Source organism: Rattus norvegicus, chromosome 9 (genome assembly GCF_021556685.1).
Source record: "Rattus norvegicus strain SHRSP/BbbUtx chromosome 9, alternate assembly SHRSP_T2T, whole genome shotgun sequence".
NCBI lineage: Eukaryota > Metazoa > Chordata > Mammalia > Rodentia > Muridae > Rattus > Rattus norvegicus.
The window spans coordinates 88518015-88622263 of record NC_141542.1 but is presented as its reverse complement, the minus strand read 5'-3'; the positions used below and the strand labels follow the sequence as shown (position 1 = coordinate 88622263).

At 41.7% G+C, this 104249-nt stretch overlaps 1 protein-coding gene, 2 long non-coding RNA genes and 1 pseudogene across 9 annotated transcripts; 1 reads left to right on the top strand and 3 right to left on the bottom strand.

Moving 5' to 3' along the window:
- Nucleotides 1-28639: 28639 nt before the first annotated feature.
- On the bottom strand, nt 28640-49509 carry LOC148003782 (uncharacterized). 6 transcript variants are annotated; one of them, XR_015629162.1, is made up of 5 exons: nt 49160-49492; nt 48944-49036; nt 35706-36605; nt 28895-28972; nt 28640-28767 (listed from the first exon to the last, which is right to left on the bottom strand). XR_015629162.1 is itself a non-coding variant. In XM_087568166.1 (3 exons), the coding sequence occupies exons 1-3, from the start codon at nt 49305-49307 to the stop codon at nt 28790-28792; spliced, it is 453 nt and encodes a 150-aa protein (XP_087424292.1). In that variant the 5' UTR covers nt 49308-49491; the 3' UTR covers nt 28640-28789. The 6 variants fall into 6 exon arrangements, 1 of the variants encoding a protein (XP_087424292.1); XR_015629161.1 differs by lacking the exon at nt 48944-49036 and having other exon boundaries at nt 49160-49509; XR_015629164.1 differs by lacking the exon at nt 48944-49036 and having other exon boundaries at nt 36188-36605; nt 49160-49491.
- LOC148003781 (uncharacterized) lies at nt 43988-50076 on the top strand. Of its 2 annotated transcripts, XR_015629167.1 has the most exons (4): nt 44056-44136; nt 44431-44564; nt 44668-46044; nt 49186-50076. It is a non-coding gene; the product is annotated as an uncharacterized LOC148003781 (long non-coding RNA). The 2 variants fall into 2 exon arrangements; XR_015629166.1 differs by lacking the exon at nt 44668-46044 and having other exon boundaries at nt 43988-44136; nt 49186-50042.
- A 1226-nt stretch (nt 50077-51302) lies between these two features.
- On the bottom strand, nt 51303-100019 carry LOC148003779 (uncharacterized). The gene is made up of 2 exons (XR_015629168.1): nt 99739-100019; nt 51303-52954 (listed from the first exon to the last, which is right to left on the bottom strand). It is a non-coding gene; the product is annotated as an uncharacterized LOC148003779 (long non-coding RNA).
- Nucleotides 98373-98683, bottom strand: LOC148003780 (NEDD8-conjugating enzyme UBE2F-like; annotated as a pseudogene).
- Nucleotides 100020-104249: the final 4230 nt, after the last annotated feature.

The following is a 104249-nucleotide window of genomic DNA, read 5'->3' as shown; positions in this document are numbered from 1 at the left end:
CCACGCCATTTTTATGTAAAGAAGAGTTCAAAGGTAACATAGCCCAGTTGGTAAAAGAGAAGTGAGTCCTATTTCTCATAAGGATCTATTTAAAATTTTAGACAGGCAGTGCTTAATGTCCCATTTTTAAATTAATTTTTCCCTTCTATCAGCGGCACCAGGATAATTGCTGGCACAGCAATGACCCCTTGCCGAGCTGTGCAAAGGGAAGTGTGAGAAGAATTGGATATGTAGAAGAATGGCAGAAACTTCATGCAATGTGTGTCTTAAACTGCAAAAATAATTACCTTCAGGGTGGCAAGACAGCCAGACCGTGTCACTAGATTATAACATTGCCTCGTTGCCCCAAGTCCTAAGTCTTTCTTTCTGGGATTTTATATATTTGTTGAGAAATGAGGTTTCAGTTAAATCTCTGTTGCTTCTTTCCCTGGAGCAAAAATTGTGAGCAAGGCAAAGACTCAGAACAAATCTTATTTCTGGGCACTGCCTTCCTTCCAGGGTGTCTTTTCCAAAGCACCACTTGTCTTTGCAGACCATGGGATCGCATCCTGCGATAGATCATTAACCACCATTTATGGATCACCTCCAATGCAGCCTTTACCATCGGGGCTGTAAAGACAAATGACACCCTCTGTGCCCTCGGGGAGCTCATGTTTAGTGGAGAGGAGAGACGACTGAATGAAGAGTCGCTCCATAAAAGTTTAATAGCCAAAGGCTACCCAAAACTGGGTGAACACATTCCGTATCTTCCAGGCACAGAGAGCGTCTCATGTTTTCTGTTGGAAAGCAAATTCTCCTTGTTAAGAGAAATAAGTTGGCACCATTCAAATGATCATCCCTATACTAATCAGTCTGTAGCTGTCGGAGCCCTGTAGCGAGAATGCCCTTTATCCCTAGCTACTAAAATCTACTGACACAGTGCCAAGCCCAATATAATATAATCCTATGGGGAAAATACCACATTTTCCAGGGTATGTAATTGGGAAAAAAACTCCTCCATATTTAGAGTCTATGACATTTTCTCTGCATAACAATTTGGGGGAAGTCACATCCAGCCACATATTTAGTTGTCCCATGGCAATTTAGAAAGGTGGCTTTGGTCTTACATAACTGGAATTCAGAATGAGTCCTGGTTTATCTGATGCCCGGAAGATCCAGGGGTAGCAGCGGCATCTATCAGCTTCCCTTTGTCACTGCTGTGCTTCTCCATGGGGTCTGCTAGAGCTAGAGATCTGGTGTCGCACACTTGGTGCAATGGATGTGGTAGATGTTACTCAGTTTGATTTTTTTTTTTTTTTTGTGAGCTTTGTGAAATATTTCTCACACATATTTTAGGTGGTATGGCTCAGTGGGAAAACACAGGTGAGATAACTAATAACTTCTATCTTGAACACTTAGTCTGCATTTCTGACTCTTTTCTGTTACTGTAAGGAGACATCATGACCAATGCATATCTTATTGAAGACAGAGTTTATTGGGGCTTATCGTTTCAGAGGGTGAGTCCATCATGCCCGTGTGGCAACATACAGGAAGGAATGGCAGGGTCAGGGGAGTAGCTGAGAACGTAGTCCTTATCAGCATGTAGGAGTGTCTTAGTCAGGGTTTCTATTCCTGCACAAAACCATGACCAAGAAGCAAGTTGGGGCGGAAAGGGTTTATTCAGCTTACACTTCCACATTGCTGCTCATCACCAAAGGAAGTCAGGACTGGAACTCAAGCAGGTCAGGAAGCAGGAACTGATGCAGAGGCCACGGAGGGATGTTACTTACTGGCTTGCTTCCCCTGACTTGCTTAGCTTGCTTTCTTATAGAACCCAAGCCTACTAGCCAGGAATGGTACCACACACAAGGGGCCTTCCCTTCTTGATCAATAGTTGAGAAAATGCCTTACAGTTAGATTTCATGGAAGCATTTCCTCAAGGGAGGCTCCTTCCTCTGTGATAACTCCAGCTTGTGTCGAGTTGACACACAAAACCAGCCAGTACAAGGAGGCAGAGAGAGCTAACCTCCTCCAAGACCATACCTCCTAATCCTTTTCTAATAGTTCCTTAACTAGAGACCAAGCATTCAAATATTTGAGCCTAGGTGGTGGAGGGTGGATTCTCTTTCAAATTGCTAGAGATTCCTTGGATAATATTGCAATTTCTGATTTATTTTCTGACAGGATTCTCTGTTAGAGCTCATTGACTCATGGGACATTTGAGTTATGTGAGGTAAAACTCAGAGGTGACTCTATGTGATCTCTCTCAGATCCTCTCCTTTATCTTTTTCCATCTGCTGATGTGCAGGACCAGATTAATTTGTACACAGAATGGTAGACAGCGGTAGAAAGGAGGTCAAAGCATCTGCCTTTGTTTCAACATACTGTATTGGTAGCTTGACTGGAAACTGACATATTATTTTAATTAGACACTTTTGTAAACATAGGGCGTGATGGAGGTTAGGCACAAATAAGATTTCCAGACATTCGTGACCATGTTGCTCGTAAGAGGATGATCTTGTCTCCCTGCACTGTAGGATACTTCGAAGGATGCTCTGGTACCCATGGACTGGCTGCATCGAGAGCAACCCTGGAAATGTTGGTGCTTTCTTAGTGGCTTCCTTGGAGAGGCAGTTCTAGGTGGTCTTTGTAGTCATCAATCAGCTGTGAGCGTGGTGCTCATGACTGTAACTGGTGGACCAATTTGTGACTCTCGTGAGACCATGGTGGGAGGTTTATGGCAGAACCGTGACCACTTCGACACACTCCTAGTCTGTTTCCGTGACGGAATTTATGTCCCCCTCTCCCAGTTCTGACTGTTGGCTTTATAGATTTTGAGATGTTATGTTGGTTAAAGAACACAAGTCTGCAGGTAATGCTAGTCTGCTGGCTGTCAGTCCATTGCCTCTACAGAGCTCAGTAAGAATACTTTAGGATTTTGAGCTTTTGGGATACCTAACTGTTCTGCTGCATTCTGAAAGCACTATAAAATCAGATGTTTGACCATGTGTCAGGGACTGTTAGCTGACAATAAGCATCAATTTCTTCTTTTTCCCCTTGTATTAAAAACTGGTATTTTATTTATGGCGGCAAGGACTCCAGGCAGAAGACTATGCATTCCAACACCCCTCTCTATTGTCACAGTGATAATGTGTTAGTAAGTAAGATTCTATTTTTTAAAAGTTGAATGGCATGCCTGTGCTAGATGGCTTACCTGGGAGCCTTCTCTGTTATCTCATTATCTTTTCTGATGCTTTGACTGCACAAAGATGTTGGCCATTCTGCCTTGTCACGCTACCTTCAGGACAGATGCTTCAGTCAAGTTAGGGTGGGGTCAAATGGTAGAAAAGGCTTATGTTTATCAACTGTGAAGGCTCTAGACTAGTTCTAGATGGATTTTCTACCTCTAGATCTCTGGAAGAAAAGTCGACCATTTAAACCACTGTTTCTGTGGTGGCTGTGCTGTATGTTGTCACCTAATCCATGCAGACCACGTGCCATGATCATGGTTTAGAAAGCACAGTTTAGAAAATCACTGGGTAATTGTTATTGTCATATTTGTACATATATTCAGTTAGACAGGGAGAAATATTTGAATAATAAGTCTAGACAACCATTTAGAGCACATCACTACCTGGTTGATGGAGATGATTCATTGTTAAGTGGGCTGATAGTAGTAGGTGTAGATCTTAGTAAATAGGATTTAAACTTAATAGGTAAAGAATGGAGACATATAAGCAGTGAGAAAGATGTGATTGTGGAAAAATAAAAAGGACAGATACTTTCTGAAGCCATGGCAAACATGGCTGTGTGAGTGCAGTGGTTTGAACAGGTCTGGCCCCCATAGACTCATGCGTTTGAATGCCCAGCCCACAGGGAATGGCACTGTGAGTAGGTGTGGCCTTGTTAGAGGCAGGATGTCACTGTGGAGGTGGGCTTTGAGGTCTTATATATACTCAAGCTCTGTCTACTGTGGTATATAATCTTCTTTTGCTGCCTGCAGATGAAGGTGTAGAACTCTTAGCCCCTTCTCCAGCACCATGCCTGCCTGGGTGCTGCCATGCTTCCCTCCATGATGATAAGGGACTGTACCTGTGAGACTGTAAGCCAACTCCAATTAAGTGTTTTCCTTTACAAGAGTTGCCTTGGTCATGGTGTGTCTTCATAGCAACAGAACCCTAAGACAGTAGAGAAGCAGTGGAAAAACTCAGCCAGAATTCCCCAGAAATTTCTAATGTACGTTACTGTCTTCTGCTAGTCATTCTAGATAATGTTTTGAGGGACTGTCCAGTTTCTTCACGCTGCACTGAGAAGTTCTGCTTCTGTCATGGCCCGTCCCTTTCTAGAAAGTGTTCTGTGGAGCTCTGTGCCTCCCTCTGCAGGTGTGGGCACTCAGCACAAATAGGGACCTAGTGAGGGAGGCTAGTTAGGGATAAGACTATGTCAGCTCTTCTATTTGGCTGTTAGACAACATGTTGCTGATGTTCAGATATTTGAGCATTGGCACTCAGCTTTCAACATGGAGGAGGTCAGTCACTGAAGATATAGCAGTATTGGAAAAAAAAAAAAAACAAAACAACCCAGTCCTCTTTCTCTGTGAAGATCATGCTCTCTTCATCCCATAAAAGTTCAGGACTGTCTTAGTTATTTTGTTGTTGTTGCTGCTGCTGTGATAAGACATTGTGACCAAGGCAACTTATAGAAGAGTTGTTTTCGCTTCCAGTTCCAGAGGGTCAGAGTTTATGGTGGCAGAGCAAAGGAACAGCTGAAAATTCACATCTTGATCCACAACCATAAGACCAAGAGTGACACTGGGATTGGTACAAGTCTTTTGAAACCTCAAAACCCGCTCCCAGTGCCACACTTCCTCCAATAAGGCCACACCTCCTCCAACAAGGCCACACCTCCTCCAACAAGGCCACACCTCCTCCAACAAGGCCACACCTCCTAATCTTTCCCAAACAATTCCATCAAATGGGGAAGAAATATTGAAATATATGTTCCTGTGGGACCATTCTCATTCAAACTTCCACAAGAACCTTCTGATACTACATTTCTCTTTAGTATCCTGCACAATCCACTACACTTATTTATTGTAGTGGGATGAGTTGTCTAAGGCTCTTGGCATGACGTTTACTTGTGTATGGCACAAAGTTCACAAAGGAATTGCTTTTCTCTTCTTTTAAAGATTCTTTTTATTATTTTAATTATGTGTATGTGTATGGGTATTGCAAGCTGTTGTAATCTACCTGATATAAGTGCTGGGAATGGAACTCAGGTTCTCAGGAAGAACAATATGTACTCTTAACCACTGAGCCATTTCTCCAGCCCCAGGAATTGCCTTCCTTTAAACAGCATTCTAATTAGATTTATTTAGTGAATGTATACCCATGTGTAGGCACATATTGGCCACAGCATAAGTATGTTGGTCAGAAAACAATTTACCTATACTACCTAGGTACCAGGGGCTCAGTTCATCAGGCTTGGTGGCAAGAGCTATTACCTACTGAGGTATCTTACTGGCCCAAGGAATTGCTTTAAATGTTGACAGGAGAAATAGGTCTACTATTGGTATTTGTCACTGTGATGGTTAATACTGATTGTCAATTTGATTGAGTCTGGAATCAACTGAAGAGACATGTCTCTGTGATGCTGACGGTATTTCCAGGAAGGATAAACTGACAGAGAAAGGGTTTCCCAGAATGCTCAGCACGTTCTGGCAGTGACCCGGATGTAAAGAAGTCCAAGGGGAGAGCAGCGCTACTGTGGATCATTTGTTGACAGTACGCAGATGGCAGGCAACATGAGCCAGTGCATGGTTTGTGTTTGCAGCCTGGAGTCTTCCATGGCCCCTTTTCCTGGCTGCTCACTCGTCAGAGGGCACGTCCTTAATGTGAGGTGCTGACAAGGCATTTCAGTCCTACAGCTAATTAAAATCACTCTTCGACTCTGCATGACAGGTCCTTCAGACTCATAAATCAGAAGTTACTAATGACGTGCCTTTTCTTTCTTGTCATTTATTAACAAGTAGATTGCTTTCATCCCCGCCACCCTCAACCAAAAAATGCCCATTAAATAAAACTACTAAGGAATATGTCTGGTGTGTTTTTTTGGCTTTCTGAGCCAGCCATATACAGTCAGAAATACAAAAGGGGAAGAACAAAACAAAACCCCAAACCAACCAATCATCAAACAACAACAAAAAACAAATGAACAAACAAAAAAAGCCCAACCCAACCCAGCTTTACTCTCACTGTTCAATGAACGAACACAAGAAACCAACTTGGGGTGAAAAAGAAAATCAGACAATGATCTATCAGTTTCAGACCTCTGAGTCCTTCCTGGATGGAACTGAGACAGTTACCTGGGGAATGCAAATACAGCCTGGCCAAAGTCCAAACATCACAGCGACAAAACAGAAAGAACCCCAGGAAGGAGGGGCTGGGAAGCCAAGCTCTTAACAACATCAACGCTGGTGAAAAACGGCCTTGGAGATTTCTCATTAAGGATATCTGAAGCCACAGTTCTTATCGTGCTTTGCTCCTCCTTCCTTAGTTGGGGCCACAGACTGTCTCTTCCCTCCCGTTTTATCCCATGCTAGAGGCAAGCTGTGTTCATAAAGGTTAGATCTGGTTGGGCGGATGGATTAGGTTACTGCTCCTAGCTGGTGAAAAGGGGAAACTTCAAAGCTGTCCATTCTCTCCTAAGAGCCACACCCAGCAAAAAAATAACCCTTAAATTCACTCTACTGATAGCGATGGCAGCACTCGGGGAAATGCAATAATTAAAAACAGCGAATTTGAATATATCTAATCATTAGCAGCCATAAAGGACGCACTAGAAGAATCTGAGGAAAGATGGACTTACATAAAGTCATGGAATATTTTTCTCTATTTTGTGCCCACAGTTGCTCCATCCTTAGCAGGCTTTCCTTGCAAGGCCCTGCAATGGCTGGTTCCTTAAACACTAATTTCCCATTACCAGTTCTGTTCCTTGAGAGATTTATTAAAGAGAGGAAACGATCTTTTACTTATTCTGTAGTTGCCAGATAAAATATCCCAAAATCAAAATGAAAAATTCTGCTTGGATATAGCATGTGGGCCAAGATACCTAAATTTTGAAATCTAATTGTTAAGCTATATTTGGGCTAATGTGAATTAAGCTGTCACGGAAATGACTTTTTAAAAAGTAACAACGAGAGTAAAAGAAAGCATGAAGAGAAAATTAAGAAACACTTTTTCAAAAATGCAGAGTGTAGTTTAAGTGTCTTTACTAAAAGGAAACATGCTATCCTATCACATATTTTATGTCAGGAATGTACTCAAAATCCCGAGTCTATACCCTGGATTACTGAGAAAATGAGGTGTGTTAACTCTTAATGGGGACCAGTTAAACATGGGTACTTAAAATGCTTTGTTCAGATGTCTAGATACACGGATAATGAAAATGGGGTACAATAGTGCAGTGGAGTCTCATTCAGTTAGGAAGAAAAAGGAAATAACACAAAAAAATGTCTTGAGCAAGTTGACCCAGACTCAGATGAACATCACATCCATTCCTTCATTGCAGATCCTACCTTCCACTGTCTGTGTGTAATGAGCACAGGCTAGCTCGTGGGGAGGAGACCACAAGAGGGGAGAGAGAGAGAGATGCTGAGGAAGAGAACACAACAAGAGGACCATGTGGCATGAAAGCAGAAAGGAGGCTATGGGGATGGAGGGGTGAATAAAAGAAGGGATGTTGGGAGGCATCGAGGGGGAGACTCAAAGGGAACATGTTGGAAAGATGCTATAATGAACCCCAATTGTCTGTACGTTAAATAAACAGGTTTATTTTTTAAACGCTGTTACAAGGATTTATACTGTAACATTAAGGTGAGCTGGACAATGTTGTATACAAGTAGCTTCCAGACTCCACTGACTGAAAATCCAAAGATTAACTTTTCATGCTACATGTTCACTGTCCTCGAAACACCATCAATAATATTGACTTGAAAACTAGACTGCATCCTGAATTCACATAGTTTCCTTTAGTATCTGGTGGCAACTCTCAGGCTCCCATGTTTTCTTATTGGTTACACAGGTTCTCATCAGACTTTATGGTTTAGAACCACTGCGCAAGACGTGGTCCTTATATCAGGATTGGGTTTTCTCTGTGAATCCCTATTTACACTTCATAACTCAGAACCGCAACTTGTGACAAAATGATGTTGGTCCAGGGTTTTAAGATGATAGCCGATGCCTGAAAAACAGATAAAACTGAACTTAACAACCAGGCAGATAGCCTGAGAGTCACTTCTGCACTCTTCCTTCTTACTCAAATGTGGTCCAATATTGTTGACATTCTTCCCAACTCTCTCCAAGAACAACCCAAAGCTAACTATATTCAGTAATGTTTTCAGAGTAATGTCCCAGTTAGTGGGGTGGAGGGGAACTTGTCCAGGCCAAGATGGAGTTACGTATGTCAGGCTCAAGGCCGCAGAGGTCTAAGGGGTCATGAGGGAGAGGATGTCATGTTTGCATATCTGAGATAGGAACTAACCAAAGGACTGTCTGAAAGTCTTTATGCACATAAACTCATGATGAGAACTGTTAGAGGAACTCTCTGACAGCAGACAATATTCCAGATAAAGTTACATGTATACATGTATGAAGAACTCCCAGTCACTATCTACATTATCCAGTGAGGAACTACCAGCCCCTGAAGTGACCTTCTGTGACTAGTTTTATCTCCTCTCTTTTTTTTTAAGTCCCCCACCCCCGTCTCAACCTCCCCTCATGCCCGTGTTCTGCCACAACAGATTATAGACACAGACACCGTCTGTGTCACCTTCCATGTCGAACTTACAAACCCAGAACTCTGCCCAGCTTTTAGGCCGTGTTCTCTGAGTTTCTGGCATACCATTTGGGCTGCATTTCACAGATCAGTCACAGGCCACCATAACAGAACCACACTCTGGTGTGACTGGGCAGGAGAAAGAACTTGAGAAAATATTAAATAAGGAAATGATTGGAATTATTTTGTTGCCTAAATTAAACACAAAATAAAGACCACATTCTCATCCTCTTTTTTTCTTCTTCCTCATCTTCCTCTTCTCCTCTTCCTTCTTCTCCACCCCTCTCCTGTTCAGAAGATACGAGGCCAAGAAGACTGCATGAAGGAATATCTAGAATGTACTAATTTCTCGTCACACTCAAACACAAGGATTGGGGCTGCTGATGACTTGGTAGGTGTGGTGGCTTGAATAGGAATGGCTCCCATAGACTCATAAAATTGAAATCTCGGTCACCATAGAGTGGTGCTATTGGGAAGTATGGCCTTGTTGGAGAAAATGTGTCACCAAGGGTGGGCTTTGAGGTTTTAGATGGTCAAGTCAGGCCTAGTGTCTGTTGGTCTCTTCCTGCTGCCTGACAATCAAATGTAGAACTCTCAGCCCCTCCTCCAGCACCGTGCCTGCCATAGTAACATCATGTTTCCACCATGCTGACAACGGACTACACCTCTAAGCTGTAAATCAGCCCCAATTTAATGCCTTCTGTGGTCATGGTGCTTCCACAGCAGTTGAAACCCTAATGAAGACAGTAGACAAAGTGTTTGCTGCAAAAGCCTTAAGATCTGTGCTTGACACACAGAACCTATGGGGAAAAAATCCAGATATGGTGGCTTCTATCTTTAATCCAAGCTCTTTTATCAAGAGATGGGGGGCAGAGATAAAAGAGTTGGTTGGAAATTTGTGGGCCATATGATCTGGAATATATGGGCAGCAGAAACAACAGAGATCCTGTTTCAACCAACTCCTGAAAGTTGTCCTCTAGTCTCCATGTGTAAGGTGGGACATGTGACACAGACTTCACGGATGATGATGGTGATGGTGGTGATGATGATGGTGGTGATGGTGATGGTGGTGATGATAAAAAAATATGAGGGTAAAAAGTGAAGCAGGCTTTCTATCAGGCCAAATCAGCTGTGTATTTACAGCATGGTATAAAATAAGCCGCAACATAACATTTATACCCACGAGCTTCTTAAAATATTTTTACCGTAAACTGATTATACATAATTAGGAAAATTGGAGTATAGAGAAGAAAATATAAAATATTCATGCTCCCAGACCCTGGAAATGTGTGTGTGTGTGTGTGTGTGTGTGTGTGTGTGTGTGTGTGTAAAAAATAGATAATCTTGTAGTATTCTTATTCTGTTAGGGTTTTCAGAGATTAGAAAACAGAAAAAAATGTCATTAATATGTCTTCAAATTAGATGAGAAATTTCATGGAAGCATTTTAATCTATTTAGGGTTTGGAGAAAAGGCTCAGTGGAAAAAGCACACGTTGGGCAAGCATGATCAAAGTTTAGATCCCCACAACCCAAGTGAATGCTGGGTGGGGATGGTGGCAAGAGGAAGATAGAGGACAAGGAACCCCTGGAGCAAGCTGGCCATTTAGATCAGTCAGAGCAACAAGCTTTGGGTCAGCTGAGAAATCTTGTCTCAGTAAATGAACTAAAAAGTGACCAAGGAGGGACACAGACAGACAGACAGACAGACAGACACACACACACACACACACACACATACCACATGCACACATACATACCACACACACACCATATACACACAGGGGCACACACACACAAGCATATACACACACAAGCATGCACACACACAGACACACAAACACAAATACACACAAGCACACACACACACCATACACATACACACAGGGACACACACACACACAGCACACACACACACCATACACATACACACAGGGGCACACACACACACACACACACACACACACAGCACACATAAATACATTAAATTTTTTACACTAAGACATGCAGAGCTGAAAATTCCGCAGTTCATTTTTCTAAAGATACATAACTTAGTTGAATGTAGTGTTAAACTGAAGTTACAATTTTCTCTTGTTCTGAATTATCAAGCAGTCAGATGTTTTCTCCCCCATTACAGTTGATTTAAACATACAGCTCATATAGGTTATATGGGATTTAGTTCCACGGTTTCTTGAACCAGGAGAAACTCAAGATGGATAAGCTGTGTTAACTCCACGCATCCATATGTGTTTTTATGAAGCTGAAAGGCAAGTCTAAGGTTTTATGTGCCCTCTAAAAGATAAAATCTTTAGAGAGAAGCATGTTCCTACCTCCATAAATATTGCACCAATAGCTTGTGCATTATCTAATAACAATAATAAATACACCCCAGTCAAAAGCAACTGTGAGTTTGTAATTGATTTTGACCATTAATCCACATTGAATAACTGCGGGATACAACCGAGTGAGAGTGATGGTCTGGCTGATGCCCAGAGACAATTTTCCATCCATTTGAGGAACCCATTTTTAACCCTCTAAATGACTACAAGGAATGTGAGGTACTGTATGACTGGGGTGCAGAAAGTGAGAGCTGTAGTGGAGGAGGGAAGAAGGGTTAGAATTAAGTTAACTTAGAAATCTTGCAGGAGATCTTAAATATGGTACTAGAAGGATTAAAACATCCATTTTCAAAGATTAACAATTATACCATAACCAAATGTAACTAAATAAGTGTGTGTGTGTGTGTGTGTGTGTGTGTGTGTGTGTGTGTGTGTGTGTGTTCATGTGTATGTGATGTCTGGTTTCCTCCTCTTTTAACCGTCATTTTGTTTTCTGAGATAGGGTCTCTCACTAACCTGGATCTTACCAGTTCAGCCAGGCTAGCTGGCAGGGTATATCCAAGGCATCCCCCTGTCTCTGTGTCCCCAGCCCTGGAATTATAGGTGCATACCATCGTGTCCAGCTTTTTATGAGTGCTCAGCATTCAAACTCTGGTCTTCACTTGACCCTCTGAGCCATGGTCTCAGCCGTGAGATTCATTATATAACAGCAGAGTTAGCCTCGCTCCCTTAGAAGTGTGGGTCAATTTCTTGGGACAACTCCAAGTGTTGATATGCTAGAATGATGGGCCTAATTACACAAGGAGCCCTCTGATTTCATCGGAAGTCTGGCTGGTGGGGATAGTCTGAGAACAAGGAAATTCCATCATCATCGGCCAAGGAGCTCTTCAGTCACCACAGGACGGGGTTTGGCTTGGGATGACTAACAATAATGGAGTTCCTGAGTTTGCTAGGACTCCTTTGAAAGCCGTTGATGGCAGCACAGTCTGGCTGGTGCCTTTGATGTTAGATCCTTAGGAGAGGGTGTTCTGTGCTACTGAACAATTAAGCAGAAATGTGACGCTCAGATAAAGCCAAGCCCAGCCTCATCGCTGGTTTGATATTGCTCTGAGTTCTGAAACTCAGACAAGAACACATATGGGTCCACTCTGTCTGTCAGGGAAAGACACTGGAAAATGTTGACCTTAACAATACAACCAACGAGGTTATTTACGTTTAGATAAAATGTGCTTCAGACTCCTCAGTTTTATATGTATTAAACAGCTTAGAAGCTTTCGAAAAGTTTCGGTGATAGCTGGTTGTAAGTCTTAAGTCTGTAGCAGATTTAAGCAGAACTGTAAAGCCAGACTCAGAGTTTTTACACTAACAAATGGTAAAATGTATGTTGCCTTGGTTTTAGGATGAGATAAAGTAAATTTTCTTTGTTTACATTAGGGTACAATTTGGAAGAACGTAGCTTGGTGTATTTTGACATGTGCATGTCCTTACCAAACCAATGCTCAGATTAAAAAATAACAATTTTCTGTTTCCCTGAAGGTTCCCTTGTAGCTTTTCCTAGTCAATTTCTCTGAAGGTTACACTGTTCTGACATCCATTAGCCTTGACTGGCTGTACTTGCCTTTGAACAGAGTATTAAAGTGTTAATATCACTGTTACTGGTTATACTTCTCTCAGAGACATCACAGGTCAATGTAGTTCCCCTCACCCATTTGTTCATTTGCTCCAAACACTGTATAGCACCAGTACTGCCCAGAAGATAGTGGGAACAAATTCTGAAAAACAAAGAATTTGTGCTCGCTTCGGAATTTATGTCTGCCCTTGGGAAAATTATAGAACATGGAGAATACCTACCTTATACATACAACCAAGCATGAAGTCACTGCATAGCTTAGTGAATATCCCCAAATGAGGGTGTGCCCGATGTCAAGACTGGCACGTCCCATGGCCATGGGGATCAGTGGCAGCTCCTGAAACAAATTGCAGCTAGACAGAGACAGGGAGGATATGAGTCAGGGCTAACCAGACAGAAATGAGGAAATTTAGAGGCAGAGAAACGAATAATGGGATGAATGCTCAGAATGGAGGGAGCCTTGAGCAACTAAGGAGCTGAACCCCCACAACACACACACACACACACACACACACACAAGCACACACATGCACACTCAAGCACACACACACTCAAACACACACACTCAAGCACACACATACTCAAGCACACACATACTCATGCACACACACACACTCAAGCACACACACACACTCAAACACACACATACTCATGCACACACACACTCAAGCACACACATGCACACTCAAGCACACACACACTCAAACACACACACTCAAGCACACACATACTCAAGCACACACACACTCAAGCACACACACACTCATGCACACACTCAAACACACACATACTCATGCACACACACACTCAAGCGCACGCACACACTCAAACACTCAAACACACTCAAGCACACACATACTCATGCACACACACACTCATGCACACACACACACTCAAACACACATACACACACACACACACACACACACACACACACACACATACACACACACACACCATTTCTTTTAGGTAGACAGTGGGCTGGGGTTGCATCCTGAAGGACTTTGCAGGTTACAGTCCAGAGTTCCTGCTTAACTTTAAGGACAGTGAGGGCCAACAGCAAAAGACTATCCTCACCATATTGGCATCTATCTTAAAGTAGTAACACTTTTAAGCAGATTAAACATATGGGGGAAAAGGGAGTGGCAAACAATTTTAGTATTTTCATTTAGGACCAAAAACCTGAGTCAGGATCTTTCCCACCAGAACTGTTTATGACACTTTAATATGTGAATCCCAGTGTCAAGCATTATAGCTTAGATGTGAAATGTCACACACAGGCTCATCAATTTAAACACCAGGACCCCTAGATGGTGGTGCTGACTGGAGACCGTGGAAGCTTAAATAGGAGGGATCTAGCAGCAGAAAGTGGGTCACTGGGATGGGGCAGGGTGCCTTACAGATTATATAATTTGTCCTTGCTTCCAGCTCAAGGCCTCTGGTTCTTGATCCACCATGAAATCAGGAGTTTCTACCTCCAATGACCCAGCTGCTTCCTGCAGCCTTCCCTGTGGTGATGAGCTGTCTCCTTAGAGACGATGAACAACCCCCCCCCAAAAAAACCTTCTTCTTTCCTCAAGTTGTCTCCCATCAGGTGTTTAACTACTACATTGGCTCCATGACAGGACACAGGTCAGTGATGTCTGACGCTATGTTAACTCAATTTCATCTTAGGGGAAAGCTATCAGGGATAGAGACAAGCTATGGAATAGCCCAACTCCCCAAGCAGCAAAGGCAGGATTCACATCTGCCTCTAACATCCCTACAGTGAGATTACACTCCATGCCTGAGATTTACCATCTCCCATGTTAAACATTGCTTTTTTTTTTTTTTTTGATGCCTATATTTGTGCTATAACCATTATTAGGCTGATAAGTTGAGGAGGCAAAAAAAAAAAAAAAAAAAAAAAAAAAAAAAAAAAAAAGCTTTGGGAACTCAGCCTCTCTGAGTGCTTCCGTGTGGTACTTTCTGAGTCACTCTTCAGGGTGCTGTGAGAGGAGCTCAGAATACCGGACATGGAATTCGAGAACTAGAAATTACGAGGAACCTGCGTAGTTAAGAATTTACTTCTCAGAAGTCCCACACCCTCGGATCCCGGCCCGCAGCAGCTCTCTGCTCCCAGACCCTGTGAGAGAGACCCAACCGCCTGGTCAGGTGGGCACTCCTAAGGCTGCAGAGCAGAAGAGACCACCAACACTGCTCACCCCTGCCCACATCCCTGGCCCAAGAGGAAACTGTATAAGGCCTCTGGGCTCCCGTGGGGGAGGGCCCAGGAGCGGCAGGACCCCTGCCAGAGACACCGCCGGACCCTGAAGGAAACAGACCGGATAAACAGTTCTCTGCACCCAAATCCCGTGGGAGGGAGAGCTAAACCTTCAGAGAGGCAGACAAGCCTGGGAAACCAGAAGAGACTGATCTCTGTACATACATCTCGGACGCCAGAGGAAAACACCAAAGGCCATCTGGAACCCTGGTGCACTGAAGCTCCCGGAAGAGGCGGCACAGGTATTCCTGGTTGCTGCCCCGCAGAGAGCCCGTGGGCAGCACCCCACGAGCGAACTTGAGCCCTGGGACCACAGGTAAGACCAACTTTTCTGCTGCAAGAAAGCTGCCTGGTGAACTCAAGACACAGGCCCACAGGAACAGCTGAAGACCTGTAGAGAGGAAAAACTACACGCCCGAAAGCAGAACACTCTGTTCCCATAACTGGCTGAAAGAAAACAGGAAAACAGGTCTACAGCACTCCTGACACACAGGCTTATAGGACACTCTAGCCACTGTCAGAAATAGCAGAACAAAGTAACACTAGAGATAATCTGATGGCGAGAGGCAAGCGCAGGAACCCAAGCAACAGAAACCAAGACTACATGGCATCATCGGAGCCCAATTCTCCCACCAAAACAAACATGGAATATCCAAACACACCAGAAAAGCAAGATCTAGTTTCAAAATCATATTTGATCATGATGCTGGAGGACTTCAAGAAAGATGTGAAGAACTCCCTTAGGGAAACACAGGAAAACATTAATAAACAAGTAGAAGCCTACAGAGAGGAATCGCAAAAATCCCTGAAAGAATTCCAGGAAAACACAATCAAACAGTTGAAGGAATTAAAAATGGAAATAGAAGCAATCAAGAAAGAACACATGGAAACAACCCTGAATATAGAAAACCAAAAGAAGAGACAAGGAGCTGTAGATACAAGCTTCACCAACAGAATACAAGAGATGGAAGAGAGAATATCAGGAGCAGAAGATTCCATAGAAATCATTGACTCAACTGTCAAAGATAATGTAAAGCAGAAGAAGCTACTGGTCCAAAACATACAGGAAATCCAGGACTCAATGAGAAGATCAAACCTAAGGATAATAGGTATAGAAGAGAGTGAAGACTCCCAGCTCAAAGGACCAGTAAATATCTTCAACAAAATCATAGAAGAAAACTTCCCTAATCTAAAAAAAGAGATACCCATAGGCATACAAGAAGCCTACAGAACTCCAAATAGATTGGACCAGAAAAGAAACACCTCCCGTCACATAATAGTCAAAACACCAAACGCACAAAATAAAGAAAGAATATTAAAAGCAGTAAGGGAAAAAGGTCAAGTAACATATAAAGGCAGACCTATCAGAATCACACCAGACTTCTCGCCAGAAACTATGAAGGCCAGAAGATCCTGGACTGATGTCATACAGACCCTAAGAGAACACAAATGCCAGCCCAGGTTACTGTATCCTGCAAAACTCTCAATTAACATAGATGGAGAAACCAAGATATTCCATGACAAAACCAAATTTACACAATATCTTTCTACAAATCCAGCACTACAAAGGATAATAAATTGTAAAGCCCAACATAAGGAGGCAAGCTATAACCTAGAAGAAGCAAGAAACTAATCGTCTTGGCAACAAAACAAAGAGAATGAAAGCACACAAACATAACCTCACATCCAAATATGAATATAACGGGAAGCAATAATCACTATTCCTTAATATCTCTCAATATCAATGGCCTCAACTCCCCAATAAAAAGACATAGATTAACAAACTGGATACGCAACGAGGACCCTGCATTCTGCTGCCTACAGGAAACACACCTCAGAGACAAAGACAGACATTACCTCAGAGCGAAAGGCTGGAAAACAATTTTCCAAGCAAATGGTCAGAAGAAGCAAGCTGGAGTAGCCATTCTAATATCAAATAAAATCAATTTTCAATTAAAAGTCATCAAAAAAGATAAGGAAGGACACTTCATATTCATCAAAGGAAAAATCCACCAAGATGAACTCTCAATCATAAATATCTATGCCCCAAATAAAAGGGCACCTACATACATAAAAGAAACCTTACTAAAGCTCAAAACACACATTGCACCTCACACAATAATAGTGGGAGATTTCAACACCCCACTCTCATCAATGGACAGATCATGGAAACAGAAATTGAACAGAGATGTAGACAGACTAAGAGAAGTCATGAGCCAAATGGACTTAACAGATATTTATAGAACATTCTATCCTAAAGGAAAAGGATATACCTTCTTCTCACCTCCTCATGGTACTTTCTCCAAAATTGACCATATAATTGGTCAAAAAACGGGCCTCAACAGGTACAGAAAGATAGAAATAATCCCATGCGTGCTATCGGACCACCACGGCCTAAAACTGGTCTTCAATAACAATCAAGGAAGAATGCCCACATATACTTGGAAATTGAACAATGCTCTACTCAATGATAACCTGGTCAAGGAAGAAATAAAGAAAGAAATTAAAAACTTTTTAGAATTTAATGAAAATGAAGGTACAACATACCCAAACTTATGGGACACAATGAAAGCTGTGCTAAGAGGAAAACTCATAGCGCTGAGTGCCTGCAGAAAGAAACAGGAAAGAGCATATGTCAGCAGCTTGACAGCACACCTAAAAGCTCTAGAACAAAAAGAAGCACATACACCCAGGAGGAGTAGAAGGCAGGAAATAATCAAACTCAGAGCGGAAATCAACCAAGTAGAAACAAAAAGGACCATAGAAAGAATCAACAGAACCAAAAGTTGGTTCTTTGAGAAAATCAACAAGATAGATAAACCCTTAGCCAGACTAACCAGAGGACACAGAGAGTGCGTCCAAATTAACAAAATCAGAAATGAAAAGGGAGACATAACAACAGATTCAGAGGAAATTCAAAAAATCATCAGATCTTACTATAAAAACCTATATTCAACAAAACTTGAAAATCTTCAGGAAATGGATAATTTCCTAGACAGATACCAGGTACCGAAGTTAAATCAGGAACAGATAAACCAGTTAAACAACCCCATAACTCCTAAGGAAATAGAAGCAGTCATTAAAGGTCTCCCAACCAAAAAGAGCCCAGGTCCAGACGGGTTTAGTGCAGAATTCTACCAAACCTTCATAGAAGACCTCATACCAATATTATCCAAACTATTCCACAAAATTGAAACAGATGGATCACTACCGAATACCTTCTACGAAGCCACAATTACTCTTATACCTAAACCACACAAAGACACAACAAAGAAAGAGAACTTCAGACCAATTTCCCTTATGAATATCGATGCAAAAATACTCAACAAAATTCTGGCAAACCGAATCCAAGAGCACATCAAAACAATCATCCACCATGACCAAGTAGGCTTCATCCCAGGCATGCAGGGATGGTTTAATATACGGAAAACCATCAACGTGATCCATTATATAAACAAACTGAAAGAACAAAACCACATGATCATTTCATTAGACGCTGAGAAAGCATTTGACAAAATTCAACACCCCTTCATGATAAAAGTCCTGGAAAGAATAGGAATTCAAGGCCCATACCTGAACATAGTAAAAGCCATATACAGCAAACCAGTTGCTAACATTAAACTAAATGGAGAGAAACTCGAAGCAATCCCACTAAAATCAGGGACTAGACAAGGCTGCCCACTCTCTCCCTACTTATTCAATATAGTTCTTGAAGTTCTAGCCAGAGCAATCAGACAACAAAAGGAGGTCAAGGGGATACAGATCGGAAAAGAAGAAGTCAAAATATCACTATTTGCAGATGACATGATAGTATATTTAAGTGATCCCAAAAGTTCCACCAGAGAACTACTAAAGCTGATAAACAACTTCAGCAAAGTGGCTGGGTATAAAATTAACTCAAATAAATCAGTAGCCTTCCTCTACACAAAAGAGAAACAAGCTGAGAAAGAAATTAGGGAAACGACACCCTTCATAATAGACCCAAATAATATAAAGTACCTCGGTGTGACTTTAATCAAGCAAGTAAAAGATCTGTACAATAAGAACTACAAGACACTGAAGAAGGAAATTGAAGAAGACCTCAGAAGATGGAAAGATCTCCCATGCTCATGGATTGGCAGGATTAATATAGTAAAAATGGCCATTTTACCAAAAGCAATCTACAGATTCAATGCAATCCCCATCAAAATACCAATCCAATTCTTCAAAGAGTTAGACAGAACAATTTGCAAATTCATCTGGAATAACAAAAAACCCAGGATAGCTAAAGCTATCCTCAACAATAAAAGGACTTCAGGGGGAATCACTATCCCTGAACTCAAGCAGTATTACAGAGCAATAGTGATAAAAACTGCATGGTATTGGTACAGAGACAGACAGATAGACCAATGGAATAGAATTGAAGACCCAGAAATGAACCCACACACCTATGGTCACTTGATTTTTGACAAAGGAGCCAAAACCATCCAATGGAAAAAAGATAGCATTTTCAGCAAATGGTGCTGGTTCAACTGGATGTCAACATGTAGAAGAATGCAGATCGATCCATGCTTATCACCCTGTACAAAGCTTAAGTCCAAGTGGATCAAGGACCTCCACATCAAACCAGACACACTCAAACTAATAGAAGAAAAACTAGGGAAGCATCTGGAACACATGGGCACTGGAAAAAATTTCCTGAACAAAACACCAATGGCTTATGCTCTAAGATCAAGAATCGACAAATGGGATCTGTAAAACTACAAAGCTTCTGTAAGGCAAAGGACACGGTGGTTAGGACAAAATGGCAACCAACAGATTGGGAAAAGATCTTTACCAATCCTACAACAGATAGAGGCCTTATATCCAAAATATACAAAGAACTCAAGAAGTTAGACCGCAGGGAAACAAATAACTCTATTAAAAAATGGGGTTCAGAGCTAAACAAAGAATTCACAGCTGAGGAATGCCGAATGGCTGAGAAACACCTAAAGAAATGTTCAACATCTTTAGTCATAAGGGAAATGCAAATCAAAACAACCCTGAGATTTCACCTCACACCAGTGAGAATGGCTAAGATCAAAAACTCAGGGGACAACAGATGCTGGCGAGGATGTGGAGGAAGAGGAACACTCCTCCATTGTTGGTGGGATTGCAAACTGGTACAACCATTCTGGAAATCAGTCTGGAGAATCCTCAGAAAATTGGACATTGAACTGCCTGAGGATCCAGCTATACCTCTCTTGGGCATATACCCAAAAGATGCCCCAACATATAAAAAAGACACGTGCTCCACTATGTTCATTGCAGCCTTATTTATAATAGCCAGAAGCTGGAAAGAACCCAGATGCCCTTCAACAGAGGAATGGATACAGAAAATGTGGTACATCTACACAATGGAATATTACTCAGCTATCAAAAACAACGACTTTATGAAATTCGTAGGCAAATGGTTGGAACTGGAAAACATCATCCTGAGTGAGCTAACCCAATCACAGAAAGACATACATGGTATGCACTCATTGATAAGTGGCTACTAGCCCAAATGCTTGAATTACCCTAGATGCCTAGAGCAAATGAAACTCAAGACGGATGATCAAAATGTGAATGCTTCACTCCTTCTTTAAAAGGGGAACAAGAATACCCTTGGCAGGGAAGAGAGAGGCAAAGATTAAAACAGAGACTGAAGGAACACCCATTCAGAGTCTGCCCCACATGTGGCCCATACATATATAGCCACCCAATTTGACAAGATGGATGAGGCAAAGAAGTGCAGACCGATAGGAGCCGGATGTAGATCGCTCCTGAGAGACACAGCCAGAATACAGCAAATACAGAGGCGAATGCCAGCAGCAAACCACTGAACTGAGAATATGACCCCCGTTGAAGGAATCAGAGAAAGAACTGGAAGAGCTTGAAGGGGCTCGAGACCCCAAAAGTACAACAATGCCAAGCAACCAGAGCTTCCAGGGACTAAGCCACTACCTAAATACTATACATGGACTGACCCTGGACTCTGACCTCATAGGTAGCAATGAATATCCTAGTAAGAGCACCAGTGGAAGGGGAAGCCCTGGGTCCTGCTAAGACTGAACCCCCAGTGAACTAGACTGGCGGGGGGAGGGCGGCAATGGGGGGAGGGTTGGGAGGGGAACACCCATAAGGAAGGGGAGGGGGGAGGGGGATGTTTGCCCGGATACCGGGAAAGGGAATAACACTTGAAATGTATATAAGAAATACTCAAGTTAATAAAAAAAATATAGAAATTTAAAAAAAAAAAAGCTCTTTCTCAACCCCTCTAATTTCTAAGGCTCCTTCATTGTGATCTGTATTTAAACTAATGTTCTGGATAATCCTTCCAACACCTGCTCTGTTCACTTCACCTCACACTTGCTTTATACAGATGGATGTTCCAGCTCATTAGATTACCTAGATGGACGTGGGCATGCATCACGGGGGCACAGGTTATGTAAAGTGGCTCTATGCATGGCCCCCTTGTCTGTGACAAATTGAAATACAGTCTGTTCGCTGATCAGCATCGTTTTCTCCTTTCTTACTTGGATGGACTTCTTTATGGAGCCTGTTTCATTTCTGCTGTATACTAAAAGCCACATGTGATTTCCTTACAGCAGTGCTCTGTCGTTCGGGTCTTGGTTTGTTTTTTTTTTACGATTTATTCATTTTTTATATGTATGAGTATTTTGCTTACATGTAGGTAAATGTATCATGCACCATGGTGCCCAAAGAGGTCAGAAGAGGGTAATCGATGCCCTGGAACTGTGGTTGTAGATAGTTATAAACCACTATGTGGGTGCCAGTAATTGAACCCTGGGCTTCTGCAAGACCAACAAGTGCTCTTAATTGCTAAGTCATCTTCCCAGCCAGGGCTATTCTGCATTTTATCAGAGTTGAAATATCTACTCAGTGCTGACATGTTTATAAACTAGCATTACTTACCGCTATGTTGACAAAAATTAAAATCAACGCTTGACAGGTAGACATCAACAGAAAAATTCTGGTTATGGGAAGAAAATGCATTATGATGTCATCCTAGTGAGTAGTAAAATTTTAAGGGACTGCAGGGACTCCATGTGCCTCCTCCCCTAACTAGAGTATAAACCGCTGGAGGGAACACATTCTGGGTTGAAATGTGTCCCTGAAAAATGCATATGTTAAGATCCTTAGTCTCTGTACCTCAGAAAATGACCTTATTTGGAAGAAGGGTCATAGGCAGGTTTAACTAGTTGGGTTAAGACAATGTCATATGGGAATGGGTAGAGCTGGTAATCCGGCGTGACTGATACCTCAAAAAGGGGTGAGGGGCTTGAATGTAAACATGTACACATAAAGAATACCACGTGGAGGTTAGGGGTTTGTGTATCAAGGGACAGGCAAAAAAGTCTGGGCTAAATCCTTCCCAAGCACCTGCAGAGACACCATGGTCCTGCCATGCCGATGTTGGGTTTCTGCCTTCAGGATAAAGAGGCAATAAATGTATGTTGTTCTAGGCCATCCTGTTTATGGTGCTGTGTTACGGTTAGAAATCGAACACAGCAAGGATTAGAGCTTGCTCGTTTTTTGTATGCCCTACAGAGGCTTGTGAATGTTGGCTAAACTGAAACTGAAGCCATTGATCCAAGCTATTCTGGAACACTTTTGGCTCGACACCAGTTTCATGCTCCTGTAATGAAGCAGGCACAAATTCTGTTTACCTATTCACCTCTACCCTGGAAGAGGTGATGATGAGGTTTCCCAATGTGTAGATGGAGCCTTTCCCCACTGAGGCTGAAGCATCCATAGCAGATTCTTCTCACGGACACGAAGCTGGGAGGCTCTCCCTGTCAGCATTGTTTCTCCTCTCTTCTTGTAGATATATGAGTTACACATGTCCTTTACCTGCACTAAGGAAATTTCCTGTAGTGTACCTTTTACTCTACTGTACCCATAGTCCATTGTGACGCACGTGAAGAAGAGAGACTCCGCTTGGATTGAAGGAAGAGGAGGGCCACATGGGCGTAGCTTTCATCCCATTGGTTTTATGAAGTCTTATTTCCCGCTAAACAAAACACAAGTGTTACTTAGGCTGCTTTTGTGTCAGTTCTGCATCCCCCCAAAGAAATTATTGTTCTCTTTACTAGGCTGAAGTTGTCATCTAATTATCTTAATGTTGCTAGTGTGTTGATTGAAATGCATGTGTAGAAGTCTGTAACATCTCATCAAATATGATATGTGTGCTGTGGACTGACTTGTCTGTAGCTTGAAGACTTTATTTGTGGATACTTTTATGTATGGACCAGATCACCAAGATTATTTACAAATGACTTCAGGGATGGTGTCATGGCTCAATAGGTGGGGACTCTTGCAAGCAGTTTTGACCACCTGACTTCAATCCCTGGACCATATAAGGGGCAGAAGAGAACTGAGAGTTCCCCTCGGACTCTGCACACTATGGGACACACACACACACACACACACACACACACACACACACACACACACACACACACACACGATAATATTTAAATATATATTTCCAACAGCCAGAAAACTCCCTTTGGTTCCTTTTCAGGCTTTTACATCTAGAGAGGTTCTCACTGCGACCCTTTAATACAGTTCCTTGTGTTGCGGTGACCCCCAACCATAAACTTATCTTTGTTGCTACCTCATAACTATAATTTTGCTATTGCTATGAATTGTAATGTAAATTCCTGTGTTTTCCAATGGTCTTAGGTGACCCCCAGTGAAATCTTCCAAAGGGGGTCATGACACTCAGGATGAGAACCACCGATCTAGACTATTTAACTTCTAATGATTGCTCTAAAAATTATTATGTTGTGTGTGACAAGAACCTTAGCCCGCTGAGCCATCTTGGTGGCCTGGAATTGCTTTTTTATAACTGTACAGAAAAAGCATCTTTCTGCATTAAGAACCAGTGGAAATTTACAATAAATACAAAACGTCAAATCTGGTTCAGAACGTCCTGTGTTAGCTTCATGTTTCAATAGAGTGAGGTGTGCAAATGGGCAGCCTATTGGTAAAGGCCACATGTATGGTTTGCATGCATCTCAAAGTATCTAAAAAATTGAAGCAAAACCTCAGAGCTAAGACATTTCACATGACAACCTAAATTCTACTCAATGCAAAAACTAGCAGTTTTCATGCTTCATGGCTAGAAAAAAAATCACTTGGAACTAAGCATGTATTGGCTCCTTTATGCGAGTGAGAGGTAGGGACCACCATTTCTCTCCTCTGTTTACTCAGTGGTCACACAGCTCATGCCTGCCTACCCTCACACACACGCTTGCAGCTAGACCCAGTCATAAACGCAAGGCCAACTTTTAATAGGATACAGTTTCTTCCCCCCAACCATCCCCAGAGAGAAGAATTACTCTCAACACTCCAAAATATTTTTAAAGAAGGGTGAAAACTAGAACTGCGTTATATATTAATGTACTCTTTTTCATAACGTGTCCCTGTGACTGACTGGCTTTTTAAAATAGCTATTATGTATTATATAACATCCAAAAAGTTTTAACCACACATACGCAGAGCACTGCTGCCTCATATCTGGATGCTGGATGATATGTAATTCTTAATACAACCATTATGCAGAAATGGACTCATTTGTGGTGAAACCATAATTTCAGTTTTGGCATTATCTTTGCTACTTGACTAGTTCAATTAAAATTTAAGAGGGAGAGTGAATTAATTCCTCTTTTGTCACCCTTTATGTTCCAAAGGCGAACACAAATTACCTTATCATGTCTATGTTAGGCATAGGGCTTTGGGTTAAACATTGTCTCTCTACGAATATGGAAATCTCCTATAAGTGGTATTTGAAAATAAAGTGCAGTATTGTTCTCCAGAAAAAGAAACCTTAGAAGACATTTCTAAGTCTTATAATCAGGTAAGGTGTAGTGGTATACATGTTTAATCCTAGCACTTAGGAGGTAGAGGCAGGAGGTTATCTATGAGTTCAACCGCTAGACCGGTCTACACAGTGAGATCCAGACTCAAAGAGAATTTCTTGTTCATAAACAGTATCCAAGAGAACTCCTACTGGTGATTTGGGTGAGCACTCTCTCTGCATAGGCTCAAGCGTTTGAGTATTTGGTTCCCAGATGATGACACTCTTTGGGAGCATTTAGGGGATACAGCATTGTTGTAGAAAGTATGTCACTAGAGGTAGTTTTTTTGACATTTTTATAATTGCCCATTTCTGTTTTCTTCTCTTATTTCCAGCTGGTAATTGAGACATAAGCCCTCTGCTTACCACTCCCACCAATGTGTCTACCCCTGGCTGTCCTGGCTCCCTACCACAAGGGACTCCTATCCCCCTAGGACTGTAAGCCCAAATAAACTCTTCCTTCTCTACATGTGGCTTCAGTCATGGTGTTTTACGACAGCAACAAAAAAGTAACCAATATACTACTTTAGGGGAAACTACATGGAAGGCGCCAGTATGCTGTATTTAGTGTGTGTTTGTGTGTTTAGATGTGCATGCACGCTGGTATGTGTGTGTAGATCACAGGTCAATATCAAGTGTCTTCCTTTATTGCATTTGACCTTGTTTTTTGAGACCAGGTTTCCCACTGAACCTGGTTTTCAGGTTCAATTACCTGACCAGGCTGGGTTACCTGACCAGGAAACTCTGGGAATCATCCCAACTCAGCTTCCCGGGTACTAGAGTTACAGATATGGCTGGACACATCCAGCTTTTTGCATAGTACTGGGGATCTTCTGGATTCCATACAGACCGTGGCATGGTAGAGGGGACAATCCTGTTGAAACAGGATTGTTGAAACAGCATAGTTCAAGGAATAATGTAGAAACGGCACTGGCATGGCTCTCCTAACAACTGTTAGGGATTGGTTCTAATGCTTTAATTCAATTAGGAATCTGTGTGTCCAAATGCTAAAGGTCCTTGTCTGTCCCCAGTTGTTTTTTCATTGATCAATAAAGATGCCAGCGGCTAAAGGCTGGGCAAAGGGAGGCAGGGAAGAACCCTTAGATTTGAGTGGGCTAGGAAGCAGGAGAGGGGAGGGGAGAGGAGAATTGCCATAACTCGGGGGAGAAGAATAGAACATAAGAGCTGCAGGAGGAAAAGCCAAATAGCCCTGTGAGAATTCAGGTGGGTGGCCACTGGCCACTTCCCAGATTGGGCCTGGGGTAGGAGGGAAAGGTTTAGGAGTGCCCAACATTTGAGGTAGCCAAGGCATTTTAAAATTAACTGTGCTCTCTCTCTCTCTCTCTCTCTCTCTCTCTCTCTCTCTCTCTCTCTCTCTCTCTCTCATTTTCCTTCTCTCCCCCTCCCTCCCTCTCCCTCCCTCCTCTCCCTCTCCCTCCCTCCTCTCCCCCTCCCTTCTCTCCCTCCTCCTCCCCCCTCCCTCCCTCCCTCTTTCTCTCTTTCTACTCCATTTGAGAATCCAGACAGCTCCTGGGCAAGTGGGCCCATGCGACCTGCTGGGAGCCAAAACAGTGTAACCCAAACTCACTGCTACAACAGCCTCTCAGAATCTCTGCCCCACACTCTTAAAAAATGTTCTCATAAGGATGGTTCTGTTAAAGATCCTATGGAAACAATCAGAAAAAAAGCTCATCAAAGGGTGAGTGTGAAAATAGATTTGAACAATATTAAGGGGTTTGAGTCTAGATGTTGAATACGCAAAGGGGAAAAGGAAGCCATGAGAGAGCTCAGGATCCGAGCAGAACAGAGGAGATGCGGCGGGGCTTGGTGATTGGCTATTCTGCAGGGTACTCTTCTTGAATCTTTGCAGAGCTCAGTTGACAGAAGTAAATGCGAGAGCTCTCCGTGGTTATCATTATCATTACAGCATTCACCCAGGAAATTATAGCTTATTTAGTACTTTATTCCTCATATTAATGATGGGAAGTCTCGGGACAACCCACTAAGAAAATAAAAATGAAAATAATAAAGCAGCCTGCGGTTCTTTAAAGCCTGGTAAAGTCCAAACACTTCCCCGCAGAAGATGACTCAGTGGTGCAGGATTGGCAGGTGGCTGTCCTTAGATCATTGGCTTTTATTGGCCCTGCTACAGTTTGAAGAAGGCGTCTGTAGAGCCTTCCTTTCTGTCACCGTCTTGGATGCATCTACAGAGGCCTGGATTTGACTCATTAACTGGAAAAATACAGTAGAGAGATCCCTCCATGGCTTACCTATTCTTTCCCAAGGGGGCTAACTTAGGGTTGTTTCTGTTTAAAAGGGAGAGCAGACTCATGTAAAAACTTGCTTTTGTTTCAAGAAAGAGTGGGAGGGGAGGTCGGTCTATCTCAAAGGGAGTAGGGGATGGAGGACCTGATTTGTTGCTATAATTTGGTTATATCATGAGGGCGGTGAAGCAAATACTCCCTCTGGGGGTAGGGGAGTGCTCAATTATCTCCTCGCACTGGCTCGTCGTTAGGAAATAAAGACACTGAAAATGGGCTGCAATTACTTCTAAATCTGGAAATATCTTCAAACAGCAGACCACGTGTCTCTGAGATTTTCCTCTGCAAGTTGTTCTGTCAGGGAGCCAGGAATAACTTTGTTTCCATACAGAGCCTAGCTTTCAGAGCTCACGGACAAGCCAATTTAGCATATGGTGTTAGACTACCACGAACCTATTCTCTTCCCAAAAATAGGCTTGAAAAAGATTACTTTGTTGAGTACTTATAAAGGGTCACAAATTATGTAAGGGACACAGCACTCCTGAGAATGCTAATTTGTCCATTTGACAGCTCTACAGAACTTTATACAGCTATTTCTAAATCGTGTATGGGAGTGCCTTGTCCAGCATGGCCGTTCTGTGACTCTGTGTAGTGAGATGATAGATGTGTACGTGTTATCAAAGCAAACGAATACAACAATTGTAAATTGTGGCGAATGATATAAGCCAGGAAGTTTAGAGGACGTCAGGATGGTCTCTTTCAAGAGGTAGTATCTAAGCTGGTACAAGAGACACAGAAATAGTCAGGAAACGTAATATGAAGTAGTGCCTTCCTGGCTTGGTGGGTAATGAAGTAAAGGTCCTTTGCCTACGTGGGTCCTGAGGTCCTGTTTTAAAAGAGTCTGAAGAATAAGCATGTAGCTCTATTAGAGACACCAAGCAAGCTTTCCCATCCTTCTTCCAAGACAGGGTTCCCCGTGTAGTCCTGTCCGTCCTAGAACTCACTCTGTAGATCACACACTGGCCTTGAACTCACAGATCCACCTGCCTCTGCCCCCACAAGTGCTTGGATTAAAGGTATGCATCACCACCACCCACGGAAGCATAACTTCTTGCTTCAATATCTCTTGGATCTATTCATAAATGCAAGAGCTGGGGAGATGGTGTGGTGATTAGGAGCTGGGCATGGATTCAACTCCCAGCATTCACATGGCTGCTCGAACCCTCTGTAAATCCAGTTCCAGGGGATCTGACGTCTCTTTTGGTCCATGTGGGTACTGGACATGCATTTGGTGCATAGACATGCATTTTGTTCAGGCAAAATACCCACACACGTGAGATAAAAATTTTAAAAAGAAAGACTTTTATATTAGGGTTTCTCGGGGAAATAGAACCAAGCAGAGAGAGGGCTGGATGAGTAGGAGAATCAATAGACGGATGTAGACACAGCCATGGTAAACAAGAGGGATTTATTACAAGAATTAGCTCGTACACTGTGGAGATGAAGTGCGAAAGACGGTCACCCCAGGAAGCCGATGGAATGGGTTGACTCAGGTCCAAAGGCCCGAAACAAGGAAGCTGGGGAAATAAAACTTGGAGTTCAAACGCAAAGGTCGAAGGCCTGAGAATCCAAAGGGACTGCTGGTGTGGTCAGCAGGGGCTGGAGTTCAAGGCATCCCAGACTCACAGGGCAGAGCAAACTGACCTTTCCTCTGCTCCTTTGTTCTGTATGGGTGAGGATGGTTCTTCTTTCCTCACTCCCCGGCTTCACTGATGGTCTCTTCTGGAAACAGCCACACAAATATAATCAGAAATGATCTTTTGCTACCTCTCCAGGTTCAGCAAAGGACCAAGAGGCAAAGGCAGAGAGTGCTAGAGAACACCTAGGCTCCTCCTCTGGTTTCCACACATGCATACATGGGCATGTACCTCCCTACACACATGTGCATACACATGCATACCTCTTGCACACACACACACGCACACACACACACATGCACACACACACACACACACACACACACACACGCACACACACATGCTTTTTTATAATTTATTTCCATTAGAAGAAGGTAAGAGAATGTCTAAAGAGTATAAATGGCAGACCAGCCACTGTGTAGCTATTCATTTATTAATAAATAATAATTAATTATTATTATTCATCCCATGCTGGGATGTTTCATTTGTTTGTTTCAAAGGTGAGACCACTATAGCCAGCTGGGCTGGGTTATCTATCCCATGTAACAGGGCTCTGCCAATCTGAAATTCAAATCTCTCCCAATCCTCACCCCGAGGCTTTCCCCTAGAGTTCTAAAAATATTTTCCTCTTTCAGGGGAACCACTAATTGGACAGTGCACACTTACACTCCCTAGTTTCAAAGCATCATGTCCTCTCCAGATCATGCTTTATGAATTATAAATATTTCTGGGGAGGCTGTTTTCCGATTAAAGGAGGAAACCATTTGAGTCTTTTTATCTAAACGTTTACCCACCCCCATGAGATTAATTGCCTAGGACATGCCAACTTCCCTCTTTTCATCAGTTGAAAAAATGTAAAACTGTCTTTTCCCCATTGCTTTGTCAGTAGAAACAGGGGGAAAGGTGATGCTGTAACATTCTTCTTTTAGCTAAATCACTTGGAGGACATGCACCAATTCCTGCCTTTGATTCCTAGATCAGAAATACGACACATGGTGTTATATTTTCATGACGACATGTGATGAAGAATAGCAGGAGTTTCCTCTTTCCTGCTGCGAGTATGTAATTGGATCTTGTGTCACAGGTTTAAAAGAGAAGTGTGTGGAAGAAGGAAGGGCCTAGAAGACATTTAAAGAAAACAATATATCCATATAGATTAGTATCTTGTATTTTACAGTTACAAGAAAGGCATTTTGTTAGCCAATTACCTGAAATACTTATGGGAGTATAATCACATATGGGGTTGGGAGTAGGGGACTGTAGGCTACTACTTAAACTATAGAGCCACAGCACTCCTTGTCTAATATTAAAACAAACCCGAGGGCCACAAATAACAATAACATTTATATTCTGTTTGTAGTGGAGATGGGTGTGAGGACGTGTGTAGAATATCAGCATCTTCAAGCATTTTAGGTATCTGCTAAGTTTGATGTTGTTTGTAGATTACTTTGATTGTTGCTGTGATCAACCAGCAACCGAATTGGGGAGGGGCTCACTTTGGCTTACACTTTGAAGGAGTACAGTCGGTTACTGTGGGGAAGCGGGGAAGCAGAAGTGTCAAGGGGCCGGTGACATCGTGTCTGCAGTCAGGAGGCAGAGAGGACAGGAAGTAAAATCGGACTTAGAAACCTTAAGGCCCTGTGACCTACTTCTTCCATCTAGACCCTCTCTCAAGACTCCGTCCCATCAAGGGAATGAGTGTTCAAATACATGAGCTTCAGGGGGACATTTCACATTCAAGCTACAACAGTTGTTCTATAATTATCATTTTTTAAAGTATCATGCTGTGGCACTTCTGGTCCTATTCAGGAACATACTTCAGAAATATGTTTATATTTAGCTCTTTAGCTCACCCATCATCTATCCCCACCAGCAGATGAGTTAATTGTTGGGAATATTTATCTTCAAATGGGTAGGATTAGCTGAACCACTGAAGTGGAAGGAGAAATGAGCTACGTACAGTAAGAGCCTCTAGTTCTAAATAAACAAACAAATAAACAAACAAACAAACAAACAAATAAATAAAAAATAGTGGCCACAACAAAGGACCTTGTAAACGAGAAGGGAAAGGATTGGTTTTGGTAACTACAACTCCAGATCCAGGCTTTCCAATTTTTAATAAAATACAATAAAACAGGCTCTTTCAGTGAATGGAATGCAAAACCAGAGACCAGGTGTTCTGGCGACTCTCGACTTTATGGACACAATCTGGGGAGACTCTGTGGAGAGATCCCAGACTTCATACAGGCGGTGGTCAGGTAAGGCACGGTATGGAGCTCTGTACCTCAGAGCAGAGGATAATGGTTTCATGGAGCCTTTCAAGTTGTTGGGGGAAAAAAAGTTGAAGAGAGCTATGGAAATTCGGATTTGAAGGAGGTATTTCTCTGTCACCTCGCAAACATTTTATAGTATCTGCAGTTGGTGAGCTTTTGGGGTTTTTTTTTTTCTTTAGAAAGATAAGAGATCGTGTTCATTCTTCATGAGGTAGGCCGTCCTCGGCTGTGCACATGAGATTACTAGAATGTTACCCACTCATTTGTGTGAAAATATATCTATTGTTTCTAATATTGATATCTACAACCACAAATGCATATATTCCTCTATGGGACATGATGGCTTTTCTAATATTTGGGATACCCTTATTATATTTTCTTTACTTCTGTTTTCTTCCCCGGGCTAGCTCTTATTTGATTTTTCAGACATTCCTCATCTATCACGTTTGTAATCTCTCCAATCTTTCCCTTCTGAGGTCCCTAAATGCTCCCCAGTTTATTAGAGACACTCTGGTGCCTTTCACAAGGGAACAGTGGATTTTAGTAGACAAAGGATACAAAAATCGGGAGCGGGCTTGGACTCTGGCTCCCCTTCCCATATGTAAGGGATGATTTCAGAGCTGGCCATGCAGAATCTGAATGCATGTTTAAAAGCATAGGGTCCTCAGAAATTTGAGTTGTTTTAGACCACCAAGACCAGTGATAAGCCCACAAGACAGGGCAGCACCCAAGCCTCATTCCATAAGTCCTAAATAATTCTGGGTTACTGCCGTGGACCAGTGGAGGTTTCAACAGAGGTGAGAACAATGCCCCAGGGACTTGTATAATCTTTTTCTTTAAAAGAAAAAATTCGCTTTTAATAACAAGCCTTTCATTTTATCTTTTTGCAACATTTTATGAGTTTAGAGGATTCTCCCTGATCTATATAGAAAGACATTTATTCAGATTGAACAAGCAAAAATATACAAAGAATACTCTTCTCTCCCAAACTTAGATACAGAGTTATCAAATAAATTAAAAGTTTGAAGAAATTGTCTCTGGAGATTGTTTGATTCATCTATCTATCTATCTATCTATCTATCTATCTATCTATCTATCTACCTATCTATCTACCTATCATCTATATATCATCAACCATCTATATCTATCATCTATCTATCTATCTATCTATCTATCTATCTATCTATCTATCATCTATCTATCATCTCTATCTATTTATCAATACCCAGCTCTTGCCTCCTTATTAATTCTCTCTATTCACATAGTTTATGTAAATAGACATATATCATATTTATTAGCATATATATGATAGTTTTTATTAAGAATACCTAGGCCTTGGAGTGCTTTGTGTAGAAGTAATAGTAAACAGCATTTCTAAGTCTCTTGACAAGTTACTGAATGATGTTATCAAGGAAATTTCAGGGTCTCCTAGAGCATATGGACAAACTAACACAGAGAACCATTATCAAATGGTATCTCAAATATCAAACTGCAGAACTTCAATTCTGTTTACTAAAAATCTCAGGAAGCCCCCAATACCTGATATTTATTACTTTTTGAAATAAAAATACTCATTTTACTTATTTTGATTTGGTTTTCCTGATCTATAAAGAATATTTAAACTTTTAGTGTTGTGTCACAGAATATTAAATATCTCTCCCAGGCTTTGCATTGTCTGAGAATGCAATGAACGTTCACCATTCCTCAAGCCCGCTGAAGCCTGATACAGTCTGAGGTCTGAGGTCCTCCAGGAGAGTTCACTGTCAGACTAATACAGATTCACATCTCCTTGCTGTGTGGAGTGCGGCCTGTTATTACCATCTAGAATACCTAGAGAGCTGGCTTTTTGTTGAGTCACCTGGGTCTTCCACATACTAGAGTCTTTCTCTGTAGTGAACTGAGTTTTACTAAAAGTGCCAAGACGCCTCCAAACGGCGCAGAGATAACTACATATCCGTATATGAAGAATGAATTCTCAGTACACAGTCACTTTACATTGAAAAACACGAATCAGAGGCCCATATGCTACAGTTAAGTTTTTAAATAATAAACTTGAAGAAATAATAAAGACAGGTCTTCCTGGGGTTGGCTTAGACAGTGAAGTCTTACAAAAAAAGTAAGTGATGAAAGAATGTTTTAAAATAGGAGTTCAATAAAACTAAAAACTTGCATGCTACAAAAGATACTATGAAGAAAGTGAAAAAAAACAACCCTTACGATGGAGGAAATGTCAAAACAAGGAACAACTACTAAAAGGGGTGCTACCTGGATGAACTTTACAAACGTTATCCCAAGCTAAAGAAGTCAGTCAGGGAAAACATCATAGAATACAATCCTGTTTGAACTGCACAGAGTAGGAAAATCTATAGATTGTGGATTAGTGTTTCCTTGGGCCGACAGACAGAGGAGAGTAGGAAATGACTACCAATAGAGACGGAGTTTCACTTGTCGGTGATAAATTATTGTAATATTGAAAATGGATGCTAAGTCAACCCCATTTCCCTTCTGGTAGATTGGTAGGTTGCTGGAGCTTAATCATATAACACATGGTGATTTGGGTAGGATTCGAGGATAATAAAATTATCTTAAAGGCAAAATGTCTCTGTGTTTTGAAACTCTCATTCTACAGTACTGCAAAAGAGACAGTGATCCCACTTCGCCAGAGGCATTTTTCTAATGGCTCCCCAAATTATCTAGAATACATGTGGCCTACAGAGGGCTGGCATGAGGTGTGGGTGGTCATAGGTGTAAGATATAAATCCCTAATACATGTCATAGTTAGCTTCTGGAGGTGTTCGGTAGGTAACATCAGCAACATTAAGAATTAAGTAATGAAGGGGTTGGGGATTTAGCTCAGTGGTAGGGCGCTTGCCTAGCAAGCGCAGGCCCTGGGTTCAGTCCCCAGCTCCAAAAAAAGAAAAAAGAAAAAGAAAAAGAAAAAGAAAAAGAAAAAAAGAATTAAGTAATGAGCAACATTAAGAAAGAACATAGATTTGTCTATAATGAGACTGTAGATGGCTAATACTAAAAGTGCAGTTTTAGAGATTAGCTCTCTCTCTCCCTCCCTCCCCCCCCCCTCTCTCAATTTTCTGTCTACATTGAGTTTGAACAAAGAGCCGAAACAACGCAAAGCAAAAGAAGGAGCACCAAGCAAATAGACAGTTCTAACTCCTGCGGAGGGGAGCAGTCTCCTGGTGGACACATGCGAGTGGCCCTGACTTGTGAGAGTCATTAAGGTCATCTTGCACATCTGCCTGCTCAGTGAAGTCATTTGGTAGCTTGTAGCCATGGTGGGAGGATTTACACCGCACAAAACCTGGCAAGTGCTACGAGTTTGGACTTTCTTTTCCCTGGAGATGTAGCTTGTCAATTTCTCACTGGCCAGCCTCTCCAGATTGGCTAAGGTAACACAGAGCAACGATTACGTGTTCTTTCTGAACATAAACTGCATGCAAGTCAAGGCCTAAAGACACCAGCATTGAGAGCTGGCTGAGAAACAGCCACGCCTGGGAAGGGTGCCTGCTTAGAACTAAAAGAGAAATGGAGTACTATTTTCAAACAATAACAATGCCTGCTTCCAGTGCCTGGGGCAGATTTTGGTAAAATGGTTTGGTTTGGGATACATAACCACAATAACTCTTGCATTGGTTAAATAGTCTAAATTCTTTGATTTCTTTGTAACAACTCTGTATAATGGTTAAATTCCGGAACCTTCTTGTTCTTATTTTTCAAGTGTTCTTCGTCACACACTGGGCATTTTGCTAAACGGAACATTCTTTCTTATGAATCATGGGTAAATAAGTAAGACCTTGTTTGGGATAGTAGAAATGATTAGAGTAGATGTGACAAGTAAATGTACTTAAAAGGGGTTCTTGGGGAGATTGAGGGGATACAAGCTTACACCTAGGGACAGCCAGTGCAGTTGGAATTCTAGTGGAAACACTAACACCAGTAGCTGATTGAATTCTGTTCTCCCAGATGCAAAGCTATAAACAGAATGATCTGTTCTCTGCACACAAATAGTATCCAGAGGCTTCTCTCAGAGAGAGCCAGCATCTGTTTTAAGGAGTCCTTTGAGGAGGAAATACATAAACACGTGGAACCGGCATGGTACGTGCACTCCCTTGCTTCTAGCATTGCCAGGTAAGTAGGAAATCAAGCCTCCAAGACAGAAGCCATTCCGCTGCCTCGGCCAAGGCATCCCACCCATCCCAGCCTTTCTGAGATTTAATACACCAGGAAAATGGAAGCACATACATGGCTGGAGTCAAGTTTGCCAGTTTCCTGGCATGGGATCAACGCTTGCTTAATTGTACCTTTGCATATGAAAATAATCAAAACTTGAGTGGAATGCTTAGGTACAATGATCTGGAAGTTCAGCTAAGCCTTCCGTGCAGATTTCTATCCTTAATAACTCATAAATGAGACAATTTATCAGGTAGAATAGTATATCATTTTCTAAGTGAGGGTTCTTAATATCGGGTCCTTAGATACAATTCATTCTGTGAACTTGATTTTTCAAAAGGCATAGTTATTTTCACTAACCTCAAGACTGAGGGGTCATTTTTCTCCAACTACGCCTGTAGGCAGCATACCACAGTGGCTGTGATTCATCCGTAATAAAGTCACAGATGGTTTTTTATATCACATTGAAGAAGCTGAAGATAGTTTCAAATACTACTCTCCCCTCACAATTTTAGAATTACGATAATTGCTAAACTTGCCATTATATCTTGTTATATAATTACTAATAAATACATATATGACTGCATCAAAAATCTGACATTTTGATGTTTTGAAAAGTTATATTTCAACATAATTGGTTTCCCTGGGATTCTGTGTAATCCTGGGGATTTAATTTAAGCTTCTAAAAACACAACTGTGGGAAGGAGTCCACAGGCTCTACTGGATGGACAGAGGTGTCAGATGTCAAGAATCCTTATTAAGAGTTACTGAGCAATTGGTCTTCCCAGAATGCTGTCCCTTCCCAGGTATCCTTCCCATATCCTGGGGGAAGACAGTCTTACCATATTCAAGTTCAATGGTAATTTCATGAGAGTTTGAAGATAAGAAAAAAAATGGTTACAGAATATGTCTGCCCTTAAAAACAGCTACCATCTAAATTGCCAAGACGCTGTGTGGAGGTGTTTACAGAAAGACCTCTTGGAAGAATGAAGTTGTCCTTTTTTAAAAGACTGATCAGATGCCCCTGGGTCACAGAGGGCATGATTAAGATATAACCAGGGGCCGTGAATCATCAGGAGGCCAAAGCTGTAAGCAGGAAGCCAGGGACAGCTCTGAGGATTGTTGATTTTGCTATTACTGTATCTTCTTGTGTGATCTTGGACAAGTGACATAACCTCTCATGAGTCAGCTTTTCCATTTTCTTCGCCTTATGCTTCTTCATTCCGCTGGCCGTGCAGAAATCCCAAGAGAAACGGCTTGCTGAAAGAGACAACACAGATGAGATTTTTAAGGCCAGGCAGTGCCAAGGTTTTGCTTCCAGTCTTTGATGATGGCTACACTCCTAGCCTTGGCCCCTGCTCATTGTCCTATATTTTAATCCTGGTTTCACTCTCAGCTCAACTTCCTGTTCGCCATTTTGCTGCTGTCGGTGGCCATCATGGTAGGAAAGCATCCTCCATGTGCACTGAAGGAAGAAGTGCTGGGCTTGTTGTTTACCTCACACCTCTGTTCTCACTGGGTCATTCACATTCTTCCTAACAAATTCTACCACTGCTCGTCTACCCCCATGCACACCTCTGTGAGTCCAAGCCTGAAAGCTCTACGAAACTTTATGGAAAGAAAAGATTCTCACATCTTAAGAAGTGGGTGCCTCCCCAAACCCCAGTTACCAGGGCAAAAATGTTTCGAGAATGAAAAGGAAAAGCATTATTGCAGAAGTAAAAATACAAATGAATGGAAAGGATATTTGCAGGAATCCCCATGAGCTTGTGGTGTCTAAGTCAGAACAGCTTGCCTGCTTGTTATCGCTCTGGTGTTCAAAGGTGAACAGAGCGTCAGCAGGGCCTAAGAGTTGTAAGCAAATAGGATGACACTTGGTTAGTGTCATTTTAGGGACCAGAATGTAGACTGAAAGAAGCCAGGAGAAACTAAATGACTCTCAATCTTTGATTTTTAAAGCATTGCTCCTTGCTAACCGTGTCTAGTTATAAAGCAAGGTACCATTGCCAAACCAAACGGAGAGAGACAGAGACTTCTTCAGTTACTTAAAAGGCATGAGAATAGCCACATCTGTGACTATTTCCTGTGGGGGAAAGATTCAGGTTAGTCATCAAGATTCCCATTGTGCCAATGTGATGCTTACATTCATTATAAAAGATAATTTTCAATTCATCCTAGCATCTTTGAGAATAGCTTCTTTAGTTATTAACTGAAATCAAACTTCTCACTCATTGTCCACTTTCAAAGCCTTGCATTTTAGTTTTCTCTTTTCCTTGGATAATCTAGGTCATGCTATTTTTCCAATGTACATTTTACCCAGGTTAAGATGGGATTTCTGTGAGGTGAATCCCCCCAGATATTTAAATTCCATTTCCTTTTTTTTTTTCAGGCATAAAACCATTTTCCCCCATCAAACTAATTTTTATTAGTTGGATTTCCACATTCAGGTCAGAGAGGAAAAATGGAGGGCTGGACGTGGGTGGTTACGTCCTTTAGATCCTAGTGGATGGGAAAAAGAAGGCTGCCATTAGAGAAACAAGCGATTGTTTGCACCGGGCTTGGATCTACTGGCCTGTAAAGCAATTTGTCTTTCTCCATACTTAGCTATGATCTTTCTCAAGCCACACCCCCAGACCTATTTAATGTTAAGTAAAGTGTGTGTGTGTGTGTGTGTGTGAGTGTGTGTGTGTGTGTGTGTGTCCGTCCATGTGTGTCCGTCTGTGTGTGTCTGTGTGTGTCTGTATTCCTTAAACCAACAGGGAAGGAAGGATGGCTCACACAGCAGCCCAGGACAGCTCAAGTCCAAGGCCATGCCAGAGGTAAGACTGGCTCTGACCTGCTCTGCTGAAAGGTAGCCATGACCAGCCTTGGCAACTGCCAAGGAACCGAGATCCTTGGAAGTCTGCTGGGAATATGTGGTCTTCTCTAAAGTGAGCATGGAGCAGGTGACATTTGTACACAAGGGCTATGCAGGGTTCTGTTGTCAAGCTGCATCACTCGAGTTGTTGAACCAACCAACCAACACCATTAGCTGCTGAGTACCAGGATAAAATTGTTGTCAGAGTTTGGGTGCCCATGTGTGCAAAGCCACACGGAATGTTCGCCTGTTTACCAGAATTATGTCACTTCTGAGATCTAGTCATTTTGAATCCCAATAGAACATATTTGTGTTGTGTACAAATTCGAGTCCTGAGAATTATTTGCATCCCATCTCCTCATCCCTAAAATAATTGCATGCGGTTCATACATTCTGTTTTTCTCCAAGCACCTAATAGCTAGAACATCTTTTCCCTACTATGGCATCTTGACTTAAAAGTGGGATATTTGATGGGCACTTTAACCTGTCTGTTTTGCATTCATTTAGACTCATTTCTTCCTCAGCACATCAAAACACAAATCCGGTGGGAATCATAAAATCAAAAAACTGTTTAAAATCTCTCAGGTGTTTTGTTTGTTTGTTTGTTTGTTTTAGTCTGAAATTAAGTTGTGCTGAAGCTAAATTAATTTGAACCTTGAAAATTTACTTCAGAAGGAAGTGAAACCACAGACTTTTCATCTGGGTTCAGGAACTCTGATTTCTTCAGTCGAAGCACACGCACCCGGTTCTCAAGCATCCCACCAAACACACTGGCTTATTGAGAACTGACACCAGAGAAAAGAGAAGGCTTGGACATCGATTAAAGCTCACACGCACCAGGAATTATCTTCCTTGCACAAAACTATCTGACAAATCTACAGGAGAAATAACTCCCCTTCCTTGCATTGAACAGAAATTACGTGCCCCTCCTTGCTCCTCCTCCACCCCGGCCTGCCCTCAACTTCCTAACTCCTGATCGGTCCTGAACTTCCCATTTTAAGCTTGTTGCTTTAATGAAACTTGTTTTGCAATTTTTCTTTTGTCTACTTTCATAAAGGGAGAACTTTCCAATTCTTCGCTTTAAAAGAATTGTTTCTCTGGCAGTGCTCACCCTTTCGCCTTTGCCGATTATAACTGAACAATTAAACTGACCTGAATTTGATTCATTAGAGATATTTTCCAACAGACCAAAGTACACATGGAAGCAAATCGATACAATTATCAACTAATGTAGGGACATTCAAATTTTATATGAACATTTTAGCAAATATAATCATTAGAGAAGTTTTACGTATCATCTACTTTAATAAGTAATATTGTTCCATTTTATTCTCTCTCCCCCTGCAACTCCATCTTTAAAAAGTATTTAGAGTGACTCTTAGACATCATCTCGTTCTGTTCATAAACTGTCTTGTCTGACCCATCCCCATGTATGCCTCAACCAATGGTAGACAGCCCCCTTTCAAACCACAATCACACCAACATTGCTCCTTAAAAAGTAATAATGGTTCCTTAAAATTCTCCAGCATAGATTCATTTTTCTCCCATTATTTCAAATATACACATTGGATGGTTGTTGACATGAGTGTCTATACGAGGGCCACACACTGCATTTCACCAGCATGCCTTTAAGAGTGCCATCTGTATTCTGTCCCTTTATTCTTCGTTGCCCATGCTATTGCAAGGTAAACTGAGGCAAGGAAGAAATTGTAATGGCTATACTTCAGTAAACAACAATTCTGGATGCAGGTAACTTGGAATGCTAAGTGGCTTGTGGGTTCCCACCAGGGAACATAGGACATCACTTTCTATTGAGTTACGTCTGAGGGACAGAATATCTGGTTGTCCTACTTATAACAACATTGAGACTCACTAGTTGGTACTTGTGTATGTATGTGTGTGTAGTGTGTGTGTGTGAGTGTGTATGTATGTGTGAATGTGTATGTGTGTGTGAGAGTGAGTATGTATGTGTGTGTGCATGTATGTGTGTGTGAATATGTGTGTGAGTGATTTTGTATGTGTGTGTGAGTGTGTCTGTGTGTGAGTGTGTGAGAGTGTGTGTGTGTGAGTGTGTATGTGTGTGTGAGTGTGTATGTGTGTGTGAGAGTGAGTATGTATGTGTGTGCATGTATGTGTGTGTGATATGTGTGTGTGAGTGATTTTGTATGTGTGTGTGTGAGTGTGTCTGTGTGTGTGAGTGTGTGTGTGTGTGTGTACATGATGTGCATGTGGTATGAGTCTGTTGGTATGCAGATGTGCACAGAGGACAGAGGAAGACATCCACTGTTCTATCATTCTCTGCCTTATTGCTCTAAGACAGGGTCTCTCACTGAACTTGGAATTAGGCTGGAAGCCAGCAAGCTCCATCAGTCTCAGTTCCACCTCGTGTGATATTCTGGCTGCAAGTACATATGGCGGTGACTGGCTTTTTATGTACATGGTGGGGATCCAAATTCAGGTCTTCCTGCTTGCCCAGCAAGTACACCTACTCACCAAGCAATCTCATGTTTACAGTTTTTTTAACTTTATATTTTTAAAAGGTAGGAACTATATAAACTATATTTTTAAAAAAATAGGCCTTTAACATCCCAAATTCAACAGTTGCTTTTCAATATAAGCCTCACCACTGAAAACAGACACGTCTTTCAGTGTAGTGTGATCCTCAATCAAAATTTGAAACACCACTGAATTTCAAAGTATATGGGAATTTTGTCATATATAAATAAAGGACCCAGAAAAATAAATTCAGATTTTATCATAATCAGTCTTTTACAAAAAAAAAACTGTTTTGGAAATGAAAATGCTCTCTGACTGTCACCATTTTGACTGAACATGTTCTGTTCAGATTGTTCAAAGGCAATACCATAAAATAACATATTTTAATATCACAGAAAGGTTATATTTAAAATTTTCTTTAAATGAGTCTGGTAGCTCTCCCTGAATCTTCCTGAAGAACCTTCCCTTCCTCCCCCGTCTTTATCGGGAAGAGAAAGATTTACTCTGTAAAAATCAATATGTCGACCTGTTTGATTCATTTCCACTAAAAAGATTTGTCACTTCTCAGAAATGAAGATTAACATGTTTGTGGAGTAGCTAGGTGTTTTCAACAATGGAACATCCTGAGAACTGGGTCAGGGGCCAGAGTGGGGGTGTTCTTGATCTATTTTAAAACATTATGCAAAACGAAACTTAAGAAAATCGTTTTCAATAGTCTTGTTAGACTACTCCAAGCTAGATTGTTTTCAACTAAAACACCTCTTTTTAAAAGTCATAAAAAGAGACAAATGATTCTTGCATGAAAATTTATAGAGGATTTCTCTTTCCACGGTTTTCATATTTGGTTTTGGATCAACTGTCTTACAAACCATCCATATCGCCCACACCAAGGGGAGAGCTCGACAGTCTTGTATGTAACTGATAGGCAGCAGGGAATTTTTTCGAGCAGCAATTGTAAGTTTTCCTTGACTGCCAACATCTGCTTGCTAACGCCTGCACACATCCCCAGAGTGCTGAGTTTTGTAAACATTGTTTGATGATGACATACTGAAAATTGCAAAAGTGTGTCTCTTTATCCACACCCAAAACCCTCTGAAGAACAGTTCATAGTTTTAGACTGTGGTCAGCAGGCTTTGGGGGAATTATTTGAGTTTCTTAACTCAAAATTAAATGGATCTTTTATTAAAAATAAATTCCTGAGCTATGCTTACAGGAAACGAGATGGCCACAAGCCACGAGGTCAATTCTGAAATAAAACGCTACAGAAATAAAGGTTGTTTCTTACCATTCTCCTGATAAGAACTGCTGCAAACTGAGAGGGGGTATGATTTCATAGAATTAAGCATATGAATAACCTTGCAATGCATATATAAGTGGCCTGGAAACTATTCCTTTGACTTCTGTAGAATTGAAGACTCTACACTGCTCTACGGTGTAACATTCTGGCAAATCTCAACATTCTTTTTCGCAGGCTAGAATGCAGAACTGAGCAATGATGAAAGGAACGCTGTAGTTCTGAGATTAAAGTTTAAACATGCAGTGAACGCCATCCTTCCAGCTAACTAAAATCTATAAGGCTGTCACCAGCAGAATCTAGGGGGATGATAGGAAAGGAAACCTTACCCAAGCTGGAGAAGCCTTTTCTAAGTCAAACACTTACAAAGCCATAGGGATTCATGAGACTGTGGTATTCACATTTACATTCAAGTCCCTCACAAATTAAATAGCAAAAACACAAAATAAAACAGTGAACCAGCTTTTTAATGGGAAGGAAGAAACAGTAGAGACAGAATGTGAAGAGAGGGAAACTGTGAACTTGTCGTGAGCACCATGCGTGTAGCATCTGTATATCCTGCCTGCTTCTTATTTTCTGCATCCAACTCCCTGTGCAAGAAGGACACCATGACCGGAAGGACCCAACATTTGTTTACTTGCAAATAGGACAAAAGCTATCATAGAATAATAAATAAAAAGGCTAAAATGAAAACGACAATGAGTTCCTTGTGTATTATACGATTGACAACCTGCCTCCAAGAATAAGGCTGAAGAGCAACGGAGAATGGCTCCAGACATCGATATTGAACTCCACGTGCAAACAAACACATGCACACCTACACACGTGTGTGCCCACATACATGCAAACATTCATACATATGCCTACTCCACACATATACATGAAAATGGAGAACTTACTTTTAATTATAAGAAAGGAACTTAAGCTCCATGTAGACAAGGGTATTATCTTATCCCCGGCTGTGTCACTGACATCTACAATTTAGAGTAAGTTCTCTATAGCAAATAAAGCACCGATGAGCATTTTAAGTGATAAAAATGAGATAGTATACTTTCCCCCAACCTATCATTCAATTAATCCTTATGATTAGAAAAAGGTAACTTTTATTGGCCAGGAGACATTGGAATGCAGTTTAGGGAATGCTGACGTGATATTGAAAGTATATTAATTAAACAACGGAATGCTCCTTAAACAGAATAACTATGAACTAGTGACACCCCAGTCTTCATTACACTGACCACAGATCAAGCAAATTGATTGTAGACAGGAGCTTTGTTTTTTCCCATTGTTCTGGTCTCTGGTAATTCCATGGGTGGTCCTCCTGGAGACAGTTTCTGAGACAGCTGAGTTACTCAGAATGCTGTGTGGATAACCAGTAGTCTAACATGGAGAAGATAGCTTATGATAATTGAGTGTGAACTTAGAACCTTTTAGAAAAGTCAACAAACAGAGTGTCAAATCACAGCCATCATTCCTTGTTCTTTAGCAACGTCTCCCAACCAACATTTGTCTGATGAAGCGTGGTCACTACACATTGGCCACCACTGGCTTTCTAGCTGCCTAGATGCTGATTGGATTCTAAAAATTCAGTACAGTCCTAAACAGGGAAAGTTGTATTTTTACAGCTCTTCAAGAACCATTCATCTACTCGACTAAACATTCTCCACAAACGCTAACTGCACTTGGTCGTCATTCCTTGTAAATGCAGAAATGATATTACTCAGGAGAACTGTAAAGTCAGTTTCTCTTTGCTGAATGAAAGCCATGTACTAGGGCTTTGTAAGTCTCTAAAGGGAAGGCTGTAGTGGTACTCTAATGGAATTTAGACATTTCAAGCACATCACTGACACTTGTCTTCTACTTCCAACATGCCACATGTTCCACAAGCAATGTCCTGCAATCCATCAAGGCATCCCATTGGCCACAAATTGAATTCTTTTTGGCTACAGTTTTCACTGGTGAAGCAAGGCTTGCCACTCCTAACCTTTAAACCTTAGAGACATTTGGAGTTTGGAAGTGTATGGACGTCTTTACTCATCGGCCACACAGTGCAAAGGTCAAGCACTCCATGTCAGTTTGAAGTGAAAGAGCGCTCTGCGTGGCTAAACTCACTCAACCGGCCCCAACTGTATTTCAAGAAAATCGTAAGTCATGTTCGGGATCATCGTTTATATATGCTTGCAAAACCTAAAGGCAACCCTTAAAGAAGGAAAAACTAAAGACTATTCCTAAAACTGTATCATTTTGGTTAAAAGTGTTTTGATCAAGAGAGTATTTTAGAGTAATTTCATGAGATCCACGAATGCGCCTCCTGCTGGCTGGGTTTGGAGGTGGGCCACCTTAGGATGAAACTTTTCCTACCTGCCTCTGACCATCCTATCCCAAATATGACTGGCTTCTGTCTGATCTCAGAAGTTTATTTGTTTGTTTTGAGACAGGATTTCTCCGTATAGCTACCCTGGCTGTCCCGGAACTCACTCTGTAGACCAGAATGGCTTCAACTCACGGAGACCTGCCTGCCTCTGCCTTTGGAGTACCCCACTCCTTGCTTCTGATCTCAGAGGTTACGCAGGTCAGCACTGTTACTATTTGGACAGGAGAAATGTCTATTGATTCCAGTTGGAGAATCTTATTTCATTAAGTCTGTCTTTGTGTTATGGAATGCTGTTCTCCAGGCGTGGCATGGACGTTTACCTTCTGGAATACTTAGCAGTTGTAATTGCCAGCATGAGTCTTGTAGAAGATTGGGTCCATTGATTTCCTCATGGAAGAGGAAGAGCTGACAAAGCCTGTTTCTCCCTGACAGCATGTAAATGATTAGAGATAGCTGGAGAGGAGAGAATCCTCTTCACTGGTTTGACTGACTGTAAGTTTTCCATGCTCGGCTAAGCAACCCCTCACTCATGCTCCTGCAAGCTCAGTTGAATTCATCAGTTTACCAATTTAGACTTAAGTCATATTAAATTTTTTTGGTCTACTGTTATTGCTCTATCTTGGGTGAGTAGATATTTCTTCAAATCTCCAAGAAAATTAGTGCAACTTTTTGAATGCAAACTTACAGTAGATCCTTACTGTTAACTACAATAGTTCTTGCAACTTGGGTGACCCATTCTGGTCCTCAAACCGTTCTTAGGACTTTATGTAACCTACTTTACTTAAGTTTAACTTTCAGACCCTGATTATCTCGGGTCTCTGGCCATCCTCACTGACTTCTGTAACATGAATTTGTGCTAACCGTCTATTCTTGTTTTTCAATTCGGTTTACATTCTCCAGTTCATCTCCACAATCTCAAGGAGCCAATCATTCATGAGCTAAATGCTAATGAATCCTTCCTTTCCTTTCTTCTCATCTACACTACATCTCTTCAACACATAGTTTAAGACACTCGGTCATGAATACTATTCACACACTCATCCTATTTGTTCTCTGTCCAGATCTTCTTTAAGAAAGAAACAGAGAGAGAGAGAGAGAGAGAGAGAGAGAGAGAGAGAGAGAGAGAGAAACTTCTGGTGGGAGGAACACCACAGACCAAATGGCAAATGTATATTGGAAGGTTTAGCAGGTAAGAGAAGAATGAATAACTCAACAAGCTCAGCTATAAAGGGTGTCCTGAGAAAAGTGTGGTGACCAGGCCAAAGGAATTGCTGGATCTGCATATTTAATCCTGTATGTGTATTATTCCAATCTTGAGATGTGGTAACCATGGAAATGCTCTGAATGGGATGAAGAACCTCCATCCATTTGCACTTTAGAGGGGTCACTCTTAATATGTGGAAGATGAAGTGGATAGTGAAGACACAAAGACCACTTTGCTCAAAGAAGAAAAACATCGTAACAAAAAGACATCATTTAAATCACAGTTCTGCTAAGCAAGGTCATATGATCAAAGGGATATGGAGAAAGAACATTCCAGGTGCAGAGGACAGTAGGTGGAGACACTTTATGGTAGACCCATGCTAAACACACTGGAAGATTACTAAGAAACTCATTGTGGCTGTACCATTAAGACTGAATGGGAAAAGCAGGAGGTGGTAACAGAATCAGGACCAAGGTATGCAAACCATGTAGTCCTCTGCCAGGGTGTTAGGTTTTGTTCTTGGGCATTTGAAGAAGTCATGGTGAGCTTTGGGTGACGGGATGAGATGCTCATACCTCAGTTTGGAGAAACATTGCTTTTGTGACTGTGCAGACAATTAAGTTCTAGCTAAGAGCTGGGTAAGGAGACGCGAGAGTTATGGGACAAGCTCGGGAAGAGCCCTTGGCAGCTGGTGGCTTAGACAGGGTTGTAGCAGTCAAGGTTGGAGAGAAATCCAGCAGACAGAATTTGGTGATGCGCTCACGTGGAGTATTAGAGAACAAGAGCAACCAAAGATGCCTTAAAGGGTGAGCGCTTAGCTTGTGTGTACTCAATCCCAACCCCTGAGTTGCTGAGGCAATAGAATCACGAGTTCAAGACCAATTGATGGTATGTAGACGTTCCAGGCCATTTTGGGTAGGCTATGTTGCTAGACCCGATCTGAGAATAAAGCAAAACCAAACAGTAATCAGTTTTCATGGATGTAACACTGTGATGAGAACAAGGAAAGCCATGAAATTATGATTGTAAAATGCCTTATATGAATGGTTGCCTTTTATTGATGGATAGAGTAAGAGAATGAATGAATGAACAAATGAATGAGTAAGAACTATGACCTGCCTCTGTCATTTAGCTTGAGGTAAAGGGAGGCTGAGTTCTGTCCAATGAATGAATTTTTGGAAAGTCCCTAAATCTTTTTTTTTTAATTAAGGCCACAGAACTTTCTTTAGTCTGCTGCACATTTCCTGACCATCACTTGCCCACACTCACTCCAGCCAGCCCTGGAAGGATCAGCCTAAACCCCTTTCTAACCACCTTGTGCTGATGATTTTCTCCAATTTGCCAAATCCCAGCATTTGGCTTTGAAGTAGGAGTCCCTTCTTCAGAGAGCCCTCTGTTTTTAACCAGAATAAGCTGGTTGTCTAGCTATTTTTGTCTTAGTTTTCTTAAAATAGTTGGGTACAAATAGGTTAAAAGAAGGGTTGGCCATATTTTAGCTTTAAATTCAGTCACACACATGATTTTGGTGGAAAATGGTTTCTAAAAAGTAATCAAAAAAGACTTTTATTACAAGTTTAAATTGGTGTTCCCCCCCCACACACACACACACCAACAGATCAGAGCTCTGTCTTGTAGCCAGAATCCAGCTGTGCAAGTTTTCAACAGCTGGAATTATAAGCCTCCTTCTATGAAAATGAGCTCACTACTATTGAGTTTGTGCTGATGCTTGATCAGTGCATACACCATACTTCTCTTCAGGTTTGAGGAGAATTTTGTAGCCTGCATAAAAGGCTTGTAAAACAAAGTTTCAGGTTTTACAGTACTAACGGTAGAACAGCTCTTTTTAAATACCCTGTACACCTTTTACTTTGAAGCCGAGTCTCTAATCAGAACAGACTACAGACATTGATATTTATGTGTCACTTAGACAGTCAGTTGTACTTGGTACATCCTCTAAAAAGAAGATTTAAAACACTGTCACCTAGATGCTAGTACTATGTAACACCAGAAAGAAATCATAGAGCTTTATCTTAATGGTTACAGTATTTTCATTTTAATCATCATTGTATAACTTTGCCAGACAATGTTAAATGTTCCCTCCCGTTCTTTAACTCAGCATCTAGGCATCGCCTGGAGAAATGAACAGGTAAATCAATCAGTCATGGCTACTGCTTGTTTGCTTTCACTCTGGTATTAAACATTCCCAAGACAGCAGCAAATCCTAGCTGGTAGGTTGAGTTCATCATCTCTTTAAAGTATGTTTTCTTAGCATTAAAATTGTAGGACAGTAATTTAAAAATATAAAGCGACTGGGAGGCCAAAAAAAATGACCTAATATTAAAAATATGTTGAAATTGGGAAAAGAAGAATGATATATTAATTTTTTGATCTAAATATAAATATAAGTTCCAGTCAAATATTTGAGACAGTCTTGAAAATGTGAGAGAATTAAATGAAAAATTTACTTGCCTTTTGATTTTAAACTAAACTCTTCTTTGTCAAAATATTTTTAGTGTGCCATTTTTATCTCCCTTTGATATAAATTCCAAAAAGACTTAATGGAGAGGCAGCTGACTCATAATTAAAATAATAAAACCTATGAAATTTAACCTCTAAAGTATTTTTAGTATGAACTGCTGCCCTCTGTGAACCCCACAAAAAACACAGTTTGATTTTAGATCACCTGGGATTGCTCTAATCAGCTCAGACTCCAATATATTTTGCCCAAGTCCAAAGATTCCACTTGCTAGTACATCACTGGACTCCCGGTTAGCAGGTCCAGGCACTTGAGGATGTAAGTTTTAAATAAACACCATTGCTGTAAATGCCACTTGAGAGAATCCTTCAAAGAGACTTAGTGAGGTGCCACACTTAGAGTTTCAGCAAAGTGGATTTCCTCAAATAGGTTTGTGTGTGTGTGTGTGTGTGTGTGTGTGTGTATGTGTGTGTACAGTGGATTTCCTCAAATAGGTGTGTGTGTGTGTGTGTGTGTGTGTGTGTGTGTGTGTGTACAGGTGTGCGTGCATGCAGGTTTGGCATCAGAAACAGAGATTCCTAGGCTTTTATTTCCAGACATTACCTCTTACTGAGAAGGCTAGACTGATTCCATGACAGGCTTCAAATTGGCAGTTAAAGAGACAAGGCCTAAATCTCTGTTTCCAAGAACTGGGCAATTCCAGGCAAGTCCAAGCCTCAGAAGCTGGCCACCACCTGGCCTGAGGCAAGGACAATGGGTCAGCAGCAGTTTCCAGACTTCCTCAGCTACTTCCTCAGCAACAGTTTCCAGACTCCCCAGCAAGTCTCCAGCCCCCACACCCTAGCAACAGAATGTCCTTAGAGATGGACCCAACAGATTAACATAGAGGTCACCTACCCTGGAATCCCCTAGTGTGTTTTAAATCAGGCCTTCGAGCTCACTTGGTGGTTTCTCTGTTCTGGTAATGGGAGAGCCCAGCATGCTGGACTTCTGCAGAATAAAACATAGTATTTAAGTGTGGGGTATCATTCTTCTGGGAATCATGGACCCTCACATTACCATATCTACCCTGTAAACTTCTTCTATGCACAGTCTTATAAGTCAGAAACTTACCTTCTTTCTTTTTGTGTGCCTTGAAGAGCCTCAAGTCCCGGAAGCTTCTCACCCAGTTCTGAGCACCGTGTCTTCTTATTGGCTGGCCCCATCCCTGAAGGGAGGCATCACAAGCTACAGGAGTGACTTCTGATGTGGCACACTTCATTCTGGTTCCAGAATCCGGGTGTGATGGCAGCAGAAGGAATCTGCCTAGTTATTTTATTCATTTATTCATGCTTCATTAAAATATCTCATCTGCCCTGCATTCTGTGGGGTTAAGTAACACTTGGGTCTTCCTGGAAATGGAGGGCATAGGAGTGCAGAGTCAGAAGGACAATGCTCACTATTGTGACGTTGCCTTCGACGGTACCTTCCAGATGCTCGGGGGTGGGGCTGGGGGGTGCCGTGTGAACTTCTTGACACTAAAAGCCCTTTAGACTGCAGCTGTGCTGGTTTAATTTATGATAACATAGCAGAAATATGTCCTGCTAAGTGCCCCCTGCTGAGAGGGTATGGGTTTGACAAATCAAACAATATCTTGGGTTTGGTCCTTTTGCAGCCATTTTTAAAAAATTATACAAAAATCCATTAGTCTCTCTTCAAGGGAATCCTATTTGCAATGTGGAACACTTTCACTTTTCAAAACACTGCATGGTTTTCTCGGAAAACATGGCATTTCCATCGGTCTCCACAGATATTCAGGGATGTAAAAAAACTTCCCAGCTTGGTGGCGGCTTATTATTCTCATCTTTATTCGCTGGGCTTATTTTATTACCTGGCAGGATGCCTCTAATGTGTGAAATGTAAAAGCTAAGTGAACAGAGTCTAAAAAATGCAGCCCGACCCAAAATCCAATGCTTTTATAACTGAATTGTTATTAATTAAACACATGTTTACTGTTAAAAAATAAACAAGCAAACAAAACAACCAGAAAATGCTTTGAGAAGCCTGTGTGTATTGACTACTTCAACAGCTGATGACAAAATACCAGGTAGAAAGCAGCTCTATGAAGGAAAGGGATATTGTTGTTGTTGTTGTTGTTGTTGTTGTTGTTTTTGTTTTGTTGACACTTTGGTTTAACATTCACAGTGTTGGGGGGCAGGGAGGGTGTATGATCCATCTTGTCAGGAACCACATGGTATCAGCAGTTAGGAAACAGAAAGACAACAGGAAGTGGGGGTGGGCTATAAAACCTCAGAGCCTCCTCCATAAGGGACCACATTCTCCACAGAGGCTCCACTTCCCAAGGATTCCACAACCTTTCAAAAATCTTGCTGCTCGAGTGTACAAATACATGAGTTATGTAGGGCATTTCTCACTCAAACCACACCTCGTGGGAGACAGACAGGGGATGTGGAATACGGCAGGGCTGTAGATGTGCATCTAAAGATCAGGGGCAAATGCTAGGGGGAAACGCAGTTGATTTGGAAAGAGAAAGCCAGTGAGGGTTTGGCACAGGAGTATGGGAGATGCTCCTGGCACAGGCCAGCCATGTAAGACTCCATCCTAAGACATTTAGAAGATTTGGTCTCCTTTCTTTTCAATATATTAGAGCTTGGAGACGTGAACATATAAAGAAACAGAAATACCAACTGTTTGGTTTCAGATCTGGGACAAGGGACTAAGGTGTATATTTTACACACTAAAGCAGACCTGGCCTTCAGGTTCTCCCAGCATCCTTCAGTCCCTAGCTGGAGTGCCCTGCCCCCAACCCTGAACTTTGCAACTGGTCTGCCCTTCCCACAGAGGCTTTTCTTTATATAATCCAAACATTTTGGTCTCTTCCTCACCTCCCTCTTCCCCCTCCTCCTCCTCTTCTTCCTCTTCCTCTTTCTCCTCTTCTCTCTCTGCACGAGCCCCTTTCTCTCTTTCTCTCTCCCTTCTCTACCGCCCCCCTTTCCCATAGTGACTTCCCTGGCCTTGGTTGGTCCTTGGGGCTACTCAACTCACCCCCATGCATCTTCCCAATAAACCTGTTTTTAATATAGTCTAATCTGTCTTGAACTGGCTTATTCAATTCAATGAATGAGAAATAACCTATCGCCAACCTGCAAGCAAACTTCCATTTGTTTTTTTCCATTTTGACTGAATGTAGAGTCTACAGTGACCACACTACAGAGAAGAGGAACTTGCTATCTCGACAAAAATCATAACCAACATCTTTGATTTGGGAAGACTGCATTTATTTTGATTAAACAACTTTTCTTTTTTTTCAGCCTTGTCTTTGATCTGACTCAGAACCTTTTTCCCCCCACAAGAAGCTTTGAATATTACAGGAGGCAGCATCTATAATTTCAAACAAAGTGGTCCGGTTTGGGCTAGCAATTACTGTAGAGTGGGTTTATGGTGAGTACTCCCTGACTATTGTGCCCCTCTTCCCAGCTCAGCTCTTACTGTCCCTTAAAGCCATCTCCAGTTTGAGTTAGAGCTATACCTGATCAACATTATTCACAGATATTGAGCAAATCTACTGTCTTACTCAGGGTTTGTATTCCTACACAAAACATCAAGACCATGAAGCAAGCTGGGGAGGAAAGGGTTTATTCAGCTTACACTTCCACATGGCTGTTCATCACCAAAGGAAGTAAGGACTGGAACTCAAGCAGGTCAGGAAGCAGGAGCTGATGCAGAAGCCATGCTTTCCCTGGCTTGCTCAGCTTTTTTCTTATAGAACCCAAGACTACACCAGCCCAGGGATGACACCACTCACACTGGGCTAGGTCCTCCCGCCTTGACCACTAATTGAGAAAATGCCTTACAGCTGGGTCTCATGGAGGCATTTCCTAAGGAGGCTCCTTTCTCTGTGATAACTCCAGCTTGTGTCAAGTTGACAGACAAAACTAGCCAGGACATCTACCAAGAGGATTTCTGCTGGTGCCTTTCCACTGTACATTCCAGGACCTAGACTTTCAATAGTCACTGAAGTGTGAAGTACAATTGTCGCTAAAACACTGAGTCCTTGTTAGTATTTTGTCCTTTATTCATCCTCGTGGGCCTAGTGACCGATCTTGCCCCATCTTGTGCCACATTCAGGACACCGATTGCCCTAGTCAGCTGACGTTACTCCAGCCTCACCAAAGATAATTTTTGTTCTTTCTCTTTGTTTTTTCTTATTCGTTTCTTCAGCATGAAATTGTGTTTTTGCTTGTGTGTGCTTGCGCGTGCGCGCACACATGTGTGTTTGTGTATGTGTGTGTTTTCATATCTCCTAGTCTTTATTGCTCAGTCTTCTTCTCTCTTTCAGGACCATCTCAAGGTCCAACTCTTCCAGAAAACGTTTCCAACAATTTCCTATGAGTCCCAAGCCTTGACTTCTCCACCCAAGCCCAAGGCATTTTGTCTTTCATAAGTCTGACTTTTATGAAAATTATTTCTGTGGTTAGTCTGCCCCATTGTATAATTCAGTATTTGCCTAGGAACTGAATCATTCCAGGTATTTCAAGTAGTAGAGATTTCATAGAGGGAATTTATTATGTAAGTTGGCAAAACAATTTAGTGAGACACAAACTAAAGGCTAACAATAGGTGAATGCTTGTCTCACACTTGGGTCCGACTTGGGTCCGGTGGGACAATGAAATAAGGTAGCATTGCCGGAATCCAGAGCCACCTGGCCAGATCCATGACTGGAGTTAATGAGTAGTTTCTGAAACTGTGTTGATGAAGTCATCCGCAGGCATGCTAACCATACAAGATACATGGTTATTGTATCCCAATAACTTCTGGCTCTTTTGTCCAGGTCTAGATTTTTTTCCTTAACCAAGTTCATCCATGAATCAATTGGCAAACAATACTTAGAGGTAGGTAGGTAGCTCCCTGTAACATAAAAGTGAGAAAAGAATATAAGAACAAGCAGACAAAATTGATAGTTTATCTTGGTGGGAGAGAAAAATATGTCTGACAATAAGAATACCATTCTAATATTGCATTGGTAACCAACACAAAATACAGCATTAAGTTGGATCATTGTGTCCTATTTTCAAAAGAGAAAGCAGGGCATGGAGAGGTGGCTCAGTGGTAAAGAGCACTGGCTGCTGTTCTACGGAACATTGATTTGATTTCCAGTACCCACGTGGAGACTCACAACTTTCTGTAACTCCAGTTCCAGAGCATTCAATTCCCTCTTCTGACTTCTGTGGGCATCAGGCATGCATGTGATATACAGACATACCTGCAGGCAACACAGAGAGAGAGAGAGAGAGAGAGAGAGAGAGAGAGAGAGAGACAGAGAGACAGAGAGACAGAGAGACAGAGAGACAGAGAGACAGAGAGACAGAGACAGAGAGACAGAGACAGAGACAGAGACAGAGAGACAGACAGACAGAGAGGCAGGCAGAGAGGCAGAGAGGCAGAGAGAAACAGAGTATCATTTCATGTAAGATTAAAATGTTTTACATATAAACTGACATTTAAGCAGCAGATTTTGTGCTACTAAGCATTATCAATGTTTGAAGTGTAGGAAGCCGGTCTTCACAGACAAACGTCACTATCTGTCCTCCCCTTGCCTGTTAACTCCTGCCTTTCCCCTTTCTTCCTAGACCTGCCATGATTTTCCTGCATTACTGTTATTGCTTGGCCTTTATTTTTATTCACCAATGTAAAGATTCTAGATTTTATTTAAATATTAAACCCCTATGAGACCTCAAAGAGATGTCAACTCTGCATGTTTTGTATGTATGCGTCTGTGGTGTGATGTCTGCACGTGAACTTATAATATCTGCATATAATATCGGACTATATCATACAATATCATATATTATAACATAATATCTGATAGCCCCAAATCTACCCATTGATCTCCTGCTTCAGATTTGGAAATCTTGATGTTCAACATTTGATGTAATGAAGTGTATAAAATCACATACATCACAAAACCCAGTTTCTTCAGTATAGTGACCTCTAGAAGTCAAAAGGAAACCTTCATTAGTAACAGCATAGTGTCAGACTGGGTGAGTATGATCATCTCAAAACATTTGACAAACATTTACTTTCATAACAGAAGCACAGCTATGCTACTGCTTTAGACTTGGTAGAAATCATGAACATTATTTAATGTCACAAGTACACAGCCTAACCCCCACAGCAAAGGACTGTCCAGCCCCAAAGGTCAATAGTACTTTAGTTGAGAAACTCTGTTCTCAAAAAAGAGCAATGGTATTCTAGATTTGACAGAGCTAAAAGAGGCAGCATTAGTTTACAATTCAAGATCTGACTTTTACTCCTGGTTGAAGCTATAATACTCTAAAAGATAGACATTGGATGTTGCTAATATATTTAATTGTAAAGACTTGGGTCTGTGTCTTTCCATTCTATATTTATTCACTCTTTGGCAGTTCTAAGGATCAATCCCAGGACTTTGTATATGCTAGGCAAACCTATAATGAACAATATCAACAGCCTTTTTCTTCTAAAAATGAGATCCCTCTTTGTAGCTCACTTGGGCTTTATTCACCAGGCCAGGATGATGTTGAATTGTTATCCCCCCTGTTTCTGCTTCCTGAGTGCTGTCAGCCCAGTTTCTGTACATTTTGTTTAGTCTGTACCATGTTAGGTAATAACCAAGAATTCCTATTATGATTTTAAAAAAAACTTTCTAGTCTAGGAAACATGACTTTCAGGGGTTAAAAAAAATCATATGGAATGCATAAAAATCTCAACAGGGCAAAAGATAAGTAAGTGCATTCAGAGTGCCCAAGCACAGACTACATCATCAGATTTTCCTAGACAGGTATATGTCAGAAAGTCTGAACTAATTTGCAGTCCTGGCTTGGAACTACACTCCTGTAGCTGCAAATACAAACATTGGCGGGAATCCTAGAGCAGTTTCCAGGGAGGGTCTATTAGTGGAGTGCACCCGGGAAACCTCTGTGGCAATTTTAGAGCTGGGTTTCCACATCAGGATCAGGCTGGTACCAGGGCAGTAGCTTTCCACGGTGGTTGTATCCAGGACTCAGACACCTCCACAGACACAGGGCTACTTTAGAACCCCAAGAATGGTCCTCAAACATTAGTAAAAGCCAGTCTTCAGTAGAATATAATTTTCCATGGAGAATCTGCCAGAAAAGTCTGGAGTTCTTTAGAGAAAGTCAAGACACAAAACACAAGACACAAGACACAAGATACAAGACACAAGACACAAGACAAAAGACAAAAGACATAAGACACAAGACACAAGACACAAGACACAAGATTCCCTTCCACTCTCTAGGTGGAAGTAATAGGACTTTTGTACATTCGCTATATCTTGGATACGTCAGAAACTCGATTGTTGACCAGGGAGTTGAGGCCACACACCAATATCTGCCCAGGCATTTAAGGACATGCTTCAAGATTGGAAGCAGACTGCCCTTTCTGGATATACTCATCTGTGCTGGCTGGTCTTGTATGTCAACTTGACACGAGCTGAAGTTATCACAGAGAAGGAGCCTCAGTTGAGGAAATGCCTCCATGAAACCCAGCAGACATTTTCTCAACTAGTGATCAACGGGGAGGACCCAGCCCATTGTGGGCAGTGCTGTCCCTGGGCTGGTGGTCTTGGGTTCTATAAGAGAGCAAGCTGAGCAAGCCAGGGGAAGCAAGCCAGTGAGTATCATCCCTCCATGGGCTCTGCATCAGCTCCTGCTTCCTGACCTGCTTGAGTTCCAGTCCTGACTTCCTTTGGTGATGAACAGCAATGTGAATGTGTAAGCTGAATAAACCTCCTCCCCAACTCGCTTCTTGGTCATGGTGTTTGTGCAGAAATAGAAACCCTGACTAAGACATCCAGGGCTCTTCTACTATCATTATCTCCCACGTAACCAGTTTTTGAGATAAATTACTACTCACATTGTAGTTCTCATCTGTTCTCCTTTGGCTCTGAGATCCTTCTCCTGGCTAAAGATGGCCTACTCTCCCCCAAAAGTATACTTCTTCTTGTTTCCACAACCCCAGTGAGCACTTTGCCGAAGACACTGTCTTCACATGTGCTCTCACCGTGACTTGCCTCATGGTGCCAACATCCTTTTGCCTACCAGAGACTGACATGTGGCCTTAATGTTCCTCTTCTAACTTGTGATTATAATTTCTCTCCCAATTTTATACCCATAAATGTTCATCACCTAATTTATCATGACGCCTGACCTCACTCTATCCCCAGCCCCTGTCCAAAGTCCAGAGCTCTGTTAGTCTGAGAGGTGGTTTAGTGGATAAGAGCTTTTATTGTGCATATGTGAGGACCTGTGTGTGGATCCCCAGCATCTAGTGTAAAGAAGCCAGGTGCAGTAGCATGCTGAACGGTGGCAAGGACAAAGAGGTGGATCCAAGGGCTCACTGGCCAGCCAGTTTAGCTGAAAGGAAGAATTGCAGGTTCAGTGAAAGACCCTGTCTTAAAAAAAAAAATAAGGTGGAGAGAAAACAGAGAAAGACACTCAATGTGAGACTCTAGCCTCAGGAGCCAGCACATCTACAGACATATATAAATCTTTCTCTCTCTCTCTCTCTCTCTCTCTCTCTCTCTCTCTCTCTCTCTCTCTCACACACACACACACACACACACACACACACACACGTACTCACGTATACACATGCACACTCACCTTTATTCCCTTTGGAAACACCCACCAAACTCCAGATCTCTTACTCAAGGCATTTGTTGCATTTTCCTCCCTGTTATAGTTATCCCCACATCACCTTTATGACCAGTTCATCTTAGCATCCCCAACAGAGACTACTCAGCATGGAAACTTTTATATAGTAGATATGCTTACAATCTTATGAAGGGATGGCTCAAAAGGAAAGTTTTGATGCAAGCCCAGTGTTCAACAGGTGCGACATTTTCATGGTTACCTATCAATAAGAGTAATAGTTTCGGGTAGCTGATATTTGGAAGAAAAAATTTTACAGTAACCATAAATCAAATCGAAAATGTCCATAAAGAACGCAGCATAGTGAATGGGTCATAGAACATTTCCTTTGCATGATTCATTGTGATGGTTACTTTAAAGCGTTATTCTGACTAGGCACAGGTATAATCAACCAGTTCAACCAACTGGAATTCAATTATTCAATCAAACACTAATTTTCAGGTTGGCATGAAGGGGTTTTGTATGCATGGTTAACATATAATTACTTGCTTTAAGAGATTATCCTCTGTGATCTACCTGCCCCTGACTCATGTAGTGTAAAGAATAACAAAAGAGAGGCTTCTCTGAAGAGCAAAGCCCACCTGCGGATTGCAGCTTCAGCTCCTGCCTCTTCCTCAACTATGGTTTTAGACTTGCCTGACCAGCAACTCCCACTCCATTGAGTAAGCTAATGGTTTGCAACAAGCTCTTCCTCTCCCTCTCCTTTCCCCCTCTCCCTCTCCCTTTGTCCCCCTTCCTCTCCTCCCTCCCCCTTTCTCTCCCTCTCCCTCCCCCTTCCACACAATAACACTTGCTTCATGATTAGGACAGTCTGAGAAGGCATTGGTAAGCAACTGTTTTTGATAGTGCAGGCATCATGGAATACATTCAGCACAGTACACACAGGCATCATGGAATACATTCAGCACAGTACACACATATGTAGATGCTGTAGATTATTATATATCTAGATTATATGATGATGATGTGTGTGTGCGCGCGCGCAGAATAGTGTGAACACACGGAAACATCTTACTGTTCATAGAGCATGATGAGCAAACAACATGAAATTAAATCAAGTACAAAAAGAAAATTATGCAATTAATTTTCAGACTTGGCAATAACACCTCTGACAGTATACCACCCGGTTCTTTTTAACTACTTAAAAAATATATATGTATATCTATATACATATATGTGTGATTATGTTCTCAAATTACAATGAAAAGAACTATACAGTAAATAATATGCATAATCATATGCTATCATCAAGTACTGTGTGCTATACATAATTTATGGCTATACTTTCTGTCACTGCTGGCACACGTTTGTTCTTACAAGCTCTGTCACAAACATGAGCAAGACGCTGTTCATGGTAGGACTGTATGTTACAATCTTATTAGGTCACTGTTATCTGAATTGTCACTGTGCTCATTCTGTGTATGTGTGTGTGCCTGTGTGTGTGAGTATGTGCATGTGTATTGAATGCATGTATGTGTACATGCTTGTGTGTGCATGTGCATATATGTGAATATGTGTGCATATATATATCTGTGTGTGCGTGTGTGTATTTGTGTGTGTGCATGTATGTCTGTGTGTGTGCAAATGTGTATCTGTGTGAGTACTTATATTCATATGCACATGTGTGTACGTGTGTGTGCATGTGTGTGTGCCTATGTGTGTGGGCATTACTTCTGTGGAAAAAAATGTGACTAATATCACTATCATAAAATTTTTCACCAAAAATGTTTATAAAGTAGTTCATGACTACATACTGCTTGTATGTGACTATATGTCTCACCTATATCTTATACATGAACATAAGGACATATGATGTATATTCACACAGTATAAACTGAAACGATGACAAGATACTTTTTTTCTCCCTAAAATCTAGTGCAAGCTTTAAAAATGATGGTGATGTCCGTGTCATTAAGAAAACTAAGGTAAACCCTTTGTGCAGCCAAGGTAAATTGACACAGTCTTTCTGAGGAATAATTTGGCCTGAAGATGCTTAAGACTAGTTCTTGTAAGAACTTTTTATGCACACAATGATTTGTGTACAGGTCCCTGCACTTCAACATTAAGTCAATGAAGGAAAAATCCAAAATCACTGAAATGTTAAAGAAGGATGTGACTTTTTTTTTTAATCCTTTTGTGCAAATATTCAAATTAGCAAAAAATTTAGGGATCTGAGGAACTGTTCAGTGTAATTCTGAGGGAATGAATCCAAAAACTACATATTCTATCAGTCAGGGCTCAGCTAGAGAAGCTGGTGCATCTGTGAAGAAATTGTCAGAATGGGCTTACCTGATTGTAAATTTGAGTTCCAGGGAGCAGGCTGTGGGGAAATCAGACGGAAGATCATCCCCACCCGCCCCTACCCACCCCCACCCATCCCTACTCACCCTCACCCATCCCTACCCACCCCCACCCACCCCCACTCACCCCCACCCATCCCTACTCACCCCCACCCATCCTCACCCATCCCTACCCACCCCCACCCACCCCCACCCATCCTCACCCATCCCTACCCACCCCCACCCACCCCCACTCACCCCCACCCATCCCCACCCACCCCCACCCACCCCCACCCATCCCCACCCATCCCCACCCATCCCCACCCATCCCTACCCATCCCCACCCATCCCCACTCACCCCCACCCATTCCCACCCATTCCTACCCATTCCCACCCATCCCCATCCGGACACCCACCCAGACACCCACCCCTATCAGATCCACCCTTCTGGTTTTCCAATTGATTGAGTAGGGGTGCCTAGATACTCCAGGGTAGTCTTCTATTTTTAAAATTAACTCAAGGTTCAGATTTACATTTGCAGAATCCCTTTCCTGCAATACCCAGTAATGCTCTATGGCATAAGTGGAAACTATGGCATACACAATTTAACATTTAGGAGCCCATCCCAAGTGACCCCTATTCAGTAAAATACTGAAAACAAACCTTTTTTTAAAAAGTTAGGGGCAAGTACCTGAAACTGGCAAGAAAAGAAAAAACTGTATGCAATAGGACTATAAAATATATTATTATTCTTTATAGCACCCTATAGTTCTCAAAACATTTAAACACATTTATTTTATGGTTTTATATAGAAAAAGAGAGAAATTTTAATGTCAAAAATTTAAAAAAAAAACAAAACCTTGTCATTTAATTTGTCCATAAGTGATACTTATAACACCTTCAGTCACATCAAGATGAATCTTTCACCTTGGCCAGCCTCCCCTGCCTGGAGTGAGCTTGCAAATGACTCTTAGGGTCCCTGGAGGACAAGGAAGAAATTTCCATGTTTGATCCCTTCCCGTCACCAGTTTGTCAAAGCGTCCAGGTGATTTGGTCTGCCTCCTGAGGGATTCAGACTTTAATTCAGTTCACAGACATTCCTTTGTGTTCTGAGTTGAATGACTAAGACGAAAACATCTTTCCTCCAGTGTAAACAAAATGGTTTTCCTCATAACATAATTTGCTTGCATACATCAATTTTAATTCTTTGGTGGGTTTAGGAAATGGAAAGTCGGAGCTAGAAGAGTTTTAGACTAACTCTTTGACAGAAGACAAAGCCAAGGACTCAAGAAGTAAGATGACATATTTAGGGTCACCTTGATGGGTAGAGACAAGAGCACCTAGGTCCCCTTTCACTGGGGCACTGTATGATTTTTGTGACTCTCTACCTTTTATGATTTGTTTGGGACAAGAAAATCATCAGCTATCAATAAACTGAAATAAAAACAGAACAAAAAAGAAAAGAAAAAAATACTACCAACCTTAATCATTCTCTTAATTATACTTCTTTAATTTTGTCCATTCAATTATATCTGTTATATTTAAAACTTTACTGTCAACTGCTGTAACCATGATTTCATTTAGCTAATGTGCATTGAAACTGTGTCTGAAGTGACTGAGAAGCACATTTTTTAAAAAGATTTATTTAGGACTGGAGAGATGGCTCAGTGGTTAAGAGCGTCGACTGCTCTTCCAGAGGTCCTGAGTTCAAATCCCGGCAACCACATGGTGGCTCACAACCACCTGTAAAGAGATCCGATGCTCTCTTCTGGTGTGTCTGAAGACAGCTACAGTGTACTCATATATAATGATAAATAAAAAAAAATCTTAAAAAATTTAAAAAAAAAAGATTTATTTATTTAGTTTATGTATATGGGTACACGGTCACTGCCTTCAGACACACCAGAAGAGGGCATTGGATCCCATTACAGATGGTTGTGAGCACCATGTGGTTGCTGGGAATTGAAATCAAGACCTCTGGAAGAGCATCCAGTGCTCTTAACCCCTGAGCCATCTCTCCAGCACTGCACTTTTTTCTTTAAGTTTAGATTTTAATTTAATTTTAAAGTTTAAATTAAATTAAAATTTAGTTTACATTTAAATTTTAAAATGTAGTTTTTAAATTTAAACACCAATAGTTCATTCAGCCATTATAAAAGCTTTTAAGTCTTGAAAAACACAACTTCAAGAATCTATTTTTGTTTTATGAAATCTAAACAAGGATTAAGCTTTTCTATTGAAAATGAGGTTCAACAAGAAGTATAAAATCTTGTGTATAAAAGCATTGTCTCTTGGATTCACATGTTACTTGTTACTTTTTGATGTTTCTAGAAAATTTGAAATAGCACACATCACATTTTTACTAGACATTATTGATGCATAATCTAATTGGTTTTCAAATTTATAATGAAGTTTGGTAGATATTTTGTATTTTGAATTACAATGAGCCACATATCACAGTTATTTACCCTGGATGCTTCTATATTAACCTCTATATGAGGAACGCACCAATTAAAAGTTAATACCTATAATTTGAGATGTTAGCTTTGTGGTTTACTCCTAGTGAAAGATAATTATAGCAAACCTTGGGGATGGTTTTAAAAAGTAACTGAAGGCAAGCATTGCTACCCAGGGACATATGCATGCTCACCTTACCACATCAAACTGAAATGACTGTTCTAAACTCCTCTGCTATGCTTTGAGTATTATCTGAGCCCCAGATGTTGTTTCATTAATGAAAACTCTGGGAGTTTGGAGGGTCAGTGTTTGGTTCCTAAAGACTTTTTCTTTGAATAGTGTAAAACAACACCCCTGGGCAGTAGTCAACTCCAGACATTGAACTGCTATTAGATTCTTTAGCATAAGTTCTTGTGGGGATCATAAGTAGAGCTGTTGTTTATGCCCTTTGATGATGAACTCCAACTGATAGTCAAATGTGTCACCTTCGTTTTTCCTTTTTGAGAAAGTCTTGGCTCTTCCCATGCTATCTTGCGAGTGTACCATGAACAAAGGCTCTAAAGAATGGCTTGACTACTTCCTTCTCTGCCTTTTGAATTTGGGTGAGGGGGCATCTGTTATGAGCTAACCCTCCCCCAAAGCAATCCATGTGTTCAAGTCCTAACCCCCAGTCTCTCAGAATGTGATACTACTTGAAGCTAGAATTTCCTACAGTTGATTGCCATTGTCACTTGACCGTATTTAGAAGCACCTAGGAAAAACACCTGTGGCTATGTCTTCGGTAGGTATTCAGAGTATAGCTGAAGGAAGACTCAGTCTTGGGGCATGGGTAATCCCATCCAATGGGCCGGGAAACTCTTACTGAATAAATAGGAGAAAAAGAGAAAGTCAGCTGAGTTCCAACAGCCATCCTTTCTGCTTTCTGATCTGCGGGGATATGCAAGTAACTTCACCCTCTCGGTACAACAGTCATGGGATGCTCACACATGCATGCCTTCTTTACTGCGATGGGCCGTACTCTGAAACAGCATAAATCCTTCCTTTCTCGAGTGGCTACATCAGCAAGAAAGTGACTAAGGTGGTATACAAAAGGTAGCTAAGGCAAAATGACTTCATAAAAGTAGACCTTAAGATGCCCTGTGTTTGTAAAGAAGAGCTATATACAAGCATGCCTGTTAGAAGGGACGAGCCTTTGAGCACCCAATCTGCATGCCAAGGAGAAAGTCTCAGATGAAACAACACTGGCAACACTTCGAGCCTGGATGGCTAGCCTCTGTGAGGATCCATGATTCACCAAAGAGTGATACCCTGGACTCAAATAGTAAGTAAATGCAGAGTGTTTTATTCTGCAGAAGTCTAGCATGCTGGGGTCTCCCATTACAAAAAGTGAGACAACCAAGTGAGCTTGAAGGCCTGATTTAAAGCACATTAGGGGATTTGGGATAGGTGATCTTTATCTTACTTTATCTTACTCTTATCTAGGGATATTCTATTACAGGGCATGGGAGCTAGAAACTGTTCCTGAAGGAGTAGCTGAGGATGTCTGGAAACTGCTGCTGATGCATTGTCCTTGCCTCAGACCAGGTCAGCTTCTGAGGACAGGGCAGTTTCTGACTAGCTGCCTGAAGCCTGGGTTTTTCCTAGTAACTGAGTTACCTGGGCTTGTCTGGACTTGCTCGGTTCTTAGGCATGGTCTCCTAACTTGCCAATTTGAAGTCTGTCACAGAGTCAGCCTAGCCTTCTCACCTCCAAAATGGAGAGAGAACCCATTTCTGTTAAGTCATCAGTACAGGAGAGTTTGTTAAAGGCTGCTTCACTAAATTAATGAAGTACCCATCTCAACTGACCTTGCTCAAGCATCTTTTCTCTGATAGGTCAACAAATTCACGATAGGATAGATGCTGCTCCTATTTCTGTAGAAAAGACCCATTTTCCCCATTACTCTAAGTCATGTCTCTGGAGAACCCTCAGAGTTCTCCAAAATGAAGTATATATGTGTCACACGGTCTAATTTACAGTTTTATTATCATGATTATTTCCTCTAAATCTGACGAGAAATTCTCCAGCCAACCTTTTGTGGTGTTAGCAAACAAACGTAAAAGTGATCTGATTTGTATGGATTATGCTTAGATTCTAACGATCATCCTGAGGACCTCAGGAAACTAAATGTTGTGTTTCTGAAAGTCCTTTATTGCAACCCCCTTTATCATGTGATGGCATTTGGAGGTGGGGACATTGTGGGGTAATTACAGAATAAGGTTGCCACCTTGTGAGTAGGACTGGCATTCTTAAAAGGAGACCACAGAACATGCTTTGTCTTCTACCTTTCGAGAACACAGGTAGAAAATGGCAACCAGGGACCAGAAGGAAGTCCTCAGCAGACGCCAGAACTGCTAGAGCTTTGATGGGATTTCCCTGCTTCTAAACTGAGAAATGCATGCTGTCTTTTATAAAACACTTAACGGTGGTAATACGCTGCAGCAGTGTCAGTAGATGAAGGCAGGGGCATGGAGAAACAGCAGAAAGGTGGAATAAAGGCCCGACGCAGATGATTGAGATCTGGCTACCTACTGACGCACTCTGGTCCTTCAAGGAGCAGCAACCTTCCCAAGTCTTTAAATTCAGCCCAGTAGTTCCATCTCAAAGGGTTGCTTTGAGAATGAAGAGAGACAACATATGGAAAATCACAGCAGCCACTATCGCATACTAAATATTAATCCTCTCGCCCCCAGGGAATGGAGGGCCCTTTAAAATATGACTATAGATCCTTTGTAAAAACAACAACAGAAAGTGTTTTACAGTCGAAGAAGGAGAGGAGGAACATCTGCTCATGGTGTCCTTTGGTGACAGAACATTCATTTATATTCTGGGGCAGTGATGAAGCCCTGACTCTCCAGGCACGTGAAGGCGTTCAGGAAGAACGCACCTTCATTTAGCTTCTCTGGCAGGGAGGGGGCTTATGGTCTGCGGAGAAGGGCATCAGAGCAGTCGTTCCCGAATTCTGATTTTGCTTTCCCATGAGTGGGCTCTGGAAGACTGTTTACCAATGGCAATACCTTTTTTTTTTTTAAACTAGGAAGAAAATTTATGTCTAAGAAATTATTAAGGCAAGTTCTAAACATTATATATAAATAAATGCTATAGAGAACATTTATATCTATACTTTACACATGTATATGTATCAAGCAGTAGCTACTGCAGTGAGAAATTTTTTCCATCTGTGTTTTATGGTAACTCAATAAGTTGCTTTTATTGCCTCAAATAGAGACAAGACAGGCAGATCAGTTAGACTCAAACCCCATCTGCAGGTCCTGGCCAGCATTTCTCAAACTGAGACTGTCATGCTTATACATGCCTGTAAACTCAACAGTCATAAAGCAGGTGCTGGAAGATCATGAGTTTGAGGCCAACCTCCTCTATATAGCAAGACCCTGTCTCAAAAGAGAGGGGGGGGGGTGCTTGGTGTGTAACAGAGTGCTAACCTAGGATATATGAAACTCCAACTGATCCTCAGTGCTATAAAGAGGGATGAGAAACACCCACATACCCACATATCACACACACACACACACACACACACACACACACACACACACACATCAACAACAACAAAAATCACTGAAAATTAACTAGTCTGATAGGACATGCTTATAGTCCCAGCTACGGGGGAGACAGAACAGAAGCATTGTTTGTATGGAAAATGTCTTTACAGACTCAACACCTCATGGGCTTGCAAAGCTCTAGAGAGGCTCGGATGGCCATTCAATAAAGCAGAGCACCTGCTTGCTCCTCATGTCTCTTCTTTCAATGTGTCGTCTCCCTCTGCCCACTTGGTCACTCTTGGGAGTCCATCCACACCATGAGTATGGTCCTTCTTTAAGCTGAATCCTCCTCACAGTACTGTTTCTGTGAGGCTCTCTGAGCTGTACTGTCAAGTTAAAGGGGCCTGCATTAAATCCAGAAGTAATCACAAAAAGAAATAAGTGAGTGTGAGGACATTTTTGGCACAAAAGCATCAGCATGGTGGTATCCCACCAACACAAGTGACGGCGCCATTGACTCCAATTCCAGATTTTCCCATCAGCTTTTCCAAGACTGAAGAAACACCATCCCTCCTAACAGTATAATACAGTTTAAAAAGAATCCTGTTGAATGCCAACATCTCACATTTTCTCCCTAAAGCCATCAGACTAGAAATAAAATATTTTGTAAGGAACATAAAAGGTATACCTAGGGGCTGGGACAATAGAGAAACATAAAAGCAGGACTGTGTATGAATTGACAAAAGTTACTTTGAACACTCCCAGTCAGCTCAGACCACCATTTAAAAAAAAAATTCTACAACCAGGTGGCTTGAGAAACAGAAATTTCTATTTTCCACAGAAGTCTGAGCTAGGAATATCATCAGTTGGTCGAGTTTCTCCTGAGGCCCCCTTTCCTTGGGGTGCAGGAGGCTGTTTTCTCACAGTGTCCCTCAAAAAGTTTCTTGCACTGACAGTTTGGACCCTGGAGCTTGTGGAGACGTGATTGGATTGGGAAAGTGTTAACTTCATCAATGGATTTACCTATTAATGAGTTCACAGGTAAATGGTCTATTAGGAGGGAGGCCCTGGCTGATTGAATGGGGACATCAGGTCCCCAGAGACCCTCAGTATCACTGTACTATGGCATTAGCAGCCTTGTTCCACGATGCCCTTCCACTTTTCTGACTTACCACAGACACAGCCATAGTGACTGCCAATCATGACCACAACCTCCTGACCTCTGGTGAGTTATTTTGCTCAGGTATTTCTTCTCATAGCAACAAGATGCACGTGTTCCCACCGTTGATCATACAGTTCAGAAGCGTTTGGAGGATGTTGAAATGAAAGGCCAGGCTCATGTGGTTTCACGTGTGTCTTAGGCAGTGTTCCATTGCTGTGACGAGACCATGACCACAGCAACTCTTATAAAGGACAACATTTAATCGGGGCTGGCTTACAGTTCAGAGGTTTAGTCCATTATCACCATGGTGGGAAGCATGGCAGTGTGCAGGCAGACATGGTGCTGGAGAAGGAGCTGAGAGTTCTACATCCAGATCCTCAGGCAGCAGGAAGAGAGAGACACTGGGCCTGGCTTGAGCACCTGAAACCCCGGAGTCCACTCCCAGTGACACATTTCCTCCAAGAAGGCCACACCTCCTAATCCCTGCATCACCAAGCATCACCAGCCTCTAATAACCAAGCATCACAGTGTTCCAGCCTGTGGAGGTCTCTCTATTCAGGTCACCACAACATGGAAATGGAAGGAGAAGCTCGTTCCTGTTAGAATCTGGCAATGTGCTTACATTCTGTAATGTTTAACTTAAAGCGTATGAGCCGATCAATCTGGCAGAAAATGCTAAAGTAATATCTCATTCAGACCGTGGCATAGAGGCACTGGCTAGTTTTGTCAACTTTACCCGAGCTAGAGTCATCTGAGAGGAAGGAGCCTCAATTAAGAAAATAAGAACACGTAGACAAGCCTGTAGGGCATTTTCTAAATTAGTGATTGACAGGAGAGGGCCCAGCCCACTGTGGATGGTGCCATCCCTGGGTGGTCTTGGGTTCTATAAGCCATGGGGAGCAAATCAGTAAACAGCACTCTTCCATGGCTTCTGCATCAGCCCCTGCCTCTAGGATTCTGCCCTGTTTGAGTTCATGTCCTTATTTCTTTCCATGATGAACAGTGCTGTGGAAATGTAAGCTGAATAAACCCTTTCCTCCCCACGTTTCTTTGGCCATGGTGTTTCTTCACAGCAGTAGTAACCCTAACCAACACACATGGGCATCATTTGCTGCTTTTAGCTTGACTTATAGTGAGAGTCAAGAGGAGATGAGGAGGAGTACCAGGGGAGTTGAGGCCAAGGAAGTTGTGGCCACTGTAGATATTACTGTCATTAAAGAGAAGTCTGATACCTTATGTTGTAACAATAGGAAAAGTACCTTCAGGGTGTCTTAGGAATTAGCCAGACTCCCCTTCACAGACTCAGAAGTGTAAAGGGCTGGTATTATTCTCTAGACCTCAGCTATCCAGACACTCAGAGACCTCTGCAGCCATGATCCAAAGGGGTTCTAGCTCATGAAAATGCAAACCTTGGTTTCCACGGGATAATGGCCTTTCACACATGCTCAATGCAAGGCTTCTGGAGTTTCGGAGGCATTCAGTGAGATCTCGAAAGAAGGTCTGGGAAGCTGGGAAGTATTTGGTAAGATTGGAAACCTCATAGGAACCCCTGAAAGGATGTATGAAACCATGAGGGTGACAGTGAAGCTACACCAGACAGCTCAGGAAGTTAAAGGAAAATGCAGGCAAGAACAGGGAACCCCAGAGAGCCTGGGTAATCTGTAACCAGCAAAGTCATAGGAATGGCAGTGCTCAGTTTCTTTGGACTCAAACGATGCCACGTGTGCCTCACATGGAGCTGCAAGACCCACTGGGATGGGCTTTGCTTTGAACCTATTCCTCCTTCCCGTGCTCCCATCCCGCCTTTGGGAACAGCAATGTTCACCTCGTGCCACTGTGTGTTGAAAAAAAACGCAAAGTTTGTTATTGTTGTTTTTTAATTTTTTTGAGAAATCCATATGGGAGTACAATACATTTTGATCATTAATTATGAGAAATAAAAAATATGAGTCTTTCCTATCAAATACTATAAAACTTGTGTTTAGAACAAGGAATTAAAATCTTTTTATCTTCCCCACCTTGTAAGACATTTCTGGAAGTGTTCTAATCCTCCTCACCCAGTAAAACCTTTGTTTATACAAAGGCCTCTTGCTGGATTTCAGGAGCAGTGACCCCTTTCTCCTTCCTCTATCTCCAGTGGAGCAATTCTTTTCAGACCAGCCAACTGAATTAAGACTATGATGTCTGACCCCAGCCAATGGGGAAAAGACACAGTCACCAACTCTTATCAGACCAGCCAACTGAATTAAGACTATTGATTCCGACCCTAGCCAATGGGGAAAAAAAAAGTCACCACCAGGCTTAGAACAAAAAGCAAGTACTTTTCCTGTGTCTGTGTGTTCACCCTTCAAAGTACACCGACTTAATCAAGAGTAAAGTCTGCCATGACCAGACACCTCAGTCAGAGGTGAGCTTTTTCTTTGTGGCCCCAAACTTGTTTCTAACACCCACCCTCCTATTTCTCTGACCCTCATATGCCCCTTCTCAGAATCATGTCCTCTCTTGCTCTGTTTTTCCTTTTACAGAGGGTCACAGCTAAGAGTTTGCCTTAAGATTCAGAAAGAACCCAAGTTTAGACTTCTGAGAAATGCTAGAACTGTTGAGACAAACATATATGTTCACATACATATATACACACATACATACATACATTCATATATATGTGTTATGTTCTATACATGTATGCATATATACACCTATCATGCATATATAGATGTATATATGTGCATATATACACACATGAATGTAAATTATATATACATATCCATATGTACTATACATATACCATCTATACATGTATGCATATATGTGTCCATACATATATAGATGTGTACATATATGCATATGTACATACATACATATATATATATACACTCTCTGTTACATGGTAGGAAATGGAGCTCCAGGAAGGGGAGGGCCATCTTACTTTCTGTACTTATTTAAGTGCCATCTTCTTTGGAACTCGGAAGGACCTTCAGCCCATCTTAGCCACCCTACTTAATCCTCTAGGTAAGGAAGTCAAGGGTGCAGAAAATAAGGTTGCTCAAAGTCATTGGAATATAGCAAATTTGGGACCTACACTTGGGCTCACAATCCCCTCTCTCGTATTCTTTGTATTGCTTCTTTCTCTGAGATACTCTGGTGTGAATTCCTCTGTACTATAGGTATTTGCTGGTTAAAGCCCCTGCACACTACCTTTATTGCTCTTTATAGTCATAGAATCCATTTTAAATAATAATTTGTAACATACACACTGCCCCACTGTGTTTTATAAAAATGCAGCTTAATATGTGATATGGATGTACATAATAAAATTATACAAGCAGGTTATATTACACATACACACATGCATCCTATACATAGTGTCAGTACTGTGCCAGGCTCTATCAGTGACAAGAGAAGCCATACTGCACCATGCTCTCTTTGGCTGTTTGTTAAACCTCACCTCCCACTCCCACCCACCCCTTCTGCCCATGTGCCTGCCCGTCTCGGTGCTAGGAAGACGATGTTAGGTGCCATTACCAAGGACTTTCCTTGCCATGGTCCTTTGCCTCTGTTTTCCTGCTTATTTTCCTTCCTTCTTAAGATTCCACAGATGATCTGGTTACTAACTGACTGCCTGGACTTAAACTCCCTGGTGAATCTGTATTTCCCTGGGCTCATAACTCACACATTGACTTAAGGCTCCTTCTTCCTATTTATACTGTTTTAGGGCCCTGGTACAATACCAGAATCTGATTTGAGGAAATTTGTGTTAAGTCGCAATAGCACACAGGAGAAAGTTGGGGGATTCTGGCTGCAGACTCTTCTCTGTCTGTTTTAATCTAAGAAACATTATTATCTAAGTAGCAATCTACATAACATTGCGGGGAGAGGAGAAGGGACCCACCCTCTCTGTTCCAGCTTTCTATACTTGTGTATACTACTTCCATTACTTCTTCCTTTTCTCGTTCCTATTGCTATCTCAGTTGCTCCTGACCCAATAGACCTGACCCATTGATTATCCTCTGGGCCCTTTATCCTTCTGCTTCAACCAATAAGCCAGTAGAACAGAGGGAGCTGAGGACCATGACATATAATCATTGTCACATAGAGCGCTACAGCAAAGAGTCCATAGTTGAAGTTATGAAAAATTCAGCTAATGTACATTTCACAGAGATGTCATATTTTAAAAATAATGCCCAAAACATATTTTTTGTTTCAATGTGTATTATTTTATACTGCAGCCCACAGACAACATAAACATGGGTGTGAATTGAGAACAGGCTTACCTAGCCTGCATATTGCAGTCTATTGACGTTTCTTACAAAGCCATGCATACATTTGTTTTGAATATTGTTTTAGAAGCTAAGTTATTAGCCTAAAAAAATAAAATTATTCTAAAAATAAGAAATCCAAGAGACTCATTATAACATATCTCGTCTCGCAAAGTCTTCACTAACACTAAGAGAGAGTAAGAGACACGATAATACCCAGGCTACGCTGACCGCTAACCACTACCACACACAACAGGTAGGCACCGTCAGCTCTCAGTCTGGGAAACTTCTCTTTGATGTGCATTGCCCCTCTCTAAAGACTATGCTGCTGGTTTGATGTTAAATATGTGGGTTCTACTGTCCAGGCTACAAGGTCCAAGTCCTACTGCAGAGGTAGATGTCTACACCAGAGAAAACAAAATGCAAAGCAGATCTGACTCACTTATGAAATACATTCCTTTAGGACATATGTGCATGTGTCTATGTGAATGCATGTGCCTGTGTGTGTTATGTGCAGCTGCGTTCCCATTTGTGTGTGCTTGCCTGTGCACAGATATGTGGAGGTCAGGTCAGTACATTAAATGTTCTCCTCTGTTACTCTCTGCCTATTTCTTTGTGACAGGGTCTCTCTGGGGCTGACACCAGGGTACATTGGAATCCAGGAAGCCCCAGGAGATCCTCCCTCCACATACACCACAGAGCTGGTATTACAGGTCACGGCAGGGACATTGGCTTCTTACATGGGTGCTGGGAACTCAAACTCTAGGCTTTAAGATTGCTCTGTGATCTTTTTTAACTACTCAGCCACATCTTCAGCCTCACTAGAAAATTAGTTATTTTCCTACAAATTAGCAAGTAGCCATGTCATATGGCTGGGAATATGATTTACACACAGGCCATCCTGGGCACGATCTGCTGCTTATTTATTAATCCTTCCTGTCTGTTTTCTCATCTGTGAAATGGAGATAATTCTTCTTTTCCTTGGCATAAAGATTAACTGAGGTGATAGATGGATAACGCTTAGAACACTGTCTGGCACTATCTCGAAATCAGACGAGTTGTTTTCAATAATCTGGCGAGACAGACTACCTCTGAGCTTTAATGAAGAATCTTACTGTATTATTACAGTCTCATTGTATCGAAAGAAAAAGTTTGGCACTGACTATGCACAGATAACAAATTATCTTCATATAAAATGACATTAACTTGTAGATTAAAGTAGCGCACGGTGTTCCAATATTTCCACATCTTTCTCAATACAAAACATAGAAAGTCAGTTGCAAAAGTTATGCGGGAGGCAAAATTCTTGTAGAGTTGTGCAGAGTCAGGGGTGCATGGCCATGAAGCGTGGAGCTGGTCAGTAGCTAAGAACACTGCAAAAGTCTCTGCTCCAAAAGACCCTGCAAGGAATGACTGTGTGGAGCTGACGCAACCCCGGGGAAAGAAATTTGGTAAAGACACAGATTTATATATAAAATCAGAAAGCCCAGCCTTCACATACTGCACATGCTTATTATTAAAATCTATCCCAGAGGGGAGTCAAATTGAGATGGATTGTTTGCTGTCCCATTTCTTAAATAAGATTTTAAAAGGCATTACTAACCAGGAACCTTTAAAAAAAAGTCTTAGAGTCAGGCACAGTGTTGCCTGCACACATCTAATTCCAGCACAGCCGGTGGGTCTCTGTGAGTTCAAAGTCAGCCTGGTCTACATAGTAACCTCCAGCCAGAGCTACAAAGAGAGACCTTGTCTCAAATAAATAAACAAACTTTAAAAAATAAATTTAGGGGCTGGGGATTTAGCTCAGTGGTAGAGTGCTTACCTAGGAAGCGCAAGGCCCTGGGTTCGGTCCCCAGCTCCGAAAAAAAGAACCTAATAATAATAATAATAATAATAATAATAATAATAATAAATTTAAAACATCTTGGGGATGAAAGTGAAACTTCTTTTTTTTCCCTGTTTCTCTTCTTCTTCCCTCCCTTATTCCTCCTTCTTCCTGAATTCCCTTTCTTCTTCTTCTTCTTCTTCTTCTTCTTCTTCTTCTTCTTCTTCTTCTTCTTCTTCTTCTTCTTCTTCTTCTTCTTCTTCTCCTTCTTCTTCTTCTTCTTCTTCTCCCCCCTCCTCCTCCTCCTCCTCCTCTTCTTCTTCTCCTTCTCCTTCTTCTTCTTTTTCCTCCTCCTTCTCTTCCTCTTTTTTCTATTTTACATTTGCAAACCATCCAAAAAATCACATAAAAGGATGATTGAAAACAATCTGTTCTCCTTGAACAACAGAAAGTATTATAACAAAATTTTCACAATAGATTTGATACCCTGTGTGCTGAACACATACAGATATGTCATGGAGATCTTTATAAACAGAATGTTAACTAAATTCTACATAGCAATCAGTTTATACTTACATTTTAGAGGAAAATAAGATGACTGCTCTCTTCAAAATATTAAATCATTTTCTTAACTGTTTACATTAGAAATCTGAGGGACTGTCACTTTAGGAAATCAAATTTGCCATGTTTTATATTATATAACATATGATATAAATAAATAAAACAACGTAATAATTACCACAAATTTTATTTTTAACTGAGAAATATACCCTTCCCCCCATGCATACCTATCATCAGAGGCTGAGTAAAAATTTCAATTTTTCTTCAAGAACGAGATAAATTACTGAACTTTGAATCTCTGAATATTTGCATGCTATAATCTTTTGATTAAAAAAATTATCCCTGATCTGTATTTTTCTTTAAAGAGTTTTGTTTTATTTTAAATTAGTTATGTATGTGTGTATTTGTTTATGGGTATATGCATGAAATTGTAGGTGCCTGAGGAGGCCAGAAGAGGGCAGCAGATCACCTGCAGCTGGAACTGCAGCCATTGGTTAGCTGACTCACAGAGATATTGGCAAGAGCAATATGAATTCTTTACTGCTGAGCCATCTCTCCATACTAGCTCATTTGTACTTCGAGTAGTATGTAGTAGCAATTACAAATTAAGACAATATCCTAAATGCCTGTTGTTATTATTGACGATCAATTAAGAGACTTTCACATCTGTAATCTGTATTTATATCCCCCTTCCCTCTCTCTCCCCTCTTCTCTCTAAGATTCTAAAATATGCCACTGGAAGGCCGTATATCAGGAAACATGTAAGAGTTATAAAGCAGATGACAGAGAGCCATGTACAACAAAGAGCCCAGGAAACTCACAAGTCAAAGCTGTCAAGGGACAAGTTAGAAAGATAATTTTGTCACCGATAGGCCCCTTAGATAAAATACAGTGGGGTATAAGATGTAATCCTCTTTTCTCTTTCCTACCCACATCCTGGGTGAAGTGAAATGGCCAGTGTGGAGTCTTCCTCTCCAAGAAAGAGACGAATTGGCGTCCGAGGACACACAGAGGTGTTACCGAGTAGAACTACACTACATCACTGAAGCCAAGTATTGCCTGGCCTTGCAAAGAAGGCTCTGCTGCTCAAACAGGCCACACATTGTTCAGGCATTTTGCTACTGACACAAGCAGCAGATGTGAGCCCAGACATCAAATCTCTGGCTTCAACATCCGAGTGCTTTCTATAAGCTATTTATTTACCGACTAAGAGGCGTTGTCTCCCAGAATGGACCCTGAAGTCCGATTCGTTCCCTGTTCTGCAATCTTAAGTGTCCTTGACACGTGAGAATGTCCCTGGCTGCGTGTGCGGGAGACTGTAAGATCACCGAAGGCAGGCTGCCTGCTTTTCTTTTCTTCAAGGCAACTCCACACGTAGTCTAGGAATACCAAGAAAATGTTCCGAGTAAGTTTTTAGGTCACCACTGTCTAGACCATAAGTTCTTTCCATTCTTTTTTTTTTTTTTTTTTTTTTTTTTTTTTTTTGGTTCTTTTTCGGAGCTGGGGACCGAACCCAGGGCCTTGCGCTTCCTAGGTAAGCGCTCTACCACTGAGCTAAATCCCCAGCCCCAGTTCTTTCCATTCTTAATGCATTTTGTGTAGTTCACTTTTGACGCAATGGTTTCTTAATGAAATAGTCTAGCACAGTGACCTTTTGGATTTTTAATACGGTTACAGATATGCTTTGGCTTCGTACATTGCCGTGTGCTATTTACGTTTTCTTTTTAGCCTACAGCTTGAATCGGTGGCTGACTTGTACAGCCATGGTTTCTTGTCAGCCGACACAAAACCCCTGGGCATCCTGGCAGAAGGGTTTAGCAGTCTATTGTTGAAGTCCTTGGGATCCAAGTCTTTCAAACCGTACCATTTCTTCATGTAGATTCTACTTCTTGATCAAGACTGGTCAGTTTTTTTGCCAGAGGCCTTGTGGATTCTGGCCTGGGGTTCTTTCATCTGATGGTCTGAGTCATCTTAAAGAAGAGATTTCAGGTTGTAGCCTGTGATTGAGAGCCCGACTTGTTATCTCAGCGAGGACATGCAAAACATAAATGCCATCCATTTCCAGCGTCTGGCGGCACAGCAGGGGTGGAGTAGCCTGCTGGCAAATTCGCTATCCTAGGAGCAAGACCTGAGACAAGAGCTTTCAGAATTTAGACCTGAGAGCTGGTTCTGTTTACCCTCGCAGAGCTAATGGGATTCATCTTATCATTCCGATTCTCCCGCTTTCCGGTAACACCGTATGCCACTTGTAACAGAACTCACCAAAGGTGTAATTTCACAATTATTCGTGTGATGCTGCGATGAATATCTGTCTCTCCCTCTCTGCCTGAGATGATCAGCTGCCTGAATCCAATTATCGACCGGCTGCTTGAATATCGTTTTACCCCCTACCTAGCCTAGCGCAGGACAGATTACTCAATAAATATTAAGAGATGACTGAAATTAACAAGCACACAGTTGTCTAGCAGGAGGCATCTTTTTCCAAGAAAAAAACAGCACCAAAGCAGTGGTTCTAAACTTTGCTTTTAACATAATCCCAAACCAACAGAATTCGGGTCATTTGGGGCTACTCTTCTAGATAATAGTGCTGAGCTCTGAGTCAGAATCGCTAGGGACTGTGGTCCAGCAATTTACCCCTTACTACATACTCCAGGGGCCTTTAGCACACTAAATTTGAAAACCTGCTGTACCCAGCTCTTTTGTTTGATAGCACAATGCATTTCGAAAGCAAGCGTTCTGTCCTAAACCTGCAATTCAGAGTGCCGAATGCTTTTCAGGGGTTACACATCTAAGGCAAGTGACGACAGAGAAAGAGAAATTTCACTTCACGTTGATTGCACCGTGGACTCGCTTTCACGGCAAGCTGCTCCCACCCATCTGTTTTGCTTTAAGATTGCAGAGTTCTAACAAAAGGCAAGGCTTCGGATTCTGCAGGCGCGTCTTGGGAGACAGACACGCAATTCTTCCCATCATTCATGCGACACCTGGGACAGGCTGTTCAGAACCAAATATGTTATATTTGATGTGAAACGCACACCTCTAATTAATCACCGCGTTCCCAGCTGCAACACTTTCCCCGGTTTGGCTGCGAGCATGACTGAGGGGCTGTCCTCACCTGTTTTCCAAGCACATCGGATTCTTAGAAACAGCCTCCTAATTTTATCTCTGAGCTTCTTTTGCTAATTTAGCGCATTTGTTTATTTTATTTATTTATTTATTTTATTTTATTTTATTTTTGGTCAAGCTGGGAACTAGACACTTTACAATCGGGTAGCTTTAATGGGCAAAATGTTGACTCATTTTGCTAGACATCTGGAGAGGGGGGAAACGTGTTTCCTTTATTGAATTTGAATTAATGAAAGGTAGAGACTTCACAAAAGATAAATAACCACACTGCTGATAACCTGTGCTCCTGAAAATGCTGGTTACTGGCCAGACTGAGTCAACGATGCCTTGCTCCCCACTCAGTGAATTTCCAACTCCAGAGAAAGTGAGCCCTGTGCAGTCTCCCCTTCCATTACCCCTTTTCTATATTTCAAAAGCATCTCCACTCCTTCGGAAAGGTTTTTTCCATCTGCCAGCCTCTTCCACATTTAATGTCTAACCAATTTTTTGTTCTCTTCTGAGATACTAAATGAAGCAACCGATTTCTATTGCACGGAAGAACTCTTCCCATGTTAATGAATTCTTCATCTTAGAGTAACATGTTTTGCTTTAGATTTCAGAAGCCCATGGTGAAAAAAAAAAAGAAATGAACTTTGAAGTCAAATCCATCCGGATGCCCGTTTTACCTATGGAAGTCTTAAATGTTGCTATCCATCTCCACATTAAGATATACAGCGTAACCTTTTATAAAATTTATAGTTCTGAACTATGTCTTGCCATTATCTGTCAAGCCCACTTACATTTTCTAAAAGTCTCCTTTGAGGTAACTAGTCTGAAGATTCTAGTCGAAGCGTCCCTTGATAGAGTCAGCCTTGGTAAAAGTGTGGGCTTTTCTAGCCCCATGGGTCTTGGAATGAGAACTCTCCTTCATCTGGAAGTCAATAACCACTAAGGCATTTCTGAACAGTTGTGGCAGAATCATTGTAATAGATTGCTGCCTCCCAGTCAGGCATCAAGCATGGCTGAAGAGATTGACTGGTGTGGAGGTGCTATCTAGTATTAACTATGATCATATGGTGAAGCTCCAGGCAACAAGTAGATATTCTTAATTCTTACAGACAAACATGTGTGCCCCCCACCTTCTGCTATCAGACCTTTTCACTACTGTCACCTTTCTTCACTGAAGGACTTGTGTGTTTCACAGGTATGCAAGAATCAGAGGTGATGCTGTCTTCTAAAGTCTAAAAAATACTAAAGGCTTCCACTCTATACCTATGGAAGCTATGGAACTAAGGACAATGAACTCTGCCAAGCCTGGAGTGGGTGGGGAGTCTGCATCTCAAGGCAGAACTCTGAGACTTTTTCCTCTTTCAGAATTGTGGGACCTGGAGCTACAGCGATGGTTCAACACTTAAGATCACTTCCTGCTCCATCAGAGGACCAGCTTTGATTCCAGTACCCACACTGGGTGCTTATGGATACCTAGGGTTCTGATGGCTTCTTCTGTCTTCACTGGGTATTTTCATACTCACACACACAGATGCACACATACATACAAACACACAAACACACAGACACACACAAATACATAGGCATATATACATACACAAATATACATACAAACACACAAACACACATACACACAAACATACAGACAAACACACACACAAACACAGGTACACATATACACACAAACATACTCACAAACATACATATAAATACACAAACACACATACACACAAACATACATACACACACACACACACACACAAATGACTTTTTTTTAAAGATGGGGGGGCTTGGCCAGGACTTGAATTAAAACAAAACAAGACAAAAATCAAACAACAATAACGAACCCCAACTGTTTCTGCAAAAAGGAATGGAGACAACCTGGGACTCAGGTCTCCTCCCCTCCCTATAGAAAATGTTGATTTATTGGGCTCATAGCTATGTTTTCATGTGTCTAACCTTTCTTAGGGTCTTCTATAAGTAGTAAGATGGCCATAGGAATGAATGTAGGCAAACTATAGACAGCCATCCTCTAGCCACCATTTGACCAAACAACAAGTCTGTTTCCCTTTGCTAATTTCTGTTTCCTGTTTCCTGTTGCTATAAAATACAGAGAAATGGAGGCCATGGATTTCAAGGCCTAAGTAGTGAGCAGCCACAGAACAAGGCCAAAGGAAATCAACTGCCCCAGGTAAGTTATCCGAGGCCTAATCGAAGTCACTATCTTCTAAAACCATGGCAACGTCTACAGCTTAAGGCTGTTTGGAAAGAATGGAGTGATTGCATCTAAGAATTTCCTGCTGAAAGGCTATACTTCTCAGCTTCCCTTGCAGACTAGAGAAAAATTTCCTCTATAAAAGGCTGTATCCTATTTTCTGTAGGCATTTCTATCTACACACATGGATGACAAAATGCCCCCTACCATTAATAAACATGGCCATACCTAATATCTAAGATCAGATCAAGCCCCTCTTTCTCTCCTTGTGTCTCCTGTACCTTCTGTCTCTCAACAGATGCTTTATTTTATTTTATTTTATTTTTATTTTTATTTTTCGAAACAAGGTTTCTCTATGCATCCCTGGCTATCCTAGAACTTGCTCTGTAGACCAGGCTGGCCTTAAACTTAGAGATCCACCCACCTCTGTCTCCCAAATGCTGGCATTAAAGGCGTGCTCCACCATGGCTGTGCTCCAGCTGATCTTAAATAATCTAACATAATGGCGCTGATAGCCTACTGTCACAAGCCCTCCCATGGGCAAACCTCCTTGGCTCTCATATGCTCCCAGGTACTGGGCCCTCCTGCAAGGCCACCTGTTTCTCTCAGGCAGCCTTTCACTCTACTACCTCCCTTTCTCTCTCCTCTTACTGCCTTACCCTGACACAGTCTGACCTTCTAAGTGGGAAGCCATGTTACATTCAACAAGAATGCAAACCCAATGTAGCAAAATACCAGGACAAAGGAACCGCGGACTTAACTCAGAGGCGCCCCTAGTTAGGCCTGAAGCTTACTGGAGTCTTCTATCTGTCTTGAGGCCAGTTCTTCAAAGATCCAAGAGCTTTCTGCTGGCTGGGATTGGCTGAGAATTCCTGGAATTCTCCTCTGGTCTGTAGCTGAAACTCTTGAGAACTGTCCATGGCCCTGCCATCTTAAGAGCTGGAATTTGTAGGGCAGAGACCTCCTGACCCCTCAACTCTGCAGGCCTGTCTGGTCACCAGGTGACTGGATTGTACCCCTGGTTTTGCTGATGTCTTCATCTGCTCCAAATTTCCATAGAAAACCAGTGACTCCCCTTTGCCCTTCAGTGCAATCTGTCATCAGGGTACAGGGGACAAATGGTCACTGATGGTCCAAGTTCGGAACTATCAATTTCTAATACCTACACTGACTTAGGTTACTCCATAAGATGGAATAATAGTGTGGTCCCAGGCCCTACCCCACACAGCTCACAGCTCACTTTAATCCTTTTCATGGCTCTGGCATGGGATGCTGCCCAGAGCAGATACCTGAAGCCAGGCCTCCAAACTTGTATCTGTTCCTAACTGAGATAGCGTATAACTCTTTTGCCCTTTGCTTTTGGCCTACTTATGTTTCTGCTTCTCCTGGTCTGGAAAACACTGCTTGTATCTTTAACAGCTAAGAGGTAAAAGCATTTCAGATTGTCTGTCTCTTTTGTGGACAAACGCAAACGGGTTATGGATATGTAGACCACTGGGTTCAGGCTTCGAGAGATTCGAATGTCTTTAGGGGTATGTAATATTGATAAATTCTTTCATGCGGTTCTACCCTGCTGGGAAGGCTGGCTCTGGAGTTGGAATTTGCTCTGCCTGCTCCACACTCAGGCATGTTGTTAAGTCTGCACCCAAGTCTCTGCCCTGTGTCAGGATGGCCACGTGACTCAGTGTCAGTGGGAGACCAAAACAAAACAGCCCAGAAAAGACACCTTGAGCTTGAAAACAACCAAGAGATAAAGTCTTTTTCATAGATGTTACAAGGCAAGACATCCAACTCTCTGAGTTCTCCTCCCTTTTCCTTGGTTCTGCTTACTACCTTTCTGTGTTTTGGAGTTGAAGGTCATTAAGTGTATTTTTAAAAGGCTATATAGATCATGTAAACTTGCTATAATATACCATGTAAATAACTTAGATTTGACTATTGTTTAAGAAGAGGGTATGCTCTGGATTGGGAGTGACATGTGGATTGCTGCCATCTTGGCTGGTGACTTCTTGAGGGCATAAGTATGGCGTGTGGCTTTACTGACCTCATGGTTAGGGTGAGCATGTGGTGTCCCTCTGCTTACCACTGTATCCCTCTTTTTAGATCAAGAAGGCAACACCAGGCTTTCAAGATGGTTTGTTCTAAAACTAGATGCTAGAACAGCTATGATAACCTTGATATAGTTCTTAAGCCTTAGCTATTGGAGAAACTGAGTCACATTAAAAACTGACATTTTTTTTTTTAAAGTACACTATAAGAGACCGGTCTCTCAGTGGACTGTGTTTCTAATTTCAAGTTTACTTTGATACTAAAGTATCCTTAATTCAATAATTATAATGTCTTAAGGCTCAAATTAAGCAGAAATAAAATCAGAAATCTTGTGAAGGGTACCAACTTGTTATAAATTGTTAGAGGTAATTAAGATATAGAAGCTAATGGTCAGTCATGCTCAGTACAAATGTAATTCATTTACAGAGATGAGCTCTGGGCGGGGAGAGAGCAATTTCTATCTCCCATCATATAGTATTCTGTATTTGTTGTCGAAATGAAGTCTAAAACAAGTTAAAAGTTACTTTAATAGTTTGTTTAGTGTAAAATAATATTCAAAATCAGGTATGTAAAAATGGCTATAAAAACCGAATGCTTGAGTAAAGTGGGTTAACTTTACAATACACTTGCATGGCAGGAAACCCCCAGGCTCAAGCTTTCCCCTTGGAAGGTGAACATCCCACAGAGTAAGCTTTACGCCAGCCTCTTTACAGGCCCAAGACACACGGAGACTTTCAGGACAAGTCAATGTGCAGTAGAGTTGCAGCTTGTAGAAGTTCGATATAGGTTTCAAGTGCAGAGTTAAGAAATAAGCGTTCATGGACAGGATAGGACACACCCAAGAGTAGACGTGGGCTTCTAGAAAGAGATTACTCTCAAGTGTCTGCTGAAGTCATATCTCGGAAAGGTTGCTAAGGAGCTCCAATGAAATCATGTTAGTCCCTGGGGTGTATGAGACATCCATCACAGGCCATAAGGTAAACCTGTGTCATAGGAGGACACCTAGCACAGGGAACTAAGACATGTTCTCACTGTGAGCAAAGTTTATTGTTTTGTTTGAGAGATTTCCCCATAATTGAAGGTCTGTATTTGGGAAAAGAATTTCAAAGCCATGTACACAAAATCCCTAAATATGGTTTGTTACTAATTTAATATTCTTATTTGAAACATCACTATATGTAGGCAAACTATACAACAAATGTAATTGTGATGGAATTTTTGACTTTCAGCTAGTGAACAACTTCAGTCAGACCCCGGAGTGAAAGGTCCCTTCCCATTCTTATGTCCCCATAACCTTCCCTGTCTTTCTAGCCTGCCTCCATACTATAATCTCCTGAAGGAGTTTTGTTTTATAGCCTTGGTTATAGGGGTAGGGAAGGGAGATGGTTCAGAGGCTAAGAGTACTTGCTATGCAAGCTTGAAGACCCAAGTTCGGATCACTAGCACCTATGTTTAAAAAAAGGCTGCTGTGGTGGCCCCCATCTACAGCCCCAGAGCTTGGAAGCAGAGATAAGGGGACCCTAATAGCTCGCTGGTCATCAGTGGAGCCGATCATCGAGGTTCAGGTTCAATGAGAGACCCTGTTTCAAATAATAAAGCAATAGAATGATCAAGGAAGACGCCTGACATCCACTTCTGGCCTACACACACACACACACACATATACACAATAAACAAACAAAACCCCATGAATCTCAATGACTGAAATGTACTCCAGAGCAATTAAAGTGTCAATGCCTTGGAATCCAGGCACCTGTATTTTATTGCAATCATAACTTCTTAGATTATTCCAACCAGGCACCAAGACTCTGATCATCTAGCATATATGTATCTTTTTATTGTTTTGCTTTGATTTTTGAAGATAGGGTTTCTTTTTCTGTGTATTCTTGGCTGGCCTAGAACTCACTGTAGACCAAGCTGGTCTCGAACTCAGAGATGCACCTGCCTCTGCCACTCAAGTGCTGGAGTTAAACACGTACATCGCCATGACTGATTTCTTTCTTTCTTTTTTTCTTTTAGGTTTATTTATTTATTATATACACTGTAGCTGTCTTCAGACATCACCAGAAGAAGGCATCAGGTCCCATCACAGACGGTTGTAAGCCACCATGTGGTTACTGGGATTTGAACTCAGGACCTCTGGAAGAGCGGTCAGTGCTCTTAACCACTGAGCCATCTCTTCAGCCCTGGATTTCTGATTTTAATGTATTTCCTTATTAAACCTGAAACCGATGGACATGTCTCAGAGGTCAGAGGCAAACTCTCAGGAGCTGGGTCTCTCCTTCCCCCACTCACTGGGAGAGGGTCTCCTTGCTTCTGCTATGCACCACACTCAGTCGCTTTTCTGTGCCTCTGCCTCCAGTCTCGATGTAGGAATGCTGTGATTACAAAGGCATCTCGCCCCATCCTGTTTCTTTTTTTTTTTTTTACTTGAGTTCTCAGCATCAACTCAGGTCATCAGGTTTGCTTGTTGATCACATTAGCCTGCTGAGCCATCTTGCCAACCTTTTTTTTTTCCTTTGGGGGCGGGGTTGGTGTGGGTGGGAGTGTTCTGTGAAGCCCTGGATGTCTTGGAACTGACTTTGTAGGCCAGGCTGGCCTTGAACTCCCAGAGATCTACCTGCCTCTGCCTCCCCAGTGTTGGGATTAAATTGCTACCCTTCTTGATGCAGAAAGTCTCAGGAAGTGGGAGCTACAGGGAAAAGCACCTTTCAAAGAGTATGAAAGAAAGCAGGCAGTCACTCAGAGCAACTGCTTCTGAGGGAGTTGACAGATACCTGTGTTCCCACAGCTCTATGGAAGCTTCCATCACTTATCAAATGCTTCTCGCCAACTATGTGCACTCATGTCAGAGGAACGCAAATATGTAAGACCAGAGACTTGCTTTGGATATCCACACAGGCACAAACAAGCAAAGGGAAAATCATGTTTTCCACAGTGGAGCAAATCAACCTCTATTAGACTTACATTAAGAAATCCATTCAAGGGAAATGAAGGAAATCAAAGCATTTTTATATAGACTTGTTAAATGTATGCTTAATCAAGCATGGTAGATACACTCATGATTATATAACCAGCTTGTGGTATGAGGGAGAAGAATTTTTTTTAAAAATGTTTTTATTATTTCAGATTTATTATTTTAGGGGGTGTGTATTTTAGTGTGTGTAAGTGTGTGTGTGTGTGTGTGTGTGTGTGTGTGTGTGTGTGTGTGTGTCTTCTCTATGTGTGCTCATGGAGCATGGGGATATTGGATCCCTCTGGAGCTGGAGTGACAGACAGTTGTGAACCTCTTGAAGTGGATTCTGGGAACCAAACTCACAAGAGCAATGTGTGCTCTTAACCTCTTAACCTCGTAAGCTTTGAGCCTCCTCTCCAGAAGCTGAAGGGGAAATATTAAGAATCCCAGCAACCCTTGGCTCATTGCTCAAGTTCATCTAGTTCAAGTGTCTGTAAGCGTTTCTGGTAAAAAGGTAGGCAGTAAATATGTTCTGCAGGTCAATACCATCTCTGTTGATGCCACATAACTCTGCCCTTGGAGAAGGAAAACAGTCACAAACAATTCACAACAGAGTTTAGCTGTGTTCTCATGAAGCCTTCCTCCTTCCCTCCCTCCCTCCCTCCCTCTTTTCTTCCTCCCTCCTTTCTTCCTCCCTCCTTCCCTCCCTCCCTTCCTCCCTCCCTCCCTCCTTTCTTCCTCCCTCCCTCCCTCTCTCCCTCCCTCCCTCCCTTCCTCTGGCTCCATTAGACTCACAGAGAATAATTTACGGACCAATCTGACGTAGCATTTCTATGCAGATTGCTACATCTCATCTGTCTTGCAAGTCCCTGCATCTGCTCTCCCTTGTGTCTGTCGACTCTGCCTTCAACAGCTCAGTCTTCGCAGGCTGAGCATTCCTCGTAGATAGCATCATTGGCTTTAACGTTTAGGGCTCATGGTCACGAGTCTACAGCTGTCTGTTGAAAACCAGCTGTTTGGCTGGAGGCTCTCTGGAGCCAGATGCCTTCTCTTTATGTTCATTTAGAACCTCTAACAAGAAACGAAACTCAACATTATAGCCACCACTGACTTCCCCAGGTCATCCATCTCGCCACATTTTGACAAAACGATGGCACTGTCATCCCGCTAGAAATTGGAGGTGATGTCCACCTATCACTAGGTGACATGTGGGAAGCACATCTTACAAATGGCTGCTCTGTAGCACCGATAGCCATGAGCTACATCAACACATAGCCACAGAGGTGTTGTGAGCCCCACGTGCAGAAGGGAAGCAATTCACCATGCTCTGCCGTGCGATAGCATTTGTAGACTACAAAGCTCATACTTAATAAGGCCTCATACTTTTCCACAGGTATGGAAGAATCTGGTTTATAAACCAAAATGCACAAATAGGGGAAGGGAGCTTTGTGGAGAGCAGAAAGTGGAATGAAGATTGGAGAAAAGGAAAAAGTAATAATATAAAAAACACTAAGAGGGGAAATTTGGCAAATGACACAGTCAGCTCAATGATGCCTTTAAAATCTGCTGTTAAGAGGACATGTACTCTAAGGCCATTAATCATATGAGCCATAAAAACAGGAAAAGTGAATGCCTACGTGGCCAATTACTATGATAGTTAAAATTCAGGGTTAGACTGCGGTTATATGATTATGAAAGTTTCGTTAATTAAATCAGGATAAATAATTTTCAGTTAAGAGAGTATAAATTATTTGATCACAAATGAATATTTCTAGAGTTTACTAAAGAAAGCCTGTGTCTGCCTGCAACATGGTGTAAATGTCTTTTTTCTTAAGTTTTTAAATTACATCTTTAATATATTTATTTTGTGAGCAAATGTGGGTACACATGTTCCACAAGGCACATGGGGAGGTCGGAGGTCAACTTTAGAGAGTTGGTCCTCTCCATCTACCACCACCAGATCCTGAGGATGGAGCTCGTTCCTCCAGGTCTGGTGCAAGCATCCTTACACAGCGAGCCGTTCTACCACCCCATGAACTTCTTTATTACCGCCTGCTTCAGTGAGATGTCATGACATGGTGTCGCATCTCAAAACATGGCACCAGACCCAGACACATCCCATGACATCATACAGCTTTTTCTAGATCTAGACATGAAAAATTAATAGGCAGAAACTTGAGGGGGGTTAAATTGTCAACTTCAATTTAGGGAAACTAAGGCATGATCGAAAAACAGATATATTTTATTTTCTGCAAGACTAAGTCAGTGTGAAAGTGCTACCAGTTGCCGCTAACAGGAACAAAAGCCAGTAGTTAAACTAGCCAATCTCTGAGCGTGCCTTTCTGAGTCTTTGGTACATGCTGGTTAGTGACACAAACTCCTAAAACTTCAAAGGATACCATGGCTTTCTGGCTTAAGTGTTTGTGATTGTGGGAACAAGTCACAGCTTTTATCTATCCCAATATGAAAAGTAGAGAAAGATTTTTCTGGTGGATGTAGAGCTGAAGTTTTTCAGCTGGTTGCTATGCTCTTCTGTGGGTTTCAGTGTCGTCGAACAGAGAGTACTTGCGGACTTCCCCCCTACCTCTTCCTAATCATTTCAGCTCCGTTTTCTTTGAACCAACAAGCATATGCAACAACACAAGCAAAGCCAGCAGCAGCACCGTGTGGGGAAGAGACCGAGCTGCTGGAGACAGTTTTCAGATCAACGGATTTCTTTCTCATCATCTTCTTCACGTTATTGCCGTGTGTGCTGAGGTTCCACACTTCTGCTTCTTCATTTGAGACTTTTTACTGGGGAGGCTGGAGAGAAGGCTCAGAAGTTAAGAGTGCATGCCGCTCTTGCACAGGACCAGAGTTAAGTTCCCAGCACCAGGGTCAGATAGTTCACAATACCTGTGACTCCAACTTCAGGGGGATATGACACCTCTGGCCTCCTCAAACACCTGTGTTCATGTGCACTTGTCTGTGCACACACACAAGTTTTTAAAAAAAAAAAAAACAACTTAAAATTTCCTGGGCTGATGAGACAGTTCAGGGTGTAAGGGCATTTGACTCCAAGTCTGATGACCTAGGTTTGACCCCCAAGACCCACATAATGGAAGGAGAGAACCAACCCCTGAAAGCTGTCCTCTGATCTCCATATATATGCTGTGGTACACATGCACACACCAACATGAACGCACATGCATGTGCACATGTGCAATAAACACATGTAATGCAATTTTTATCAATACATATTGATTGCAGACATTAATGGGGTACCGTGTGGCATTGGGTTCATGCTGACAGTTGCTTCCAGGCACACCCCTCCCTTTCGCTCAGAGATGACAGTGTATGTGTTAGTCTGCTTTAAACCTCATGGGAACTTCTGCAAGCCTATTCACACAGGTGGAAGCAAATGCTGCCTACTTAAAATTGACAGAAGGTTTAGTTTGAGGGGTTAAGAGTAAGTTATCGCACTGATAGTATATTTAATTTCTACATAAGGTGGAATGATTGATGCCCTGGGAAGTAACTGCCGTTCTAAGGAGTCTCTGGGTTTTCAAAGAAGGCAGGACCTCTGCCTGTAAGGAATTGGAGAATGGTAAATTCCAGACTCTGTAGATATAAAGGATGGGTTTTAGCTAGGAGGAATGGGGAAAGGTAGGGGACATCCAGGAATCTCCACCTAAAGCAGCCGCATGCCACCAGAACTGTCTGCCACTCAGTTCAGCCCAGGTTCTATAAATATTGACCTGGCATTCGGGAAAATACCCAAAATAAATTGTGACCATACAAATTCTAATTGAGTGTGTTGACACACTTCCTGGACTCCCGAACCCATATCAAACAGTTAAGGCTTTGTCTTACATTCCTGTCTTGTCAGGTTTTACAACATGGGGACTCTGCAGTTCTCAGCACACCGGTAGAGACAGCGTGGGTGTGTACTTTACCTCTTTAGCTAGAAGTCCTGACTGTGATTTTACATCTCTTGATTGTTGTTAATGAGGACTACAAGTGTTCATGTTTCGAAATCTCACTGGAAATAGCAAGCTATGAATGGCTGGCACCTGCCCAGACTTTTGGAACAATCACGCACTTTGACTCACTGGGATCCTGTTTCACCCAGTCTGGATTTTAAGCTATAAATCTAGGCTATTTGCCTTATCCCAGAGTGTTATGTCACCATATTTGGGCAAAGACTGAAGTGGGTCTAACATATGCCTCTAGACCAGCTCTTTATAACTGAAAAACAAAACACATTTCTCAGAATGCTAAATCTTATGGGTGGTGTACATGACATAAGTGAATTAATTTTCATGCAATCATATGTTTGAGGGTGGGGACCTAAAAAATAACAATGTATTACAAGCTGTGTGTTGCTCTCCCCTAACTGATGTTCTTGAATGGAAATAGGCAGCTACTTTGAGAACGAGTTCAATGATGAAAATAATGCCGTATCTCTGCTTAGTATCCTACTGATGTGTGAGTTCCATTCTTAGGGCAAGAGCCAAGGATGCAAAATAAACCAGCTTTCCCAGGAAGTGCAAGGAGCAGTCCCTTTTGGTGCCGTGACCCACAGATAGTCTTCCTCGAATCTCTTCTGGTATGAACGGAAGCCCATCATTTAAAGAATATTTATTAAGTCCTTTCTATGTACAAATTTCTCAACTGGGTGCTGGAGAAGAGAGAGTGGGACAAGATAAATATGCCAATCCTTGAGGAGCTCGGTCAGGTGGCAGTGACTAATGCTAAATTAATATTATCATTTTCTGAAATATCTATATATCTATTATATATATATGATATGTGACATGTGATGTGTGACATGACATGTGATGTATGATATATATGATATATTTATCTATTTATGTTTATTTATCTATTAAAGATCTATAAGAGACAATTAATATAAGAGACAGTGGGTGGAGGGATCGTATACTCTTAGAGAGCATATATGACAGAAGTTTGATTGGAGGATCAGGGGAGACGTTGAAGTGGAGAGCAATGAGGTCAAAGCTGGTGAGTACTGGGGACGTAGGAGCAGTGAGGCTGGTGACCTGGGCAAGCACAAGATATTAAGGACTTCACAGTCACAACTATTACAACAATCAGGGCATGAAAGAAGGGTCATGACCTGATCATTATTTGATGAGCACTTGGGCCACAACGTGAGACGAAGAACTAGAAGGTTCCACTGAAGGTGTAGAAGGTTACCAATAAATGGATGCCACAGGCTAAAGAGGAGATACAGGTGGCTAGGATACAGGAATGGAAGAGAGAAAGCAGTTGGGTATGGCGTGTATTCAGGAGCTTTTATCTGGGGCAGGGAGAGGGGTCAGTGAGACACAAGGAGCAGAGACCCTGACTTTGACGGTTATCCAAGAGTACGCTAGAGAATGGCTTTCTCTTTTGAACTACGATGAGACATTTGGTGGAGGGGAGTGAGGAGGGTTAATTTTCGTGGCTGACATTTTGAAACACTGAGAAGACAGGTCATGCAGAAAACCTGACCCTGAAAAAGGCGGCTTAGAAATCCACAAAGTCCTCAGTTAGAGTTCCATGTGGGGGTCACTCGCTTGAGCACTTTAAATTTGTAGAATACAATCTAAGTGCTGCCTTTTGGATACCTTTTAGCGTTCTAGATGAAGACACTCAGTCAGGGAGGTCTTTCCTACGGGAAAAAATGTGAACTGTATGGACTGAAGAGGTTAGAACCTGACTCTTCCCCAGGTACTCCATTGCTTCTACCTGAGGGCCTTCCCACCCCTGGGGTGTCAGTTTTTTCTGCGTCTAAGTCTGTCTTACCAACTCCAGGTAGTTTTTTGGGTCTGACCAAAACAGGTCCACGCTCTATCCTCTCCTGGGAGTTTCACTTCTGTCTCATGGATACCCTAGTCTGCTTGGCTTGCCAGGACATATTACCATAGAATGAATGGTTCGAACAACACAAGTGTGTTTCTTCACAGTTCTAGAAAGTATGTGTCTGAGAGCAGAACACGTCAGATTCCCGTGAGAATTCTCTTCTTGCTTAACTAGACAGCTGCCTGTTCTCTGTGTCCTCGTGCAGCTGAGTTCTTTCTTCTTTTTATAGGATTAGGACTCTGCCCTGTTTGTTTCATTAGCATTAAATATCTACTAAAGACCCCATCTCCTGATGAAGTCCCACTGAGGTTACAGCTTTGACATATGAATTTTATGCAGACAGAAGTCATTCTATAGACATAGGGAACACTGGTACAGTTGACCACCTCTCCTGACTCCTACAGTGGAAAGCCAAGATATTACAGCAGCTGGAAGTCTGCTATGCTCTAGAAGTGACTCACATATTCTCTATTTTGAGTCTCCTAATTCACAAAAGAAAGTCAACACATACAAAACTATAATAAGATGCTTTTCTTAGGCCATACAAACTTCAGCATATGACTGAATGCAGTAAGGCATAATCTAACTTGTGCATTGACAATGATTAAGAAAATGTTTAAGGGACTGGACAGATGACTCAGTGGTTAAGAGCACTGACTGTTCTACCAGAGGTCCTGAGTTCAATTCCCAGCAACCATGTGGTGGCTCACAACCATCTGTAATGGGATCTGATGCCCTCTTCTGGTGTGTCTGAAGACAGTGACAGTGCACTCACATACATACAATAAATCTTTTTTTAGAAAAGTTTAAATCTAGTGTTAGGATTTTGCAGAGCTGGATACTGGTATCGTCTATGGGTCTTTAAATCAGTGTAACATTTTGGTGAGTATTTAGTTAGGCGATAGCCATGAAGACATTGAATTGATCGAACTTTGACCCAGTTCTTAGAACTTTTCCATGGGTATAAAGCCATGTACAGGATGTTTTCTTCCTCTGTGGCAGAGTTCTGACAGGGAAACAGAATTCACTACTCTAGTTGGAGTTAAAAAGTCAATGGACTTAGGAGAGTGTGGACGGGCTAGGTTGGTGTGTGGCCTACAGTTCTCTTGTCCTTATCTTCAGTGACTTGGATTGGAATCTCGAAATCACTCCTTGCAGAAAGAGTTACACCAGGGAACTTGCCAAACACTAAATATTCACCAGCTCTGTTAAGGGAGTGGGGGTGGACTAAAGTATGTAGCCTGGAAACAGAGAGGAGCCATTTCCTCCTCTAGGCAAAGGCAAACACAGTGGAGACATGACACAGAGTAAGATTGTCTTGACGGAAGAGATCTGTAACTTCCAGAAAGTTACACCTCTCCTCCTTGGAGATCAAGGGAGTGGATTCAATCTCTTTGCTCCTACCCCAAATCTGCCATGCTGCCTCTTGGCTCAACCCAGTAAGAGGCAAAGGTTCAACTTTTGATCATGGAGCACTGTTGGAAAGAGTAAAGAGAATCAGTATCAGACATAAAAAATAAGCATTATTCTTTATTTGAATATCCTCAAGTCTTGGGGGATTGTGTGTGTGTGTGTGTGTGTGTGTGTGTGTGTGTGTGTGTGTGCATTCAAATGCTGATTTCTGTACCTAGAGATCTGAGCACCGTTCAGACTTTGGTATTGCCATTATTACGAAGCATTTCCGGCCCCGTATTTTGTAAACATCAATTTCCATCATATTCTGCTTGCTTAATTAAGAGACAACCAGCCTATGACTGGGCAGGAGAGAATAGGCAGGACTTCTGTGCCCTGAGAGAGGCAGAGGGTCTGAGATGGGACCCAGGGAGGCTCACAGAGAAAGAAGGAGGCTAGGAGACCAGGATGGCAGGTACAGGGCCATCTGACTGGGAAGTAGGCCAGGTTAGTATAGTCAGGTTAGAATAGATCAGAATCTGCCCAGCTTAGTGCCTGAAGCTTTTAATAAATGTACGAGGTCTTCTGTCATTATTTCTGAGCTAGAGTGTGCATAGAAAAGCCCCATACTTTCACATTCAAAAATCAGTGATATCTTAGGCAGTGTTCTACTGCTGTGAAGAGACACCATGTCCAAGACAACTCTCATGAAAGAAAGCACTTAGTCGGGGAGGGGACGGTTTGCTTACTCTCTCAGAGGTTTAGTACAATAACATTATGGCGAGCAGAATGGCATGAGAGCAGCAGCAGAGAGCTGCATCCTGATTCTCAGATAACTGGACCTAGTATGAGCTTTTTTTTTTTTTTTTTAATTTTTTTTTCTTTTTTTCGGAGCTGGGGACCAAACCCAGGGCCTTGCGCTTGCTAGGCAAGTGCTCTACCACTGAGCTAAATCCCCAACCCTAGTATGAGCTTTTGAAACCTCAAAGCCCACCCCTAGTCACATACTTTCTCCAACAAGGCCACACCTTCCAATCCTTGTGATCCTTTCAAAGAGTTCCACTTCCTGGTGGGCCAAGCATTCCGATTTATGAGCCTATGGGGGCCACTCTTATTCAAACGTCCACAAGTGAGCTGTACAGATTATGGAATACCTATTAAAAAAAACACCACACACACACACACACACACACACACACGATAAAGAGTAAGATAGAGTTCCCTGTACCAACATAAAAGTGCTAGAAAAGTAACTTAATAAACAATATAAGCAATGGGGAAGGTAGATATGGGAAAATGTACTGGATACATGAATGAAATTCTTTAAAAATTAATTAAAAAAATTTTTTTTAAATCCAAAAGTATAAACTGGATGTGGTAGCAAATGACTTCACCTCAGCACTCAGGAGGTGAATCTCTGTGAGTCCAAGACCAGCCTGCTCTATACAGTGAGGAGTTCCAGGACAGCCGCCAGAGCTACGTAGTGAAACCCTGTCTCAAAAAAATTGTTTTAACCTTTAACCCACTTCTATTCAAAAGTATATATATTCTTCTTTCCACAAGTCAAATAAGACACGTGTGTGTGTGTGTGTGTGTGTGTGTGTGTGTGTGTGTGTGTGTGTGCCTGCCAAATTCCTAAAGTGATCATCTTTGGAAAACAGGGCTAATTGAATGAAAACGGGGCTTTGATTTTCTGCTCCACAGAGTTCTAACGCATTTGAGTTCATGAATGTCTGTTAACCTTATTACCATATTTAGACAAAGCTGACGGTACCTGCTTTTTCTCTTCCAAGAGAACACATGATGGAGAGATGGGTCATGCCTCCCTTCGTGTCACCTAGAATGGCTAGTTTCCTTTTTCAGCAACTCATCTGAAAATCCTTCAAATGTTTCTTCCGGGGCATGGGAATCAGCACGTCACCCTACTGAGTGAGAATCGGTGTGGACGTGAGGAAACAGCCACCTCTGGGGGCTGTGTTATCTGCCCTGGGGGCATTCTACGGCCTAAAGAGCAGAGTTTCAGTGCAGAGGTGGATGTCTGCCTCGTGATGTGTGTAAAGTGAAGCTGTCTGACTGACTGCAGCCCTTCCTGTGACTGCGTTGTTTATGCTTTGTTTGGTGGTGATACTGGAGCCTAAGCTCTACCCTTGAGCAGCCTCCCTGGCCTGCAGCTAGTTTTACATTTGTGAGCTTCACTATACCTTTGAGTGACCCATTTTTGTTTTCAATGAGCACAAGTGAGAAAATTGAATGATGATTATTGCTGTTTTAATAATCCATTTCTTGTTAGAGGCAATACGTTTAGAAAACTAAACACTGTGAAAACTGATTCCCAAAACACAAAATGATTTTAATGGACAAAACAAATATTTTGGTTTTGTTTTGCCTTTTTTTTTTTTTTTTTTTTTTTTTTTGAAACAGGGTTCCTCTGTGTAGCCCAGACTGTTCTGGAACTTGCTCTGTAAACCAGGCTTGCCTCAAACCCAGAGATCCACCTACCTCTGTCTCCCACATGCTGGGATTAGGTGTGTATCATCAAATTTGGCCTTAATCCTACAGTTAAGTACACATAAATTACCCCAGGTGTGCGTTTGTGTGTCTCTCTGTGTGCGTCTGTGTGTGCGTCTATGTGTTTATGTGTGTGTTGGTATAATGGTTAATTACTTCTCATAGAAAAGAAGACCCTTATGCTGTTCTAATTTATTAGATAGATGAATAGAAAGCTGGATATTTTCACAGCCAACAATACTTTCAAACTCAAACATATTTATATTTCTGGGATGACTGAATTATAACCAACATGGAAAAGAAAACATCAGTAAAACATTTTCTTGACCAAAATACACACTCCACCCTTCAGCCACTTCCTCGAACAGGCACTCGGGCAGAGAAGTGTTCACCCCACCTCAGCTGCTTCACTAGTCACTAATTAGAGAGAGGCGCACGCATATCAAAGAAAGACAGTGGTAATGGTTGCTATGGGCACATACAAACATTTTGTCATCCTACCCTATGGAAGCATCATGGAAATTGATTCTTTTCATTTCAAACATGTTTTGGGGACATTATACAATATAAGACAAATATAAAATATGTCTGCAGAGTAAGTTAGGTCAGATGAGAGATAAAAATATACAGAAAAAATTGGAGAGAAATGGGTGCTTTAAAAGACTACAATTTCAACATTTTCCAATATTTACATGTGATTCCCAATGGTTCCCACTATCTGTGGGCAGTTCAGTGACCTGAGGCAGACTCACATTGCTCTGTCAGATCCCTACCTTCTAGCCCCAGGATTCTTTCCCCCTTACTAAACTGAATCTCTATGCCCATATTCTCCTTTCCCTCCAATCTCTCACAATAACATGATACCTTCTTTTATATAAATTCGATTACTCTATGCATATGCTTCATATAAGTGAAATCACAGAGTATAATCACACAATATGTGTAGATGGCTTATTTTGCTCAGTTCTAGCTCTCCTTCGGCCCCAACCCCCAGGAGAGGATTTCTGTTTTCTAAAGGTTGAATGTTCCCAATATCACAGTGAATGTGTGGAGCACACAGTTTACCCTGTCGTCTGTGGGTGGACACGGGTGGCTCCCACCTTCTGAATGACTCACGCTCCTATAATATACAGATCTCTCTTTGATAACCTTCCAGGCTTTGGATACCTACACCCAGAAAGGGGAGCACAATATCACACATTGATCTTTCTAAATTTTTTTTTCCTGAGGAACAACCATGCTGTTGTCCTGAGTAAGATCTCCATGATAATTTTTCTTTCCCTTGTTTGCACATTCATTAATTTACTTACTCATTCATTTTAGTCACTTTGCAATAATTGGGATTGAATTCTTTTTTCTTGTTTGCATGTTTATTCATTCATTCACTCATTCATTCAGTCAGTCAGTCATTTTTTTCAGTCAGTCAATTTACAGTCCTGAGGGTTGGACTCAGGACTTCCCACATCTTAGCATGTACTCAACCACTAAGCTATATTCCCTAGATGTTTTTCTATTTTCCACTTTGAGTCAGAGTCTCATTGAGTTGCCCAGGCTGACCTTGAACCTACCATCCTTCTCCTCAGCCTCTCAAATAGCTGCAATGACAGAAATGCTCAAACAGGCCAGATATGATTTTGGTTTATTATGGAAGCCAAACTAGTGAGTATGAGCCCATGTTCCCTTGACACTCCATGATACTTTCGATCACCATTCCCCTGATGATTAATCACATTAAGAAACTTCTCACATGCTTATTGCTAATGACCAAAAACCTGTAAAGAAATGCCTAAGTCCTTTGACTATTTTCCTATCTGGATGGTATTGATTATTGTTATATTGTTATGTAGTCTGAACATCAATGCCCTGATGATATGCCCTTGACACAGAAGCATAGTAACTATTCACCTTTTAAATATTCTAGTCTGAGCATTTCTCATCTTGAATAACTATTATTATAATATGTAAAATCAGTACTCTCAATAAAATCACAACCTAGAGATCTCTTTATAAAAGCAAGCTGATAAGATTTACCAACATCATTTAAGCAAGAAAATAAACAGGGGCCCTTCTCTCCCAAATGAGGCCACGGTGTTCACACAGTCGCTGGAGAGCAATGTAGTAAACCCTTGGGAAGCCTGAAGAATTACTTGGGACCAGATTAAATGCCCCTGCAAGACATTCTTCCAGAGGGAAAAAAAAAACCACCCGAGATAAGGGTCATTTCTGTGAGTGATAGGGAAGTCTGTCTAAGAGCAGGCCTTGCCAAGGGATAATTCACTCTCTAAATATTTTTCACACAGAACAGTGACTCACGGATCTGGGAGCAGGGAAAAGGAAAAAATCTAGAGAGGCTTAACAGACTTACCTTTTTTATTTCTCAGCTGAACTGGTAAGCCTAACATGTTTGCCGATCTGGGCATTTGATTCTATGAAAGATACTTTTGTTTTATGATACGGGGGCAATGGGGATGGGTACCTTATTTCTAGTGAATATGAAACCCACTGAATCCAACATCATATATATTACCTTAAAAGAAGAAACAAAATACATATTTATAATTACAGTCCTTCTTTTTGCATCTTTGACACACATTCTCACTGTATAACCTAGGCTGGCCTAGAATTCCTTGTATAGAGCAGGCTGGTCTTGAGGTTGTAGTCATCCTCCTGCTTCTGCCACCTGAAGACTCTTAGGTCCCGCTGTAATTATTTTTTCAACACTTGAATTCTGTGTTGCTTCATTTCTCTTGAGCTGTGGTCCACAATACTAGTGTTTGCCATCAACTGGCTGGTTCTTCTGTTCTATCCAGATAGACATCAAGAATAGATGAGCTTCTCATCTACTGCTGGTAGACCCTGGCCCATGAATGCTGAAGGCTCAAGAACTGGACCATCAGGCTTGGGAGTTTGCATCTAATCTTGAGAGGTAGGGGTCAGGATTTAGATGCCTGATGTCTATAGCTGTAGACACGTCACAGTAAAAATGTAAAAGGTGCAGAACCGGTTCCCCAGCATACCCTGGTGGTCGCACTTTCTCGATAGTTCTGGAACTAGCACTAATTTATCTCAGTGATTCCATGTTGCCTCCATCTACTTTTGGACCTGCTGTCCATGAGCCATTCCAACAAAGCATCCCGTCAGGCCCCACCGCCCTCACTCACAGCTCTCTTGGCTGGTTTCCACCACACTAGGCATACACATCCCAATTCCGTGGCAGCCGGGTGCTTCCTGCACTCTATTGAACTCAATTAAGTCACCACATGAAAGAACATATCACACAATATCCTATGATCCAATTGATAAGATATAATTTGCCCATCTAGACAACACAAAATCCTATACACATCCATTCCTTAAGAATAGTCATAACAACCTGTAATATATACAGAGAGGAATCTTAACATCCACCACCATGTTCTCTTCGCTGCCTCCTCTTCGCTCTGGCCTCCTCTGCCTCTCTAAAACTTTTCTCTCATCCACACTTCCTTCTCATCCAAGACAGGCCTCACTCTATCCTATACCTGCCATCACCCGCATAATGACATCAATAGACACTTGGATGGAAACTTTGTGTTCTAGGTTTTGACCACCAGTAGCCATAGCACTTGGTAGCTATTGTAATCCTCGGCTTCCAACAGCAATGGCAACAGCAGGAAATAAGAGATGGCGCCTGCTAATATTACAGCTCCTGAATGGGTCTCACCTCTTGGGACCCTCAGCTCCTATAGTGGCTAGTGCCACAGCTCTCAAGCCTAGATTTTTGGAATCATTTGGGCCGTCATCAGATAATAACAGGTAAGGAGTCAAAATGTAAAATAAACATCACAATGATACTCAAATCCCTTTGTAAGACTCCCCACCTCCCATTGCTCCCCAGCCCAAAAAAAAAAAATTGTACATACACAACTTTGATCATCAAGAAAAAAAAACTTGAAACTATATCTGTTATCAGAATACCCTCTAACCCAAAAAACTAACATGGATTAAACCCTTTGTATGTGCTAAGTTGTATAGTGTGGGTATGTAGCTTGGAGTTTTAGGTAAGACATCCAAGATCATATAAGGGGCAGGACTTGAGTGCTTACTTTATGTCAGACACTGATTGCATAGATGAATTTGCTCCCCAAGAAAACTGACAGGTAATTATTTTTATTCCCAATCTACAAATGAGGGGATTGAAGTTCAGAGAGTCTGAACAGCTCCTCAAGGTTATGGTTCTGTTGTAAATCATAATCAGACTTGGAGATTTCAAAGCTGAGCCTTCTCTCGTTCTATGCGTTAATTTGATAGGGCTGAACAGACACCACAACAAACAAAAAATGATTGTCTTTCTGTTTCAGAGGCTGAAACCTTAAGGTTGAGGTATAAGGTGGGAGCTTAGATTCACCTCAAGTCTCTCATATTGTTATGCAGAGAGCCCCTCACTACCCTTACATGGCCTTTCCTCTGTGCTCACACATTTGTCAGATTGGGTTTATGCCTATCAATAAATCTTAATTTAACCATAATTATACCTTTAAAGATCCTATCTCAATTGTATCATATTTTGAAGTTCTTGGCATTAAGGCTTCAACACACGAAGTTGATAAGGAGAGAGTCATGTTGTAATAACCAGCTACTAAGTCATAATGCAGCTCGCTTATAGATTATCTTTTAGTTCAGGCTGCTAACTGTCCCAAGGACTTTGAGCGTCCTAATCTATGTGTGAGTAGAATTCCAACATGCTTCCCTCATCGTAGAAAGAGTAAGGAAATAGAGGAAACTACAGGCAGGAAGGTACTAAAGACTGTATGACTGTGCACAAAAGATAATGATCATGTGTAACTTTAATTTTTTCAAAGTCTACTTATTTTAAGAATAGAAAAATAATTAAAGCATCAAATTGTACGAATTACAAATCTGTTCCAAAATATATTTACATTAAATATGCATTTCAGTAAGATCTACTACAGTGAATGACTATGCATTCTGAGAATCTTCACATCTAGATAGGGTCAACATTTGTGGAAGAAGTTAAGAGAATGTGTATCCAATCACAGTTTATAGCGGGTTTCTTATTGCCAATCTGCCCATCATATGGAACATGTCATTACATCACTTGTGCAGGATACCGATTGTTGGGGGAAGGGAAGCAAGCGCTATATCCTCAGTGGTGAGTTCATTACAGTTTCAGAGGAATTCTACCAGTCAGCCTAGACAGTAGTTTTAAACATGTTATGGGAAACAGACAACTCTCTGGAGGCTCAGGCACACTTTTTTGCTGTATTATGTTTTTCTCCACTTACAGTAGGTACTCAGAAGGGTCTTCTTCGGGACAGCATGGTCGCAGGACTGGGACAATCCCAAGGGGCTGACAGGGAGTATGAGGATGGGGAGGAGGTCTACCTCAAGCTGTTTCACATCAGAGACAACTGTGACAAAGTTCTCAGACCTACGATCTCTCCTCCTGTCATGTGGCATACTATTTGATGTATTCATCTACTCTGTCCCTAAAATCCTCCTTATCCTGCAAATGATGTACTGAAGCTCCAATATTCAGTGGATCATCAACATTCAAAAGATCAGTAGATAAAGAGTTTACTCCCCAAACAACACCCTTTAATATTCTAATGGGAGCCCAGCCAGTGCCATCAATTGAATGTTCTCTTAGTAAACTTAGACATATTTCCCCTGTTTCTGTGATGTTGGAGTGCCAGATTTTAGTCAAGCATTTCACCTTGGGAGGCACCATGTTGTAGGCATAGGGAACTTCAGTTTCAACCTGAAATTTTTGACCCAGGTAATAACCCTCATCTGGGCTTACAGTCAAATGAAAGCAAGGAAGCTTGTTTGGTTCAGGAAAATGTACTTTAAAGGTAAATTAGCTTCAAGTTCTGCAACCTCTTTAACAAGGAACTTGTCCCTCACAGAAGAGAACTTGTTGAGATCATCATCCCCCTTCAACTTGCTTGCCAGTGTTAGTATTACTGCCACCTTTCTTCTGGAAGACAGGCAAGAGTAGGGTTAAGGACCATGTCTCCAGACACTGAGCACCTCAAGTCAAGCAAGGCGAACCAGTACTCAAAATCATGCCTGGTCAGCAGCGTCACCAAATCGCACTGACCTTCACAGCCACACCAGCTCCTAGTCAAAGTCTACTTTTAATGATAGTTCTTAAAGGCTTTAACCTCCCTTGGAGCACCAGAGGTAGTAGAAAAGAAAGGATACAGGGGGTGGAGGGATGGGAGTAGACCTGTTTAGGAAGGTTATTTGAAGCAACTCCCATCTGTATTGTCTAGAAACTGGTAGTTCAATTCTCAGGTCAACAGCAGCAGCTTGATCTACTCACAAATATTTCAAGGATATATCAGCAGTCCAGTTGGGTAGAGTCAGGATAACAAACACTAATCAGCAACAGTGGAACTACCTAGCAGAGACAGCCAAGCCTCGGCCTCAGCAGGAGTCAGCAGGAAGGACCAGGAGAAATGCCAGAAGAAGTTTTCAGCTGTGCCTCTCTCGGTGAATTGAAGATCAGCAAAGACAAGAGACCAACAACCATTGCACAGCAAGCTTAGTTGAGACTCCATCACTATCCACCAAATCTTTTTTTATATTTTCTCCAAAACATCACGTGTCCTCCACGGGTCTTGCCTCAGCATGTGTCTTATCTCAGCATGTGAATCTGTCTCAGGTGGCATTATTCTGCCAATCAGCCCAAGTTTGAGGAAGCAGCAAGAAACTGCAGCACGTCACCAGAGGTTTTTTCATGTGTTTCTCTCTATGGAACCCCAACAAATGCAGCTCAACTAGAAAGTGTAAGATGGACCAACACATACCTGTTGTTAGCGAAGAACCTTCATCATACGGTCTTTCAGGTGCTTCCTTTTACTTGTGTCTGCTTCAGCTAAATGTTCCTTCATAAGTCTTTCACCTGTGTCTACTTCAATGAAACGTTCCTTCACATGTTTGCCCCAGCAAAAGAGCATCCAACACAACTGACTTTCCAAAGAATCCCTAAGTTTCCACTTCAATCATGTCCATCTCTCCTATGGTTTCTTATTCTCAGTTATCAGAAAGAACTACGGGAATTCAAGGGCTGATCCTTGTTACGTGCTCTGGAAAGCTGAGTCTATGGCCTGGAGCCCTAGGTGAGGTAATGCAGTAGGGAGGTTTGTGCCCTCAAGACCTACCTACCGCCTCCTCCTATCACCACATCCTGTGGGGGGAAAAATGAGTCAGAGTAAGTTGGGAATCAGCCCAGAACTTCTGGAATATGAAGTTCAACATGAAAAATTAAAATAATGTTCCACAGTCATTTCCATTCTGAATCTATGTTGATTCTAAATGATTCATTCATAATAAAGCCAGATCCTCTGACTACATGGCTAATGAGCTACTAAAGGGGAAAAGTATTATGCATATTCTCTTTTTATGTGTTTTTGGCAGATGTAGCAAAAATATAAGAAATCCAATTCTCTATACACACACACATACATTATATAAAGAGATAGTGATACACATATGTAACCCACTGCACATATATACTATGAAACATGAATTAAAAATAATTGATGATTAAGATTTTCAGATGATATAGGCTCACAATTTAGAGCATTAGCTTTGAAATTCAAACTGTCACGAGACATTATTTCATTCTTTTCTCCTTTGCTCATTGTAAACTTGAGCTAATATGTAAATTATGAACAGTCTTCTAAAATCAAGAAGAATGTCAACAAAATTATGTAGCTAATGAAAGGGCCAATGTGTTTTTTTTTTATTTGTTTGCTTTTAAGTTGCCTTACTAAATTGGCCTATTGTTAGAATGTTTGTTGGTATAATACAAATCAGTTTGAAAGGATTTGGGAAAGATTTCAAGGGAAAAAGCTCGGCTTGCTTGCAGTGTATCTAGATGAACCTAATAGTTGATGTCATCGTCCATTTCTCATTGAAGAAAGAATCCTGTGGCTGAGTACATGATCTCATGCCAGCAAATCATTGTTTCCAGTCTTGAACTAATCAAGTCTCCAGTGTAGACATCGTGACCACTTTGTTTCCTCTGTGGAGCCAGGGTCACAAAGGAAGAACTTATCCTTCAGTTTTATAATTTATAGTTTCTGGTTCTCATAGTTTGTCCTTGAACCTCTTCTTAGTACATTTGCTTCAGATTCCTTTTTCAGGTAACATGACTGAAGCCTGTAGTTAGTTTAATACCTCCAGCATCCAGCTTGGAGGTAAGCTTGGAGCAAGAAGCCCAACCACAGGCATGAGAACAGGTAAGTGTGACAACAGCTCAGGTAACTTGCTGTTTGTGATGTATTGGGTAACTTTTTCTGGGGAGACAAAGAAACATCTATTCACCCCCAGACACTGAGGGAACCAGTAGACCAAAGAGAGAACTCTGTCTGAAACCAGCTTGAGAACCAATGAATTTAATGTGATCACTTACAGAAGCATGGACAATTCAGAGGTAGCTACACCACTGTGAAGCCCCCACACCAACAATGTCAAACTCAAGGGAAGCTGTACCACAGACCAAAAGTCCCACTCCTCAGTGAACCATTTATCTCTTATAGACTCTCCGGGTGGGTCTCATGAAGACCTCATGATCTTCTGAGCCCCGTGAGCTTTCACCTCCGTCCATGATAGAAAGAAAATAAACTTGATCACAAAAGTCTACTATGGGCCATCTCATCTGCTTTGTATCATGCAGCAAGGCTCCTGTCCAAGCCAGAGGAAAGAGCGACACTGCATTAGTCTATGTAAACAGCGAAGCTCAACTTTAATACTGATCTCAAGTGATGGAGGAATGGGAGGAAAAGACTGATGTTTTTTATTTGGTCTTAGCAGTGCAGTGTCTGCTACATTAGGATTGCTAGCACGTTAAACACGAAGGAAATATTCTCCCTGAGGCATTGTCTTCACAAAATATACTGTTGTTTTCTCCCATCCCTCCTGTGTTCAGATGAATTTCCTGGTTCTTCCTCCCTTCCTGAACTTGTAAATGTTATTCTGACTTTCTGGTTCACCTTCCCTTTATGTTCTTACCCTAAATAACAATCTTTTCTGTTCATATGAGTTTAGATGCCATTTCTACTCTAACAGTTCCTAATCTTCCACCTCCCATTCCGAGCCTCAGACCTGAATACCTAGACAACTTACTGTTGTCTGGATGCTTTCCCTGACCCGAAAACCCACACCCACTAGCCCAATCTTCAATTCTTAATTTCTATTTTTAGGGAGCACCATGTTGTTTTCTATCCAGGTCCTAAGCCAGAAACCTAGGAGTCATCCAGGGGAAACTCAGATGCTTCTTCCTCCAGAATACGTCTTTATTCCCACTTTTCCAACTGGATTACTAAAAGGTTCACCAGATCTGTACCCATATTTCTTCAATTAAAAAATCGCATTAAATCTTTTTGTTTATCTCTTGAATATCTCTCTGATCACTGTTACCTGAGCTTTAGTTGGTCCCCGTAGACAAGGCTCCCAAGCATCCACTTCCTTCCAATCCCATCCAGTCCCAGAGCTTGTATGAGCCCCAAATAGAAACCAGAAAGTGTTTCTAGACCAGTTTGCAGCACCCACCCCAAGACTGCATGGCTCCATCTGTCCTCACCCCTGAGACCTATTATTTAACTTCTTTAAAAGATCTTTGGTCTTTTCATTTGTGCATATAGTATTAGTTAGAGTTTTTCTGTATGGTGTGAGATAGTAGTGAGCTCCTTTCTCTCTCTCTCTCTCTCTCTCTCTCTCTCTCTCTCTCTCTCTCTCTCTGTGTGTGTGTGTGTGTGTGCCCATGCACTCATGTGTGTACACTACTGAGAGTTGAACAGACCCTTGCACAGGCCAGTCTATCACCCTATCACACAACTACACCTCCAGATCCTCATCTTTGTGCGAAGAATTTGGTGTTTATGCTTGTCTTAGTCCGTGTTCTATTGCTGTGAAGAGACACCATGGTCAAGAAAACTCTTCGAAAACAAAACATTTAATTGGGGCTTGTTTACAGTTTCAGAGGTTTAGTCTATAATCAGCATGGCAGGGAGCATGGCGGTATACAGACAGACATGGTATTGGGAAAGTTGAGAGTTCTACATCTAGATCCCAAGGAAGGAAGAGATATACACCAGGTCTGGTTTGGGCTTCAGAAACTGGAAGCCCACTCTCTAATGACACACTACTCCAACAGAGTACCTCCTGATCCTTTCAAATAGTACCATTCCCTAATGACCACACATTTAAACACATGAGCCTGTGAGAGACATTCCTATTCAAGTCACTACAGTGCTCTGTGTGTGTGTGTGTGTGTGTGTGTGTATAGACTGAAATTAGTTTTCAGCCTGCCTTAATGTGTTATGCAAGGAGATATAGGTTTTGGTGTGTAACGTGAGATGGGTCTGTCCTTTGTTATACAGAAATAGTTATCTGCCTTTTATGACCAGGGGCTTCTAGTCCCTGAATATACAGATATAAAGACTATCTATTTGGGGTCTGGAGAGATGGATCAACAGTAAAGAAAACCTGTTGCTCTTGCACAGGACCCTGGCTTGGAAATTTGCATGGTGGCCCATTCATAATTTCAGCACCATGGGATTCAATGTCTCTTCTGACTCGAAAAGACATTAGGCATGTGTATTGTATACACATGTGCACACAAGCAAAACAGTCATACTCAGAAAATTAAATAAATATTTTTTAAAATTTAACTCACCACAAATCTAATCTCCTCACAGTAACCCGAGGGATCATCTTCTCCTCCTATGTATTGCTCTGACAAAATTTCTGAAACTGGGTAGCTTATAAAGAACATATTTCCTCACAATCCTAAAGGCTGATAAATCCAAAGACTAGGCTCCAGGAGCTGGTGAGGACTTTCTTGGAATTCATTAGACTAGCTTACAGGCTATTTTCTGAGTAGTCCAGTAATGACTGTCTCGAGATAAAAAAGGTTGAGAACCTGGTTCAGTGTATGAAGCTGGATGTTTTAGCAAGCTCAATCTGGTACCAGAGTCCTGGAGGATTCTGGGAGAGCTGCTGACCTTCATTCTAATTTGGAGTCCTGAAGAAGTTGGTTCCAATGCCTGTAAAGGAATGCTTTGGCACAGGATAGATGAGCTTACCAGTGAGAACGAAGTCAAGTGGGCAGAAAGCAAAGTTTTCTTCTTCTGTATCCTTTGATATGGGCTACTACCAGAAGGTGTGGCAGATTTAGGATGGGTCTTCCTGCCTCCCTCACAGGAGTGCTCAGAGGCTTGGGTTTTAGTCGATTCCAGATGTAGTCAACTTTGACAACTGAGCTGACACATCACAGCTGCCATTGTATTAGCATGAATTATAAATTTGTCTA

What these genes read in the sequence shown, in the direction of transcription:
- LOC148003782 (XM_087568166.1), bottom strand. Translation starts at nt 49,307, where the DNA reads ATGAAGTGTGCCACATCAGAAGTCACTCCTGTAGCTTGTGATGCCTCC. An exon ending in GGCACACAAAAAGAAAGAAG is followed by an intron (nt 36,606 to 49,159) that starts GTAAGTTTCTGA and finishes TGTCTCTTTCAG; the next exon opens with CAAGCCGTTTCTCTTGGGAT. An exon ending in AGATCACACAAGAAGATACA is followed by an intron (nt 28,973 to 36,483) that starts GTAATAGCAAAA and finishes GGCTGTTTCCAG; the next exon opens with AAGAGACCATCAGTGAAGCC.